Raw genomic sequence first — 121,896 nt, forward strand, 5'->3', positions numbered from 1 at the left:
GTCCTGGGCCTATATTTTCTTCTAAGAGGTATAGGGTCTAATACCTAGGTCTTTGATCCACTTTTGAGTTTTGTGCAGAGAGAGATAGGGGTTTAATTTCATTCTACTACACACAGACTTCCAGCTTTCCCAGCACCGTGTACTGAATAAGCTATCTTTTCTCCAATGTATATTTTTGGCACCTTTGTCTAGTATAAGCTAACTGTATTTATGTGGGTTTGTCTTTGTGTCTTCTATTCTGTAACACTGGTCTATGCATCCATTTTGGTGTCAATTCCATGCTGCTTTTGTTATTGCAGCTCTGAAGTATAATTTAAAGTCAGGTATTATGATGCCTCCTGCTTCATTTCTCACTTAGTATTGTTTTGGGTATTCTGAGACTCTTGTTTTTCCAAATGAATTTCTTGACTGCTTTTTCTATTTCTATGACAAATGTCATTGGAATTTTAATAGGAATTGCATTAAATCTGTAGAGTGCTTTTGGTAGTTTGACCATTTTGACACTATTAATTCTGCCTATCCAAGTACAAGGGAGATCTTTCCATGTTCTAAAGTCTTCTTCAACTTCTTTATTTATTGCTCTGTAGTTTTCACTGTAGAGTTCTTTTACCTCTTTTGTTAGACTGATTCCCAAGTATTGTTTTTGTTGTTGTTGTTGTTGCTATTGTGAATAAAACATTTTTCCTAATTTCCTTTCCAACTGATTCATAATTGTTATACAGGAACAAAATTAGGCAAAAGAAATAAATTAAAGGTATATGAATATTAAAGAGCTCAAAATATCTCTGTTTGTCAACAACATGATCCTATACTTAGAAGACTCAAATAACTCCCCAGAGAACTTCTAGGAATCATAAATGAATTCACCAAAGTAGCAGGATACAAAATTAACTTCCCTGTTTTTGATAGGCAGTGAAAAATATTTCTGCCTTAAACACTTGATGAAAAGAAACTAAAGTCAATTTCATGCTCCAGACTGAATCCTAGGTAGTACTCAGTACTAATCCTGAATTAAATTGGCCTCATACTGTATTGATTTTTTTTTAATTCTAGAAGGAAATATTTAACTAGGTCAAGGACATTATTAATTGCCTCCAATTGCTTTGATAATTCCTATCATTTTTTAATCATATGTTTTCTGCAAATTACTTTGTAGATTTAGTAGTTTGGTAGAAGTCCTGGTCACCTAACTTAAGATTTATATACATATCAACTTCTGTAATTTGGCCTTCTTGGAATTTCCTTTGTGTATTTATTTTTGAACTAAAATTTCCTCTAAAGTAAATTCCTATAAACTTAGATACCATAAACATTTAATTACGTTATCTGAATTTAAAGTCCTTTCTAAGGTCTCACTTCAAAACGTAAATAATTTCTTTTCAGAATGAAGTTAGTAGGCTTAGCTTTTCTCCTTAACATTATCTTGGAAACAGGATATTAGAACCAGTATAGAGAATTCCTTTCTTGCTCTGTAAGTACCTAAAGTATAGAATGACAATTTCAGTGTCATATAGCAGAAATAAGAAGAGATGGATTTTAGTCTTAATTTTAGTCTTAATTTGTAGGATATTACTGGATGAATTATATAATATCCTATACTCACTTGTTTCTAAATATCACAATTCCCATTTTACAAATATAGAAACCTGAACCAAGAGGTTCAATAATTTTCCCAAGATGAAGCACCTAGTAAATAGAGTCATGATTCAAAATTATATCTGTCTTCACTATAAAATATATATGGTTTTGTTTTTAATTTTCTATTCTATAATGATGCCCTTAATTATTATTCTTACCAGAAAATTCCATTCCATGTTACCTCAATTTTTGAAGCAACAGAATACATTCTGAACATCTATAACACAAGTCAGATCAAATGTTACCAACAAGTAATGGAGTATTATTAGTATAACCAGAAATAAAATTAGTTCACAATTTTTCCTTCAGCACGTTAATGATTTCTGACACCAAGAATCAGCAGAGGAACTAAAAAAGAAGGAGGAATATTATGAATATTATTATGATAATATTGTCCCCTCTTCCCTTTGTTTTCCCCTAGGTTCCCGTGGTTGCTTAGTACTGGAAAGGATATATTGAGTGGTTTATCTGAATCTTTGTGAATTTTATCATTGTTTCCTTGGCTTAGCAGCCTTAACTTTTTCTCATACTTTCTTCCATCAAATTATTCTCATCTTTATTTCATGATGAAGTCTTAAATTTATTGTGGATTGCATAAACAATATACCTACCTCTTTTCACTACATTAAAATTTTTATTAGACGTGTTACATTTTTGTTAATTCCCTGATTTTGAATGTTCTTCTTAACCCGCCACAATTAGTCTGCAATTTTGCACAAGACATTTATGTTTTAGTTTGGATCTGGAGTATCCACCAAAGTTTGATGTGTTGAAAGCATGGTACCCATTGTAGGAATGTGCAGAGGTTAGACTTTGAGAAAATGATTGGATCATGAGAGCTATGACTTAATTATTAGATTGATTCATTGATGTATTCATAATTTAGTAGGTGGTGGAAACTGTAGGAATGATAATAACTAAAGGACGTGGGTCCTTGGAGACATTCCCTTATTAATTATTATCAATGTCTAAGGACCACTGATGAATTAAAATTTTCAACAGATAGAAGTGAAAATGATTTAGGGAGAAAAAAAGATTGATAACGTATAATGTTAATCTATACCTGTCCCAATGGCCATAGAGATTAAGAAATTTCCAAAAAGTTAGCCAACTTCAGGAGAGCCTAGTTGAAGTTACAGGGATCAATTTAAAAATGATTCATGCCAAATTCCTTAGTAATAAACACAGTAAAAAAACTCATTCCAGAATAATATGAAACAGAACCTATTTATTCTCACAAATATAATTATTGGTCCTTGATGTTAATATATAATTATTCACATTATTTATATACTGTAATTTCTAAAAGCTCAAAAATGCAGTTTGTTTTTAAAAAATTTGATATAGATGATAAATTTAAACTCATGAAAAACAGCAAGTTACTGCAGAAGAACCCTTATTAATAAATTAAATATCAAGATACATACTATAACATAAATGAAAGAAAAGAGTAACTAAAGATGAAATCATTTCTCAAAAAGGAATAGGCAGAAACTCAGTCAATTTTGGTCTTTCAGAGAGTAAACTGACAAAACCAGAAGTTCAATAGGAGGAAATACCTCTTTACAGATATAAAGAATACTTGATTAAAGGAAAAAAAGAAAACCCCTAAAGTGTACATGAAGGAGTCCACCTACTGTATAGAACTGTTAATTAGTGTGGAAAAAAATCACAGATATGCTTTATTCTCCAGGTAGAAATCTCAGCAACATAAAAAGATAATTGGTGCTATTTTTTGTGTTGTTATTGTTTTACAATTCTAAAAAGCAAGACCCACTGCATGTGCTTCACATCAAGAGGACTTAATAAAAATCAAATAGGAAGAAAGGAAGGAAAGAACAAAGAAAGAGAGGGAAAGAAGGGATGAATACAGTCTCATCCTATTCTTTGTATTTTGTTTTGTTTTCTCAGAAGCATTTTAAGGTATTAATTCTCATAAGCATTTTCCACAGAAAGATACTCATGTCTCCTAGTCTAAGGATATATATAGAAAAAGCAAGCAAGCCCATTTAAGCAGCAGAACTTTATTCTAGTCCTAATGGAGTTGATGTTTGTGAGAATTTTTTTTTAAAAAAAGGTTCCCTCACACCCTTCATCTGCATACTACCTACTATCCCAGGCTCAGGTCTTAAAAGATTCATCTAAGATCATGTATATAAACTACCCTTAAGAGTAAATGTCCCATAGAGATAAGATAATCAAGTCTTATTTGGCAACTCATACCAAGCAAGCAAGTTATCTTATACCTGATTCTTTACCAATTCTGTCATTTCAGCAGTTAGCATCTGTGCACTGCAGGCAGCCTAGAGAATGAAAACAAACACAAGAGTTGGCCTAGTGTAGGGATTCCTTTGCCATCTTCTGGACATGACTCTTATCTGTAGTCATTAATCAGAAAAGAACTAGTAGGCTGCCAATCACTGCTGAAGACATAGATGTTCCAAATGAAAAGCCTGGTTGCTGTGCTTTTAATGACCCAAACATCTGGAAAACAACATTTTACATTAACCATCAGAACTTCACTGATAAGCAATAACTCACATGCTATGTATTTCTGTATTCTGAGCATAACTGTAGTAGCAAAATGATATCCCTTAGTAGGTGCCATAGTGTTTGATGCTTTCCTCTGAGACAAAGACTTTTGTATCTCAGGGGATACCTGCAGGTGATAGATTGCATTCCACCAAGACTTCAGTGAATCCCTTTAGATTTATAGAAAATAAGCTATACTTAATTCCTGTTCTCTCTGATTTTCTATTTCTCGCTTGCTTATGTCAACTTAAAAAATTAAATGTTTTTAAATATTAAATATGCTTTCTAATCACAGAGATAATACACCACAAATTAAATAACAATAATGAATAGGACAGATTACAGATTACTAAATTTTCATAAACATTTCATACGGCATTGATATCCCTTTCATACCTAATATTTACACTTTCACTAATCCCCCACTATACATACCATCAACACCATAAAACAAATATCAAAGACATATCTTTATGTATGGTAGATTTCTAGTGTTCCTATAATGATAATGTACTATTTAAACAAATTCAGGGAGAAAGATCCATCCAATAGAACTAGTTAAACCATTCTTATAAATATCTCCCATATGTCCTTCTCCCGTTATCTTATTATCTATATTCTCCCCAGGTGAGGCTTTTACCATCTTCCTTGGTAGGTCTGGTCTTGGACCCTGAAGTACAGTCCTACTGTATTTTTTCTGTCTGTTCTCTGGAGTTTGGTCTTGTGCTAAAACAGTGTTAGTATTCAACTCTTTCCATGTCCACCAGGGGTAACATCACAGCACCACTACACTCTTCTTCAAATAAATGATACTCTCACACATTTTAACTCTTTTTTTACTTATTAATTTCTGTTTTCCACTGTTTCTTTTGTTTGTAAGAGAAACAACAACAAAAATGACAAACTGAGAAGCAATATACAACAGGCTGCCATGGGCATTATTCTCAATTATTAAGAGAGAAAGGCTAGAAAGATATGAGAAAGAAGACAAGAATACAACAAGCAAAGGTTAATGGTAAAAAGAATGCCTCTGAGGAGCAGCTCATTTGAGGATAGAAAGTCAAATTCCCCTGAGCTTTTTTATTAAGTTTACTTATGACAGGTAAAAAGACTCTGAATACAAATAGTGCTTCATAATGGTTGGCTTTCCCCAACAATGTAAACACATATACACATTAACTCCAAAATAAAACTGATAAGGAATACATCAAAATTTTTAACAATGGTTTCTGAGGTATTGAATTCTAATTATCTTCCTGAAACTTTCTACTATTATTATTCTAGTATTTCCTAAATAGTCTAGTGTGCATTACTTCTATTATGAGGGGGGAATATTTATCCAAAAAAATAAATTCCAGCATCATAAATGATAGGAAAGAAGCATCAAAATTTCTAACCTTAAAGGCCAGTTGATCCCAGTTCCAAAAATAACAGATCTACCTGAAGGAAGAAGTCAACAGATTTAAGCCCCACAATAAGCAGAATCTGGAGTAAGTCCTGAAGCTTTATGTTATTCTGGTATGTCTGAGCAGAAAAGTAAGTTTCACCTTCCTTAATATATGCCATGCTTTCATAATCACAAGGTTTGGCTTCTGTTCTAGCAGAGATTAGCAGCTAAAAGCTGGATCCAGCAGCTGGCTGGCAACTGTAATGGATTTGACTACAGATACTCCTTTTCCCTACTCCAACAGAAAACCAGTTGCTCTAAAGCAAATGGAGTCCCTAGAACATAACTGATGCTTCTTTTTTTCATTCATTCCCTAAATATTTACTGAGTGCTTGTCTACTCAGCCTCTAGGCCAGAACATTTTAGAATTTCAGTATACAAAGAGGATAACTGAGACAATCTAACAATGTTTTCCCCATCACTGGCTTTACATTTTACTGAGATATAGGCAATAAAGACAAAAGGTAAAAGAAGTATATTACTCTCATCAGGATAGTCAGTTAATAATCTGATTGCTGATACTTAAGCACAAACCAAAAGATGTGAGAGAGCAAACTATATAAATTCCTAGATGAAGAGCAGAAGTGTTGAGAATAGTTAAGAATACAGTAGTTAGTCTGCAGATGTAATGCAATGCTTTTGAAGACCTAAAGATTTTGAATTTGAATATGGTAGAAAGTCATCAGAGGGTTTTATACAGAGGTAATGGAATGTTAACATTTTAGATAGAACTTTCTGGCCACATGAAGCAAAGCTAAATGGAGGTAATTCTAGATGTAAGAAGTTGAAAGATAATGTAAGATTTCAGGCTAGAGATAATTACGGCTTAAATTAATGTGGTGACACTTAAAATGAAGAAGAGCAGTCAGATTGAAAATAAATTTCAAAAGTTGTAGAACCAACAGTTTTGCTGATATGGGATGTGAAACAAGAGTGACAATGGGAATTGCAACTAGATGTTACCTTACAATTGAAGAAGAACACTAGTAGACATATATTTGGCAGAGAAAAATCAAGAATTCAAGTTTAGATATATTAAATTTAGGTAGGCAGCTGGATATGAATCGAAGTTCAATGTAAGAATTCAGGCCAGGTCTTAGAGAATTTGCGTAGTCTTTAGCATATGGAAGGTAACTAACAGATTATGTAATGAATAAACCTACCCTAGAAAAAAAGAGGACAAAAGACAAGAGTCTTGGGACTTCAACCTTTGGAGTTCAGAATGAAGAAGAGGATCTAGCAGAAGGGCTGAAAAGAAACAGCAAAAGATACGTGGAAAATTAGGAGAACAATATTCCAAAAGTTATCTGAACAAAGTGTCAAAGATGTGCTTTTAATAACACAACTGTCTAAAGTTTCCATTTCACATTTTTTATCTCAGAGCCTTACAAACAGATATTTCCACAGATTCAATTTAAATTTTCCATTACCGTTTGAAATCTATGTAGTGGACTGAGGAATGTCACCACATTCCTGATTATTTTGTTTAACTCTTAGCCCACAGTTGCTTCTCTCCTTTTATTCCATTATTTCCCTTTTATGTCATTAGGGAACAGCAGTGAAATAAAGCAAATGCTGAAAGAGACCACAAATTTTTCAGGGTAACATCCTGAAAGCTGGGCTTGGTTGTGAGCATTATAAAACCAAATTAAATTTCAGGCATGCTATTGTGATGCAGTGAAGAGAAAATGAGTCTCACATATAAGCAGGCTTTCTTTTGTTCCAGCTCTGTGCAATGGACATCTTACGTATTCATTTACTTCCCTACTCTTTTACCCTATTCACTTAAGTGTATTTTTAGCTATTGCTGGGCATCCTTCAGGAGAGGCAAATTCTAAGAACTATATTTGAGTATAACCCACGGGTTCCAAAGAACAATCTACTTAACTCATGTCAAAAGATAAAAGAGATTACATTTTTCCCACAGAAGTCAAGGACTCCTGCTTGTAGCTCATCAGTGAGTTTTCCTGACTTTGATGTTAACTGCAGGAACTATCAGTATAAATGTGATAGATTATACTACAAACTAAAATGAAAATTAAATCAATGTTGCACTGGTTTTTGACTCGACTTCAATGATATTTTGATAAAGTTAGCAGGACAAGTCCATCAGAAATGTAACATAAGTTAATATGTAAATAGTAGAGACAGACATCTTTTGAATCAATATCATACATCTTCATTGTTATTACTCATGATGGAATTTATGGCACATTTTATAAAACATTCTTATTGACCTGGCCATGATACAGAAACTGAAGTATGTGTATGCGTTGCTTGAATACTAGTTACTTTGAGGACTTGCCATCATCTTATATGGAAGATACAGGTCGGAGCATTTGAAAAGGTAATTTTCATTTTCTTCCCCATATCAACCTTAACAAACACCAAAAAAAATTCTTATAAAAAGAGAAAGTCAAAGTATCATATATCTTCAGATAATAAGGTCTGGAATAGGTGGTTGTACCCCCAAGACCACAATCTATATTTGGTAGGGTGTTTCATTGTTATGGAAATCATTTTTTTCAAGGGCAAACAAGGTTTGAAAATATCTACAAACTTAAATAGGTTCCTCAGGTGAAGATTGTCTTAGAGACTTAACCTTAATAAGAGTATACTGATTATCAATGAGATATAGTATTTTATGTCTTCCAAAGTTATTTGGCTATAAAAATCCTTTCATTTGGTAGTCTCTTACAAGATTAGTGTTCATGGGAAAGTTCTTGAAAATATATTAACACACATGTTCTCCATTATACTATGCAACTGGAATTCTCTACTGAGTTTTCATAGACTTTTGTCCCACTTTGATGTTCACATTGTTTTAAAAAAATCTTCATTTTCATTCTTTGGTGTTGAACTGTTCAGATTATACTAGAAAAATCTCCATTTATACAAGTTTGTGAATGGTGTAAAAACAAAAATGCCTCCTTCATTTCTTTATTCTCTAAACCCAACATAAAGTCGGGGAGAGGGGGTACTAAATAAATGTAGAATAAATGCATTCAATCATGAATAAATAAATAAATGATTTAATTACTTTTATTAGTGTGGGTCATCTTTTTGTTTTCAGATATCAAGGATCTGGTAAAGTAGGACTGGCTATTGTGGCAGTCATAGCATGGATGAGGGAATGCAAGGAATTTTCAAAATGCTACAGTTTTCCAGGGCTTATTCCTGGACAAGAATGAAACTGAGCAAAATCCTATATATAAAGTCAAAGATGCAGCATTTCCAAAAATAAGTGACAAAGTAAAAGAAACTTCTGCAACCTAACAAATCTGCAAGTCAAAATTACATTTTTTTCTCCATGGAAGATGTAATAAAATTAAGGAATCAAAGAGTGAGTATCTGGCCACAAAAAAAAAAAAAGAAAGAAAGAAGAATTACAAAGGTATTAGAGTCAATTAAAAATTGTTTTTTTCTACATTTTTTGTATTTGTCATGTTAGTGTGTAATTATAAATATTTACTTTCTTACCTATGTTTATATATATAGTTTTTTTTTTTTTCCATAAATTCTCCCCAAATTGTACAAGCTTCAAGCTGCACACACACACAGGCCATTAAAAAAAAAAAAAAAAAAAAAAGGAAAAGAAACCCTGATGTCCCTGAGGGGAAAAGTCATTAATTATAAATCAATTCCCTAGAAAATGATTAAAATTAGATTTGAAGCCAAGCTGACTAATCTCAAAAGTTCTTTCTTTTGCATCATCACCACCTTTATCATTTAAACTTTAGTGAGAATAAATTTTATCCCCTCATGAGATTAAATAAATTTGAAGAACTGAGGAAAAATATCAATTGGGCCTCCAGAGAAGGTAATAACATTAAGCACACAAAAGAGGACACTATAAGAACCTGAAAATAGAGGATTCCTACTTCACAACTTTGGCTAGAATTGTGCTACTGGTCTCTGTTAAGGGCTGGCCAAAAAGAATTATTTACTGAATAATAAGTAATTATTTATGTTTATGAGCATAAACTCCTATTTTGTCCTTACCCTTGCATTTCTTTAAAGTTTGCCTGTGGTTTCACAATCAGCATGCCCATGAGACTGTTTGATGAGAAAAAAGAAAAACCTACAGTATATCCTCTGTTTGTGGAAATCTCTATCTCAGAGGGGCCAACCTACTTTTATTTCTGGATGCTTATTATTATTGTGGTGGCTGTGGTACTGGTAAATGCACCCAGTGGCCATATCATGAATTAAAAACTGAATAAATGCAATAAATAATTAAAGCTAGCTTTATGTATTCTAATAAGTCTATTGGATTGCTTCCTAAAACAATTACGCCAGTAATATAGAATGGTTACAAGAGGCAGATAGTCAAGCCAGTCACACTTGAGATTTAATCATTTTCTGGAAGATTCACAATTGCTCAGCTATTAAAGCTAGTGGAAAAAATCTTCCTCTAGGGACTGTTTTCCTGATTCATTTTGTACCACCCAAGTACGTGTATACACACACACACAAATGTACTAAAAGCACAAAGTTCTATAATAGGAATAAACCTCAACACACCTAATTCACAGTTTGGGGCAATCGAATGTTGTCTTTTTTGCCAAATAGCTAGCAACAGGCACCCCTTGCTTTTATTAATGCAGTTCAGCTGATATGAGCAGACAAAATTGAAAGAAAAGGAGAATGTGCTTTATCATCTGTAGCTGAATTTCAATTTTCTCTTTCAAGTACAGTTGAATGCATTTTCTTTGCAACCCAAAGACAGAAGATCTTGATTACTGTTGCAAGAATAATCTCAGCCTTTGTGTGACGAAGATAGGGAAAATAAATAGTCTCTCTGGATGATGTGTCAGCTTGTGAACTTACAAAACAAGATATATTCTTGGAGGTAGGGAAATTAAATTAAGGTGAAATGGTAGGCCCATTAAAATGACAATTGAAGGCTTATTTGTAGTCTATGGCTGGCTTCCAAATTGTCCTCTATTTTAGCCTTACCCCAGGGGCACAGACAACTGAACCAGAAACAAACAGGGTCAAGACAGGGGCAACTCTGTGAATACAGGTCACTCAGGCTGTGGACCCTGTCATGAACTGCTAGCTCTTTTGTAAAATTAAGGATCTGATTCCCTTCTCCCCAGCCACCAACCTTGTTTTAGGTTTCAAGACCAAAAGAAAAAAAAAAAAAAAAGAGTTGACATCTCTACAGAATTCTTCTCATTTTTATCCATATAAAAACAGATCAATCCAACATGTGTTTAGTTGGCTTCTTTTCTCTTTGTATCAGGAGAATTAGACAAAGCTTTATTTCTCCTGAGTCACCTTTATCCCCAATCAACAGACAACACTTGGGTTTCTACTAAGAAACATTATTTCATGACACCCAGTAGGATCAGAAAATACTAATTTAGATACCAGCTAATTATTGTCCCTTCTTAAGTGTTCTGCCTCATATACCCCTAAGATGGTATCTATAGTTGCCAACTAAGTACTGCTTTTTCACCTCCATCTATACTCCTACTTTTCTGCCGTATCCACTGCTCAAATTAAGTAGCCAATTCCCAATTTATCTAACAAATTAGTATGAATAAATAGGTGACTATAGTTTAAACTGCCTACTGCCATGGGCAAAACAGCTCAGATCTCTACTGCATACCCTACCCTCCCACTCTGGGTAACAGTGCCAACCAGATTAGTGAGGATTTCTCAGATTTCATTTTCTTTTACCTCACATAAAAATTTCATAATACTGACTACATGACTTTTACATCACGATTTCTTCCACTTCCTCAACAGTACTAGTATGTTTTCTGACCTCTGGCTTTGTTTTTCTCTTAACCCCCTGTAGGTTTTCTCCAAAGACTACTCCTTGGCCTTAAAATATGAAGGCCTACTGGGCATGATGCTGCAGGCCAATAATCCCAGCATCTCCGAACAATGAGGCAGGAGGATCGAAGGTTCAAAGCCAGCCTCAGAAACTTAGGGAAGCCCTAAGCAACTTAGCAAGACCCAGTCTCTTAATGAAATATAAAAAAGGGCTGGGAAAGTAGCTCAGTGGTTAGGCACCCCTGGGTTCAATTCTGGTAACAAACAAAAAACCCTGAAGGCCTTACTGTTGTGACTATCATCAGCTTTAGACTGGTGAACTCTTTTAATATTTCTTTATCTCTGCCTACCATTTCAGTACCATATGTTCATATCTAGGACAATTTTTTCCTAGATATACTCACTGACCAATATCCAAATATGAATAAAAACTAATTTGTCCATTTCCTTTCCGAATTAGTATTCTCTTGTCCAAAATAATTAGTTCTGAATTACCTCTTTCTTTGCATTCATAAATTAAGTCTATAAGAAATTTCAACTTTCTTTTCTCAGTTCCAAAAATCAAAATTACATTAGATGTTCTCATCATTTATTTCTTAGATTATTCCAGTATTTCCCTAAATTGGTCTTTCTGACTCAATGCTCTCCCCAATTTACCACTGATCCACCTTCCTAAAATACTGTTTCTTTCTTTTTTTTTTTTTACTTTCCTCTTGAAATCTATGTTAATCCCACATTGCTGAAAACAATGTTAAATTCTTTAATGTAATCTCATATGCTCATTATTACCAGCATATATCCTTCTGTACACTAATCAATGAATTAATCCATGAATCACTGTGATTGAGTATAAGCTTATTATGAAGGCAAGCGATAGTTATCACATAACCTCATGTTCATCACTGAACTGTTCTACTTACATGGATAAAAGAGTTAACAAGCATGGATTCAAGAAATGGTCCTAGTCCATATTAATTTCCATACATGATACACTGTCTTCATTCTTTCTTATACAAACTAGATCCAACTCATGTGATTTCTCCTCCAAAAAAAAATTACAAATTACTTCAACAAGCCTGTATTGATCCTTCTTCTCTTTCAACACCAGCAACCTCAAAATCCCATTTTATACTATATGCTAATAATTCCATCTGTAGTAGCCTTGTCTTTCCAACTAAGTTCTGTAGTACCCTATTTTAAAAGTGTCATAGTATTGAAAATAAAAATATTTGAAGCAATAATTGAAATCTAAGAGATGGATTAAGAAAAGCAAGTGAAATAGAATTTATCTCCTGATTATTGGGTTTAACTACTAGGAGGACAAGACATTAAGTCTCAGTGTCTTGATAGGCATAAAATCCATTTCAATAAAGCTATGGAGAGAATAAAAACTTTTTTATTGACTTTATTTTTTAAAATACATGACAATGGAATGTATTACAATTCTTATTACACATATAGAGTACAATTTTTCATATCTGTATATAAAGCATGTTCATACCAATTAATGTCTTTATACATGTATTGTTTTTTGTTGCATTACACTTCTTATTAAACATATATACCACAAATTTTCATATCTGTTCATATATAAAGTAGGTTGACACCCAATTTGTGTCTTCATACATGTACTTTGGATAATGATGTCCATCAATTCCACCATCCTTGTTAATCCCTTGCCCCCTCCCATTTCCTCCCTCCCCTCTTCCCTCTATAATTCATCAATTGATCCCATGTTCCCCCTCCCTACCCCACTATGAGTCAGCCTCCTTATATCAGAAAAACATTCGGTATTTGTTTTGGGGGGGATTATCTAACTTCACTTAGCATTATCTTCTCCAACGCCATCCATAAACACTGATGTGGCTGTGTCCCTGTAGCATGCCCATATCTCTCACCATGCACAAAACTTAACTCAAAATGGATCAAGGACTTAGGAATTAAACCAGAGATTCTGTGTCTAATAGAAGAAAAAGTAGGCCCTGTTCTTCATCACGTGGGATTAGGCCCCAACATCCTTAAATAAGACTCCTATAGTGCAAAAAATAAACCAAGAATCAATAAATGAGATGGAATCAAACTACAAAGTTTCTTCTCAGCAAAAGAAACAATCTGTGAGGTGAACAGAGAGCCTACATCCTGGGAGCAAATCTTTACCCCTCACACACAGATAGAGCACTAATCTCTGGGTTATATAAAGAACTCAAAAAGCTAAGTACCAAAAAAACAAATAACCCAATCAACAAATGGGCCAAGGACCTGAAGAGACACGTCTCAGAAGAGGATATACAATCAATCAACAAATATATGAAAAAATGCTCATCATCTCTAGCAATCAGAGAAATGCAAATCAAAACTACTCTAAGATATCATTTCAGATGGCAACTATTATAAAGACAAACAACAATAAGTGTTGGTGAGGATGTGGGGGAAAAGGTACACTCATTCATTGTTGGTGGTACTGCAAATTGGTGTAGCCAATATGGAAAGCAGTATGGAGATTCCTTGGAAATATGTAAATGGAACCACCATTTGACCCAGCTATCCCTCTCCTCGGACTATACCCAGAGAATGGAAACTTAACTGCACATCAAGACAGGCTTAAAAACCCCAGTTTCATTTCTGTGGCTGCGTGTATAGTTGATACCTGTGGGAAAGTGCTCTTTCATCAAAAAGAGAGAGCCAGTGAAATAAGAGAGAGAGAGTGAGTTGGAGCTAAATAGTGACCTGTGAGAAACTGTACACACTTCTTTGTAGTCTCAAGGCTTATGAATGACACCATCCAATCTAAATTTAAGCTACAAATTCATTTCATAAGTGAAATGAATAAATTTTACAGTAATTTCAATTTTTAATGATTCCTTCTGAAACATTAGAATATAGGTAATGTTTAAATCTTAAAATAATAAGTATACTATTATAACACCCACCATGGAGACTACTTGCTATGCCTCAGAAATAACAAAAAATATGTAATGAATATATGAATATCTGTATTCCTAGAAAAAATCCAAGCCTCCTTAAACATGAAAATGCATTCACTATAAAGTCAGAGAATTCTTTCTTTCATTTCTCTTGGAAACATTTTCATATATCATAGGATTAAATTTGTAGCCACCTGCTTTCCTAATGATAGAACTAACTGCTATGAGCTAATATTAAATCCACCAGCTCTCTCAAAATCAAAAGGTCATATACTGCAGTAAGTACCTTGGTACTTAGTAAAGTTCTGGGGTGGGGGGCAATTCCTAGATATTTAAACTTCAAGAAGGAATGAGACTCAAGACACAGAGACACCCGTAAGACTGAGACACACACACAACTATGTTACTCCATTAGGGCTGAGGGTGTGAGGTAGTACAGTGGTAGAGTTCCTGCATAGCACGTGTGAGGGTCTAGCTTCAATACCCAATAATAACCAGGCGAGGTGGTGCACATCTGTAATCCAGCAGCTCAGGAGGCTAAGGCAGTTCAAAGCCAGCCCCATCAACTTAGCAAGGCCCTAAGCAACATTAGCAAGAGCCTTTCTCAAAAAATAAAAATAAAACAGGCTGGACATGTGGCTCAGGATTTAAACACCCTGGGTTCAATCCCTGGTTCAAAAATGTGTGTGTGTGTGTGTGTGTGTGGGTGTATACACATATATATATGTATACACACATGACAATAACAACAACAAAAAGTTCCAAGAAGAATCTTTGTAGGGTCTCCTTGACCTTCAATAAAAAGAAAAATTTATTTCTCTTTTTTCACATATGGGTAGTTTGGCTACTTTATTGAACAACTGACAGTGCTCTCATCATATCACCCAAAATGTAAGACCTGGGGTGAGAAGGAAGGTGGAAGGAGGTGAAATTATTATTAATAAATCTGTCACATACAGCATCTCAAATTCCAAATTAAATTAATAAAGATAAATATTGCTATGTCATCAATGTTTGTGTCCCTCCAAAATTCATAAACATAAAGTGATGATACTTAAGAGGTAGGGCCTGTGGGAGATGATTAGATCATGAGAACAAAACCCTCATCAGTGGCACTACTACCCTTATCCAGAGTGCTGACCTTGTTTGCTTAGCCTGTGAGAATATAGGAAGATGATATCATTTATGAGAAAGTAGGCCTTCACCCTACATCAAATCTTAAGTCACCTAGATCTTGAACTCCCAGACTCTAGGACTGTGATAAATGAATTTCCATTATTTGTAAGATATCCAGGTTATGTTATTTTTTATAGCAGCCCAAAGAGATTAACATAAATATTAAAAACCAACATGATGTGAATATTACAGTTTCAGTAATTCTGAAAACCTGGGTACATAACACATAAGATTATTTCATTATAACTTCTGCCTGTGACCATGGAACCTAGCATGAAACTTCAATTTTTGTTTTTAAATTCAGCCTTTCCTGTGATTTCTCACTGTTATTTCATTTAAAAATATTTTAAGCATTCAAGAATTAATGGTGATATTCATGTTAACTTTCTTATTTTTATGGAGATATTTTGTGGCAATATAACCTATCATATATTCTCTCAACATGGATTTGCCATTGGAGCTGATATTGAAAATAACAGTCTCTCTGGTTGGTGTGATTCCCACCTCAGCTATGAAGCATAATCAAGTTCCAAAATTTCAATTGAAAGATCCTATTATCCTCATCATGAGCTTCCCACCATGATGGATTTGAGTAGGAAAAGTCTACAGTGGGCACTCCTATTCAAGTTCTCAACAATTAAGAGAGGTAAGGCAGCTGGCTTAACTGAGATCAAAATATTGCCTCTGTATCTGATAAAGCATACAATGAAGAAAGGAATGTATCTACTGTGATGATTAATTCTGTTGTCAATTTCTGCTAATAGATACTCACACAGCTTGTAAAACACTATTTATGGATATGTCTGTGAAGGTATTTGCAGAAGAAATTAGTGTGTTAATCAGTAGACTGAGAAAATAAGATCCACTCTCACTGATGTAGGTAGACATCATCCAATATATAGAGGAACTGAAGAGAATAAAATGACAGAGGAAGGGTGAATCTGTCTCCCTATTCTTGAGCTGGGGCATCTATCTTCTTTGGCTCTCAGATATCAGAGCTTCTGGTCCTCTGGCCTTGAGACTCCAGAATTTACATTAGTAATCTCCCCATTTTTCAGACCTTAGGCAATGGAGTGGAAATTATACCACTTGGTGTCCTGATTCTTGGGCCTTAGGGCTCCGAATGAAATATATTACCAGTTTTCCTGGCTTTCCGTTTTTCTAAGTATATATCATGAAACTCCTTGGCATCCATAATGGCATGAGATAATTCTCATTAATAAATATCCTCTCATGTCTATATATGTATATCCTTTTGGTTCTGTTTCTATGGGAAATCTTGACAATACATCCATGAACAACAAATTTTCTAGTACTGTATCCAAAATAAGACTTTCCCATTAGTCTCAGAGGTATAATATGGGGACAGTCCTTCTCCTACTCCTACATAGGCTTTCGTTCTGTTTTTGCAGTGTGGGGATCAAACCAAGGGACTCACACATGAGAGCCATGTGACCTATCAATGACCTACATTCTCACCCCCTAATTCTGTCAAATGGGAAAGCAGAGCAACTTCATGAGGACAAATGAATCCCAAGAACAAGAGAAGGAGAAGATCCCAGTTATTTCTTCTAAACTCAACAATCATATAATTCCCTTAATTATTCAGGTAAAAAATATGTCAAGAGGTCAGATATGTGAAGACAATGAATCTTTCATATAAAAGAAACATCCGAAATGATAGAAAGCATTTTACAATTCTTCCCATATACTGTTTCCCTGGATGTTGTTCTCTTAAACCATTTGGCTTAATTGTTGAACTTGCAATCAGTGAATGGAGCAATTCTCCTTCAGACAAGGAAATCAGCAAATTATCAAGACATTACTCTTTCTAACTTCATGAGTCATCTATCCCAACAATGAATTTGGGTAGCATTCTATGGTCACATTTGGCAGTTAATATTTTTGAGCTCTGAATCATGAAAATAGGTCAAAGACTACATTTGTTAAGTTAAATCTGTAGTCATTCTGTAATTAAGGCTGAAAATGTATTCGAAATTCTGTTTCTAATCCAAATTATGACCATTCTATTATCCAGCATAGTCCTTTGCAGGTCCTGAAATGAGATCAAGTGACTTATAAATTCTAAATATAAAATCTGAACATTACAGAGATGTGCCAAAGAAAACAAGCATGTTAAATTATATGTATTCTCAAGGAGATATAAAAGTGCAAAGATTAAATCACCTAAAAAGTTCAAATGAAAAAAACATTAAAATTCAAAGGAATTAAAGTCTGCAAATTCTTGTGTACTGTAACACCTTGAAGAAGTTAAAAATCAGAACGCTTAAGTGATGTAAAAAAGATATTACCCAAATTTTTTCCTTCTGCTTTCTCTCAGTCAGAGACATTCTCAATGCCTGAACTAGGCATAGTTCCCTCAGGGATTCAAAAATTGTATATGAAAGGCAAGTAGCTACATTTCAGCTCACAAAGAGGTGAGTTGATTCTATATAATATTCTATGACCCCTGATAAATAAAAAAATGAATCAAAGATATAAATAAATATAAAATAAATGAAAAAAGTAAAACCACTGAAGTACTAAAGCAGACAAATTCCTTTATAAATATGAAATGAGAAAGACATTTCTAAATATAACTCAAAACCCAGAATACAAAGGAAAATAATGATAAAGTTTTCTACATTAGAAAAATAAGCAATGTTACAAGAAAATGTCGAATTTGCAGGAAAATACTTAAACCCACATCACAAAAAAAATCCATCTCCTTACATATACAAAAAATAGCCAGAAAGCAAGTGAAATTTTTTTTTTAAAAAATACACTAAAAGCTTCCTAAAAATGAGCAAAGAATCTGAGAGTCATTTCACATAAAAAGGAACTAAAGGCCCTTACAAAAATAGATAGTTAACTCATTCACATCTTATTGTTACATAATAACTAAAAAATTAAAACAAGACAATATTTTTCATTTATCAAATTGTCAAAAACCCAAACATTAAATAATATTCTGTTGATGAGGCTATGAAGAAGCAGGCTTCAAGCAGAATGAACAATGGTACAACACTTCCTGGGAAGAATTTGGTAATATATAAGCAACAACACATGCATGTATGTTTTTGTTGTTGTTGTTCTAGGAAAGTCTACCTTAAGGAATTTCTACTATAAACTTACCTATCAAAAATGACATATACAGGGGCTGGGGTTGTGGCTTAGCAGTAGAATGCCGGCCTAACGTGTAGAGCACTGGGTTCAATCCTCAGCACCACATAAAAATAAAATAAAGGTATTGTGTCCAAGTAAAACTAAAACAAAATATTTTTTAAAAATGACATATACAACTTTATTTATCATTGTACTATTTATAATTGTAAAAGAATAGAAGTCATCAAGTATCTCTTAACAGGGAACTATTTAAGTAAAGTATGATACATTCACATAACAAAATATTAATGTCATGCAGCTTAAAAAAAAAGAAGTATTCTACATATTGGTATAGAAATATTTCTAAAATATGCAGTTAACAGGGTGGGGAACAAGTAGCAGAGCAGTGTAAAAATTGCTTTTGTGGGGAAAAAAAGTATAATACAGAGTGTATATTCATATTCACATATACCATGTTTACAAACATGACACAAAAGAAATATACAGAATAGCAGAACCTACTAAATGGTTTACCTGTATACTTCTGACCCTGAATCTCTGGGTATCTTTCTCCCACTTACAAATTAAAATCTTTTTGAACCTATCCTTAAAATGTAGGAATTATAGGAATTTTTACTTCAGGTTTCATACCTGATACAAATGAGTTAACATTTGTAAAATAGCATACACAGAACAGTACTGAGTATTTAATAAGCATTATAGAAAAGTTTATTTAAACAGAATTTGTTGGGGATGGGTAGAGATCTGAACAGAAATAAGATTTATCAATATATGCTTGCTTATATCATTTTAGTTTCTTAACTATTTGGATGTATTGTTCAAAAACAATATTAAAAACACATATACTTAACAAAATTGGGTCTACATCCATGAAATTTAAACATAAGCCATTCACATATCCAAGAAAAATTATCCCAAGGAAGACTGTATTCTTAGCAATCAGGACTAAATGATATCTAAAGGAAAAAGAGGGCACAAAAATAATCTTGGTTTCAGCCTCACCTATCTATCAATAGGTTAACTGTGACACCATGGATTCATGAAATCTGAGAGGAAAATGAGCTTTGCATACTGTCACCAATATGAAATGAAAATTGAAATATTTCTGTTTTTCAGAAAAATTTACAATAAAGATGACCTGGTTTCACTGAAGAAACATTTTCTTCCTCTATAGCATGTTTAAAATACCTCTTCATTTCCATTCCCTTTTGGAGCTCCCAGTTTCTAGTGTTCTGTTGCTCCTGGAAAAGACTATCTCCAAAACAGAGCCTACTATCTCCAGTAAGCAGCTATTTTCAATCCTATACCATAGTGGCTCTTTCCACTGCCTCTTGTTATGGAATTGCTAAACTGGTGAAACCTGCCTCTTGGGGAGGGTTTCCTTCTGATCCCATTTGTTTTGGCTGGAAAATCACTTGCAACAGATGCCTGAACTGAAGCTGCAATTGATGTTTCTGAAGCCTGAGCCCCTGGGGAACCAGTGAGAACTAATTCTTCCTCCATTGCTCCTTTAGGCACCGTCTTTTATCACTGAATTGTTCAGACCTTGAACAGCCTTTTTTTTCTGCTACGTATTTTTCTGCAGCAAGAAAAATACCTCTAGTTTTTATTTTCTTCTATTCTTCTACATTTTTCAGAAAATTTAAAAATTTTAAGTATTTAATCTTAAAAAGTTGAATTTTTAACTGCTTAACCTGCTCATTAATTTAATCTCTTCTCCAACAGATTATTCCTTTGCTGGAAATGATAACTACTTTCATTTTTCTTTCCCCCTTAGACCGTCATTTTTTATTAGCAAGAAACTCCTATGTTTCTTAAATTGCTGAGTCTTCTCTACCAACAACAAAATAACTTAATTATGAGTTTAATAAAAGCACCTATTGCTCAAACAAATCTTTTCCTCTCCATCTCATTGGGATATATGATTCCACAGAAGAACTTTTCTCCATCAGACCAACATCTTGTCTATCCAAAATTTAATTTATATTTTCTTGCCTGCTTCTTGCAATATGACTCATCTTGCTGAGTCTTTTCTTGATTCTAAATCCTTGGGAATGTTTCTACAAAGCACAAAATATATTTGTATTTAAACTACAATAGCTACATTACCTTTTAAATCACCTAAAGATACTTAGTGTATTCTAGAGACCTTCCTACTCTTCCCCAATCTTTATGAAACATTTCTAGTGGCCTTTAATATCACCCTTTATCTGTGATCTCTCAATATAGTTTCTTACTTTCTGAATTTCTTTGAAGGAGTCATTTCATTTGAGAGTTTAGCTCTCTTTTTTATTAATTGAGGGCCAGTACCTTATTTCAATCTAGTAACAACTAAGCATCTCCTGTTTCATATATGCTGTTGTACAGCATTTTGATCCCCTTTAATCTCTTTTTCTTATAGATGTCTACTTCAACTTCATTTTCAATTCTCATTTTCTATGTCACTCCAGTAAGTCTATTCTCTAATTTCCCAAGTTTCCTTCTAAAATAAAATAAACTTTTCCTCCAGCTCTAACCTCTTTTAATATTTCTAACATTCTTCTATTCCTCTGTATTAACAATGAAGCATATTCCTACACAAAACTGAAATCCAGAACCAGAATATTACAATCATCAGCCATTTTACTTGCTCTATTATCAATAGTTTTTGCAATAATTCTATTGTTTATCATTCTCAGGTTAAGAAGAAGATATGTGCTTCTCTCAGAATGCCCAATTTATTTTTAAATGGAATCATATTTTCATAATATGATAACCTATTCACCTCCTATGGCTGGAGTCACAATCTGGATTTCATTGATCAGAATCATTGCCAAAATACAGAATTATCAGATTCAAAACTAACTCGAGATCAAGAAGTTGGAACAAATTTTAAATCTATATACAAGTTATTACAGTTCCCTCTCTTAGTCTGAAGGAAAGACAATATGAACGAAAATCAGAATATGAGCAAACTTTCTACACCCCCTACACAAGCCTGGAAAATACTGCTGGAGATAGGAGAAACACTTTGAGATCTAAAAGCTTTATATACAAAAAGACTCTATCATCAAACCGTTTTTTCAGACTCCACAGGAAAAAAAAAAAATCGTACCTGCAGATTTTAAGGCCAAGCATCAACAATCATTTAATTAGGACCCATTTAATAAAGATGTCTCAGCACTCCTGGTCAGTTTTTGTTTGCTGAGACGCTCAAAACTGATTTTTTTTTTTAAGCCCAAGGCAGGCAACTCTGCTTCTTCCACAGAAAATAATATTTGCTATTATACAATAACCACTCTCTGTGGACAAAATCGCCATCACTACAACTCAACTACAACTGAAAACGTAGTCAGTGAATAGCCTCGTCCTGCCAAAGAACAAAGCCATGGCAGGGCATAAAACTCCATAAATGACACTGCCACGAAGAACTCCTCCTTTTCTTACTCCATGCCCTAAATGTGTGTGGAAATCCAAAATATAATGTCTCTCTTACACCTCAGGGAAAAATTTTTTAAAAATCAAAAAAGGTGAAGTAGTAATGAGAACAAAATGTTTTCATATAACTGCTCAAGCTTAGAATGAAGCTTATCACTGTGCACTTAATTAAACTGACCCCAGAAAGAGACTTACCAACGACATAACAGCAGCAAAAGAAGATGGCGGATCGTCAATTCTAGTCTGTTTGTTTTACAGCCTGTAGGGGCAGAGTAAAGTAGACACTTCCTGCGGGCAACTCCCGCTTAAGAGGAAAGGGAGGAGCCAGACATGCGTGCAAACGTTTTCCCTCCAAATTGACCAATCAGGTGACTGGTTGTCACCTCCACCTGAAAAAGTAGAGACTTTAGGAGTGTTACTCTAATATGTGTCCGGCTGTAATGAAGGAAACCACAGAACTGAATATATATTATTCCTTCCTTGAGCAACACGCACAGTCTGTCCTTTGGGATGGCTTCCTTTTATATCACAACAATGTTGGCCAGCCCAGGAGCTCTTTCTCGGAATTGTCGTTTTATGTAACTTGATCTGGAGTAGACATTTAAGATCCCCTGCAACCCAAAATAAGCTATAAGTGTTTTGTAGTGTATTTGACCTCTCTGAAGTATACCATGACACTAGTTATGGCTATCATGTAATATTTCTTCTGAATAGTTCAAAGTGGAAAGAGCAATAAAATTAATTACAATTATATGGATTCTTTTTTGAATCCTTATAATTTTGAAATTTTTATACTAGTTGACCAATAAAAAGTGCAGTTCAAATTCATTTTTAAAAAGGAAACTATTATAAGAACTGAAATAGCATAACTGTGTATTAAAGCAAAAGCTTTTAAAAAATCCATTTTGATAATAAAAACATTAAAAATAACATTGGATGTTAATTCTTGCTATTTTCTGATGTATTTAAATTAGTTTTTCAACCTTGTTTTTATAATTGGGTCATTAATACTTTCTGAAGAGTGCATTTTTATGTGACGTTTCTAAATTTTTAATTTCCTATAGACTTAACACATATACATGGTTGTTATATATGGAATTTTTTGTTATTATCAATTAACTTTTCATTGTAATTTATAATATTTTAAATTGAAATATAAGCTCAGAGAAATTCTGCTATACAGAAAATGCCATTTCTCTTTTTTCAAATCGAAATATGTAATTTTTGCACCTCAAATATTCTTAAAAATAAGTTATTTTTTATTCCTCTATTCAGAGTACCTATCTTTAGCAAATAGTTGTATAAGGCAAACTTTATAAAGTGAGCTTTTTATTGTTTATAATTCTTCCAAAGTTCTTGCCAAATTTAGATCCTGCACATTGGAAAGCCATTTAAATTTTTTTTTTATCTGAGAATGTGAATTTATGCAAATTATAATAGGAACCTTAAAAAAGACACTTCATGCAAGTTTGAAATATTCCAAAATAAAATTATAGAATTTAAAAATTAAGTTATTATGTTATTTAAGAGTCAATTAAATTTATTCATCATATTCCATGACTTTTAGGGGTAAATTTAAATGTCTTCCTGTGGCACAGACATTATTTACAATAACTAAAATCTGGAAAATCTTCAAAACATGAATTTTATTGGCACAAAAGTTAAATTCTTTGATTAAAATTTCCAAATGATTTTTAATACAGTTTGGCAAAAAATTATGTCTTGTGTAATAAAACTCAATACCTTTTAGACCATTTAAGTTTATTTACAAAGTGGTTGTTTAATGATCAAAAATTTCAAAATCCTATTTAGAAGCAACACAAGGAGAAATTGTGCTATTGTTTTTAGTATTCAATTCTACTTTATTACAAAAAGGCTTTAGTTTAATTTTAATGTTAACATACAACATTATGAATTTTTAAAAATACAGTTTCTATTTCAATTATAATTTGGGTAAATTTATGAATTATGTGTACATATAATTATAGCCAATTGTAAGGACATAGTTATTCCATTGGTTTCTCAATATAATATTAGTATTTATTTTACTATGGCCTGTGTTCTGCCCAATTCAAATTTATGTGAAACTGAAAATAATTTTAGTTTAAATTTTTTTTGATGGGGGGAAGTACTGGGGATTGAACCCAGATGTACTTAACCACTGAGCCACATCCACAGCCCTTTTTTATATTTTATTTGTAGATAGGATCTTGCTGAGTTGCTTAGGGCCCTGCCAAGTTGCTGGGGCTGACTTTGAACTCATGATCCTCCTATCTGAGCCTCCAGAGCTGCTGGGATTACAGGGATGGCTCATGTAAACCCACTATGGGATTACATGGTAGCTCATCACCATGTCCAGCTTAGTCTAAATATTATCTGTACTGAATATAAAATTACATTCTTAGGATTTCAAAGCACAGGAACAAAACCCAAAATAGACTAATGAGATTAGATATAACTAAAAAGATTCTGCATAACAAAGGAAACAATCATCTGAGTAAAGAGGCAACATACACAATTGAAGAAAATATATTCAAACTATGTATATGTCAAAGGATTAATATCTAGAATATATAAGGAATTTCAAGAACTCATTTGCACAAAGCAAATAACCCAATTAGAAATGAGCAATAGACATTTCTCAAAAGAACACATACAAATGCAAGTGGCCACAGGTATATGAAAACGTGCTCAATATCACTAATCATCAGGGAAATGCAAAACAAAACCTCAATGAGATATCACCTCACTCCAGTTATAATGCCCATTATCAAAAAGAGTAAAGATAACAAGTGTTGCCAAGATTGTGGAGAAAAGGGAACCTTGAATGTTTTTGTTGGGAATGTAAATAAAATAACCATTATGGAAAATGTGGAACTTCCTCAAAAAAAAAACTTAAAACAGAACTACCATATGATCCCACAATCCCACTACCGATGTATATGTTCAAAAGAAATGAAATCATCATGCTGAAGATACATCTGCACCCTCTATGTTTCTTGAAACACTATTCATAATAGCTGAGAAATGGGAATAATTTAAGTGTCCATTGAGTGATGAATGGATTAAAAAATGTAGTACATCCACACCACATGATATTATTCAGCCTTCAAAAAGAAAAAGAAATTCTGTTATTAGGACAACATGAATGAAACTGGAGATCATTATGTAAAATGAAATAAGCCAGGCACAAAAAAGACAAATACTGCAGGTTCTCACTTTTATGAGGCATATTAAACATTGATCTCATAGAAATTGAGGTTAGAATGTTGGTTATCAGAGGCTATGGAAAGTAGGGGATAGGGAAAAATGGGGAAAGTTTGAGTAATGGGTGTCAATATACAGTTAAGAGTTAGAAGTTATGGTGTGGTCATTCCACAGTGGAGTAACTATAGATAATGAAAATGTTTGTATATTTCAATAAGTTAGAAGAAAGGATTCTGAACTTTATCACCATCAAGAAATGATAAATATTTTAGAAGATAGATATATTTAACCCAATTTAAATGTGCAATGTATACATGTGTTGAAATATCACATGGTACCCAATTAATATGTGCATTTTTATGTTCTCATATGTCAGTTAAATATACAAAAATTAAGAAGAAAAGCCAAAAGCTGATAGTACCACAGAAGGCAAAAATGAGATTTCCAAAAGCATATGTAGAAGATAAATTCATCAAGAAATTTAGGAAAAAACGACATTGAAAATACATATGGCATCTAGTTATAAAAATGCTTTTAATTGTAAAAAAAATACATAAACTTCAAAGAACATTTGTAAAAGTAACACAGAGAATTAAAGGAAACATCGCAAAAGAACAAAAATAATAAAAAGTAATTATAAAACCTTGAAAAACATTTGAAACAAGTATAATATGTGATTAACATTATTGCTGTATAAGAATTCATTAAAATCGAATAAGAGGAAAAACTTCTGATAGAAATGTAGACAGAGGGCTGGGGTTGTGGCTCAGCTGTAGAGAGCTTGCCTAGCCCGTTCGAGGGCCTGGGTTCGATCCTTAGCACCACATAAAAATCAACAAAATAAAACTATTTAAAAAATGACATGCTCAAAAATAAAAAAGAAACGTAGACAGAAATCTTTGGCAGAAAATTCTAAGAAAAAAATATTAAAATTAAGTATACTAAGCCAAGTGTGGTGGCACACACCTGTAATCCCAGCAACTCAGGAGACTGAGACAGGAGAATTTCAAGTTCAAGGCCCACTTCCGCAATTCAGGGAGGCCCAAAGTAACTTAGTGCAAACCTCTCTCAAAATAAAAAATTCAAAATAGGGCCAGGGATATAGTTCAGTGATAAAGCCTTGTGTTCAACGTCAGTTTCAAAAAAATAAATATGTTAAAATACTCTAAATTACCAGTAATGTAACCAAATAAAAATAACATTCACAATAATAATGTATGTTTTACTTATGAAGAGTGAATTTTCCAAATTTTTATTCTATTTCATGATTAAGTGAGAAAAGAAATAAGCATTGAAAGTGGCCCAATGGATTTTCTGTTAGAAGTATCTAATAATGATATAAAACTGTCCTTGTGTAACATTAACAACTACCATGTCTCACATACTTGCGCTACAAAACTTGTGATTAAAAATAAAAATTAGCTGAACTGTCAATTGATCTACAGGAAAATCTGTTTCACTGTGTTATATGTACAGGCACCTTTTCCCACTCTGCTAATTTCTTATTTTGCTGGGAGCCATTAGCCAAGTAGGTATGACAATTTCCTTGCCAGCGTACCCCGTGTTGCTTAGTGGAGGGACTCATGGAAATAGGACATTTTGCAGTGACATTGCATGTAGGTGACCTTGCTCAAGGACCAAGGTGGATCCGGGTTTAGGGTGTTCCCGGTTTAGGATGATCCAAGTTTAGGGCATTCCCGGTTTAGGACTATCCGGGTTTAGGGTGGTTACAGGTTTAAGATTATTCCTGCTGGGAATAGGGCGTATCCTGCTACCTGAGTTCCCCTTGAGTTCTCACTGGATTCAGACAGTATTTTTTGGGAGACAGAAGCCCAGTGGGGGTGGATTTGGGCAGAGAATGTGGATTTCCCCAGAATATGATTGTAGATGGTTGGTGTGAGTTCGGGAATAAAAAGTTGCTGTTTGAATCTACAAGGTGTGTGGTGGCTCGCGATTTTGTGCCCAGCCAGACTGCGGCATTATTTTCCAGTACAGTCATTTTTTTTTTGGAGGGGGGTGGTATCAGTGATTGAATTCAGGGGCACTCAACCACTAGGACACATCCCCAGCCCTATTTTGTATTTTGTTTAGAGACAGAGTCTCACTGAGTTGCTTAATGCCTCACTTTTGCTGAGTCTGGCTTTGAACTCTCGATCTGCCTTCCTCAGCCTCCCGAGCCACTGGGATTATAAGTGTGCACCTCTGTACATGGCCAGTATAGTCTTTTTAATACTATTTTTGAAGTAGGTACCGATGATTCTTAGATTTATGTCTTTTAGTGTTCATGGTGATATCACAATGTTTTCATAGTGAATGAAAACATGGACAGATTTTTTTGTACACTACATTTTATTTATCAACATTCTTAATAACAAAAATTTGGAATTTAAAATCTTATTAACACCAATTTTCCTTTTTTTTTTTTTTTTTTTTTAGCTCACTCTTCCTGGAAAGACTTATTGCAAAATTAGAAGTTTTAATAAATGATAAAATATGCATTTATAGTATACAGCAAAACATACATTATAACAAGGGCATTCAGACTACTATATATAAGTTTGAGAGCAGCATGAGTCAGCCTCAATTGCCCAGGGAGATTTTGTGTGTCCTTAATCTATAATGTTTCACAAACTCCATTTACTGGCATCCTTACCCTGGAGAACCACTGCATCTTTGAAGCCTATACACAGACCAAGCCATAGTTGGTTGGTACCCCAAGTGGACAAAAAGTGGAATAGCATCTGATACTCTGCCCACCACTACCTAAGACCAGAAGGAGTTAGCTTTTGTAACTCTCCTGAGATGCTGAGTGTCCCTTGCTTTGTTTCTGTTAGTAAATGTTCTACATGTTGCACTTAATAGAAGTGCAACATGTTGTATAGGGTTTAGAAGGGTCAGGAAAACAGAGATAAGTTATTATTGATTGTATAGTTTGACCATGTGTTGATATCTGTATCGTGAACATATTTCATAGATATCTAAATAAGACCATACTAGAAACCAAAAGAAGTCAAGATCTAATAAACGCATTCTGACTTATTTTAATGCAAATGTGAATGCTATTTTTTAACACTTAAAAAAAGAGTATAAGAATCTATTAAGACAAGATGCCAGGAAATAAAATATACTTTCTTTTGTGTGGTATATTTCTGTAAGCCTGACACTTCCAGAACTCTTCAGAAAAGGAGTGAAAAGCAGTCTCATCTGACAAGACTTATAACTTCTATCAAAATATAAATTTTGTTTACCTCCTTGTCTCTCACATCATTCCTGGGCTTAATCTTGGAAGTGGAAAGGACATTCTATTTTTTTTTCCCCTCAATCTTCAGAATACTGGCCATCTCACTTTTTTATTTTTTATTTTTTCAGTTGGATCTCACACAAGAATCCATTTGGGGGGAATGGAGTGGTTGAAAATATATAAAGGGGATATGTTTTCCTCAATTACCAGGTTAGTTATTTTCTACTTAATGGAATAGAAGAAGGAAATAAGCGAGAGAGTTAGGAAGAAAGCCAGAATTGTAAAAACGTGAGATGAACGTGGCCTACATCTCAAGAGACTCTGATAGGGACTTTGAAAGGCGATTAAAGGGAAGTAATTGTACAATATGGAGAGAAAATTGGGAGATGAGAGAGGATGTTAAGAAGTGTTTGTGTTATTTGTGCATGCTTTATGGTATTTATGAAACCAAAGTAAGTAAATTAATATGCTAGGAAATTAACTTTTTAATTTCTGGGTACTATGATTGTTTGACTATACCGTAACTCTGTAATTCCATTTAGGTAAAAATAGGACAACCAATGAAATTTAGGAGAAATTTTCATAAAATAAAGTTTTGATCAAGAAAGAATTCAAGTCTAAAATAATTATCTAGCTATTCTAGCATTTCCAAAATGTATTTAATTTATGATACACAGCCCTGTAGCCTGACCATCCACATATAAGAGGTTCGACTTCATGCTTCCTGGGAAGATTTTGTTTTTGTTTTTTAAACCCATGGTTTCCAAGTTATTTGACAGAATTGATATCTTCATTTATTTATATCATATGAACTGCTCATTTATATAGACTCTAAATTGGTGAAATTGAACCTCGAAAATGAATTTCAAATTTGCCTACTTTCAGATTGCCACTTAATTGGCTCATTTTCCAAACCACTATCAACTGTGGAGTCAATTAGCTAATTAAAGGGACAGTTAAGAGAACATATAATATTAGTAAGAAATATTACATGTTAATATAAAATACAGTATGTTACTGTCACAGTCACATAATCAGAGTCCCTTGACTTCAATTGTGCTGCTATGTTTAGGTAAGGTACAGAATAAAGCCCCTCTGCTCTGTTAATTCTTTTGTACTAGAACCAGAATGACCGCTAGTTTCTTCTTAGAGAAACATCTGTGACCCAGTTCTCTCAGTCTTACTTTGTTTGTTATAATCGTAGAGAGATGTATCTTCTACGGATTTTATTCAAGTATGAATGTTTATTCTATATCTCCTCATCTGGATTGATATTTGACTATTTCAGTGTAAAACAACACTACAGCAAATAACACAGGACAAAGGGAAATAATAGCATGAGTTATAATTCTGTATGAATTCTAAGGCTAATTATTCAAAGATCACTGGTCTTTAAAACTTTAATGTGGAGAATATAGGGCCAAGGTGTCTAAACTCCACAGAGGTTTGTTAAATGCCAAGACGTGAAATGATGGCATTCAATAAATGAATAATGCCAGCACATTTGAATTCATTGCATACTGTCAGTATGTGTGATAATTAAAGATGGCCACAATCCTTTAATATTCCTCCAAATGAAATGAGGTTTATATCCCCTCTCCTTAAATCTGAGTGGACTATGTAACTACATTAACTAATAGAATATGACAAAAATAATACCATGCCAGTTTGTTTGCTGGACATTAATAGACTTGATTTTTCCTCTTGTTCTCACTTAGAATGTTTATGATTACTCTGGAAAAAGCCAGCTGCCATGTACTAAGTCTGATTTCTGAGATTGCCATGCCATGAGAAAGCCCAAGGTAGCCACATGGAGAGAAACAAAGATCTTTAAAGACTCACTGCTGTTGGAACACTCTCAACCCAAGCATAACAATCTATGATTCCATCTTTGGCTGCCATTTGATGGCAATGACCTAACAGACACTATGTGAGAACTGCCCAGTTCTCTGAAAGCAGTTGAAAAAACAATGCATTGATGATTGAAGTTACTAAATTTCAGGAGTTTTTTAAGACAGAAATAGATAACTAGAACAATACTCAATATTTATTGAGCATGTAACTTTGTACCAGATACTTTTCACAATATGTTCACATGCATCACCCAATTTAAATATCAAAAACTGTTCAGATAAGTGTTTATCATTAATGAATTTATGAAGAAACGTATCAGAACTGAGATTTAAAAATAGACTTAAAGCTAACCATTAGTGTTATTAGGAATCTATAGTCCCTGACCACCACTGTATTAACCTACCTCTTGGTAGTAAACAAGGCACTATATTGTCACCTTACATGTTGAGACTGTAGCAATATAGTATTCTGTGTATATATATATATATATATATATATATATATATATATATATATATATATATGTGTGTGTGTGTGTGTGTGTGTGTGTGTGTCTAGTAAGTTATGCTAACACTTAGCAAACTCTTCAAATACATTTTCAACTTCATCTTATCAGCTAGTAAAATATATGAAGTTTACAAACATGATTAAATTCAAGCCAAAATATCTAGAATCTAATACCTATATCACATGGACATGATTTTAATACTTATATAATTCCAGGCTTGCTACCTCTTAAAAAAGAAAAATACTTACATAAGAATCATTTTCATATGATCTCCCATTCATACAATATTATCAGCATACTATATTATCTACAGTCTAAAGAGTAATGCTGAAAATTGAAAGTCAAAGAAAACACACAATCACATCTATTCTGCTCTTGAAGTGAATATAGCCTAGAGGTGTTAAGAATTCCCAAAAAGGAATGTATATGTGGACAAGAGATACAACAAAATATGTTAAAAAATTAAAAATGTTAATTTTTATTTCATACACCTTAGATCTTTAGAATGTTTTACCCCTACTCTATTTTTTATTTCCATAGCTTAATTTCTATTTTTAACTTATTTTTACATAGTGATGAAAAGATTAAATTTGTATTATAAAGAAGTCATCTCTTATTAATCAGGCATCAGATAGAGGAAATCACTGGCTTAGTTATATATATATATATATATATATATATATATATATATATATATATATACACAAAATAAGAATAATTAGATCTGCAACAATTTAATTTTGTCCCCAGCAGTACTATACTAAATGTCTATACTATTATGCAAACAACTCAAATAACAACATAATTTTAAAACAGAATACATTGCTAACAAAACCCAGGAAATGAATGTGAAGTTTGGGCTTTGCCTTGTCCTTGTCATTGGACAAATGGGTATTTTAAACTTACAATATAAAGTTGTGTACTTATGATCCAATAGTATGCTTATCCATCCTTAATCCAAATACAGTAACTTTAGAAATTAAAACAAGAAGATATGGTACCAAATAATCATGAATTCATATTAGAGATCCCACAAAAGAGATGTAGAGGATGTAGGAAATGCCATGAGTTAATACTACTCGGGAAAATCAAAGATATTCTCCAACAGTGAGGTTATAAATACTGAAATTTATAGGAGAATGTCAGCAATACAAAGCAAAAGAAAGATTAATACAGACAAAACATTTATTTGACACACCAAGGCATGCCCATGAAGGATATGTTCAGAGAATTTCATTTAATCCTGGGTGGAGGGAAAGAATAAAAGTGACCTAGGGTTGGATTGTGTTGGGCCCTGAATATTGTGACAAAGAATTCATATTTTATTCTCTTAGGTGATAGAGAATTGACAGAAACTCCAAGGCAAGTGTGAAATGAACACAAGTGTGTATTAGAAATATTCTGACATCATCAGGTAGAATGGGTGGATCTGGAAAGATGAGACCAAAAAGCCAAAATAAGGTCAACACTTGAGCAGTAATGCAAGAAGTAATTGTGTAATGGAAAATAGATTATATATCACTCAACTTTTATGACGAATGCCAACATTTTAGATCTGTTCTTTGAGGAAGGTATTTGAATAATTCAGTTAGCACAGTCTCTGAAGGGCATTTTCCATTCTATGTATAGTTTATTCTTAGAGTGGCCAGGAGGTATAATGCTATTCACAATACAATTTTTTTCAAAATAAAGAGCAATAGCTTTTCCTTTCACATTTGGTTTTTTGGCTGGAAGAAACATTAGATCTATTCTTACTTATGAGTGAAGAATATATTGTTCTCATTTATGAAGGAGCATTATGTATTATATGATATAGAGGCTGGAAAAGCATGCATTTGAAATAAACAAAAATAGATGTCTTTACCTCTATTTTGCAAGAGAAGGGAGAAGATTTTTATTCTTTTCTCTTTGTGGCACTGGTAGGAACAACACAAACTGTGATGGAAGGAGTTTTGGCACCACATAATGTTATGTTACACTAAGTAGAGAGTAAGCAAAATGCTAGAAACTAAAGACAAGAAAATAATGGAAACACTATCCAAATGTTAGCATAATATGCCAATTGAGGTTTATGCTTCTGTTAAGAGTACTATGTCTTGGTCTGTCTGGTTTCAACTGATAGATGCACGTGGGATGTGTTGACAACAATATTATTACAGAAACAAACATATGAACCTTGCTTAATAAATGATCCCATTGATTAGCATTTACCTTAATGCTCACAACTCAGAATCATGAATCCATTTGCTTAGAATGCCAAGTTGAAAAATGTTACCCTGAAGACTTTTTAAATGTGAACATAATCCAAACCAATGTAAAATGGATGATATTATTTTACATTCTCTGGAATTAAATGAAAGAGATAGCATTTAAGAATTCACATGATGGATTTGTATTTGACATCAGCAAATCATGCTAGAATATAATAGCAAAAATTTCTTGTAATTTTTCTTGTGAGATTAATTTGTAGAATGCAGGAAGGATAATACAGATTAGGTAACATTGTAAACAAGTTAACAATTACTGAACCACCCCAGGGTTTATTTTCATAGCCAAGAGACCAGCAATGAGCTTTGGCTTCCAATTAGTCAAAAAGAAAATTGACCTTTGACTATTATTGCTCTAACGTGAGCTATGTAGAAATTATTCATAGAAGATTAAAATAAACAAATGGAACCAGTATAATTTAAGCAAACAATTTAATCCAGTTTGAAAGGTTATTATACCAGCAAGTCTTCCATTAGCTTGTTTTTTCTACAGCTCTGTTTATGCTTCAATTTGTAGATTTTTTTTTTAAATTTTGACTTCCAACTTCTTCTGCATTAGATATAATTCTCTATTACCAACAATGGAAACAAGAGGCAGGGAGTTTATGAATAGGATTTAATTCAATTGGAAAAAAGATCTTGTAATCAGTAAGACCTTCAGAAATACACACACACACATATGTATATATATGTGTATATATATACATATATATATAAATATGTATATGTATACTGTATATATAAAACAAATAACTAGATGATATACTTTAATATTAAAATTTTAATAAAAATTTTCTTACCTGAGTATGGAATCATATATAACTGATTGAATACAGTAAATATTGAGGAATTTCCCCAATGTTATACAAGTGACAACAAGAATACTTTCTACATTATGTTTTATTTTATTTTTTTTTAATTTTTTATTGTTGGTTGTTCAAAACATTACATAGTTCTTGATATATCATATTTCACACTTCGATTCAAGTGGGTTATGAGCTCCCATTTTTACCCCATATACAGATTGTAGAATCACATCAGTTACACATCCATTGATTTACATATTGCCATACTAGTGTCTGTTGTGTTCTGCTGCCTTTCCTATCCTCTACTATCCCCCCTCCCCTCCCCGCCCCTCCCCTCTTCTCTCTCTGCCCCCTCTACTGACATTCATTTGTCCCCCTTGTATTATTTTTCCCTTTCCCCTCACTTCCTCTTGTATGTACTTTTGTATAACTCTGAGGGTCTCCTTCCATTTCCATGCAATTTCCCTTCTCTCTCCCTTTCCCTCCCACCTCTCATCCCTGTTTAATGTTAATCTTCTTCTCATGCTCTTCGACCCTACTCTGTTCTTAGTTACTCTCCTTATATCAAAGAAGACATTTGGCATTTGGTTTTTAGGGATTGGCTAGCTTCACTTAGCATAATCTGCTCTAATGCCATCCATTTCCCTGCAAATTCTATGATTTTGTCATTTTTTAATGCAGAGTAATACTCCATTGTGTATAAATGCCACATTTTTTTTATCCATTCATCTATTGAAGGGCATCTAGGTTGGTTCCACAGTCTTGCTATTGTGAATTGTGCTGCTATGAACATCGATGTAGCAGTGTCCCTGTAGCATGCTCTTTTTAGGTCTTTAGGGAATAGACCTAGAAGGGGAATAGCTGGGTCAAATGGTGGCTCCATTCCCAGCTTTCCAAGAAATCTCCATACTGCTTTCCAAATTGGCTGCACCAATTTGCAGTCCCACCAGCAATGTACAAGTGTACCCTTTTCCCCACATCCTCGCCAGCACTTGTTGTTGTTTGACTTCATAATGGCTGCCAATCTTACTGGAGTGAGATGGTATCTTAGGGTGGTTTTGATTTGCATTTCTCTGACTGCTAGAGATGGTGAGCATTTTTTCATGTACTTGTTGATTGATTGTATGTCCTCCTCTGAGAAGTGTCTGTTCAGGTCCTTGGCCCATTTGTTGATTGGGTTGTTTGTTCTCTTATTGTTTAATTTTTTGAGTTCTTTGTATACTCTGGATATTAGGGCTCTATCTGAAGTGTGAGGAGTAAAGATTTGTTCCCAGGATGTAGGCTCTCTATTTACCTCTCTTATTGTTTCTTTTGCTGAGAAAAAACTTTTTAGTTTGAGTAAGTGTTCATATAGGACAGTGTATTGTACACAGTCTGTGGTCAACGTTTTTCCTCTCAGGCCTTTTCTCCTCTTTAAGAGATACAGTCAAAAGGCTGATTTTTTTTCCTTCAGGAAACAGTTGCTTCAGAACACTATATTCAAAACATTTCATGAGACATTATAAGATATAAAACAAAAAAAACTTCATTAAGGAGAGTCATATTGTTCAAAATGCTTCATCACATCAAAATAGTTGCAGCTAATATTCCAAGCTAAATATTGAAAAGCATGAACACATTTATTATACATTAATCTCATTCCATTTCTTAGAAATTTACTTTGATCTTCCAAGTTAGGACTAAGTCACAGATTGATTTTGGCCCTTTCTCTTGAGTTGAACCCATCAGAAATACACAAGTACATGACTATGTGCACGCACGCGCGTGCCCGCGCACACGTATACACACACACACACACACACACACACACACTTGATACCCTGTTAGAAAGTCAGAACCACAAACTTAAAGGTTTTATGATGTCACATCAGATATCATAGATCCTATAACTGTTCTTCATCCATGTTACCTAGCAAAAAATGTCCCAATTATTAAACTTGCCAAAACTGCAATCCAGATGGTACTGGTCTTACAGGCAATTACAGGATAGTGAAAACTAGGAATATTCAGGACAGCAACAAGCTTTCAAAAGTGAAACATGTTTGATACAATACTGTGACCAGTTTATTGGAAGTCTATTTAAATGCAGAAAAAAAACATAAGCCAAAAATATTCCAAAGATATTTATGTTTATTGTTTTAAATTAAATAGAAAAACACATTAGAAGATACATGTTCTATATTTTAATGATTCCAGAATTTAGCTCCAACACATTTATCTTAAAATACAAAGTATCTGTGATTAAATTTTATTGAAATTTAAATCCTTCCTATTTTAAAGAATAACCTTCCAGTGAGAAATTGAGACCTGAATTATTTCACAGTATTATGCTTGAATATAAACTTTGTTTTAAGGAGCAAAGGAAGTTTACTACCATGAATAGTAAGTTTAGCTTTGAGAAGAAAGGGAAATCTGCTAAAAGAGAAACATTAAAAAACCATTTCCTGATGATTTTTAATACTAATATTTGATAATATGCCTTTTATAAGAAATTTTGAGAGCAAAATCATGGCAATATGCTCTTCTCCTTACTATAATGGACCACAGTAATCCTTCTACCAAGAATAAAATCACCAATTTCAGGGGGTGATTGCTAAAAGCCTAAGTGCATGCTTTGTGGGAAAATCCTATTCTCCATGAAAGTAAAATACCTGTATCTTTAACCAAAATTTGAGCCATTATAAATGCCATATTTTACATTTGCTATTCTGATTCAGGAAGAATAATGAAGCTTGGAGGACAACACATTTAGTTTTTATGACATTATAAAATATGCATTATTGTTTTACTCCTGTACTCAGGAATCTTTTCAACTGTCCAACTAAACAATTTAAAATTATTTGGGAAAAGGAGGAAGAGAGTTTACTTTATTTATATTCCTCAGTTCAACTGAAAAACCAAAGAACATCTTTATCTCCTTTTGGGTTCTTAATATTTTCAGCATCAAAGTAATTATTAGGGCTTTCACTTCATTAAGGATAAATCAGTGGAAAATTTAACCTTATATTTCATATTCTGGCTATTCAATGTCATATCTGATGAAAACTGGATTGCTATTTATTTTACAGTTAAACTATCTTAAAATCCTGCAACCTTGCCTTACCTTATCAACCAACAATAATTTGTTTGTCTCTTGAAAATTGAAAGCTCTCATTTACTGTATTCTTGCAGTAGGACACAATATGCATAATCAATAAAATGACAAGCCAACATTCTGCACTGTATCTGCAAAGCTGCATTTGGCAAATACATTGTATTTGGCAAAATTGAAATGCACTCTATAGATTACAAATATAAAAACCTGGAAAAGAATATGCCAAAGATTAACTGCAAGAATATACATTTTCTGTTATCAGTTTCTTTCCCTTCCCCTGAAGAGATGTGTTTTATTTCAATTCTAAGCAGTAATTTGTATGAAAATTAATGGGAATCTATAATTTGCATATTAATTTGACTTTTAAAATAATATTATGTAATTGGCAAAATAAAAATGTCTTATGGAACATCATAAACTTTTTTCCATGTATATGCCAGCCACACTCTTTTAACATATTCTATAGTAAGAATAAAAATGAGACATATTTGGAAAAAAATGAATTCAGTAAATATTGTCATTAAAGAGATGATGTAGATGCATATTAAAAAACTAATTGTTCTTCACATTATATTCCTACACATTATATAAAGTATAAGGGAGAAATTTTTGTCAATACAAATCTACAACAACTCTTTTTTAAAACAATATTTTACTGACAGTATTTGTTTATTCTTTGATTACACAATGAATCTCAATGCATTACAGGGAGCTATTTCCAAAGTAGGTTATATCTTAAGGCAATTAGATCTACATAGAATGAGTGGAAGTGATGAAAAACTAGATGATGCATATACAGTAGAAAAATGCAATCATAATGTAATTTGTACTAAATTTTAGTGTTTAGTACAGAACTATCCTGTATGCTTTATGACTAATTCTGCCATAGCCTGAGAGCATCTACTGACATTTCAAATATATTTGTACAATTTTTTCCCAGATTAGTATTTTCAATGAAATCAGTAGATTCTTTGATAAAATATTACTCTTGAATTTTCGTATTTTCTTTACATACTTGCATTTGAAATAAAGAATTAGTCACTAGTAAAAAGAAAGGGCATTATTTTATTCAACATTTCTTTTTTATTTAAGATGAGCATTCCACTTATTTTCTATTGGTGAGAAAAGATGTGCTATTAAGACTACATAAACTTTTCTAAATTTCCCATAAACTCATTATCATTTCAAGTACATTAAAATTGTTGTCTTGTTGATTAGAAGAATTACCACTTCAGTGACCTACTGATGAACAGTAAAATATAAGTGGTGTACCAAAATTAGCATAGAGATAGAAATATATGAATGAAAAGTGAAGCCTACAAATGAAAGGAATAAAGAGGGGAAAAAAAGAAAAAGAAAGGAAAGCAATCTCACAGGAATGAACTCTGGGATTCCCTAAGGGAAACTAAGAAAGGTTGCAGAAATACTATTCAGGAAAACAGAAGAGTTTCCTTTTGTTTTGGAGGCCTTTATATCATCAGTTCCTTATCCTTCCCAGTATTATGATGTGTCACATGGTTGATTTAATCCAGATTTAATCCATGGTTAATGCACAATTCCAGTGATACCTGATATGTAGGTAAAATCTCCTTAGCTCTGGTTACCATATCAGTAAAAGATAGTCTTGTCCTGTCAACCCCTGAGCTAATGTAAATGCAAATAACAGATGGTGGTTTCATTAAAGATGATGAAATAAAAGCATTTACAGTTCACTTTCCTGTTCTTAAGGCCTATCAAAAACAAAACAAAATTTTTAAAAAGGGATGAAAACTTGGGAAAAAAATAAAACCCTTTCCATAACTAACTAATAACTGACAATAAACTGTAATAACTAGCTTTCCACTTGCACTAATAGGAGAAACCAAGTTAAAATGGCACGTATCATGGGAAGGGCATATATTTTATGAAGTGTCATGATCCTTAGATATCCTCCAAATATAATTTGTTTGAAGCTGCCATGAGAAACAGCATATACACAGGCAAGAGAAAGGCAAAATCTGCTTTCATACAATTCAGATATATGTTCCCAAATGGTACGAGATGGGAGTAGAGGGGAATAAATGGCTAATAGCCTACATATGATAGTGTCTACTGGATCATACAGATTAAAGTGGGGAAATGAGAGAGAAGGAAGAGTAACTACCAGCAATAAAGACTTAGGGAAAGTAAAACTGAGAGATTTACACTGTGAACTACAGAGACCTCTAGATGTCAAAAATAGAGAAAAAATATGGTCTCTGGGAAGAAGATAAAACAGATTTGGGGAGGTGGGCTTGACATCTGAAATTAAAATAGCTTCTGTGGGCTGATCTGACTCACCCTCCCACTACTTCCCACACTAGAGTTCAGTAAATAGCTGACTTTGTTCAGTGATTAATAGAAAGAAACCAGCCCAGAAAAAAGGCAGAGGTAAAGATTGATCCCACTAAGAGAGAGTTAGAAGTTCAAAGAAGATATAATATCTTCAACAAAGGGAAAATAAACAGCAGAAAAGATAAAAAATGGAATGGTAGAGCAAAAGAATACATGAAATAAAAAATTATGATGTTTAAATTACATTTGAAGTTATAAAATAAAAAGAACTGAAAAATCATTTGGATATTTCTGACAAAAAATCTAAAAATAAAAAATAATTATAGAGAATATTATGAATAGTTAGAAATTATGTAAAAGAAATTTTACATAATTGGTATTCTTAAAGAAAAAAAACTTGTTTAGACATATAAAAGGAGAAAAGTTTCCCAAAATAATGATTGAAATCCGAGATAAAAAAGTATAGAGCCCTTAAAATGTCTTGTTTTGAAGAAAATTACCTAAATAAACATCAATGATTTCTTCAGTTTTACCTTGGTATTTTTATCTTAAATTGAGATAAATTCAAGTTAGTTATTAGTTAACCAACAGCACATATAGCATAGATCATATCTGGGTCTTATATTTTATGAAATTGTCTTTTAATTAATCTACTCTTCTATACAAACATATCCATACAAAGGTATGACATGATATTCACAAAATGTTAATTTCTGGGTAGTAGAAATTTGAAATTGTTTTAAAATTTTGAATGCCTTTATTTCTAGTAATCATGTTTCATTTTACAAAATACAATAAATTCACTGAGTTAAAAAGAAAGTGAAAGGAAATGCAGAGATTAAAAGGAAAAATGAAAGATTTCAGTTGTTCTACTACTTTAGACTTATGGCCCTCCCATCCACAGAGAAATCAGATAGTTTCTCTAAAATACAAACACAAACATGTTAGTTTTATCTTAAAATCCTACAAGATTTTAACAAAATTGTCCCAACAATCTGAGTCTAGTCTAACTTTTAGCAAGTTTCACCTTATTGCTAAGGTGAGGTGATTGAAAAATGACCTTTCAATTCTCCCTAATCCAGCCCTGCCAGGTCTTTCCGATAATAACTCTCATTCGCCTGGATTGATGCTTTCCTCACTTCCCTTGAACCATCCTGAACTATCTGGGATAAGTTTCCCTTGAACTTTCTAATTTCCATTTGTCTCAGACTTTAGATGGTGATAAAAATGTGCTTTTATTTATTGTTTGTTTGTGAAAGCAGGGTGGAGTGGGGCCAGAAGAAGACCAAATTATTCTATAAATTTCACTCTATTATCATCTCTGTGAAGCCTTCTCTGTTATTACTTTATTTTCCTCCTTATCAGTAAACTTATGAAGTTATGTGCATTCTTTTTTCATCATCTATATCAGTGATATGGCCAGAAATATTAGAGCTGGAGGAAAAAAGAAACATTAATATTGATCATATAATTTGCATATTTTGTTTATCATGGATTTTTGCATGAATTTTTATTTCTTAAACAATATTTATTAAATATTTATTATGAGTATTGTAGGTTTTGAGATACATATGTTGGTGCCTGAGGAGTATCCCTATAATCTTTGCCTTACTCTATACAATTGAAGCACTTTATTGTACTCCACAATTTTTCCTCTATACATCTATTGTAGCTGCTAGACTGTGACCATGTCCAAAGAAAGGGACTAATTTTGTCTTTATATATCTAAAAGTCAGCATGGTACCCAATACTGGGAAGGAGCCCATTAAATAAAGATGAATAAAAATCCAGGAAAATGAAATAACCAATATTCTTTAACAGGTAAAATTTTTCATGGGGAAATACCCAATCTAACTAGAGAATCTTTCTAGACATGGTGGTGTATACCCTGTAATCTCAGCAGTTAAGGAGGCTGAGGCAGGAAGATGAGCAAGTTCAAAGCAAACTTCAGCAATTTAGCAAGGCTCTAAGCAACTTAGTGAGAACCTGTCTCAAAATAAAAAATAAGAAGGTCTGCGAATGTGGCTCAGTGATTAAGAGCCCCTGGATTTAATCACTGTTATAAAAAAAAAGAAAAAGAGAGAAAGAATCTTTTTGATGAGGAGGACACCTTAGTTTGATATAAGTCATAGTTTAATGCTATTAAATAGAAACTTTTTCCAATATTCATCTATTTGTGACTCAAAATATTGAATGTATGTATTGCAAGGATATGCCTGTATTTACTATGAAAGTCAGACTATTAAGCACTTTAAAAACTCAGATATCATTTAATCCATCCCCTCCCTGTTATAAATAAGAAATCAGTTCTAGAGTGGTTTAATTGTCTAAAACCACAATACACTCACAATTAAAATCAAGTGACCTATCTCTTCAGTGCTTTTCCCCTAGAGATGGTTCACAAATCTAGAAGAAGGGATCATTGGAAAACAGGCCTGGAGAGTGGAGTTTTTGCCCCTCATACAGAATTAGCACTAACAAATTTTTGCTTTTTGTATTGCCTGAGACAAAATTATTGCTAAGGTGAGGTGATTGAAAAATGACCTTTCAACAGTTCATTTCAGCCTTTTGCTTTTATCTTTGTCACTAACTTCTCTGTGACTCATCTATTAAAGAAGGTGACTCTACTCTGCCTACTTTAATTCAAGATTTGTCAGGCCCAACCTAAAATGTATGTTTTCTAAGGACTATGTATATGCACAAATGAAAGTCATTTTTAACTGTGGGTTAATCATGTAAATATATTTGTATAACTAGTCATGCTTGGAGGAAATGAAATGATTATGCAGCAGTTAGTGGACAACTCAGATTTGAAAACTGGATACAGATACTCTACTAGTACAAAATGAAATGATTATGAATTTCACCTTTAAAAGACAGGTATACAAAAGCTTCATTCTCAACCAGAACTACTATTCTTTTTTTTTTATCCAAATTACAAGGAGTTTGGGATCCCCTAAGTATTCTCATGAGATTTTCTAATGGGTGAAGAGTCATTGGCTCATCACAGGAGTGTTTTACTCAATGTACCTCTGAGTTATTAAGAAGACAGAAATGATGACAAAAGTGAAAATCATTGAATGAATTTGATGGACTTTAGTTTGAGAAAATAAAGCACACATTATTATTAACACTGCATGAAAGTGAAATAATTCCTTTCGGTACTAATGAGTAGGCTTTCTGGTGAATTTATTTGAATAAACAATTAAGAATCCTGGGCTAAGTTTGTCCTTTCAGGGTTTGGCCACCAATTTATTTTTAAATCTTCATATACCAGAGTCAAAAAACAAAACCAAAAACAAACAAATAAACAAACAAAACCCCAGTAAGTTCACCTGGATCTATGATCTATAAATTTAAAGTCATTTACTTTTTATCCCCTTAAAACCTACAAAATTTAAAGAGGAATTTTCTTTTTTAAAAAAGGAAGTTGGTAAAATGTTTCTTAAGAATACATGAATAGAAAAGCAGAGTAAGTTTTCCTTACCAAAGAAATAAAGTCATTTTGTCTGAATACTAAATGATCAGAGTTTCAAACCACAATTCCAAGCACTGACCTCAAGGCCAGTAATCTTTTCACATTCATAAAGTAATTTATAAGCTTTTTGGTACAAGTACTCTTTATTAAATATATACATATATACAGATTTTACTGGGCCTCATTTTACTAAAATCAAATCGTGAATGAGGGATTTGGACTGGATGATTTCTATAGCATCTTTTAGTCTTAAAATGTATTGATTCTATGAAATACCTAGAGATAGATTCTTGTCTAAGAAGGATTCTCAAATATGATTTACAATTAATATTTGTGACATTTTACAGGGTTCATATACAACTATTACAAGGCAATATAATAACTAAAAAGTTGATGCCAATTGATTTATATAGTTTCTTTTCTAAAAAAATAAGAGCTCTGATCTGCAAGGTAGCCATTCTATCAAAACGTTCCCCCAAACACTAAGAACACTTTCATTCACACACACCTAGAGCAGGTAGAAAGAAATATAGAAGAAAAATCTGGAAGTAACACAACAACCAAATCAACCCAACAGACCTAAATTGAGCTGCATAAGACAGCTGCAAGAAATCCAATTAAGTTGTTAAGCTTTGTAATACAAGAAAAGTCAGTAAGTGAAAATCCTGTTGAATTACATAACAGAGTCAGTGGCATCCCACCCTGTGGCTATGAATTTTTTCTTCATTTCTTTCTTTTGCTGCTTTCATTGTAAACCTTACCAAAACTCCCAGAAAACAAATACAAAATCTACCTGAAAGTACAGAACTATGGACACAAAAAAATGTCCGAAGATTGGCATTTCAGCAGCTAAGATAGATCCATGTTGGGAAAAACATCTAAAAAGTTCTTATTTCTGAATATTTTGTGATTCTGATCAAATTCAGTGATCCTTTTCAAATTTGAGACACGTAATCTATCAGGTCTTACAGTGCCCAGATTTTTATTTTCCAGATATATGGTGCTTTTGTCACTTACAGAGTAATCTGTACCACATTTTCATTGTATTTTGAAAACCAGTTGCTGAAATCGTACTAACATTGACTTATCTCAAAGTAGTTAAGTGAACAAATATACCTGTTATCCTCTACCAATGGAGGAGAAACAATATTGTGGATATGATGTCGACTCTAACTATATTTCCTTCATTAAAGAATGCAAAGTCCTCTGCTAGGCTATAGTTCTTCAGCATGCATTGACTGTTCTACTATTTTAATAATATTGTAGGTAACTGTGACAGAGCTTTCCTAGGACACAGTGTCTAGGAGAGTGCCTGGAACACAAGAGGCTTTAGGCTCTGAATAAGTATGCAGGGAGTAAATACAGTACATACCTGAATGAGCTACTGTGAAAAAGAATTCATACAAGGAGTTAAACTTTGGCTCAGAGCACAAAATTTCAAGTCAACCTTTAAGTACTGTTTGGCCAACATATGAAAGGAAACACATTTCCCCTGGTCTATGTCTTCGTTTTTGACTCCGCAGAGTTTTCTCTCTATTGATCAGTGTTTGTTTTCTTCCGTTTTCCTCTCACCGATGTTTTGTTTAATTGGTAAAATCCTTTTCTTGCGGGTTCTAAGAGAATCTCCAAAGGTCACTGCATATGACATCAAATAAATGATTCTGGTTAAGGGCAGTGCCACTGGGAAATTTAGGGTGGCTGGTTGATATTCATTGGGTATTAAAAGTGTCATAGTCGGTTTTCAAATTTCAATGCAAAAATGTGCACCACATATCTCTAATAGCCCTATTACTCTTGTTTCAACTTTCCAGGATGGTCTGTATTCCATCTAATTTGAATGCTGAATAGATCCTTTTTAAACCCTCTTTCTGAAAAGAAAAATGGTTCACTTTCTCTTCACTGAGGAATTAATTAACTCTCCCAATAACCGGCTTATATTTTTTTAAGTGGAAAAATTACATAGAATTTTTATTTTAGTAAAGAATAATTATATTTAAAAACATTTAAAAAGATAGTCTGCATTTTCATCATCTTTTAGGAAACTACTATAGCAACAAAATTACATTAGACTTTCTGATTTCTCCATAGTGTCCTTAGATAAGTAAACAACCCAATAGACCATGTTAAATGCCCCAAATGTGACTGGAAAGAGAATACGGGCATATTTGTCTATTTTACTTGTGCCAGATCCAGCAGGTGGAGGAGCAGGAGGAGGAGCAGAGGCTGATGACTTCCCAGAAGCCCCTGGGGTGTTAACTGTGGTCTTAATTCGCTCCAGTCTTGAGCCAAACACACGACGAGTAGAAGCAGATCCAACTGATGTTTGTCTCAACACACACCCAGTTCGACTAGGAGTAGGAGAAGGAGCAGATGGAAGTGCTCTTGCAGCAGATATCGTTTCGGCTGCATTTGCCCGGCTGAATGGGTTTGGACTGGAAGCTAAGTATGACTTAGATGTGGCTTCAGAGGATTCTTGAACAACTGGAGAAGATTTGCTAGGATGATTTCCCACCTCAGTTCTGTTGCCAACATCAGATTCCGAGTGGACCAAGGCATTTGTTCTTTTCCTCATGTTCAAACTGGCATTTGTATTCTGAAAAGGTAGTTTAAAAATTTAATTGGTTATGTAACTTTTTGTAGATTTCTACAAAATTTAAAAGGATGAAAACACATAAGTCCATCAAAGAAACATTTATTAATCTGCTGTAGCTACTCAGCTTACCTCAAAAGTATTAAAATACATAGCAAAACAAGTATATACTTGAAACTACGAATCAAAATCTTATATTTCAAACTATGATCCAATCTATAAACCGAGTTAAAATATTTAAAGAAGACTAGATTTTATTACTACTTATACTTGTTTTTAATTTAAGAGTACATAACTCTACTTATAGAAGGTCTTTGTTCAGATTTATTACAAATAATTATTCTATAATATGTCATATGCCTTTTAGAGTTTTATATATGTTTAAGACCTTTATTTATAAGTTCTTCTGCACAAAATAATAATGGTAACATCTACATGTATATTATGGTTTGGATATGAGGTGTCCCCTAAAAAGCTAACATGTTAGGCCCTGCAGGGATTTTCAAAGGTGAAATGATTAGATTTCAAGAGTAGCAGCTTCATCAGTGGATTCATCTATTTGATTGATTGATAGTTTGAATGGACTAGTGGCTAGTAATTATATGCAGGTGGGGCATGGCTAGGGCAAGTAGGTCACTGAGTTTGTGCCCTTGGGGACTGTATTTTGTCCCTGGCTCTCCTCCCTGCCTTTGGGCCCTTCAGCTTCCTGGCTGCCAGGATCCCAGCAGCATTCCTCTGCTATACCTTTCTTCCAAGATAGTCTGCCTTACCTCAGGCCCAGAGTGATGAAGTCAGCTAACCATATACTGAATGAACCTTTGAAATCATGAGCCACAAATACAATTTTCCTTCTCTAAGTTGTTCTTGTCCAATATTTTGGTCATAAGAGACTAACAGCTAACTAAAACAATGACATTCCTTACTTTAAAAACTTTAATTTCTAAATGCCTGGAATTGATTTTCATGAAAGAATCTTAGGCAATCATACACATTAGTGCAAAATCTAAAAATCTGACATATTTTAGTTTTCATCAAATTAAAATAGTGAAAATATAAAGGAACATTAATTTATTTTTATTTTTAAAATTTATTTATTTAATGGTACTAGGTATTAAATCCATGGGCGCTTAACTATTGAGTCACATTCCCAGCCCTTTTTATTTTTTTATTTTGAGGCAGAGTCTTACTAAATTGCTTAGAGCTTTGCTAAATTGCTGAAACTGGCTTTGAACTTGGGATCCTTCTGCCTTGGCCTCCAGAGCTTCTGGGATTACAGGAATGAGAATGCGTCACCATACCCAACTGGAATATTAACTTTAAATAAGAGATTGTATTAGACATTAAACAGCATCAACAAATGGCTGCATAAATATCTGAAATCACACCACTGACAAATAAAGAGCAATTAAATAAAAATTTAATTCACTATTTTCCATCAAATTGTTTTATTTGTAGAACAAGGCTATATTTGAAAAAAATTCCATGGTTAACCATTAAAAATCAATTCCTCTCATGATGCAAAGGACACAATAAATATAGCTCACTATAGACTGTCCATACTATGAAGTAAAGTAATAGCTCAGATGGTCCCTAAGTAATCATGTCTGACTTGAGAAAAAAGTACACTTTTTTGCAATCATTTCTCTTCCCTGATTATATTTATTTCAAGTTATGTTAAGGTTATATAATATCTTCTCTCCCTACAATTTTGTGAAATAAATGGTGGGTGAAGAGATAGAAAAATAGAAGGGAGAAAGAAGAAGAGTAAGTGGATGACTGGAAGGAGCCAGCCTTGAAGGACAATTCACAGATAATATATAAAGTAGATAAATTGTACACAATTAATTGAGAGCTCACTTTGGAGAGGAAGGTTTATTCTACAAATATCTTTCTAAGTGTCATACTCATTGAGCATTGTTAAAATGTTCCATGCATACTACATACACTTGCAAATTATGATTTCAAGGTCGATGAGCTGAGAAAGAAAAACTGTCTCACAAAACACAGAGCCAAAGCAGACTCTGAGAGGTTTAGAAAGCATTCTTCATGTCAGCTTGGAGTATTCTCCTAAGCAGGCTGTTGCTGGACTTATGAGAAATTGTAGCCTAACATATGGCACCTAATTTTGGTGGAGACAATTGAAACCAAAAATTGACATCAACCTATAAACTAAAGACAACATTACTTGTCCTACACCTTTGCTCTACAAAGCACATTATAAATGACATTTAATCAATCCTCAGATTTTGAATCTCTTTTTATAGAAATGTATAGTTCATTATAATTAATTCTAAAATACTATCTGCATGATAAGAAATATAAAAAGGATAAGGTATATCCCTAAAGTTTAAAAAGTGAATACTACCATTTTAAAGAAAATGCACATACCCCCAAAATAATAAAAATGTTTTAAAAAGTGCCAGGAGTTGTGGCACATGCCTGTAATCCCAGCGCTTGGGAGGCTGAGGCAGGAGGATCATGAGTTCAAAGTCAGCCTCAGCAACTTAGTGAGACACTCAGCAGTGAGAGTTTCTGCCTCTAAATAAAATATAAAATATGAAACAGGGCTGGAGATGTGGCTCAGCATTTGAGCACCCCTGGGTTCAATCCTCAGTATCAAAATAAATAAATAAATAAAAAGGTATTTAAACTGACACAAAATGTTAAGTATCCTAAGAATAGTGAGGAAGACAGTGAAAAAGAATGAATTAAACACATAGCAGAGATTTATATATATTTTAAAATGTAATCTGATGTTTTCCATACTCTCTTTGTTCACTGAAAGTTGGGGTGTCTATGATCTTTAGAAACCTTTATTTTTCCTAACACTAAATTCTAAGAATTTGAAGATTTCTAGTTCCAGCCAAAATGGAGTGACAGAGGCTAAATTTATCCTTCTTCCTAAAATTACCAAAAAACTAGACAAAATAACTTTTTTTAAAAGACACTGGGTATTAGAGCCATAATCACTGAGAGGGGAGAAACAAACTTAGTTTTTTTTGCTGTAGTGCAATAAAGGTTTCCTTGATGTAGTGCAATAAAAGGGAACCCAGAAAAAAACTGGAAGATTCTTTGAATTGAAGAGATGGATCTAACAGTCTGGGGAGACCAGAGACTAGAGTTCTCAGGGCAAAGTAACAGAGAGAAAGCAGAACAAAGTGGAACTCCAAAAATCTAAAGCATGCCCTATTTGGTATTTTGCTAAGCCAAGGTCAGTTTAAGAGTGTGGGGTAACTACCCAAGGCTGAAATAAAGGACCATCTTAAAGGATTTGAGGAAACAGTATCTGATGCTCTCATGAAGCCAGGAATAATGTTATGTTCCCAACAGCCAGACTGGAAAATGTCAACATTCATGTAGCATTTGGTAGAGGGCTCAGAAGGTCCTAACCTCGGTAGTACAGTATAAATAGCTCTAAATATTGCCCTGGTGCTGCCTTATAAATTTTAATAGCAAGACTGGGAAGGATGAAACTGAACTTAACTGATCCATAGAACAAAGCACAGGACTATCTACATTCTTCATTCCTTTTAGACCTTATTCTGTTATTCTCCTGGAACTTCCCAAAATCCTGTGAATCATGTTCTGTATAACAGATTGTTTTTAAAATGGCACCAAATAATCATATCTATGTCCCAATAAGCTTCCTTATGACTTTTTTTTGGCTAATAGTATGTAGTGGAAACCATGGTGTGTTGTTTCTGTGTCTTAACCTCAAGAGTTCTTGCTTGCTTCCACTCTCTCTTGAAACACTGCCACCACCACCATAAAGAACAGGCCTGGGACAGCCGATTGGAGGATGAGAGATCCTTTGGAGCAGAACCAGTTATTGAAGTAAGGCTATCATAGATCACCAAATAGCTAGCTTACAGTAGACATGCAAGTGTGTCTCATTTAAGAGAGATGGACAACTTAGGCAAGCTTAACTGAGATCAAAACAACTTCTCAACTGATCCACAGACAAGAAAGCAAAAGCAAATATCTGCTGTAAGTACAGGAAGCAGTGTAGTGGTTTGTTATGCAGAATTATTGTGGCAATAGAAAACATATACAGACTAACTAAATCAAGTCCCAACAGGACCTGTTTCCAAATCTCTCTTGTGAGGGAAAGTTTCCGGGACATTATAGGATAATGAGGCTGACTTGCCTAGAACTAACAGAGAACCCTTTAGGGGGTGCTGTTGCCTAACTTCATGTACCAGCTAAAGGATCAAGGTATTTTCTCTTGATAATTCCATTTTTCAAGAATTATAACATATTAATACTGGAAGAAATTTAATTAACTATTTATTCCAGCTCTTCCTTTTGCAGTAGAAGAAAATAATAGCAGAAAGGTCTTGACTGGCTGGAAGTCAGTGAATTATATACCAAGTGTCTAACCTGCTGGCATGAACAGCCTCTTCACTCTAAATTGTGCAAGAAGATTTAAAGCACATAAAAGGTACCTCTGTCTATTTTACTCAGTCAAGTATTTGTGATAATCAAGAATATAGTTAATAAAAATTATTCAGGACTCAGACACTAGAAATGAATACATATCTTTTCAATGTCATAATGAAGCACTAATTAACAAGTACACCAAGGGATTATTAAGTCTCTAGGATAATTTAACTAAGTATGATTTTGGTATTTAATATTTGATTAGAATCCAAACTCTTCAAAATTTACATACTAACTTATAACTTCCTATCTAGTAGAGAAGAACAAGTTATGGTTTTATTTCCCTGTATATTAGGCACCTCTGTATCTAATTTAGCAATCTTATTCTAGTATTCATTTTTTTAAAAATGCTTACAGGTAACCATTTCTCAAAAAGTTTTAAAATATTTTTTCCTATAAGTGTTTCCTTAATTAACTAAGGAGTCAAGCAAATCCTTGACATACGTTCATCCTATATTTGTATGAGTTGTGCATGTGTGTAATTTTTTTTTTTTTTGTATCAAGGATTAAACCCAGGCTTGTTTAACCACTAAGCCACACCCCCATTGCCACTGCACCCAGCAAGTCATGCATTTGATGATTTGAAAATTATACACTAAAACATCTACTATGTAATGAGGTTTAAACAGCAAAGAAACATAAGCATAGATATGAAGAATAGACTGAGGAAAAAAAAAAAAGAGAGTCCAGGCAAGAGACAGTATTAGTCTAAGATGATTAGAAAGAAGAATCAACAAAGCAAGAGATTTCATGGGAATAGAGGAGGTAGTATGGACAATGTCACTAAGATTACTGTCTGAAAACAAAGATCAAATCTTTATATTCCCAATTTAAAAGTGTTGATAAGTTCCTATGATATAAAGACCTTTATAAAATATTGTAGGGTAAAGAACATAGTAGGAACCAACTTCATACTTGATCATCTGCATTGGTGTGGACATATACAGAATCAAAATACTTCTTCAAATTCTTCAAAAAATTTTATATGGTCTCTAAAGGTACTATATCTTTGTTTATGGGGCAGATGTCTAGAATATTGTAGGTAGTGCCTGAGACATATAAATTATTTTGACTCAATCCCAAGTCTGACTGAAAATACCTAACAAGTTTCAGTATTTTATATATTATACTTTACATAAAGGAAAGTAGAATTTGACTGACTTGAGACTTCAATCTATGCTCTCTGCTAATAGCTAAATGATACTCAAGTTATTTTGTACTTATGTCTCAAGGTCTAGTATGCAAAAAAATAGTTGTCATTTTCCATGATGATAAACCACAAAAGAATTGAGAAATCTATTGACCTAGCTGGCACAGAACTCACTAGGAATAATATTCACACAGCCATCAAGTTTTGGAACAACTAATGTGTCAGTCAGAGTGATGATGTGTTTCATGCAGAGTGTAGAGACTTCAGAGGCTGCATTAGTATTCAGCAAACCCATAGTGTTTCCAAAGAGGAAAGGCACCTAAGCTTCATTTGAATTTTTAAAAAATTATTTAGTTTGAAATCATTTTGTCATTAGTCACAATAGCCTGAAGCAAAGAAACTGGTGGGATAGAGATGTGAGGTGGCAGATTCAAACATTACCAACAAATTAAAGCATCAACAGGAAAATAAGAGCAGATCCAAGCAATTTGTCAATCATGACTATGATCTGACACAATTTCTAAAGGAGTATTATCAAACTGCAAAAAAAAAAAAATTCATCTCAACTTATTACTCTAGCAGCAAGGAGATAAAGTGACTAAGATTAGATTTGCAGAATGCAAGAAGCTACTTTCATATTGCTTGCTTGAGAGCTAATGAAGTTTAATAAAATGTAATTTAACTCTCCTAAATTAAAAACTAACAAGGCTAATAATGAACAGGTTTATCTTCCAGAATATCAATGAGTCACATACAAAAAAAAATAAGAATCCAATAATGTAAAGACATTTATTCAAGGCCATTCAGACAGGATTTCAGGGGTAGCCACATATCTTATTTAATAAGAAAACAAACAAGTGTGATACATCAGCTAACACTAAACCCCAAAGTAATGATTTACTGAGCACTATCAACAGCAGTTCCAGAAAGTGCTACCATGTAGAAATGAAAAACATCACCTCCAAATAAACATAATAAATATTTCATAAATATTTACCAAGGGACTTCATCATATATTGAGCTCCAAATTGTAGAAATGAAAATGCTGAGTTCCCTATTTATTGTATTTCATTTCCTTCCAGTGTTAGCATTTAATTCACTGTTTGTATTTCCATAAGCTATAGAAATATTACTTTCAATATTAGGTGCTGAGATAAATTTATGTATTCAATTTGGAAATACCAAAAAAAGAGATCTTTAAAAATTCATTCATTTTGCCTTTACATATTTGGAGTTGAAAGTTTAAAACATTAGGATTCCTTTGAGATAGGAGATTTTGTGGCTAGTTTTGTTTCAGAGTAATTCCTAGTGTTTCTTTATATTTGTACATGCATTGTACACTAAATATGTGGTTCCAATGGGTGTAACTGCTTTGTTGGAGACTTCACTAGTTAGAACAGAAGTTCTCAGCTTGGTCAAGTAGATTTCTCTAGCACAGGAGCTACTTTCTCTAATGCTGCCAACAGAATCTTGGAAAAGGAAGAAGTCAAAGGAGACTCAACCTACTTTCTCTAAACCAAACCTTAAGATGAATGAATCCTTTCTACTAGATAAGGAAAAACAGTATTGTAGTCATGTGAAATATTTATAAGAAAAATTTGGAAGCTACTTAAAGACTCAAGTCTCAAGCCATATTTGCAAAACTTCATTCATTAGTTTCCAGTTTATTGCCAGAGATCCAGGGATCAGAAATTGAAAAACACTACTAAACTGTTAGATTACAGGCCCCCAAATCAGTCAGACCTAGATTCAAATGCTGAATTTGTTATTTACTTGCTGTTTTTAACCTCTTGAAGCTCAAAGATGGCTTGATACAGGATTAACAATGGGTTAATAATGGTACCTTCCTCAAAATGAATAAATAAGGTAATGAATAAATAAGTTAATGCATGTATAGCACTTAGCATAATGTCTACCATGTAGTCAATGTCAAATGAATATTAGAAAAAAATAATGAGGTCAAATAATAAGTCTCTGCCTCCAAAAGAAAAAGATACATCACTCAGAAATGAATCATTACAAGAAATGAAAGTTGAGGAGATACTTTTATATATCTATAAATTCTGATGATCATTTCTAATCATCAGAAAAGTAGATGAACACTGAAGTAAAAAATGTCTATGGTGAAGTTCAGTCAAGGAAAGGATGTTGCTGGCTGAAATGAAAAAGAAATACAAATAAATACAAAATTGAAATGAATATTGGTAGTAATATGAGAATTAACATTAGAGTTAATCCTATAACTTGTGCATAAAACAAATTAAAAGGATTTCAGGACAAAATAGCAATATCAAAAACTACAATGATAATGGCTGACTCCTGCTGAGTGTCACTAAGTTTACAGGTGACTTCTGCCCCTGTCACTAAGTTTACATGTTTCTAACTGAACTAAGTAAGACAACCATATGTCATGTTCCATGTACGAAAAACCATAACCACAATATTTCAACTTCTAAAATAAATGTGGTTGTGTTACTATATCACACAGATCCCTGTCTCTCTCTCTTTGGGACTTTTTCAACTATCAGTAAAATCTAGAAAGTGGTCATCAGAGAAACAGGAAAGACTGGAGAAACAGTTGTAATTTCACCCACGAGCTGATATTCATACCTTATGGTATGAAAAGCCATACCCAGAGCATTAGTTCACATTTACAACGTTGGCAACCCAGGCTGGCTGGACCACTTTCTTGATATAAATGAATATTAAAAAGAATTGTATCTGGATATATTGGTCTGGCACTACAGTATCCCTCTTTTTCCTTCACTTCTTATCCCAATTACTATCAGTAGTCGAAAGGACTTTTTGCACATATAATTTGGATATACGAAATGAGGTGATGAAGCCATTAGATGAGGAATAGCAGAAGGCAACAAATGTCAAAGAAGATGACAAATGAAAAGAGCAAAGTGTTTTAATCATTGCTATATATGGATTGAATACTGTTCTTCTCAAATCCATTTGAAGTTGCAACTCTGCATATCACTAATATTGGAGAGGACTTTGAAGGAGGTGGCTAAATTTAAATTAAGTCATGAAAATGAAGCTCTTGTTTGATAGAAACTTTGTCCTTACAAAAGAAGGAGAAATATCAGAGATATCTCTCTGTCCACGGTGTGAGGATGCAGTGGGGGCAGCCACCTGTAAGTCAGGACCAGATCCCCTATTAGAAACTGAAACCTGCCAAAACCTTGATCTTCAGCCTCTAGAATTGAGAAATGAATTTCTGTTTCTGAAATCACTCAGTTTAAGGGTATTTTATCACATCAGCCTGAACAGAGTAACAGAATCATCTAACATCATTAAAATTAAATTCAGAATGCAGATTTTAAACATTTTAAAATAGTAAATGTTACTATTTTCATGGGGAAAAAAATAAACAAAACCTGGATAACTTTGCAGCTCTCTTCCCTTTCAAAAACTTTGTTCTAATTTAGTCTATCATCCTTTTCTCCACCATGTGGGTATACTTTTATGGAAATTACAAAATCCTTGGTAGAGCCAAGATACAAGATATGCAGAGACACTGAGATGCTCTTGACAAGAATGACACGTTAAATTTCTTTTTCATATTTTAACCTGTCCTTGAGGAAAGAAAATGTTTTCATACCCACCAGGGGGCATCAATGTTCTCCTCCTAAATGGTCAATATTGCCTGGATATAACATTCCTCCACCAGTCTTTAGAATAATTTTTGGTCCCTCCTCACCCAGATCAGAGAAATACAGTTAATCAGAGCTTTTATTTAACTTTCTAGTTTGAACTTAGTTCTAGTTCTTTTTTAAATCAATCAACATTTTCCCCTCAATAGGTTCACCTCTTCAGATTATAACTCTATGTCTAACTAAGGATGTGTGTTGGATTTTACAACACATATTCATTTAAATATTTGAAAATATAATTGCTAACATAACTTTTAACCTTTCTTTGTCACATTTTACATTAAGACTATTTGAGTTCTTAATGGTGGAGTTAACATATATAGATATCTGAGAAAACAATGCAAAATAGTCTTACTACTATGCACAGTAGGGTGACTAAAGGTAATGATAAGATACAGACCTAAAGATACTGATGAAATGTGGCATATATACACAATGGAATATTACTCAGCAATAAAAGAGAATAAAATCATGGCATTTGCAGGTAAATGGATGGAGTTAGAGAAGATAATGCTAAGTGAAGTTAGCCAATCCCAAAAAACCAAATGTTGAATGTTTTCTCTGATGTAAGGAGCCTGATTCATAATGGGATAGGGAGAGGGAGCATGGGAGGAATAGATGAACTCTAGATAAGGCAGAGTTTTTGGAAGGGAAGGGAAGGCGCATGGAATTATAAATGATGGTGAAATTTGATGGTCATTATTATCCAAAGTACATGTATAAAGACACAAAATGGTGTGAATATACTTTGTATACAACCAGAGATATGAAAAATTGTGCTCTATATTTGTAATATGAACTGTAATGCATTCTGCTGTCATATAAAAAATACTGATAAAATACTTAAAAAGCTAGAAGGAAAGAGTTTGGTTGATTCTCTCATAAAGAAATGATAAATGTTTGGATAAATAGATATGTTTGCACTGACTTGAACATTACGCAATGTATATATGTATAAAAACTTTACATGATATCTCAAAATACATTTTTTATGTTTCATGCAAGTTAAAAATAAATTTAAAAAATAAAAATTAAATTTAAAAAGAAATCTTACTTGATTTTTAAATGCTAACTTTGGTGGCTAAATAAATTTCCCTCTAAAGCCTCCATATCACTCTATGAAAATGATTTGGTCAACATCACGATACTAAAAAAAAATATTCAAACTTATTATTTGAACAATGCTTCATTCTTAATGTAGACTTGATAGGATTTGATCATAATGAAATTGGGCTATGAAAAATAGCCTTCCAGAAAGATTCAGGTCTATGCCAACCCTATAGGAGGCTGGCATAGTAAAAGTCTGAGTCACAAAGTTTATCTGCTTCAGCAGACAGCAGGAGGAATGTCTAAAAGACAATCATTTATAAAGGTAGGTCCTCAGTATACTTCAGCTGGGGAAAAGAATTCACAGCTGAAACACTAGTAGACATATGTCCCTTTGTAAAAGCACAGCTATGCACTCAGTAAAGGGGTTTTTCACAACTTGAGAAGCTCACTGAATTTTTTTTCGAATTCTCGCCACTGTTTGTCTATTTAATCTAAACATTGATAATAAATAATCTCAGTTGATTTGTTTTTTAAAATAATTGTAGTTGGACACAATACCTTTATTTATTTATTTTTATGTGGTGCTGAGGATCGAACCCAGCGCCTCGCGCATACTAGGCGAGCACTCTACCACTGAGCCACAATCCTAGACCATCAATTGACTTATGTTTAAGGAAAAAAGCTCAAGTCTCAGGCTTCATCTTCTGTTGGAGCTTACTATCCAGATTAAGTGGGTAATAAAATATTCACAATTAATATCATAAGCAATATATTGTTTCACCCCTTCACTTACTCATTTAACAAATTTTTGTTGAGTGTCTAATTTTACTTCAAGTTATTTTTCTAGACTTGGAGGGTACAGAGGGGAGAAATATTATGGTCTTTGAAATTTTCTCCAGGAATTATAAAATATTATGGTAATCAATAGATGCCATAAAGGAAAGCAGGAGGAAGCAGGGAGTATATTACTTATCCTGAGAGCTGGGAAAGTCTCTTTGTGAGACTGACATTTGTGAAGATATGGATGTGGTAAGGTTCAATCTGGTAAAAGGGGATAAGTGGGAAAAGGAAAAAAGTGCCTCGTGGTAGAGGGAAAAATTTTTCAAAGACTTCTTTCAGTACCATAAACATAAAGAAGACCAAAAATTTTCCTTGTCAAGAAAAATTTGAGATCCTTTGAGTATGTCCTAAAATCTTTGCTTTCTCTCTTTACTCTTACTCTTCTCTTCAAATAAACAACTAAGACAATGTTTTACATTCTGTCCTAATGTAATTAAGATCTAATAGCTGTACTTTTCAGACAGAAATCTTGAATTATCATTAGTATCTCCACACTGCACTGAGCATTTAGGATAGGCCCAGCACTACTTTAATAAGTTTTACAAATAATCTCACCTGGTTCCTACAACATTCATGAGAAACTATTAATAGTCTCATTTTCTCAATCAGGACACTGAAGTCTAAAAAAGTTAAGTATCTCTCCCAGGGTAATCCAATCAAAATGCATTGGACTTGAATCCCAAATTCATACTCCTAAGCCACTTCAAGAGGTGGCTGGAAACTGCTAACACATATATTTAAGGGATTTTTTTAAGTCACAAGAATTTGTTTGAAATATGGCTGCAAAATTCCAAACTACGTGACATTTATAAACAGCATAGTTTCTCTGCCTTGAATATGATTTACATGTGTGTAAGATTTGAGTATAAGCCAAACACTGATACTAATTCTTTGTACCCCACAAAATTCCTCCTCTGATTAGATAATCCTTCCAGCTAGAATCTGGGAAAAGTGTTCTAGAGCTTTCCACTGATTATCTTTATTCTCATTCATAATATTCTTCCTACTCTGGTGCTTGTTGCCATGAAGTGCTTAGAGATTTTGTATGACAAATATTCTCTACATTTAAGGCTAAATATTTAAAAATAGGCCTACACTTCGATGGTTTATTTTACAGAACACTTTATTTTAACAACAAATGCAATTTAGTTGTTTTTTTCTAACTGAAAAACTTTCTCTTCAAGTTGTTTTCAAATGATTCAACACTCAAAACCTACATCTTCTGTATAGAAAACATTTTTATGATAGTCTTCTGCAAGAGAGGAACTGTTCCTTAACTTGCTTCCACAAATTCTCCCCTCAGTTTAAACAAAATGCTTAAAATGCTGTTTACATTTTACAGTTACATTTTGCTCTACAAAAGATATGGTAAAATTGATGGACACATCTCCTTGTACATAAGACACTGCAACTTTTCCTCTACTTGTATTACAAACAGTATCAACTTAAGCACTAGTTGGAAACTAGAGCTCTTAGATTCTTAAATGGTGAAATTTTCTATCAATAAATACATACATTAAGTTCAGCAATGCATGTGCCAAATGATGTACAAGGCATGGACACAAGAACATGCAGCAGAAGACTTGATAAGCCATCTATTTGTATAAACTCATATTTTTAAATCAATTCTTATCCCCAGTCTTTATACAAGGAAGCACAGTAAATTGCTCAGAAAGCAGAGGTTGAATTATCCTGTTAACACAATTCATTACAGATCTACTCCACCTACAGTAAAATAGTACATTAAGTCACTAGAACAAATTCACATTCTACTCTGACATTTCATAATGCTTATATTATCAAGTAGACAACCCTCTGAATAGCTGAAGTCATTTGGCTGTTCTCCAGAAAATAATTTTACTTGTCCTGAGGAGTAAGTCCCATGGTATGAGCTCTAATTTCCAAGGGGGCACTATCAAAACCATTCAACACTTCACAAGGCTCTCGTGCGGAAACAGCTGTTCATCTAAAGTGAAAAAATTTTAAAACTTTCTCGGAGCCCAGCTAATCTTCCTTGAGCTAGAAAATAAGGTATTAGACTATTTTGCATGTTTTACCACTTTATGACAAGAAAGCCAATTTTGCACTTCAGTAAAGGCAGATTGGAAATTTAGCATGAATTGAACCAGTAGCTGAGTTGCAATTTATGGCAAATGGCTCATCAGCACATTAATGTATACTGCCAAGATAACCACTTCAGCCAGGCAGGCCGGAAACTAGAAGACCCAAATATCTGATAGGCAGCAAGGAAAATGTGCCCTCCTTCAAAATCTATAAAACAAATCCTGAAGCCTAAAGCTGTCAAATATCATTATCCTTCATTATCATTTTTATATGGCAGAATTATTAGCTGTTAAAAAACTAAAGTCAGAACCAGAGATTCTGAATCAGGTAGATCAAGATTTGGACTCTGCTGAAAATTAGTTGTGTAACCTTGGGGAAGTTTGTTGGGCTATCATTGCTTCAAATTCCTCTGAGATAAAGTGAGGATAATGACAATAACTACTCCTTAGAGATACTAGTGGATACGAGTAGAGTGCTTAACACACCACTTAGCACATAGTCAATGATCAATACTTATTAAATATTATTATTGTGTTAACATTTCACAATCTATCATAGATAGTCCCTGTGGTATAAAATATTACTAAGGAAGTCTCCACTATTTCTAAACTCAGATATTCTCTGTATTTTTTTGTTAACAGAATTGGATATTAAAAGAAAACTGTAACTTTCCACCTCAGCAAACGTTGGAAATATATGGTAACCAATGCATTGTGCCCTGTTAAAAATTCATCTTATTTATTATTCCTCGGTGGAGATAATCAGCTTCATTCCTTGAAGCAATGCTAATAACTAGCTAAAACCCAAGCTGCCGAGATCTGCCAATTGTAAGAAGAGATCACAAAGGGCTCCCATTTAAAAGTTTCCATTGGATTGATGGATGCTTCAAGAAAGGCATAAAACCAAGACTCTTAGGGATATTATTGTATTTGCACCATCTTAAAATATAGCATACAAAAATTTCTTTCAGATTTTAAATAAGAAAAACATCAACTTCTAAAACTTCTCAAATATTTGACCCCTTCCACCTACTATTCTCTATCAGTACCAGTGTGGAAAAATTATCTACAATTATTGTTTTCACTTATGGACGGCATTTTTTCTTTCAATCATTTTCAATTCCTCTCCAATCCTTCCTTTGAAATTTTTGTGGCTTATTCCAACTGGCACTTTTTAAAATCTGCAACTTATATACGATCTCAGTAGCATCCAGCACTGTTGATCACTCCTTCCTTGCTTTTAAACATTTCCCCATAATTCCACATAACAGTAATGTTCCATTTACCTTTTTCAGTCTCTAGTGTGGGATGCTCTTCCTTTGTCTAATCTTAAAATGTTAACTTCCCATGACGTTGGTACTCAATCATCTAAGTTTTCTCAATCTTCAGTGAATGAGCCTATCCAGTTGCTTTAATTATAATCTTTATATCAGTCATAAAATTTACGTCTACTTTCTCCAAATTTTTTTTAGAACTCTAAACCCATATTCAGCAGGACATAATTCAGGTGTGCCAAAAGCATACCAAACTTTTAACTTATTCATTTACTTATCTATCCATTGACAGATTCAATGTGCAACCAATATTGAAAGTCTATTTATGTTCTAGGCATTATTCTTGGCTCTGATGATATGAAATTGAGGAACAGAAAACAGTTCCTATTCCTTTAGAATTGACATTCTGTCACCAAAGGATGTTCTAGTGATAGGAGCTTGACTAGGATAGAAGAGATGGTTTGACCAGAGTGCAAGAATTAGAAAAATACTGCAAAATTTCACTTTTATATGCATTCTAAAAACATGGAATTCATAGATGATGCAGAGAATTGAAAGGTGGTTACCAGGTTGGAGGAGGGGGGGGGGAGTAAGGGCATGATGCTCCAAAGGTACAACGTTTCAGTTATGTAGGATCAATAAGTTCTAAAGATCAAATGTATAGGATAATGACTATAGTTGATAATAATGTGCTAATACTTGAAATTTTCTGAGAGAGAAGACTTTGTTCTCTGACCACATATACACCAAAAGAAAAAAGAAATCAAGTAACTTTGTGAAAATATTAATGAAGTGACTAGTAATTAGTTCAGTATATGTATATCAAAATATTACACTGTACACCTTAAATTTATTAGATTTTAATAAAAAATTATGCCCAAGTGAAATTAATCAGTGGGAGACAAGAGCTGGTAAGCTAGTACCCCAACTTTTTGCCACCTAATGGTCAATTTTGAGGCTCATTCCTCATATGCTGGAGTTTCTAGTAAAATGAGGACACAATGATAAAACTGCACATTAGTGATACTGGATCACCTTTATTCCCTTCTCTCACTTGTTCCATATTACTTCTTGGGATCACCTCAAAAACAAATTGTTTGCCAGAAAAATACTTGCAACAGAGTCAGCTTTGGGGGCAACCCAAATGAAAACATCTGGATTCTAACCAGGATGTCTTGGTTAAATTCTACCAGTGTGAGCCATATTCCCTTGCCTCTGGGTCTCAGCACATTTCTCTTCTTACTCTCTGTTTACCACCATCTTCTTTGCCTTCCTTTTATATCTTCTAAGATAGAATCTAAACACTTCTTCCTCTGAGAAATTTAACCTGACACTCCACCACCTTCATAGACACTGCAATCAGGACTCTGATATCATCACACAGCATCCTAATGTTTTCTGTATCCTGGCACTTAGCATGCTGTGTCAGCACCCTCCCCAACAGCGAGTTTCTTTAGGGCTATGTGGTGCCTTATTGTTTCCTTTCCTCATCAACTAGCACAGTACCAAACACTAGGAAACATTCAATAAAAATAAGTCAAATGAAGAAATAATAAATAGATTATGAGTAAACTGTACTAAAATAAATCAACAACAAAATCATCCCCTCTTGTACACTCAAAACAGCAAAAATGAGTTTCACACAATGTGTCTCAGGAGATATGTAGTTGGCAAAGCAATATAGCCAAAAGCAGCACATTTAAATCCACTTGAAAACCAGATGACAGTCATTTATTCTATCCAGATTATACTTCCTAGGCCACTACACTAGTTAATGGACTGTTTAATGAGTCAATCCTGGAATTTTAACTGATAACTGGAATGAAATGCTTTTCCTCTCCTGTGTCATACATCTGCCTGTTGATAAGTATTGCAACTGAGCATTAGAGGGTCCCTTCTGGATAAACCTCCACATTCCCCTTGCCCTTTGGTGCCACTCAGGAAAGGTACAAGACCCACAAGCACCAACCTGCCTCTCCAAGAGCAAATGATGAGAATGAGTCTCTTCTTCAAACTGCTTGGAACATGTAGCCAGTGGCTGCAATAGCTTGTTTAACAAGACTGATTTTTTTTCCCCTCTCAATCATAGTTCTAAAGCTATCGTTTATTGAAAAGCTGATTTTCAAAGCACACACTAGAACAGCTTTTCTGTACAGCTGCAATGCTATTTAAATCTTCCATGAATATCTCCACAAATCCAAGAAAATTCTAAGCTGAAATACTGCTCTTAGAGAGGACATAGTAAAATAAGCCCCTATGGGAGAAAATTTCAGGAAGTGAAATCTGGTTGTTAATTTTAACACTAAAATTATAAAATCAGGCATATGACTTCTACTCTTCTGAGCTAGAAGAACACCTGAAAGCACTGTTCAGAAAGTCAGCCTTCACAATTTCATTAGAGTCTGGTGGACATTAGCAGTCAACCTCAAAGTCATTTCTTAAGAGACCCCAGAAATGTGTGAATAAATGCCTCATTTTCTACTATGATGAGGTTAGAAGTGGATGAAAAAAATAAACAGTAAAAAGCAATGCTTTGGAAATGCTAAGTGGATCAGTGGGAGGCAACACCATCCTTGGGAAGAGCTAATGACTGAACCCAAGTGTCTGTTCCACAGTAAACCTCAAATCCTTATCTCCAGCACTATTCTGGGGGAAAAAAAAAATCCCAGTAGCCCACTGATGATTCTGGTACAACTCTGACATGATGCTTCCATCTCTTGTAACCAGCCATATCCTCCTCCTACAGTGATCAAGCAGTCCCCCAGCAACCCTTTAAGAGGCCTTTACAGCATTCTGTAATGCAGACACTTCTTTGAATCTCATCGAAGTGGAGACTTTTCAGCTACATGGCAAACTGCATTTCCTTCATTTAAGACATTCAACTTCAGTCAAATGACCTACCAAATGAAATTATATTGAATGTGAGTCACCATGATAAATACTTTGGAGCTATTCATTTGGAGGCTGTTGATGAAAACAAGAGGACCACAACTATGAAAGGTCTCAAAAATCACTGACCAAAGAAAAGGCATTATGAGAATGGTCTTGCAACGCCCTCATCAAGTATTGTTTAGTCTTACAGTTTATTTTTGCTAACTCTTAGCTCTCAGTATAATAGGGTCTCTGAACTAGGGCTATGTGAATGCTTGCTAAATTATTGATTTACTCCTAATAAAGAAAAGCCACAGTATTCCATGGATATGACAGAATGAGTTTAAGACACAGGTAAGGTAAAGGGTTTCTACAGCCTCAGTGCCTGGCACAAATTAGGCACTCAACAAATATTTGTTGATTGAATGGATAAATGAAAATGTATAAGCCTGAGTATGAGACCCTGAGTTTTTCGAGAGCACTGAAAGTTTCACAAAATGTCTAAAATCGTCATTTTATCACAAAGAATAAATAAAAAACTCAGCAGAGCCAAATTTTTTTTTGAATTGAATCCATATTCTAAAGAATGTGCAATTAATAAATAAACATATAATGCCATTTGGCATTCGAGTTGTACTGTGGAAGCCTGCTGGTCCCTTGGTTTTAAAATACTTTTCTAGAACACTAAAATCAGAACTCTTTTTCTCATGTTGTTCTTTCCTTTGTTTCCGTAGGAAACAGTGACTTCCAGGCATCCAAGATGACACAACATAGATTGCCAAATTGCATGCCACCCTGCAGTTGCCAAGGAGATAATGTATGTCATTCCTACAAATAACATGTTGCTCATGCCTTCATTTCCTTTATCTAGCTTTTTAAGATATTTATTTCGCCCGAACTGAATTCAGATAATGTTCACCATGAACTGATGGAAACATTCCTTTTTAAAAATTTTGTTTACCCCATTTGCCCAAAGCACTTGATCACATCACACACTGTCTGTGGAAGGTCTGAGCATATTTTATGCCGATTTTAGAACCAGTGATTCAGCAGTTTTCACTGAAAAAAAAAATGCATCCTGAATTCTGTCTGCTTGTGTTCTAAGTAAAGGTCCAATTAAACCCACACCTGGCACTAACATATTCCAGTTTGAAATGGCCTACCACAAAAGCAGCTGCACTCAGTTGAATTTAAATGGGAAGGAAGGGAAGAAGGAGGCAAAGGAGGGAAAGAAGAATGGAAGGAAAGCAGGAAGAAAAGGAGGAAAGGAGGGAAACTCATATTTACTGAACACCTGCAGTGTTTCAGATTAAACTTCTGCAAGATGAACAAAGAGAATTGGGAAGTTTTAAGACTCTTGATGATATCAACCCATTAGCAAGAGGCGGAGTCAGTATTTGAATGAATGTCTGACTTAAAAACAGGTGTGTCTCAGTTATCTAGAGCTACAAACCAAATAATCTCCAAACAGTGGGCACAACTACAATCATTTGAATATCATCTTTCATGGGTTCAGCAGTTGACTGGACTCAGCTAGAGAGTTCTCACTCAGGATGTCTAGTGTGGTTTCAGTCAGAGATGCTGACACTGGGGTCACCATGAAGACACCTTCACTCACATGACTTGTGGTTCATGCTGGGGCTGTCAGTTGGAATACACTGCTGCATACTGGAAATAGCACCAAGCAAGTGGCAATTAGAAGGGGTCATTTCACAGAGCCCACTTGGAGCTGTATTCTTGTCATCTCACTCTATCACCTATGGTCAATATATCAAGAGACATGTGAATAATGTTTCTAGCTTTTCTGCATTTTTAAAAATTGTTCTAATAATGAACATAAAGAGGCCTCCACCATGAACTCTGTCAGCTGAACTGAAACAGCCAGAAGATCTCAATTGAACATCCAATCTGTACTTTAACCATTAAAACAACCACATTTGCTTATGCTTCGAAAATCTATCAAACTATTATCCCAAGTAAAGAGACCATCGGCCAGAAAATAGGATATTAATGACATGAAGAAAGAACACAGGGGAGTAAACACAATAATCCGATTGTAGAGAACATTCAAACTAGGGAAGAACATTAGGGTGAGCTAGTAAAAGAAAAGCAAAAAACTGCATCTCAATATTTGCATAGCTCAGAGTATGATTGTGCTCACTGTACTGTGCTGGTAGATTGGCCTGAAATAAGCATATATAATGTTTTATTTCATGTAGCAATTTCTGAGATGAACAGCTCTATAATGAATTAGGCTGCTCTACACAGTGCTAAATCAGGCCTATCAAGCAGAGCACCACAATCCAAGCAACAGTGCTCTCTCCGGAATGTAACACTGGGCTTCGTATTGCTCTCCTCCTAATGTAAGTCCAGCAGATATTCTCCTTCAGGCCAACAATTATGATTTCACTTTAGGATATATTCCATTGCTGATTTATGGAATAGACCTAAATGGAAGGGCTTAGATGATGTATAAGGCAGATTCCAGCAGGTAGAAGAAAGGACATGTTATTCAAGATTTCTCTTCTCACTTTTGTATTTATGAAATCACTCTACTTGTTTCCACTGCAAATTTTACTTACTTCTTCCTCTCCCCTCCCTCCACTTTTTTCTTTTTTTCCAAAATGAGGAATACAGTTTAACAAAAAGTCCCTGAGAGGGGCCGGGGTTGTGGCTCAGTGGTAGCGCACTTGCCTGGCATGTGTGAGGCACTGGGTTCAATCCTCAGCAACACACATAAATAAATAAAAATAAAGGTCTACCAACAACTAAAAAAAAAATCATAAAAAAGTCCCTGAGAATAAAGCAACAGCACTTATTTATGTTACATTACAAAACAGTTGGCCTGTGCCTTGCACAACTATTGCAGCACAATAAAGATCTGAAATCCTTCTCATTTCTCTCTCTCTCTTCCCCCTCTCCTCCCTCCCTACCCCCCCTCTCTCTCTCTTCATTTTCATGTGCATGTTTTGGAACTGGAAAACTTCATAATGCTTGATTTCTGGAACTGTGAGTATCTAGTCAAGCTTAATGGCTACAAAATGATTGGACCGCAATCAGGAAGTTAGTTGTAGACAATAATTATCTAAAATTGTCTCATGAGATTCTGAAATCCTCTATTAATTGTCATTTTAACCATTAACCCCATGAAAGCATGCCTAAATTACAATTATATATGCCTAGATTACTATTTGGGGTTAAATGCTTTAGCAAATTTTCAACTCTAGAAAAATAGAGGCTTTTAAATTTTCCCCTGAGAGAGTGACTATCTAATCCACCGTTCAAGCCAGGGTACTTCTGTCCACAACAAATGCTGAACTGGGTAGGCCACAAGGACAGTGGTCACAAACTTGGGCAATCACAGGCAAACAATGAAAAAAATCAACCTATTCATTGTATGTTAGTTAACAATTTTTTTTTCAATTATTTAGAAATCTGAAGATCATATAAAAAATGTATTTTCCATTAAGAAATGGTGATTTTTAAGTCTTGCCATATTTGATCTCGATGATACACTGATACACTGGTTTACAAACATTTGCAGTAATGACTCTGATAAAGTAAATTTGACTATGTTACAAAGCTAATATTATACAATGCTAACATTATACAATGTTAACATTATACAACCTTACTATTATGCATTGCAAAGGTACAAAAATAAATAATTTATTTCATTTTGAAAGACAAATGTAATTCATAAATAAACACTGTGGGGAAAATAAGTTAAAAGAAAAATAAATACTGAAAGCTACTCAAGGAGGGGGTTTACTTTTTAATTAACAGAAAACAAACATGGTTCATTATATAAAAATCTCATTCTATTCTTATAAATTGCTATGGGATACTAAAATAACTTTCTGTCAGCAGATCATGTCCCCATTGACCATAATCTATTTAAGTCCCCAAATGTTCTATGGATAATAGGTAACCTCCTTGGTGCCATTTTTAGATCAGCCCATTGGCAAACATTAGACAGACAGCATGTTAATATTTTCCAGGATCAGCTAAGGCTTTAGCAAAGTGGGTTTCTTGCTTGCAGATATAGCAATACTAAGCTAAGCACAAGGGAGAGTGGCTGTTGAAGCTCAGAATCTATACAAACCTCTACTGCTTCAAATCAAAATAAAATAAAATACATGCAACAAAGAAACATAAACAAAACATTCCTACAGAGAACATTCAGACACCCAGGCAAGGATTTGCTCTGGCAGCTCCAAGCTGAGGAATGGAGCTCCACAGTTTTCGTATTCTCAGTTCAAACCAACAACCTTGCCTTAGAAATAAATAAACTAGTTTAAAAACCTCAGTCATTATCATCAGTGGGACAATTTCTTTTTTAAAATTATTTTACTATCAAAAATAAAACACCTGATAAAAATCAAAATGAGGTCTCATCTTTATTTCTAAAGATCATATTCCACCTATTCTTTTTTAGCCATTTTTACCAGCACTAATGGCTTTTTCACATAGTTCAACCTAAAAAAAAAAAAAAAAAAAAAAGGTTTATCTCAAAACAAACCATAGGCTCATTTCTTTAAGAAATGAAGGTCAAGTGTCCAATCCATGCTGTCTACTTGCAACTGTCCCCCCCTTTTTTAAATTGTTGATAGATCTTTATTTATATGTGGTGCTGAGAATCCAACCCAGTGCCTCACACATGCCAGGCAAGTGTGCTACCGCTGAGCCACAGAACAGCCCCCTCTCCCCAATTTTTAAAGTTAAGGCTGCTCTAAGAAAATAACAATAAAGTTAATAAATGATTGCCCAGTTCTTGCTTACTCCCTGGAGAAGCACCCTTTAAGCTCCACACAGGAACTCCCTTTCCCACCTTCTAAGTAGTATGCCCTTATTAGAGCTCCTCCAAACACCCAGCTCTCAGAAGAATCTTCTAGACTCTGCCTTCAAACAGAACCATGGAATATGTACTAGCGTTCCAGGTAGAACCTGACCACCAGAGGTGAGCACTACTGTCACCTTCCATCAAGGACCCAACTGTACAGGGAAATGGAGGTAATCCACACAATAAAACTAAGGGTCACCGGCACAGCAATGATAGACAGGAATAGTACTTGCTCCATAGGGTTCCAAAGAAATCAAGGGGATTGGGATTAACAGAAGAGATATGCATGCTTTCTTCAGTTTCCCCAAGTCCTGAGTGGGTCTCAGAAAGCAAAATTAACAGTACAGGAATGGATATGTGGGAGTTTCCTATGATATTGTTGTTATTTAGGACTTTTCAGTTATAATTAATATTTTTTCAGAAACCACATGGCATTACTTTTCTCTTTCACTCACTGACATAGTCAATGAATATTGGGTATCAGGGTCTGCACTAAACTCTGGTCTTAAAGCTCATATTTTCAAAATGCTTCCTTTTTAAATCTGCCCAATAGACTCACCCCAATTGTTCATATATATATACTCATGGTTTGTAAACTAGAAACAATAATATATCCATTTTGTTTATGAAGAGTTGACTTTCTCCTCTTTGAATCTGAGGTTTATTTTAGCTAACCCACTCCCAAAAGAAACAGAAAGGGAAAAAGAGAAGTTAGACTGAGAAGAAAAATTCACTGGACTATATTGTTTGAGAACATTGAAACTAGAATGGATATAGAAATCCCCATACAAACCATCTATATGATAGTAGCAAATTTATAAAACTTAAAATCAAAGCTTAAGTGTTATAAATTGAAAGAGAAAAGAATGTTATAGAATAAGTAAGAAGAAGGTGAAAATTCAGGAGCACTAAAGAGGGCAGCAAAAGACAGTTTGGAAAAGCATATGGTATATTATTCAAGAAAAGGATCTAGGCAGGATAAATATCTTGTGGAATTAGAAATACCAGATAATATTAAGGAATGCATTTTATACCTTACAATCTAAATGGAAAGTGATCTCTTCTTAAAATTGTGGGGAAATTGACAAAAATACATAATAATTTTCTTTTACCAAAGACATTTTTTTTTCTTACATAATGTCCTCTAATTCATTTAAGTGAAATGAAATAAGTCAAACCCAAACTGATGTTTCTTGAAACTGCTAAATCATCTGAGGCTGAGCAAAAAGCTGGAAATTTAGCGATGTATATTATGTTGTGGGAAAATTAGCTCCTCAAAATAGCAAAGGGAAAATTGGCAGCTTAGTCAAATAAACCAGAAGGAATGAATAATTTTACTCGGTAGCTTAGGGACTAGAACTTGCTGGAAAATATAACTAAATGTTGAGGGAAGATGTTTAAAGGAGTTGTATATTTTTGAAGTTGATTTTTTTCCATTCCAAAAAGAAGCACTGGCTCACTCACATTGTTGACATAGATGGAAAAAGATCAAATAAATAAAAATTTTGAAAGACCTTTTAAAAACATTTAATAATAAAACTTTACCAATGGAAAGGTATGGTTCATTCACAATTGCTATCTCTGACAAAACAATCAATATTTCAGCTACATGAAGACTGAAATCAAGAAGTAGGTATTTCTTTATCATCTGCTACATTCTTAAGAAATTTGTGCCGGGTATGCTGGGGAAGTAATAAAGTAAATGGAAAAATAAAAATTCCAATAATATGCTAGTAGTTTATAAATTATATCGTAATTCTAAAATAATCCATAAGCTAGTCCATAATATCATAAGTCAACTAATGATATTTACAGTGAGTAGCTGACTTATTTGACTTTCTTCATGTGCTGATTATCAATAAAACACCTCATACAACTCTGAGTTTTTCCACCAGCCCCCACACCATAAAGGTCAGTACATTTCTTTACAATGTCCCTTGGTCCTCATAGGACATTTGTTCCTCTTAATTACTCACTATATTCTGTCACCTTTATAGTATAAATTCCATTAGGGCAAAAATTGCCTCTTTAACTTCTTTAAAATGTTTCTTGCAACATTTAAAATGATTCTTTTGAATGTTTGTTATAAAACAAAAGCTTAAGTGATATATTAATGCATGTAAAGTAGGTTATTGGTTTTTTTTTTTTCTTTTTTGGTACCAGGGATTGAACTCAGGAATACTTAACCACTGAGCCACATCCCCAGACTTATTTTGTATTTTATTTAGAGACAGGGTCTCACTGAGGTGCTTAGTGCCTTGTGGTTGCTGAGGCTGGCTTTGAATTTATGATCCTCCTTTCTCAGCCTCCCGAACTGCTGGGATTATAGGCATGTGCCACTGTGCCCAGCTAAAGTTGGTTATTCTAAATCAAAATTAAGAGTAATACTTTTTCAAGGTTTTAATTAAAATGTCAAAAAAATATGGAAAAAATGGATTGGTTAATCTACAGTTTGTTACATGACTGTATTAAATTTATAGTTTTTAGCCTCAACAAAATCCACATATATTTTATGCTAAGCTGGAGATTTAGAGTATATTAATTTCCTGTGACTTTGCTAAACTACTGGCTAAAGGATGTGACTTGCTTATAAATGGGATAGAATTTCCAAGTACAGCTTTTAATTTCAACATGTGAACATTATGACAACCTTTTGAAAAATTGGGGATGGGTTTGGAAGTGTATGCACCAGGAGGTTGGGAAGAGGTCAGCAGTGATGAGAGGCAGGAGTTTGTACTGGTTTTTGAACATACATTTGGATGCAGACTATCTGAATTTAAATCTTGGCTCTGTCACTTAGCAGCTGTGTGACTTTGGGCAAATCACTTAGACCTTTTGGGGCTTCAATTTCCTCATCTATAAAAAGGATTGCTGTGAAGATTATGAGTTAATATATATAAAATGCTTAAAATACTTTATGACATGTGGTTAGTGCATCAGTTGATGGATTTGCTGCTGTTGGAGCAGTATGGAATTTTGCTGTATAGAAGAGCATAAAATAACCTGAATATTTAATGGTATCTGATTTAATGACTCCAGAAAGAACTACCTTCCTTCTAATCAGCTCTTGATATAATAAGTATACTAAACTATATACATGTTAAAGAGTAAATCTGCATTAATTTACAGAGTGGATGAGTTAGTAGTGACACTGATTGTTTAAATTAGAAGGGAATCTATTGTCTTGCTTAACTTCCTCCTTTAATAGATGGAGAAATGGAAAAGAAAGTATTGGGTTGTGAGATCAAAGCTGCACTGGAGAAATGAGAAAAGAGACAAAAATCCCTTAATGTCTGCCTGCAGTTATTTCTAGGTGAGAGGCAGCACCATGCATCTAAAAGCATCCAGCTTTCTGATGCCAAACGGAGAGGGCTCAAATCCAACTCTACCATTTACTACACATATGATCTAGGCAACTTACCAAAATGCTTCACTGAGGCTCAGTTTTCTCAGCCATTAAATTATGTGCATAACAATACACAACTCATCATAAGATTTGTTGTCAAGGTTAGAGACAACACATGTGAAGCAAAAACTAGCACAATACATACCATATAGTACTTATGCAATAAATGGGCATTCTCATATGATGGTGATCATGGTGACATGGACCTTCTCAAATTTTATATTAAATATGCTTCACAGCCCTCTTCATTGCCATAATATTTATAAATAGAGTACATGAAAATACATGAACAAATTTTTTATTAATCTATGTCATCTATATCTGTATCTATACCACAAATGCTCACACTCATTATTCTTGATTGAAAAGTTGTCTTACTTCTTCCTTAAACCCTAGCTAATATAACCAGTCTTACTAAGGCAGCATTAAATTTATGGCATTGTGCCCTCTAAAAAAGGAAATAGGCTATCTTCAATTATGATGCTAATCTTGTTATTTTTCTTTCCATGGGACATTATTACCAATAATTACCAAAATATGCATAATAAAGTTTCAATAAGCTACTAAAATTGACTGCTTCTTCCTCTTGTTATTTTGAATGATATCCCATCACTTGTCACTTTTTGCATTTCAAAGACTAATTTGATGTCTCAGCTTAATTCTAATTCATCATTACCACCTTTATCTCTTCAGCACAATATTAGCTTATTTGTCATTATTTTTTAAATTAATTATTCAATGTCTATCTTCCCCACTACCTTCATAGTAGTGAACACAAGAACAATATTTCCAAACTAATGATTATAGGTATTCCATAAATACCCTATAATTTCAATAGATTCCAGGATGTAACTGAATATAGACATCAGTGTTAACAGATCTAAGGTAGCAGTAAAATTTAAGGTGAGTTCACACTAGTATAAGGATATTAAAATTATTCTAAAAATGACACTTGGACTGTACATTTCGATACTAAATATAGTCATTCACAAAATAATAGCCTGTCTCTGTCACTAGACTAAATTCATACATTTTGTCTTCTTCGAATCTTCAGTGCCTTGCTTAGTGACTGGTGCACAATAGCTGCCTGGTAGATGCTTGTATACTGTCTAGCTGAGATTTGCTGTCATGCATTAGCATATCATATCTATGCACCTTCAAAAAATAACCAAACTAACATAAAAATGATTGAAGATGAAACATAATTGGTATTCGTGACACTTAAATCATACAGTTTAATAATTGTGCAATTAAACAATCACTCATTGCCTAAAGAGCATTACTAACTACAGAACATTCTGTACTTAAAATGGTATGAGTTTGGGGAGGTACTTATTTATATAAGATTTAAAGAATGTCATTAAACTTCTGTCACAGCACACCTAAATGTCAAATGAACTGACAGTACCGCTTCATGTCCTTTTTCAAACTGCCATGGAAAGAGACTATAAAGTAAGTTAAGAAATGAAAGAAATAAGAACCCATGGAAAAGTAAGTTGTTGTTTTGTTTTGCATGTAAGCTTAATCTATTTAAATACTAGCATTTCTAAGAGCAGTTTTGAGAATGATTGAAGTAAAAATCTGAAACTGACCTAGTTTGTACACCCTTTAGCAATGGAGTGAAGCATGCAGGGAAATCATTGTATTTAATATTTCATATCTGTGAAAGTGGTATGACTAAGATGATAAAAAGACAATAAAATGATCTTTTCTTATAATGCACAAGCTACACGTGTAGATTTGTCAAGGTTATTCATTTTGCTTTATTTTCAGTGTTCTTAGTTTTCTGTTGCTGCCCACTAGCTAACTCCAACTGCTGACAAGGTGTGCCTCACACCTGATCAATATACAATGTATATGTGAAATGAAACATCATATTGCACCACAGAATTATGTAACAATAAAAATAAAAATAGTAACGACAAAAAAAGAATGCTAAAATGAGTATCTGCTGTCCTAAAAGCTCACAGTGATTGAGCTATAACTCACTACTTAACATCTGCCTTATGAATTTTACATAAAAGGCATGTTTTGGAAAATTGGAGATAAATATGTTCGTTTTCAGAGGTATCATATTTCCTATTGTCCAATTCCTATAGTTGATCCCTAATCAATCAACAGACAACTATTACTGTGAAATACTATAGTATGTGCTGCATGGGAAAATGAAATGAAATCATAATCACTTTACTGATGAGCTTAAGGTCTAGCTAGGCAAATACAGGAATCACATATGAAATAATTTGAGGGAAATATGACAGAATATTATAAAGTGACAAATTAGGTCATGAATACTTTAAATGTTAAAAATGTTTAATGAAATTAAGGACAGTAATAATCATGAGTACATTTATTTTGGGCACTTAAGTGCTGTATGTATATTTTACATGCATGATGTAATGCAATCCTTACTACAAGTCTTTCTAGAAGTTTCTACGATTGTCCCTACATTATAGGTGTGGAACTTTGAGACCATGTCCTGGAGATTCCAGAGCTGACTCAGAAAGAACACCATATGGGAAACAAAACTAGTGTTTGACTTTGGAAAGTGGATAGTAAAAAAGGAGATTCTTAAGAGGGCCCTTGAATTACTAACTCTAAGGTATACCTTGAATTATTTATATTCTCTTTTTTGTATCATCTTTTCCTTAAAGACTATAAGCAGAGGAAATAGCTCTTTAATTTTGCAAATAGCTTGTAAGAATATATGTACAGTTTGAAATGGAAAAGTTCATGCATAATATCTACAATGAAATAAAAATAAAGAGAAAAAAGAATTTAAGTAGATGGAAAATGATATATAGGCAGTAGAGAAATATGTACATGTAATTAGAAAAAGGAAAGTTATCACTTCTGTAGTAAAAGAGAAAAATGTCTTGCTTTAGAAATCTTCCTTTTCTAAAGTTGAACCTAGTTAATGACACCACCATCCTCTATCCCATCCTCCATATCTCTCATTCAACAGGTCTAATCAGTCATTAAGGACTGAGACTTAAAAGTATTGGGTTCACTTACCAGACAGAAGACCTTAGGCAAATTACTTAATTCCTAATTAATAATTTCCACACTGGTAAAACATGAATGAAAATAGGACATATTATATATGTTATTAGAATTAAATTATAGATAAAATGCCTGGGAAAGTTCCTAATACTGTCTGATAAAAACATTAAAAAATTATTATTATTCATTATTCATAGGAATATGAACAAAAGACCCGGTATTGGGCTGATCATTATCTATCTATATCTATACATATATGTACCATATGTACACATATAGATCTATATATATACACACCTGCATTCTTATATCTATTCTTTATAGAGAGATCATAAATTAAATGCTATAGAGTTTGGAAAAACAAGCTCTGCAATCAGACAAAGCTGAATTAATTGTAATATTAGGTTTATCATTTTCTAGCTGTTTTATCATGAGTATATTTAAAACTACAGACCTCAGTTTCTTCATCTGTAAAGGACATTGTGAGCTAGCAATTAAATAACACAGGGTAAGTATACCACATAGTACCTAACACAAAACAAGAGTTCAATTAATGTTATCACTGGATTTTTTGCATACTTTGTGGCCAAAAAGGGATAAAGAATATATTTTCAAGTTATTTTTTAAAATGTTATTTAATTAAGACAGCTTCCTTTTACAGCTCTACAGTTACTTATTTTTCAAACCATTCTGTTCATCCAAATCATCTCCATCAGTGGAAGAGAAGGTATTTTAAGAAGTAGTAAGGGTTTGGAAGAATAAAGCCACAAGTGTCTGTTGTATTCTGCTGCCTTTCCTATCCTCTACTATCCCCCCTCCCCTCCCCTCCCCTCCCCTCTTCTCTCTCTGCTCCCTCTACTGACATTCGTTTGTCCCCCTTATATTATTTTTCCCCTTCCCCTCACTTCCTCTTGTATGTACTTTCAATGGATGTGTAACTGATGTGATTCTGCAATCTGTATATGGGGTAAAAATGGGAGCTCATAACCCACTTGAATCAAATTGTGAAATATGATATATCAAGAACTATGTAATGTTTTGAACAGCCAACAATAAAAAATTAAAAAAAAATCATTGAACTGTATATATTGAATTTTGTGCTATGTAAATAATAGTGCAATAAAACCCTTTTTAAAAGTTAAAAAAAAAAGCCACAAGAATGGAGTTTAACTCAAGTATTAGAGATATATTCAAAGGCAGAACTAAGATAATAATGAGCAGAAACAAAACATCTGCTCCGCTTCCTGAGATATCCAAGAACATACTCAAACTACTGATAGCTTCTCTTTCATCCTGCCAATTGGCCTTTTCTCCTATTTCATGAATATTCCATAAACCATAAGCTTCCAATTCCCAGAGAATAGAAATGGTCACCATAAGCCTCTGCTAGGTCATTAACAGTCCATAGGTCACATATGGTGACAATGAATCAAACCACTACTGAGCTTCCCAAAGGACTATTGAATTACTAAATATCATTAAACTCTGAAGTCAATTCCAAATGAGGGGCTCAAACACATTTTAAACAAAGTCAGTATCATTCAAATAAGTAAACAGTAGTACACATTGGAACACATATTTGAATAAGCAAATTTTAACAGTCTGATTAGTCTCTATTGAAACTTCAACCTTGGCAGATTCTTAGAATATTTCCTTTCTGTAATATGTTGTAAATTTTGCTCTTATTAAATTCCCCTTTTTGATTTCTTTTTCTCTATTTATCTATTTCTCCCATAGTCTCCCCCTGATGTTTAATGTGTTCTCAACCTTCAAATTTGAACTTGATACTAAAGCCATTCAATGGCAACTGACACTCTAAAGCCAGCTGTTCTCTGTAAGGGAGCTGGATTCAGGAAGTTGGGGAAGGGGCAACCCATTAATCACTGTTATTAGGACACAGATATTCATCAAGTAAATTGCCCTAACACATACACAGTCACACAATGTAGAGGACATGAAGCATGTGATTAGGATTCTGACTAGTTTTAAAGTCCTTCCCAATTCATAAATGTTATGACTTTATGCCCTTCACCAACACACACACACACACACATACACACACAGTAAAAAATAGTGCTTTAAGTAAAACTGACTTGACAACTAAAAATTAACTCCTTTAAATGTAAGCATTATAAATTTTTAGCATGATTCAGGGCACAATGAAAATATTTTAACATTTAAATCTTCATATGCAATATTTCTAATCATATATGCACTATGACACAAAATTAAATAAATGAGAAAAACTCACTTAGAAATTTAAATGTTATCTCCAAATAATCTGTTGCTCAAAAAGTAAAGCAACAACATAATTATAGAATAGTTAACAAATATATTATATAATCAAAATTATTGATTATTTCCAGAGATGTAGACAAAGAAATCTCACTGCAGTAAATTTATTATTACATGAGAAACAGTGAAAATAAATTATCAAGAAGCAAACTCAAGAAGCTAAAAATGCATAATTAACCCAAAGAAAAATGGAATTAAAATAAAATCTTGAATCAATAATAAGTAAACAGAAACAATAAAATGAATAAATCAAAGGCATGATGCTTTTAAAGAAGCTGTAAATAGGATTCTTTGGCCAGGGCTTCAACACAACAAAACAAATGAAATATCAATAAAAGGCAGAGAGGCAATAAGTTTCCCATGGTGAATAGGAAAGAAAATAAAACCACCAAAGAAAATAAAACTGAAAAACAGTATTTTAAAACTGAAAACAGTATACAAAATGCATTCTGATAATTTTGAAAATCTTGATGATACAGAGTCACTTAGAAGAAAAGATAAGCTGTGTAAACTTGGTAGAAAAGCATTCAATTTTCTACCTGCTTATATGCCATTCTTAGAGACCCAGCATAGCCATGAACTTCAGGACTCTGACCAGTTAATCCCTGCCACAGAGGGCACCTAACCTCACTTGTTCTACTGTCCTCTCCTCTCTGAAAGTCAAATCCCAGGCCTCTCACTCTGTACCCTTACTTCCTGGCCTCTGTAGTACTGTGATGCTATCTATCATAGCACTACCTACACCTAAATCACTACCTGTTTTACTTTTTTTTTTTTTTGTAATTGCCTCCCCTCCCTCACCTCACACAAATGAACATAAACTCCATTCTGTAGGATATATGTTGGGATATTTTGATACATTAATGATTCTTAGACCTTCAAACAGAGTCTGATTGGCAGCTGGTGTTAAATATATATTTGTCAAATGAGTGGGTAAGTGAATGAAGGAAGAAAGGACTGAGCTGTCATTTGAAGAGAATAAAGTTGATTATTTCTGCACACTTTGATTTGGGTATATATAGATCAAAGGATTTTTAGACGATCATTAGTGGCAACTACATTAGGCTGCGCATGGGTGACTACAGACATTTTTCTGCTTATGCAAGAAAAGTAAATGGAGACAAAGAAGAAGAGAGAAAGCAGAGTAGTGGAGCAGGAAGGTGAGAAACAGAAGGAAAAAGAGAGAGAAAGAGAATGCCCATTATATTTCCTGTTTTTATGAAGAGCTTGTTGTTTTATACAGTTAGAGACCATGTGGGAAAAAACCATGATCATTTTTTCTTAAATCAGAATCCTGATTAGTCAAATGTAAATTATAGTAATTCTTATTAGGCTTTCTACATTCTATTAAATATATCCCATTAGAGCTAAAAATTCTCAATTATGGATGTACATCAACCACAATTATGTATCTTGTTTGTTGACTTTGTTTTCTTATTAAATAGCAGTGAACAGGTTCTTCCCAGTCCCAGGAGATAGTCCTCATTTGGGGTCACATTATGAGCCATTGCTTTACTTTGTGCAATGAGGTCTACTAAAATGCCTTTGCAAACCAATCAACAATGTCCACAAGTTACTCACGACAGTACATATGACCTTTTGCCTCTTTCTGTGAGAAACTTTCATTCTGAAAGGAACTTTCAAACAAAAAGTAGTTTTGATTATATCTGCCTCATTCAGAGCTGTTTAATTTTTAAGCTATTAATCTGTTTTAAACTTTGAATTCATAAACAACTTTCTTATATTTTCCTGGACTTTTAAGTTACTTACAAATTGTCACTCAAATTTCAAGTTCTGACACATATTTGATCAAAAAAGCTAAAAACTTAGGCTAAAGGAGATTAAACCAAATACCTGCAGAGGTACTTCAGGATGCTTTTCTTTCGGTACTGGAGCAGGTGGAATTTCTGCAAGAGGTTTGGATGTCTTCTTTTTGGCTTTCTGCATTTGAATATTGGTGAAATAATTGACAGCAGCAAACTCAATAAGGGCCGAAAATACAAAAGCAAAGCAGACAGCTATGAACCAATCCATGGCAGTAGCGTAGGACACTTTGGGCAAAGAATGCCTTGCACTGATGCTTAGTGTGGTCATAGTGAGGACTGTGGTTATTCCTTTAAAGCAAAAAAGCAAAGAGATAAAGCAAACTGCTGTTATTTCAATACAAAACAAAAAATAAACTCTAAGGATTAGAGGAACAAGGTTAACAACATCTCATACAATATCATCACGGATGGAGATTGTGAGTTCTACTGGTTCAAATGAAATTAGCACAGGTTTGAAGTGAGAGACAAATATGGTTCAATTTCTGGCCCTTCTAATCATTTGCTCTATGTGTCTTGGAACCCATTATGTTCCAAGTTTTCAATTCTGCAAATATTTCAATAAAATTGACAAAAGTGCATTAAAATTGGATGGAAATTATAATATGAAGCTTACACATTCTTTATTCTTACTAAGAATGAAAATAGATTTTCCTATTAATAGGACATTGTGGTGATGTTACATCTTTTACATACAAAAGCCATCCTATACACAGGACATTGGGCAAATATGATATCTAAGACACTGGGACAAAATGAGTTCATTGATACCTACTGAATTTGATATAAAATTTGTAAGTATGTAAAGGTCATTGCACTTAGTGAGTTGCTACTGGAATTTGAGACAATATACCTAAGGAATCACTAAACACACCTTACAAAAAGAGTGATTTATTAAAGCAGTGACTCTCAACCAGGCATGACACGTTGAGAACACTAAACTCCTAAATGGGAGCATCAGAATTTCCTAGGTAAGAATGATCCACTGCTATTGGGAATTACTGCAAGAAAAAGCACAAATGATATATGTCTTTATTTTCAACTGAATATTATCTATGAAATTAAAATAATAAATTTACCAGTTGTTCAGGAACCTAATTTACTAAAACTATAAAAGTATATTCCTAGACAAATAGGTTTCTAGAGCAATTTGACCTCTAAAACATGGATGCTCATCATTCCTCTGTTATAGCTGTCAGGAAAATATCTGCAACAAGAACAGAGGTATTTCTCTTCCCTCAAGAAGACTTCTGAAATACCACTTCCAGGAAAACATCCTCTTCAGCCTAGAGACAAGTCAGTCACCATTCTCAGTAGAAAAACTCCACTTATACTAATACTATAGAGCAATGCATTATTTGAGGATACTAATATTTCCATAGCTGTCCCCTTTTCCAACTATGTCTATCTAATCCATATTTCCAGTTCAGCCTAGAAATTCCTGTGAAGATTTACTACATCCATTTGAATTCATTCTATACAATGCCTAAGATAGGTACTAAAGTTGACACACCCAGGTGTCTGGGGATGATGATGGTGGTGGTGGTGATGGCAGTGATGACGACAGTGATGAAGGCATCTAAACTGTATATTCCAATCCATGGCAGACCCCAGCTGAAAGGCAAATAATGCATGTTCAAATGAAGACACAGTGAACCAATGTGACAATAAAGGAATACCCATGTTTTGATTGAGAGTGGACAATACTGGCTCCTCAATTAAGCACTTAATTATTCCCTGTCTTGTGCTATTTCCCTTACTGTTCCACATATGTAAACCTTATTTCCTACTTGATTGCTCTTGTTGACAGCAGACATGTTGAATATAGCTTTAAGGATTAACATAATATTCCACCTCGTGCCAGGCACAGATTAAATGCACAGTAAATAAAACACTCATTTTTTCCAATTCCTCACCAATCCGTTTTCTTTGAATTTCAGTCTCCTTCTGAATCTTCAATACTTAGGACATGAAAAATTGGAGCAACTGTGCAGCACATGAGCTATAGACTTTCAAAAACATTCTTATAAACTATACAGAGAAAGAAATTTGAGATTTTGATAGTGTTCCTTATCTGGAATTTTTTGTGTTTTTTTTAGCATTTCATCAGCCTAAAATAAATGTTCAAATGTTTACCCAGTCAGATATATCTACATATATCCGAAAATAAAATACTGTGAATTTATTGGGCTTTGTTTCTGAAAGAGAGTTTCAAACAGTTAGATCCCCATTCTCAGACTCAGAAAAATGGCACCATTGTAATGCTGCTGGCTGTGAGCTAAATCCTAAAACAACCTTGAAAAACTTTTAGCCTCAAAATTTAAGATAAATCAAAAATGTTTCTTTTTATCCATATGATTTAAATGTAATGGACTATTAGGAATTCAAAAATGTTTTCCAACTTTTTGAGATATGTGAGTAGTATGTTTCTTCTATTGTGACAGAAATGATGATGAAAGCACTTGCAAATAAAATATGAAGAGTGGAATCTAAACAAGAATACTACTCACTACTCAGAAAATTCCACAGAGACTCTAATACGATAACCAGAAAGAAACTCAAATTCAAATAAAAAGAACTTAAGAATTCTTATGCTACTTAAACTTTTTTTTAACATAGAAAAATTTCTCCTGAGGCTCAGAAGTGGTGGTCCTCAGGTTCTCCTACTGACATGTGAAAAAAAATCCCTTCTGAATGTCTCATAAGTAGGTTACTAAAGCAATTATTGAAGTGAGAATCCAAAAATTTCATTCCAGTTCTTTAGAAGTAGACAGATCACCAGGTTCATGACATAAATGATGCTGTGGATACCAATACCAAAAAATAAAAATTAAAATTAAAAAAAGCTGTATATATATGATGCTGCTTTTCTTTTCTCTTTCAGTGTTTTGTATCAGCTTGATTTTCAAGTTTATGCAATGGCCCTCCAGATATTATGGTTCCTATTTTATGACTGTTGGCAAAATTATGAAATTAGCTGGCATAAAAAGCAGGCTAAATGTTCAAAAGTTTCCACCACTTTAGGCATTAAAAAGTTCTTTCTACCAGGTGTTCAAATTTAAAGAAAGCACTTGCATGATTTATTATCCCTGGCTTTAGATACAGCATTTGACTGACTAGACACCAATAGAACAGCAAACAGAAACCAGCCCTTCAGTTAAAAATTCACCATTCCTCTCCATCTAGAAAGAAGTACAAGAATTTGTCGTAAATGCCGTCCTGACTTTTCAAAGCCATAACTTTTTTTGACACATTCAAGTACCGATGCCAGTCCTTGCATTTAGAATGCTGAATATGCACCATATTGGCTGGCCCAGGAGCTGGGAAAGGATATGTAAGAGGAGACTAAGACTGTACACTAGAGTGAAATTTTGGCTGGCCATTCCTAGAAAATGAAATAGCAATAACTTAGCTATGCCAGCTGGCATTTACTTGTGTTTAATGTTTTACTATACTGGAATAATTAGAAAACTTAAGAGTCATACAAGTTTGGAGATAGAAGTCCTTTGTGAAGAATTTAGCATGTTCTGCTTCTCAGAATTATGCTGATCTTCTGAGATTTGGTTTTGCATGGTCTCAAATGCTGACTCTGACTCAGCAAATTCTCTCCTTATGAGTGAAGAGGGAAATGAGACTTAGAAAACAAACAAACAAACAAAAAACTAGCCCAGAATGAATGTTCACCTAAATCTCATATGAAATAGATTGGTAATACCCCCAAATACTTACAGCTTTACTTCCCTAAGAAAATACCATTCTAAATCCTCATTGAATAGTCTAATAATTACCATCCGAATGCATCTTAGGTCTTTGAAGATGTAATTATTGGCATAATTTTCTTGATCAGTCAAAAGCAGTATCTTGGCACAGGACACAGGGACAAATTTCAAAAGAAAAGCCCTAATCACTGTGAATAGAGAGTGTCTGAGTTCTTAAAGTTAGATAATGTCTTGTGTCCACCATGTACAATTATGAAACTTGATATAAGCTTCCTAATATGTTACAGATATTTTCCTTATTTATAAAAATTAGTAGTGCCCATCTTGCAGAATTATTGTGAAGGTTAAAATAGATGATCCCGACAGTATATGGCAAGTCCTTTCCTACTGATAGTAGTAATATTAATCCCTTCATAACATAATACATCATTTCCTTGCAATATTGTATTCAAATAGAAAGCATTGAGTGAGTATTACTGTAAACAATGCTATTCCTCCCTCCATCACTGCGGATTTCTAATATTTGGGGACAATGGAGACAGAAAAATAGCTGCCAGTTTATAGTCAATAAATAAAGCAAAGTTTATCAACCAATCAAACAGTGATTCTTGCATAAGACAGAGGTGCAATGTAGAATGTCACTCTAATAAACAACTAAAACTGTATAAATTGTGTGAGAGGTATTATTTCAACTGCCTTATTCAAACTTACTCATTTAATCCTCACAGCATCCTTATGAGATAAGTACAGCCATTTGTCCATTTTTAACATATGAGGAAACATGAGTTATATAAAAGTAGCTCACCGAAAGTTCATAGCTGGTAAGTAGTAGACCCTGTGGGTAGAACCAAAGTCTACACTTGTGACACTATTACCTCTTCATCATAAATGGTAATTTTTGCTCTAGTTCTTTCTAGTTCTTTAAGGCCACAGAAAATAGTATGATAATATGCATACAACTGCTTTCCTTATTTGTAAAGCCTAATAGAAACAAATTTAAAAAATTTTTTTAATAACTATAGCTCCTGAGTTATTAATTTTTTTGTAGTAGGATTAGTTAAGGGACTTGGATCTCATGCTCAGCCTTTGTAGACAGTTCCTGCACAGTCAGGTTGCCTCTGAACATACTGTATGAAGACCCAAGAATTTCAGGATGCCTGGTAGTACACACTAGAAATATAAATTTTTTCTTTAAAACACCAGTACAACCAATTCTGGAAAAAAATTTAATCTCCCCAATGCAAGAGAGGTATAGGAAAGAGTAAGTAACATACAGCAAGTGTTCCACGTGTCCTGCACTGAGTACTATTCATAACTCTTTAAATTCCTTCTAGTCTATGAGGGAGAGATGTATTAACACAATTTTCTGGATGGAAAAAGTAAGTGGCAGATTCATGCTTTAAACCCTGACCTCTTAGCATTCAATGATTAGATATGTTGTTTTATCTCTTTCATTTTCATACCTATATTTAGTAGCTAAAATTTATTTCACACTTAGAATGTGCAATTATTTGTTAATTGAACACCCATAACTCTATGAAGTAGATAGTGCCATTATACCTGCTCACTGTATTGCTGAGATCACACCCTGCTTCCACATTAGTTTGAGTTTCTCAAATACCCTCTTAGGTGAGCCTAAGATTAAAGGAAGGAGGTTGTCTATGGAGGAAACACCTCTGTTGGAGTATTTCAGGTCCATTGAGGACATTAAAACACCATTATCAGCAGAGGTAGGACAAAAGGCTCCAATTCTTTCCTCCAGTTCTCTCTTATCAACATCTCTTCAGCTATTGGATGCGAAGGAATATTGCACATGGCTTTGATGCTTCTAAACAGAAAAGCAAAGGGAAACCTTCATCTCTTGTGAGGACTATATTCACTCCAGAGACATTCTGATCGTTTTCCTTCTTATCTCATCACTGAATGCTTTTGCTACTCGCAATAAATACAGAAAGAATACACAAAGATATAAATTAAACAGATATAATTATAAATCATTTTATGATGTAAAAGCATGACTGATCTGTAAAAGATGTATTAACAAGTACAAAATCGTTTAAGCTCACATGGTCTGGACTTCATATTGTTAAGAACAATATATGTAGGAAACCACAATTAAAAGAAAAAGAAAAAAATGTTGGTTCAGAAAAAAATGTTATGTAGATAGAGTATAATAATGAGTTCATAAACTAAGCACATAATACCTTCCAATTCAATGAGTGTAAACCAATTGCATTTTGTTCTTCTTCATTAAAAGACAAGTTATTCTAAGGCTTTCATATTCATTCAGCCATGACTTTTATTTGTTTTATTTTAAGCTCTTAGTGCATTTCATTTTAACACCTAGATATAATTTTAATTCAATTACACAGCATTATGCTAGGAGCCCAAGAATATCACCAAAAGTGAAATTATATGCAGTGCACAGTTGGTCTTCATTTGACTGATTCTCAACAAGGGGAATCCATTGTGGCCCCAGAGGAAGTGAGAGACTACTCATATCTCCTCAAGCATTATTATTTTGTATTGGCTAGATAAAAATAAAAGCTTATGTGATTCTGTATTCAGTAAAGTTTGATATATTTGTGTTTATCATTTTCTTAGATATTATTCATATTTCTTATGAATCGTGATCATTATGTAATGTGGACAAAAACATCCAAGAAATGAATTGCACTTACCAAATACAGTCCTCGCTGGAACTGATTCCTTATTTATCCAGAAAGAAACTTGAGAAAGAATCACTGTCATAATGCATGGAATGTAAGTCTGAATCATAAAATATCCCATCTTCCGTCTTAGGTGGAAATAAACTGTCATGACAATGTATTCACCTGCCAAGAAAATATATAAAAAAAATTCATTATTGGTTCTGCAGTTAATTATTGAATGTCTTCATGATTGTATTTCAGACTAACACACAGTACTCTGAGCAAAGAAATTATCTTTTGTGCATAATACAAACAAGAAATACAAAGTTTCCTCATGGCAGGAGGGTGGATGATATAGAAGACCATTATTCAGAAAAATACTTTATTTTGTGTAGCGACTAAGTAATTTACTAAATTGGGATATAATTTTTAAAAGTTTTTGCAATGCTTTCTATTTTGAAGACCTATTACTGCTAAAGCAATTAGCTTTCATTTTCACTATTTTTTGAGAGCAGAATTTAGAACTAACTTTTACAAAAATCACTAGGGACAAAATGGAAACACACATACACACACGAAAATATACAGTTTAATTTTGGACAGAAATGAAATATATAGATTTCATTCATATATAAAATATATAAATATATATACGTATTCCATTTATATGTATAGTACACATATACAGATACAAGCTAAGGGAAAGGCTGCCTTAATTTTAGGAAAGACCTGTATATCTAAATGTTATAAATATAAACAAAAATGTAAACAGACATGTATAGCATAGAGGCATAACCTAAAAAACTAGTAAGTGAAACATACCCTAACATTTCTGGTAGCTGTTGAGGAATATTTTTACCATCATGCCTGAAAGGACATATTAAGAAAGTTATTTAGGAATCAGTAGCCTTATTCACAGACTGTGAAGCCCAAGTTTCAGAAATCTCACATCTCCAGATGTGTTTTAAACACCCCCCCTTGCAGATTAGAACATGAAGATCTTTCAAAAAAAAATTGTTTCCTATAAGGATAAGTGGAAAGTGCCCTGACTGCATAGTTTTTAAACCACCTTATTGAGGTATGATTGGCATGCAAAACTCTCTATATATTTAATGTATGTGATTGATTAGTTTGGAGATAAGTATAGATTCATAAAACCATCACCACAATCTTTCATAAAGCTATCCACTATCTCCAAAAGTTTCTTCCCATCATCTCATTCAATATTTTGTGTGTGTGTGTGTGTGTGTGAAAATAACTCTTTTATCTATTCTCTTTGCAAATTCTTAAGCATTCACTACAGTATTATTGATCATAGGTACTATGCTGTACAGGCAATCTCTAGGATTTATTATCTTGTACAATTGAAAGTTTGCCCCTTTGACATTCAGATTAGAACATGAATATCTTTCAAAAGAGTTTTTCTCCTGGACAGACAAGGGGCAAAGTGCCATGATAGAAGGCTACAGTATAGTTTCATAATTGATGTGAAGAGGGTATCCCCTGAAATGATAGTCATGACAAGGGTTGGGAAGATAAAGTCTTTCCCCTCTAAGCCCTGGCAACCACCATTACATTCCCTGCCTGTATGATTTTTAACTATTCTAGAGTCATCATGCCTTCACATGACTGATTTATTATCTTTTTTTCTTAAAACAAAACATACATTATAATTTCACAATTTTGTCCCAGATCTAACAATAACCACTCATTTTCTACTAATTCAAAATTTTTAAAAATATTTTTCACTTGTCAGCAGATCTTTTATTTTATTTATTTATTTATTTATTTATTTATATGCAGTGCTGAGGATCGAACCCAGGGCCTCACACATGCCGAGCAAGCGTTCTACCACTGAGTCACAACTCCTGCCCCTACTAATGCAATTTTAACATCCTGATCTGGCATTCAGAACATTTTGAGAAGGTTTTTGGAACTCAGAATGCCTGTGTTTGAATTTTGGTTTTGCCATTTAATAGCTGTATGACTCAAGCAAGTTACTTAAATACATTGTATTTACATATTCCTCATCAGTAAAATGAAGTTGGTGATAGTATTCATTTCATGGGGTGGCTATGAGAACTAAGTGAGTCAATACATGGAAAGAATTCATGATGAAGCCTATAAGATGGTATCTGCTGAATGAATTTTAACTATTGCTATGGGCTGAATATTTGTGTATCCCCAAAATTCTTATGTTAAAACCTAATTAATCATCAATAAGGAGATATTAACAGTGTAGTGCTTTGGGATCATGAGGGTGGGGCCTCATGCATGGGGTTATTACCCTTATAAAAGAAGTTCCTGGTGTGAGCCCCTGCTCTCTTCTATTCTATGAACCAGGAAACAAGCTCTCACCTGACAGTGAATCTGATGGCACTTTAATCACACACTTCTCACCCTCCAGAATTGTGAGAAACAAATTTCTGCTCTTTATAACTGCCAAGTTCATGACATTTTATTATAGCAGTACAAAAATGTACTAGATAAAAATGATAAAACATTTTCCCCTTTATATGTGTATACAAGAAAGAGTTCTAGAAGAAGCAATAATTGGATCTTCCCCATTAAATATGATAAGAACTAAATCCTGCAATCTTTCCATTCATTTTCCAAAGACAAAGAATCATCAATAACAGACATCTATCCACTTGTAGGACAATTTTAGTTTTTTTAATGTTTTGAAATTAAGATTTAGATTTTGCTTTTCCTTTGGGGAAAAAGGGGGAAGGTGACATAATAAACTTGAGCAACATTAAAAAAAAAAGAGAGATTTTTGGAAAGCACCAAAACCAGAAGATCAGACTTATTGCCTCATGATTTTGTTAAAAATAGTTTTAATATACTTGATTACTGACTTCTGTTTCTGAATAAGAAAACCAACTCACTTCTCACATTTCACCAACTCAGAATTTATTTTAAACTGAAATAAGATGATAAATATAAATAAAGAAATTCTGAGCTATGGTTTATGCATCAACTCTATTTCTGGAAAATTTTTGTTGTTCTTGTGAAAACACTAGATATTTCAATGAAGCCAGGACAAAACTCTACTGCTGATGTTACATAGCATATTGGATTTAACCATTAAACTTCTCACCTGTAATGGATTTGATAGTCTCACTTGATACAGTTTGCCCAATCAGATCATACTGAACTAAGCTGGAAGACTCCTTTGGCACTTCCACTGATTTCTCTGGACCTTTTGTCCATGTGTAAATCATCTCACTCTTCGGATATGCATCTGAATGAGAGCAGAGAATGTGGTTACTGTCAGGGTTCTCTTTTATGGGCATTGGTGGTCAACACTTAAAAACATGACATGTGTTCAAGAAAGATGGGGTAAATGAAAACAATGTTCTCTCAACTCATTTTACTCAAACATGTTGCAATTAAGAAACCTATAGATATTAAACAAAACAGCATTACAAATCAGCAGGATTCACTGTTTTTGTGCCAAACAACTAGAGGAGGAAGAGACAAAAACTGAGGCTTCTACAAGGCCATATACATTAAAACATTTGGATGTGTTCCCAAGCTAATAAGATAAGCAGCTAAAGAGCAGATTATTAAACTCCCAATAGGGTACTGCCAAACCCCTGCTTCTTGCACTTTTCTCTTCCAGTGCTTGACCAACACTGACTTCTCCATTCTAATGCACCTCTGTCATTTTCAAATGTATCAGAAGCTGCCTCTAATAACACAACAACAAAACAAAAACAAATCCTACTGGTCAGGAGCTCTCCAGGGGTCATCTCTTCTAGACTCTGCCTCTGGGTAATATCATGCTCTTTGGGAACTGGGAACCGTTCTACAGTGACAATTGGCTATGCTGTTTGTAAAGCTCTCCGGGGAATATAATTACACAACCAGTTCCACTACCTTTAAACTCTTATAATCAGGACATTTCCCCTTCTATCTTCAACAAATTCTTCCCAGAAGCAATTTAAGCCCATTTTCTATTATTCGGTGCTCAGTGCAAATGGAGACCAGCTGCTTGCTTACCAGTCTACCCAGAACAGATAGCTTGGCTCACACACAAATAAGTTCAAAAGAACCAAAATGAATCATGTGCCATTCCCCACCACCACCACCCAAAACCTTCCTAAAATGGCTAGAACACAGGAGGTCTTGGGGAATTGTGTAATTCTACAAAAGGAGTCCATACCTAGACAGATTCTCCTTAAAAGTCATCTTGCAAAACATACTCCGAGGCTGTGGTATCATTTAGCATTATCCAGTAATATGTCAGCATTTATCCTACTAAATACTCATGCTTTGTCAGATATTTAAAGCCCTGTACATGATGTTCTACAGATGATGTTTTAAATCAGGTATTCTCTTAGCTATCCTATCTTGCTAGAAGAGCCTTTTCCTTCCTGGTTTCTCTCTTTCCTCTGAATTATAAACATAGTTAAGTGCTCTTTTTCTCTTTCCAGAAAATGTAAGGCCTTAACTTGCTAATTATGATGTGCCTCTTTTTTTTTTTTAATTCCCTGCCCCCAAACATCAACCACTAGTGTATGATTTCTTTAGTTTTATATAAAGCGTGATTGATCACCAACTACGTTCGGGTCACTCGGAAAAGTGCTTTATACGAGAACTAGAGGGGGTGGAAGATGGAAAATACTTCTTCTAAATAAAAAATAGCTTGTATAAAATTTAAATTATTATAGTACAAAGGAATCTTAATTCCAACTATAGTGAGATCACCCTTTATGTGTATTTTTCTGTTTTTATCTTCTCTCATTAAATCATTGGTCAGGGAGCAAATGACTTTCTTTAGCTTCAAGTTAGCCCACTGAATATTGTGATTACTAGGGTTATAAAAAGAATGGTGACTGCCGATTCTCATTAAGTTAAGCAATGAGCAATGATAACAGCAGGCAAGTTTCACAATCAGTGCAACTAAGAGTCTGAAGCAATAGTAAAAGCCAGCATCTATTTTTGGTAGATTCTGATTGAATCAAATGTTTGAGGCAGACCTTAGAAGAGCAATCACATTTTGTTACCATCTCAGAGAAGGGAGCTCAAAGAAAGGAATCTTATATTCCTTCCTATCCCATTCATCTCATCCTTTTGCCTTCATCTCTACAAAATTTCCCAGACACATCTATTTCATAATCACTTCTCTAATACCATCCTAGCCTAATCCATCATCATTTTTGCTTGTATTAAAACCACATACTCCAACTCTCCTGCTTCCATTCCAATATCTCTACAACCCATTCTTGGTAGGAGAACTAAAGTAAGAAAATATGAAATGTCCATCAAAGATTTACCCCTTTAAAATCTTTCAAAATTCCTGGCTCCAAGTTTTCAAATAGAATTCAAACTCCTTAATGTGGTCTACAAGGCACTATAATCTCTGGACTGACCACCCCACCCACCCCACCAACTCCATGCCAGCCCTGCCCTTGAATCGCCTACTGTTCTTGTATCCTGCTTCAGCCATTGATAGGGCTGCTTTTGTTATAACTGATGTCATGCCAGGAAGTCATGAGTCTTCTTTGGGCTTTTACTAAGTGTGCTATAAACAACTAAACATCTCTGCCAACAACAGCAACTATTAAATTATAAAGAAAATCATTTGTACTTTCTATGTTACAACACCATAAACGTAAAGTTCAGAGGTCCCTAACACTGACCACCAACCTATTAATTATGACTCAATCAATTAATCTATTCAAGTTATCTGTACAAGTAGGTTTTTGACTTGGGGAAAGAAAAGAGAAGTTTTAATTCTTTACACAAAATATCAGCGAACAGACTCCTAATAATCAAAACTTGCACAATTTTTTTCATGGATAATGATTTAAATGCTATATTATGAGAAAATCACAGGCATACATAAGCACACACACACAAACACATATCAAACTTGTGTGAGATAATCAGAAATTCAAATACTTTCATTTGTAACTTACAACTCCCGAATTTCAGAGGGCAAGCATGACCATCCATGGGAAAATCCACCAATCTCATGGGGCACTCCGCACTTATGGTGAGTCTATGATGGAAAAATGCAATTAAATAAAATCAATCCTTTATTAAAATTAATTCTATATATCTCTAAAATGAAAGAAAGAGGGAAAAAAGGGAGAAAAGTGAGGAGGGAAGAAAGGCTAAAAGGAAGGAAAAAGAAAAAATTGATTACCTCATTGTATATAAAATAGTGCCATTTCTCATAATTCTAAAAAGCTTATTTGGAGCTGTCATATTATGTGAGACAGATTTCTTTCCATTCCTGAAGAAAGTATCAGGGGTCCATACTTTTGTTACCATCATATTGTTCAACCTCAGAATTTCAATGGGGCCATCATACTTTAGCCTTTTGTCAATCCACGTCTGCCTGAAGAACACATCCATTGTGTATTCCTGGGGAAATGAGTTTGTGACATCTTCAGATCACAGAGCACTACACATGTACATACAGAAAAATGCATTAAGTTCTACCTCTTCCCACTCATAGAAAAGACTTTCTCAAATGAAATTAATAGAAGTAGAAATTATCTTAAATCAATAGAGTAAAAAGATTCTCAGTAATTACAGTATCTGATGTCCATCTGGCTCCCTTCATCTTCTATGCTCATAGAAAATAAGTTACCACACATATTAATCATTTCATAATAATGACCATCTTTTAATAAAAATGCCAGCTCCAGGTAATTAGACTTGGGCTTCACTTTAGACCAGATAGCAAAAATCAGTTAATGGATAACAAATATCATTATATGATTAATCATAAGATGGTAGACATTCTTAAGACAAAGCAAAATAGATAAATTGTGCTTTCATAAAGTTTATCACAATTTGTCAAATAACCCAACCATTTCAAATCATTATGAGCACAGGGTCAGGAAAAAAATGAAGGAGGTTCTCTGTCCTGTTAAGTAAATATATTTAATATAAAATAGCACAGTTGAATGAACAAATTCCTCCTGACCAATACTCATATTCTAGCCTCTTTAGGCATGACAGCAAGGGAGAAAGAGAAGGGAAGAGTGGGCAGCAAGGAACTGCACATAAAATACCAAGTGCAGTCAGGACTACAATACAGTGTATGCAATTAGCTCACACCCAAACTAATTATAACCTCTAATTTTCTCTTCCTCAATAGTTTTCTAAAGAGGAAAAAAAAAAAAAACTATATACAAAGTCGTACTTTGCAACTAGTAATAGGAAAGTTCTCTTGTTGAGAATGACTTTAAATCAATCAACACTCAAAAGTTGGAGCTGAAATGCAAATTCAGTGTCTTACTCTTTGTAAACTTTTAAGTTTAATTTGGTTATTCTTTGAATTTCTAGCTTTGTGTGACTGACAATAAAATAAATTTTAATTGTCTCTTTTCTGGCATGTTTCTCCAAACCCCAAAAGGTATACTGCTTCCCAAATACCTACCATTTCAACATCAGATACAGGTCCAAAGCTGGTGACATATATGTCAGTTTTCACTTCCGTAACAGGACCTAGTAGGTATAAAGTAAATATGTGTGAAAAAAATAATTACCAATTTAACAGGCTAGTAGGGTTAGATAATTGAATAAATACAGGTATGATACATTTTTATAAGCATCTAAAATTTCCTGTGAGATAATGAATCTCTACTAAAGTAAACCAAATCAGAAAACAGTGTTTACTTAATGGGAAAAAAAGAAACCCCAATTACTTACCAAGACCTTGCTTCTTCAAAGACACATCACCCCTGGGCACTATTACAACAGGCAGTGCAAAGACACAAATGCTTTTAGCCTTTGTGATTTTTTTTTTTTTTTATAGTGCATCATCTGATTGGCCCCTAGAAAGAAGTGAGCTACGAAAGAGGAAACATGGCCACAAGAATGAAGAGGAGAAAAATTGTAATGACTGCAAAGAATGCATCTTTGGAGAGTTTAGGATACTTGTAAATAACTTTTAAAATGATTCAAGTCACCTTTAACAATAAGCACACCGTTCGCTGGTGATTGGGATCAAAGACTAGCTCTCCTATAAGTCACATGTATCCCTGCACTGCCTCCTATTCTCCATGTGATCTTAAGCAAGTTACTTAACTCCTCAATAGCTGGCACCACATGGATCAGGCAAGACTTAAAAGAGACCCAATGAAAGTGCTCAAATGAGATGCTGCTAACAGTGACTCTCTCGTGAAAATACTCTTTCCATATTAGTTTCTTCTTGCTCCTGATAATGGCTATTACTCAAATTCTTTCCTATGCCTTAGTAAAACTGGTTCATGAACAGTGTCTGGGCAGAAAGGGCAACATCACTGACAGATTTTAGCTGAGGGAACAGGGCCACAATCGGATTTGAAGCATAATGCTTAAAATCAGAAATTTTGGAGTTCAAATTGGGCTCTAACACCTTTGAATTATATGACCTTGGACCTCTTCACAGGTAAAGATTTTACCTCTATAGGTAAGATATCTTCATAGATAAGGATTTTAATGACCATTAGAAGTTTTAATTGAGATAGCATATGTAAATTACTTTTCCCAGTTGCTAGAATATAATGTGTTCAATAATGATAGTTACTATTATGGATAATATAGCATTTTATTATTAATATATAGAAATCGTTGCCCTCTTGAACATCATTTTCTTAAATGATGATTTTTAACATTGCATGGCCAGAAGCTAGATACTCCGTAAGTGGAAATAATAACATCTGCTCTCAAGATGGAATATTTCCCTTGGATACAGGTTGGGAAATTGGATCTATGCCAAAATAAGGCAAAGAACAATTGGTATCATTAATGCCCTAGGTCTAAAGTTAGCCTCATAAAAATGAATCAAAATGTTTCTCACTATAAAGGATGAAGATGGGCCACATACACAAAAAAAGAGATTGAAGGAGACTGACAAAATTCTTTATTGAATAAGTATCCTAAGGAAAAAAAGCCTTTGTAAGTATAGTGAGAGAAAAATTGTAGATCATGCTGATTTTTCATGAGTTTTACTTGTTAAAAATTACATCTTTGGATAGCAGACAAGTTAATTAAATTTGTATTTGAATTAGAAATTGGACACAACAATAAAAATGGTAGTAATAAGCTCATTAAAGCCAAATAGGTAATTCAGGAAGCAAGTAATGTACTTTGAACCCTAGGATATAGCAATTTCACTTAAACAGTTTCAAAAGTTGGAGAAATCACTCTAATTCCTTAAAGACAGCTGCAAAAGTGTTGAACAGCAGAAAGACCATGTCATTGCAGGCAGAGTAAAGGGCAAGAGGTTTCAAACAATTAAGATTGATTATGTCCTGAAAAATGGACTATTTGACAAGATTTCTGAGAAACCAAAAACTACTTCAAAGATCAGTTTTAGTAGGTGTAAGGTGGCGCCTGACAATCTGCATCTCTAAGTTCCTAGGTAAGGTTGTTCAGTTTAACTCTAGTTTACAGATACTGTTCTGTTTTCTAGAATGATGTTTATATTACTGTATCCTATAACACATTAATATTATAGATATTTCCAAAAGAGTGAGGGAAGTCTAGGAGAATGAAAACTAGGTCAATATTTTTATTATTAATTTGTTGTAAGGTGTGCATATGCAAATTCTTGTGGTTATAATCATTCCGCGATACTAATGGGTGTCTCCAAATTCTTATGTAACATACTACTTTTTCAATGGTTCTTGAAAAATATTTTGTGTTCAGAATTATAAACTTAGTGTTTGTTTGTGACATTATGCAGTATTTGCTTTATATGACTGCATGCATCTTTGAGACTGAGTGAGATCCAAAAAGCATATGATTAATAAAGGAAATTCATTTGGACACTGATTCAAAAAACAGGCCTAGCTATGTCAGGCCCTGACACTCTAATGGTAAACAAGACTGATGAGTTCCCAGCCCTAAACACTTAACACACTACCAGGGAGGAGTCATGTATAAATAGTAAAGAAACAAGTAGCAAAATACCATTATTTCTAAGGGGATAGTGGATAACAGGCTGGTGAGAGAGAGCCCGGGAAGACCACTATAGATTTGCCTACAGTGCTGCTTCTTCAAAGCAGTGAGTTTTAACCCAAGACCTATAGGATAAGCATGAGCCATTGGAAGAGCTGAGAGAACTGGATCCAGGTGGGAAGACAGACAAGAAACAAACCTAAGAGGTGGGAGAGGTCTTGGTGTATTCAAGGACAAGAAAAGAGGCCAGTGAGGCTGAAGCAAAGCAAGGAAGGAAAAGAATGACAAGAAATTAAAGCTACAAAGAGAGAATAAAAGCCCAGGTGCAGCAGATCAGCTACTCCTGAGCTCATACGTATGTCATAATGAAAGTTGTTAAAATTACTTGAAGAGAACTTGCAGAAATGTCAGTGAAAGATAGGGTTGTTACAAGCTAAATTATGTTACTCTCATATTCACATGTTGAAGTCTTAACTCCCAGTTCCTTGAAATGTGACCATATTTGGAGATAAGGACTTTAAAGAGATAATTACATTAAAATTAGGTCACCAGGCTGGGCCCTAATCCAATATGGCTGGTATCTGGAAGACATGTAAAGACATAGGAAACAGATGCCATTTCTAAAGCAAGGGAAGATGGTTTAGAAGAAAACAACCTTACTGCCTCCAGAACTGTGAAAAAGTAAATTTTCCATTGTTTAAGCCACTTAGTCTGTGGTATTGTGTCATGGTAGCCCTAGGAAAGGAATACAGAGGTTAACCTCCCCCCTTCCCCATGTTCTCTCTCTGGGTTTCTTCCTCTGATATCAGCTTAGCTCTCACTTTTCTTAGAGGCTATTATAAGAAGTTTCATTTGTATCCCATAATCACTGAGAGATCATGTCTGAATTATATTTTTTACAAAATCATGTTGGCAGTTGAATGGTCAATAATTATAGGGAGGCAAGAGCAGAACAGCTCCTACTCTAGGCAAGTTGATAGATGATGGTGGCCTGGACAGGGAGGTGGCAGTGGAAATAAAGAGTGGACAGATCAAGGAGTACCTCTATGTGCAACTGCTTACAGAGGATAGGGAATAGGGTTTTTCCCCCCAAAGTACAATAAGCAGAGAAAGAACTATTATTATTCATTGGAGATCTATTATGTGAATCTCTTCTCATATATTAATTTTAAAAATCCTCACAATATGCTTTACAGTGCTATTATCATAAGAATTCTTTGTATCCGGAAACTGAGCTCACAGAGGCTAAATACTGTATGCCAAAGTCAGAATGCTAACTCTCTTGTATTAACCTCCAAAATGCGTTCTAGCTTTATAGTATTATATCATGTCATAAAATAATAATTAAACAATTATTCAAGTAAATGTGGAATTTTATATCTAGTCTATAATATGCAATATCTATAATTCCTGTTGTGTTCATGAGTAGCTTCTAAGCTACATTCCTGCAGTATCGTTTTATGCCTTTACTTTATTCTCATTTCAGTCTGCTTGAGTCTGTCTTTCTACAGCAAAGGTGAAATCTCAATCCTTTACGAAGACCCAAACTAGCACAGTGCTTTGCACATACTAGGTGCTGAATAACTATGTGTTTCATTATGTTTCTAATATCATCTCAAGTAGTGATTTTAAAACCCTTCAAAAGGAAAAAATGAGATTCATTTGCTGCATCAGTTAAGCTAAAAATATTTCCAGATTAAAGCAGAAACTGTGTCTTATTTATATTTGTATTCTCTCCCAGAACCAATCAAAAGCCTTAAATGTAATAGGTTTCTGATAAATCAATTGTCAATGAATAATGGTCGCTATGCAATTAAGAATAATTCTTAGAGACGCTTCCTCTAATACCACTGTTTAGGATGTTCAAATCAACCTTACTAAGAGCATAATTACATAGAAACCAAATAATTTTGAGCTTGGAAAGACTTCTTCCCATAATTTTAAATGCATTCGTGTAACATCAAAGACATCTTTTATTACAAAATCCTGCTTATTTTTTGATAATAGGGAAATTTTATTTTTCTTCTTTTTTTTCTTTCTTGTTTTTCTGGAGGTTTTATTTGGTGGGGGCGGGGCTGGGGCCAGGAGGATTACTGTAATTCTCTAAGGGATTATAAGAAATTGTCTGTAAGGAAGGAAGGTGGTCTTTAACAAGTCCAAGAAAGAGCCAAGACCAAGAGCAATTCAGGAAAATAGTTTCACCTAATTAATGATTCTATCTTACTGGGAAAGAGTGAAGGTAATTAACAAAGTATCAGATAATTTTTCACTAGTTGCTTTAGCAGTCACAGAGCTGGTTGAGGATATCACTGCTTAATTTTGTCTCCAAAAATGATTTCCAATTTGCCGTTACATCATGAGAAAGCCCTAAGGTGTTCTGCTCATCTTAAAACTAGTCAATCCTTGTTCTCTACATTGGCTCCCCAGCTATGCACCTAAGGAAACAGTCCTGGAATTTTTAGCCATCCACATCATGTGTCCACCGAAATCCACTAGTGGTGTCTAAAATTCTAGAGATTTCAAAAACTTAAGAGAGAAAACAACAAAGAATCTTAAGTGAAATATATACCCAAATCACTAATTTTCCCTGTCATTTACAAAAATACAGGAATAAAGCTTTCCTGAATATTAAACAAAAATAACAGATATCCATTAATATTGCTGAGAAAGCAGGAAAAAATATAGATTTCTAGAAGTTTCTTTTACTTAGGAGACATTAAAGATTAATGCTTCTTTTATAATATTATCCTTCTATCAATGCTGGTCTATTCTGCAAATAATTAAAGCTATCAAATGAATAGGAAAAGCAACAATAAATTGTGCAAAAATATGAAGCCAAGCAATTCACTGAAAAAGAATACTCACTCATGGCCAGTAAAGATGAGAAAAAATATTCAACTACATTAGGATCCTGACAAAATTCAGAAAAAATAAGATCCCTGCAGGATAAAATTACCATGTCAAATATTCCATAGGAAACACATACACCCAAACATACACACTCTTCCCTGACATTAAAGGGTATTTGGATTCTGAATCTCATGTTCATTGTAAAAGGGACTTTCATTTTACAAACTCATCATGGAAAACAGTTTGGCATTATCTTTTCAAGTGAAACTCCCACTTACACGAAGACCTAGAAAAATCTATTCCTTGATATGTATGCAAAAGAAACTCTTGTACATTTACAGCAGGAAATTTGGACCAGAATATTCACAGCAATACAATCTTGGAAACAAGTAATAAGCCAACTGCCAAGCAGAGAAGATAAATAAGCTGGTTTCTATGCTATGGGAATATCACACAACAGTTAAAATGAACGATCTATAACAGCACGCAACAATAAGAATGAAGCTAAGCAATACATAATTAAGTCTAAAAAACATCAAAAGTTTAAATACAGAAAATTCAAGGCAATTAAACATTTAAAATATACTTTCAAAAAAAGATAACTTTTTATAAATTGAAAATAAATTCAAAAAGTATTCAGAGTGGTGGTTAATTTGGGAGGGGAAGAGAGAAAGATAGCATGAAGAAAGCACATAGCAGAATAAAAGTTGTCAAGGTCCTACTCTGTGCTGGCTCATGGTTTAGTTGGTATGTTTACCATATTTTAATTAGTACATGGATGGGTGGGTAGATGTATAGATGGAGGAATGGAAAGAAGGTTATGTGTGAGCCAATAAAAATGTTTTATAAACCAAGGATTATTTTAATCCTGAAATCAATTATATGCACCTGAGGCTTATTAGAATAAATATATCTGTAAAGACCTGGTATAAAGCAGCAATGTTTAATGATAAACAAGTACTAGCTGTGGTATTTTTTCTACCTGAAAAAAATCTAATAAGCCATGAAGTGTTACCTAAATATCCACCAATTTACTAATATCCCACAATCTATATTTTGCAGTGCCTGTTTCAGGAAACACCAAATGCATCCTTCATATCCTTACCTTACAGAAAATGTAAACATAGAATAGTACTATTGTGGTAGTCACCCTTTTGTCACCAGGACCAAAATACCTGACAAGAGCAATTTAGAGGAGGAAAGTTTATTTTGGCTTCTTCGGAGATTCAATACACGGCCAGTCAACTCTACTACTCTGGGCCCAAAATAAGGCAGAAAATTATGGTGGAAGGACATGGCAGAGAAAAGCTGTTCAGTTCATGGCTACCAGGAATCACTGAAATGAGAAGGGGAGAAAGGAGAAGGGGCCACAGGGAAGATGGCCCCTTCCAGGGCATGCCCTCAGTGATCCACCTCACCAGCCACACCCCATCAATGTAGAGTTACCACCCAATCAGTCCATTCAAACTAGGTGGAGTGGTTTGTTCACAGCTCTCATAACATAATCATTTTACCTCTGAATATTCCTGCATTAACACAGGAATAACATAACTAGTTATGTTTTGTTTGGTTTTGGTAAATTGAAAGAATAAGAAAGTCCAGTCTATCTTCTAAAGGGGATCTTTCTTTCAAATGTCCCTTCCCTCCACTCTAACATTAAATTATCCTCAACTAGATTATTCCCAGTAGTACACAAACAAGTTATGATATTTCTAACCTTAAAAAAGGCAACCCTCTGTGTCTCTTGCCTTTCACATTTAAAGTTCTGAAAAAGAAAATCTGTACACACTGCCTCAACTTCTTCCCTCCCTATTCAACTTCATCATCAATTATATCCAGTTTTCGTGCTTAAGGTGCACAAAAATTCCTCTCATCAATACATACCATCAGTTCCCTCCACATATAGTATTTTCCCTGCCAATTTTAAAAGTAATCATATTTCTCCCACTTTTAAAAAGCTCTCTTGATTCTCTCTCTTTACAACTACCATCCCATTTATCTACTTCCTGAACAAACACCCAGAAGAAAATTTCTCTCATTCTGTCTTGAATGTACCCAGACTTCTTCATTCACCATGCTGCTAAAAACTGCTCTTGTCAAAATTATTGAATATATGCACATTGCAAAATCTAGTGGTCAATTTTAGGTTCATATCTTTCCCTTCTTGATCTGTCAGAAGTGTTTAACTTAATTAAAATACTGGTTTTTTCCTACTCATGCACACTCTGTTTTCCTGCCATCACACCTCACCAGCCATGCCTCCACAATCTTCCGGGATAGAGATTCCTTTTCCCTTCTCTCTGCTTAGCATCAGAACTCAATATTGGAGCCTCTTCTCTATCATCTGTAATCTCCCAGTGATCTCTCTGGTCTTATGATTTTAAATAACATGTATGTTGATATGCCCATCATCTCTGAATTCCAGGCTCATGACCACTTGATTCTAGTAGCATCTTAAACTTAGGCACATAAAACGGTTCATCATACCCCAATCTGCTTCTGCTATAATTTAACAACTCCATTTTTACTGGATGTTTAAGTCAAAAACTTTGGAGTCAGCCTTCACACCTTCCTTTCTGTCATATCCCACATTCTAGCTGTCATCATTTGACTCTAACTTCAAAATATGGGCAGAAGCCAATCATTTCTTAGAAAATGACACACTTCTCTGCTGCCAGCTTGGACAAAATATTCATCATCTTTTGCCTGGTTTATTGTGAAAAACCTCTGCATATCTGTCTTTGCCTCTGACTGACTGTTCTCAACACAGCAGTCAAGGTGAGCCTTTAGCAGAACTTGCCCCTGCTAAAATCCCTCAAGTCGTGTCTGGTGGGACTCTGAGGAAAAGCAAAGTCCTCAGCATTCAAAGGTTTGCACAACCTTATGTCTTCATCACATGGACACCTTCTTTTTCCTCAGCCCTGAAGCACAGGCAACCATGTTTGCACCTAGAATCCCATCTCTCCCCAAGACCCCACCCAAATGGGGCTTATGCTCTTACTCACCTATGATCAGTGTTCAATAGCACCTTCCTGATGAACTCTCCCTAACTACCCAAGTTTAACTGCAACCTCTTCCCCTGTTTTAATAGTCCACTCAATAGCAGTTCAGCAACATCTAGCACACTATAAACCATTTATCTCTGATGCTTCTTTTGCATTTCTTCCACTACAGTGTGAGTTCGTGAGAGCAGAAAGTTGGGTAACCCTCCTTAACTTTAAAAAATATCATCCTCACCCAGTTTCCCAAAATAGAAAACAAGGAATCTTTTTAAAAGTTTCCCTTTTGTATATCACCCCCCACATCAAATCTAACAGCAATTCTTCGTCCAATTAAACCTACCAAAAAAAAAAAGCCTCAGCTGATTCCACTTATCCACTTACAACCATTTTTACTACATCTATAGTGTTTTTCCATGTAACCATCAACTTAATGGAGAGAACTCTAACCTGCCAAAAACAACAACAACAAAACCTTCTTCATTGGTTCTCTTGTTTCCATATTGCCCTGCCTCTTTTTCTTCATGTAGCAACTAGATGGATCATATTACTATCTAAGTAATAGCATGTCAAAAAGAATTCCAACAATTTTCAGGTTCACTGAGGAAGTAATCTGTTTTTATACAGGATCCCCAAAGGTCTTGTATGACCTAGACTCTGTTCACCATCCCAAACTCATTCTATAAGTCTTGCTCTTGCTTTCTGACTACAGGCAGAACAAACACCTTTCACTGTCTAAATGACAATTCTGTACTATATACCTTTGGACTTTGCACTGGCTTTTTATTTTTTCTGCCTGAAAATAACTTTTCTCCTACACTTTCCATGCCTGACATGTGTAGGTCTTTCTTAATTTGAAAAACCTCCTTGACTACCATTTCTATCTAAAATAGATTCCCCCATCCAAATTCTTTTTCTCTCTCTTACATGCTATTAGCCTTTATCATAGCATTTTCATTTAATTATTTTGTTATTTGCTTCTTTGCTATTTTCATTTCTCTCCATAAGAACTATGAGGTCCAATTCTGGATCAGAACCATATCTTCACAGCCTTGCATTATTCTAACACAGAGTAATCTCTCAATGCACATAAATAGATGAATAGATAAATGAATGAATAAATGTAACAAATCAAAAGAGAATGAAGCTTTACATTTCTATCATTGTGTGGAGTTGAAATGTATTTTACATCCATGTATTTTAAAAAATGTGTTCTCTGTTGACATTCAATTAATAAAGCTAGTACACAGGAACTACACTTTGAGATTGAGATATAAATCATTTGAAAGCATTTCTCGGAAAACTTGTTTTTTGTGAGACAATATTTCAATTAACCTCAATGAATAAAAGTTTCTGCATTCATTTTTTTTCCATTTTAAACATTATAAAATGTTTAGAATCAAAGTTCTTATTTCACCAGGCATAGCAGTATACTCCTGAAATCCTAGCTATTCCAGAGGTTGGGACAGGAGGAGTTCAAATTTAAGGTCTGTCTTGGCAACTTAGCAAGTCTCTGTCCAAAGGAAAAAAAGAAAAGAAAAGAAAAAAAGGACTAGGGATACAGTTCAGTGGTATAGTGTCCCTGGGTTCAATTCCCAGTACCAGGAAGAATTGAGTTTCATTTCACTCCTTTGGGGGAAATATAGTTTTATTTATCTCAAGAATTTATGTAACTGAGTAACAAGAAGGCATTTTGGGGACAATTCAATTATTGATATATAGGATTATGCAAAAAGCCTCAGAGGTGGACTTAGCAATAGACCAGCTGCCTAAGGACTTAAAGGTTGGATTGGATTTTGTGACCTCATCTATTACTCACTGTAGAGTTCTTGGGCAATTCACTGAATCTTGTTCTACCTTCTTCTCTGAGAGAATAATGAGGCTTTCCCTACTTCTCTTTGTTTATGTGGTAATCTTAGTAAATACTATATATAAAAATGTTTTCAAAACTGTAAAGGACACCACTAATGTGCAGTCAAGTCCTACTATGTTATGAGCAACCTTGCATAATTCAGTTAGGGCAAGATTCCCAAATTATCTGCCAGTGGTTAGTAACCTAGCTATGCATTTTTAAGAAGGCAGATAACAGTTTTGAAAGTGGACCAGAACAAAGAGGAATGATCCTGTAGCTTCTCTGTGGAAAGGTTCTCTTGTGCATCACTTCTAAGCAGGTCCAAGCTACTTCAGCATGATAGCAACTGATTCATCAGAGGTTGAAAGAGCTATGTCCCTTCTGAAGTCCCATTCCAGCTTCTCTCAACATGCCTCCTTCCTTCTCTTCTCACCTTTTCCCCTTTTCTTCCCCAAAGGGAGAATGTGGAGACAAGGGAGAAGAGATCCTGGAGGGATGAAAAGAAGAGAACCATTTCAGCTCCTTTTATTTCCCCACTGCAAGCTGTGCTGCTGAGTTAAAAATATGTAATTTAGTTTCCAAATCTATTTCAACCCCTGCCTGGCCTACTGAGCAATCACAAACCATCCAATTTCAATTCAAATCTTTGCTTTTAGCTTTATTTTAAATGGAACACAGCGAAGTTGTATAAACAGATAAAAAGTAAATGTTCCACAAAGAGCAGAAGTAGGATTAAAGGAACCAGGAAGTCGATCCATATTTATAGTGTACCAGTCAAAATCTGAATTGTTTTCATCTTATTTATAAAATGTCAAACTTTCCACAAAGTATAAAATGTCATAGAAGGGATCAAACTTCTAGCATCCAGGAGTCTGTGCTAACAACAAGTTTTCTTATTATTTTCAGTTGGTGCACATTTACAATTTCATGTAAACAGATAACACATTTTCTGCAGGTGATAATTACTATTCATCTGTCACATTTGGAATAGTACGCATTTAGAAAATGACCCATTTCAAAAAAAAATGAATCACATCTACCACAAATATTTATGAGCAGAGTACAAGAAAAAAAAACACCTGACATTGTACACTTCGTAGTAAATTCTTAATCATTAATTAACTGCTAACCATTAAAGTGGGGAGAATTCAGCCCCTTCCCACAATGCTTTGAAATTATGTCCAGGTGAATAATGCAGATCACTTGGCAATGAGAAGCAAGATGAGTAATAATGCCCTTGAGAAATTTAGCAGTATTGTAGTTAACCAAAACCCAAGATTGGCTTACACATATTGTTTTCACTCATCTTATTATCAATATAGTGTTACAGGAGAGAGTACATGGTAAAAAAGAAAAAAAAAACATATACAATGGATACCTTCTCCCTTTTGAACTGCAACTTACTTTATAACCAATTAGACAGATATTATTTTAACTTTCAACCAATAATAATAAAACCATATAGTTCCAGTTATGGCTTTTCACTTTCATTTATGTTCAGGTACATCAGTTCTCTGATGCATATTTAAACTATATACTAGTTGATGCTTTTGTTAATTAATTTATTTTTTTTTACTTGAAATGTCATGTTTAAAACTTGCCCTTTCTGGGCAGATAAATCCTCTCTTATTGATATAATATAGTTTTAAATGGCACCACATCATCTGAAACATTCTCCACAAAACTATTTTTGATCTAAAATGATAATTTCCCAGTCACTTATGAAAGATCATGCCTTGACAAATGATTCACTTCTCTAATGAAGCCTCTTTTCAGATTTGCATGAAGGCAAATGCAGTGTGGGCAACCTATCCCTGGAGTGGCAGTGGGAAAAGAACCAGAAAAAAAAAACTCCCATCCTTTTCATCCATCTTTATCACTGTCTACACACAAATACTGAATTAATGCCTTCAGTGGCTTCCCATGACTTTCTCAATAAAATCCACACACACACACACACAAAAAAAAAATCATTTGGAATTCAGAAGACCTTATCCAAGCCTATCATTAATACGCTATGTGTCCTTGTCTAAATCCTTTCTTGTCCTCGTTGCCTCATTTGTTAAATGAGAAGAATGAGCCTAGATAGAGTTCAAAGGATCATCAACTCTACACCATCCAACTACTTTATCTCCAACAACTCTTTCTAACCTGGGACCACACTCCTCCTCCCTCATATCTAATGCTGTCCGCTCCCCACTCTTTTACTTTCTCGAGTCTCCTACCGTCTCTCTCTTATATACCCTCAATTGAAAGCATTAGATTCCTCCTTGTTTCTAATATTATGTGATATTGATCACATCTCATTGTACACAATACCATCCCAATCTATATGGTTTATTTTTTAAATACACAATCAATCATGGTTCATATCCCGTCCCTGACATTTACTAACTGTGAGCTTGAAGCAGTTACTTAATTTTTCAAGCCTCAGTTTCTTCATCTGTAAAAAAGGATAAAGTTAGGGCTTGTTCTTGGGGCTGTTGTGAGGCATAAAGGAATACCTGTAAAAATGCATGGTCTACATGAAAATTTTATATAATGAATACAAAATTAGTGGATGTTATTATTGGTACTACTATTACTGCTAAAAGAATGTAAGCGCCTTCGAACTAACGTTTATGTCTTATTCACTTCATTTGCTGAAGGGTAATTAGAACAGTAGAAAGAACAGGGACTTTGCTATTAGAAGAGGTGGGCCGACCTGGTGAGTAGGATCCTAGCAAGTCACTTATCTTCATGGAACTGGACTGAGAAGCTGTTTGAAGCTACAGCACAGAGCTTGCCACATAGGTTCTTATTATATATGCAAAGAAAATATGAATACGAGAGCAACAGTACTGTTAATGGCTGATTCTCTGTTAGGCTATATACGTATATGGTTGAAAGAAGAAATGAAGCTGAACACTACTGACTCCATCATCTTAGGAGGGAAGCAAATGCCACCTTCCCAAAGAAAGTAAAATGAAGAGAAAAGCAATGGATTGAGTTCCCTAGCAAAGCAGTCAGCTTCGTGCCCCAGATTCATGCCCTAGGTAGAACACAGGCCCAGCTTTTGGCAGAGAAAGGGACACGTGGGAGGACAAGGGACTTCAGATCAGCTGCCTCCAGTGCAACCTGCTCTGGGCCAAGTAACCAGTTTGAGGGAAACTCAGTTCAGAGGGAGCAGGGCAGTCTCAGCTAAGCTCTCAAATAAATCTGTTGTTGCCTCTCCCTTCTCCCAAACCATCCCTACCCTGCTGTCAGGTCGGTAGGTAATTAGTGTGGAGGAGAGGCAAAGCTTCTGAGGGGGCAGGGAGATGGGAAAGTACTGGTGGGGGCGGTCTTCTTGTCATAGGTCTCACCAAGAGAGAAGAGGAAGAGAGAGGGAAAATTGGCGGAGGGGGGTAGGGGGAAGAGGGACAGAAAGAGAATTTTTTCATTTTTGCACACAGGGCATACTTAATGATTTTTCCACAGACAGACAGATTAGGAAGGGACAGACAGAACACACTAGTGCATCTAAAATAGTTCATACCCCCAAATCCAGGACGCAGCCTGTTGTCATAACCATCGAGCAAACTGTCCAGGATGCGGGTAAAATTTTCCGGGCACAATTTCTCCTCCTTTTGGTTCTGTCCTGGGGATTCGTTTAAACTGCAAGAACCAAAAAAAACGGGGGTGGAAAGGATTATTTTAAGAATGCATCTGAGAACAGGTGGAAACAGGTTTGCCTTCTAGGGAAATAGTCGCTGGCCCCAAGCTAGAGACAGGGTTGGGGGTTGGGATGCAGGAAGACCAAAATGGTCAGAAAAGCGCACCCCTTGGCCCCGGCAGCCCGAACCCTTGTACCCACACTCTTTTTGCACCAGGAGCCCCTGGTCCTCTCCGCGTCTACGTGGTCACAGAAAAGCTTGGCTTCAGCCCACGATATTACAGTAAAGAAGGTCCATTTCGCTCAGAGAGGGGTGGGCGGACCGAGAGGGCCAAGAGCTACCCACTTCTCTCCTTTCCCCCGCGCCTCCCAAGGACCCCAGAGAACTCACCAAGCAGCTATGCACAGGAAGTGCAGGAGGGCGAAACTGAACCCGGAGCACAGCGCGATCGCGGGTACCTTCTTGGCAGAAACCATCTTTGCAACATGCCATACTTTAAGCCTGTTCACGTTTCCAGGCTCTCAAGATGCCCTGAGCAGGGTGCGAGGAGAGGGCAGAGTGGCTCCTGCGGCGTGCGCACACTCGCGCTCACACTCGCCCGCGCTCACACTCGCCCGCGCTCCGCCAGCCCGAGCCGCGGTGGGCGTGTGTGTGCACGCGGGCCAGGGGAGGCGGAACCTGCCTTTCCTCGCCCCCTCCTTTCCTCGCTCAGCTTTCAATGTGTATGTAGAGCTATGTATACCGCTCCTCGCCCTTTCGTGCCGGCACATCAAGGTACAGGGGTTAACTTGGACGCGTCTGCGACGCAAAGCCAGGCAAGTTTGTTCCAACCTGTAACTCTGGGGACGAGGACCTAGGTCCTTCGCCCCTCTCCAGGTCTGCAAGCCCTCACCCCAATGTATCTCCGCCCACAGCGGAGCTGGGCTTCCTCTTCTCCCTCCTGGTCCTCCTCTCTTCCGCCGGGATTTGGATCTAACCAATGAAGCTCCTCTCTATTAGGTTGTGCGAGGACCTGTTTGTACCCATTGCCAGTGCTGGAGGTGGAGAAAGGGCGGGATGACAGGGTTTGCTGGGCGTGAGGGTAAGAGACGGTGGTGAGTGAGGAAAGGGGATCTAGACTGGGCAGAAATAATCTTTGGGACCCTCCCGTTCAGCAGCTAGCGGTAGGAGGAATGTCAGTGGTGACAAAAGGAAGAAGAGATTCCTCCTGATAACAGCGGTTTCAACTACCTGGGCGGACTCTCGCCAAACTTAAGAAGTGGACCCCCTGTATATTTGTCAAGCTATTGCTTTAAAAATGCCAAATTTGCTTACTCTGCCAGCGCCCACCGACACACGCACGGCCTCCACTTTGCTGTTCCATCCTTTTCTGGAGGGGAGGAGAGACAAGCGACTGCGGGACAAAATCACTTTCACTTATTGCAACACTTCAGAATGGAGCTGTCGGATTTCCAGAGATTGATGGCTTTAGGAAGGAAGAAAGGGGGAAGATAGCTGGGGAGAGGAGAGGAGGAAGAAAGAAAAAAATGCTTCAATCTACGTGAGGGTTTTTTTTGGGGGGGGGACAGAAAGAAATAAAAATAAAGGGGAGCAAGTTAGTTCATTTTTGACTTGAAAGGGAAAACTAAGCAGTATATACTTTTACTGCTCTATTGAATAAAAATGAGGACTTCCATCAGATCTTTTAAAAACAATTATTGGTTTCAAGGGAGAAAGTGTCTTTCACATTAATTCTGCTGCATATGTGGAAATGTGCATATAATGGATCAATGATGTTAAGTCCTTGGAATGAGAAATCAATTATTATATTTTGGTTAGAATTTTAATGATTTGTTCAAATTTTGATGAGTAGTGGGCAATATAAAACATTATATTAGGACTGGACATGGTGGCCCATGCCTGTAATCCCAGCAATTAAGGAAACTGAGACAGGAGGATCACAAGTTTCAGACCAGCCTCAGCAATTTAGCAAGGCCCTAAGCAACTTACTGAAAAATCTGTCTCAAAATTTAAAAAGGGGTTGGGGGGTAGGGGGTGCCTTTGGGGATGTAGCTCAGTTGTAAAGCATCTCTGAATTGAATCCCCAGTACCCAAAACATAAAATTAAAAAAAAAAACAATATTATTTTAGAGAGGGGTTTGGGGTTTTGTTTGTTTCAATCTCCTGATTACAGTTTTCTTTCAAAAGGGAAGCCAAAGGTGTCCACAGTATGTAATAGGCAAAGCTTGTGCTGCCATGATGTTCTGCATTCTGCACTGCTGTCTTCTCAGAATTTAGTATACTTCATATTTATTTCATCTGTGCCATTCTTCTCATAGATTATAATATCCTTGAGGCCCAAGCTGGGTAATTTTTATTCATCTGTTATAGTGCATAGTACATGGCATATCCATAAATATTGAATGAACAATTAAATCAGTGAATCACTTGGTCCCAGATCCATCTTCATAATTCAGATGAAATTCAAGCTATCTCATTTGGGAAAAACAATTCAAATACTAGATATGCCATGAAAACATCTGTCTCTACATATTTTCTGCATAAAAGCTCAAAATACATAACTAGTATACTACTTCTTATATTATTTCTCCAATCTTAATACATTCCTACGCTTTCTAAAATTGAAATTAGCCTTTTTTGAACTAGTATCCCATACAATTTGTGTTTAAAAATACACATATTAAAAATAAACAACAAAAAATGGCCTTGGGAAAAATAATTTCCATATGTGTTTAAATTTTCATCTTTAAATATTTGAAACTAATTGCTGGAAATAGAAACGGTGATCCTCCTTTAAGTGTAGTTATTTCTAATTATATTCTCATTATCTGGTTTATGATACATAGTATATGGTATATATACAGAAAATGGAATATATACATATATAATCAGAATATATATTTTATATATATATATATATATATATATATATATATTACATTTACAGTTTAGCTAAGAAAATAGTAAAGGCATTTATATCACTTTTTATTTTTTCACAGTCTTTTACTTATGCTACCTTTATATTACTTAATGAAGTCATATGTTGGGTTTTTCTGCCTGAAATCTTATTTAAAAATACACATTGCTTGTCAACATGAGTTTTCTTTTAAGCAACCCACCATTAAGAGCAATTGTAATTTACCTTAAGTTTAAAACAGCATTAAATATGCTACTGCTTTCTGTATGAGCTTTCTATTAATGATGGCCCAATACTCTGAGTGGATTCCTCCAACTGACTATATTGCTTTGGAGAACTAAGAAGATGTTAAAATGTACCATACCTTCCATAAGTCTTTGGTTGCTATGTTTAGTAGAATTTGAATTGGGTCCAAGTACACTTTTTAAAAATATCATTATGGTAAGCCAGTTACATTTTATAAATTTAACAGATAGGTTTATATCTGATATAATGGGATACAAATAATATAGATTGTCCTAAGGCTAAAATCTTAGCAGACACTTCAGAAATCCCCTGAAAATGAACACAATATCTTGTACTATGGAACAAAATATATTTTCTTGTGAAAGTGTTCATAACTTTCACCAGATCTGCATGCTATAAACAACTATAAAATGGAATAATGTTTTGATATAAAAGATGTTGCACATAATGAAATATTCAAACAAGTAGGTGAACAAACATTTGTAACTCATGTGTGATAAACATCTTCACTACATTTTATGAGCTTGTCCATTGTCAGGTTCTATAGTCTATTATGCAACTCTTAAGTATCATTTGTGGCTATTCAGTCCCATATGTGGTCAACTTCTCAAATGTTTTGAGTGTTAATAAAGTGACTAGTATTCTGAAAGAGTTCAACTTATTCTTCTTTCTTTCTGTTAATTCTTTCTGGTAAATATTGAACCAATTATATCCATTTAAAGAGGATAGTGGTTTAATTACTGCTTTAAATTCTGAAGGCTTATGGAGGCAGACTGAATTTGAAACATTTCTATTCTAAGAGTATAGGAATTATTGACTATGTTAATTCAGTTCTCTGTCCCATTTATTTGTATAGATAAGAAGAACTGATCTGAGGCTCTCTAGTTATGTCTTTCCTTATTTTTATTAAAACAACATTGCCATTGAAATGGTACTTGTATGCCAGCCTATTCTATTATTATTGGTTGTAGTTTTTAGCTTCATTCTTTTTTAAAAAGTTTTTATTTATATATGACAGTGGAATGCATTACAATTAATATTACACATATAGAGCACAAATTTTTCATATCTCTGGTTGTATACAAAGTATATTCACACCAATTCGTATCTTCATACATGTACTTTGGGTAATGATGTCCATCACATTCCATTATCATTTCTAACCCATGCTCCCTTCCTTTCCCCCCTACCCCTATGCCCTATCTAGAGTTCTTCTGTTCCTCCCATGCTTTTAAGCAACCCACCTTGTGGAGCAATTTTAATTTACCTTAAGTTTAAAACATCATTAAATATGCTACTGCTTTCTGTATGAGCTTTCTATAAATGATGGCCCAATACTCTGAGTGGATTCCTCCAACTGACTATATTGCTTTGGAGAACTAAGAAGATGTTAAAATATTCCATACCTTCCATAAGTCTCCCTACTCTACTATGAATCAGCCTCCTTATATCAGAGAAAAAAAATGGCATTTGGTTTTTTGGGATTGACTAACTTTTTCACTGTGTGTGTACATCTAAGTTGTAGGATATGATACAGATATATATATATATAGAAATGATTGCTATTATCAATCAAATTAACATATAAATCACCTTACATAGTAACATTTTGTTTGTGTGAGGTATAAGAACATTTGAAATCTACTCTCTGAGCACTGAAATGTTCAGCACATAATACAATATTGTTAACTATGGTCACCATGCTGTACCTTAGAGCTGTAAACTTATTCACCCTAAATAACTGAAAGCTTGTACACTTTAAGGTTGCATCACCTTATTTCCTCCCCGTGTGCAATCTTGCCTGGGTAACCATTCTACCATCCATTTCTATGTATTCAGTTTGCTAAAAATTCCACATATAAGTGAGATCATTTGGTATTTGTCTCTCTGTGTTTGGCTTATTTTACTTAGCACAATACTCTCCAGTTTCATCCGTGTCATAGAAAATGACAGTATCTTTTTAAATAAGGATTAATGGGCTGGGGATGTGGCTCAAGAGGTAGCGCGCTCGCCTGGCATGCTTGCGGCCAGGGTTCAATCAGCACCACATACAAAGATGTTGTGTCCGCCAAAAACTAAAAAATAAATATTAAAAAATTCTCTCTCTCTCTCTCTCTCTCTCTCTCTCAAAAAAAAGGATTAATAATAAATTGTATGTAATTATATACATGTGGATGAATAATAAATAATATATATAATATAAATTATAAATAATATATGTAAAATATATATTACATATATATTATATTTTACATATATATGTATACATATATAAAAACATGCCATAATTTATCCATTCATCCATCAATGAACACTTAGGTTGTTCCATATTCTGACAATGATAAATGATGCTACAATAAGCATAAAGCATGTAAATCTATTTACAAGGTGCTAATGTCATTTCTTTTGGACATATATCCAGTAGAGGAATTGCTGGTCATGTGGTAGTTCTCATTTTAAGTTTTTGAGGAACCTCTCTATTTTTTCCATTATGGCTGTACCAATTTACATCCTTATCTACAGTTTACAAGTCTTCTCAAATCTGAAGGAATTTAACAAATTCTACTTGAAGTAATATTTCATAATATCCATTGAAACTGCTCCAAAATTTTTTTTTGCCATATAGTTAATGCAAACATAGTTATTTCAGTGTGATTATTTGAAAAAGAAATACAGTTTGGGTGATGCTTGTACCTTACTAGAATAACCTCTAGCCATGGAATTTAGAAAATCAACTATTATAGTGTGTATTTTAAATAATTAATTAAATATTTTTATAATTATCCAACGTCCAGTTGGACATTAAGACATGCTGAAAGATCTCCAAAATACCATATTTTTAAAATTATGTTATGAAATACTAGCTCTCCAATGTCAGCTTTAGTTTGATTTGAAGATCCATATATTTTATAATAAGTAGGAAGAGTACATTTGAAGGGTCAGAAATCTCAGTAATATATTTAACAAATACTTGTATGCTTTTTTGCAAATCACTAATAATATGAGAAGCATTATTTTATTTATTAGAACTTGAATTCTAGAATGAGCTCTCAGAGTGTATTTGGAAATACTTCTCAATAAAGTCATGAATATTTCTATATATAAATATTCCATAAAGTTTACACAAAGTACTATTATTGGAATAAATATTCTAATTATTAGAATAAGTATTCTCTTAATTGCATTCATGTATATGTGTTGTATGTGTATACATTTTCAAAGTTCCTATTATGAAGTGATGTATATTGTTTTTAGTACCTAATAATAATGGCTATTGAGGGAAATTTATGCATTACCAATTGTGACCCAAATCAAACATGTTATTAAATTTGTTTATAAGTGCCTATTTTATGATAATATTATGTTGTGTCATATATCAAGAGACCATATTACCAAACTATTTCATGCCCATTTTATAGGCTAATGAAATTCTCAAACTTGTTCATAAACAAACATCTAAAATATAGCATTTTTTATTAATCGGAAATTAGAAAAAATGAAATGTCCTTTAGCAGGAGATGAATGCATTATGTTGCTGTGTAGATGGAGTGTTATGCTACATTAGTTGGTTTTCCATTGCTAAAACAAAATACATGAAGCTGAGTACTATATAAAGAAGAGGTTCATTTAGCTCAGACTTTTGGAGGCCGAAAAAATAAGGCTATAGTGAGGATCCTCTGGCTGCATCACACCATTACAGATGATATTGTGGTAGGAGTGCATGTGAAAGGGAGAGATCACAAGACGGGACAGAAAATCAGTGAGAGATTAAAGAAAGTCCAGTCTTAGTTTTATAACAACCTTCTCAAAATACCTAACCAGAATCACACAAAAACCTTAATCTTAAACTCTATATTAATATCATTAAAGGACAATGCCTCAAATAGCCTATTCCTTTCATTCAGTTCCACATCTTAAAGAGTCAACCACCTCTTGTATCACAACTCTGGAGACCATATTTCCCACACGTGACCTTTGGGTGCACTCTCAACCCTATCTAAACTAAAGTATATATAGCGTTTAAAATTTAGAAAATAAGGTGTATGCATTAATATGGATATATGCCAAAAATATAATGTAAACAAATTAAGCAAAAAGAAGAATGATTTCTTCAGTAAAAAATCATTCACAGAAAATTTAGAACATGAAAAATAACATTGTGCATTGCTTGTAGGTATAAATTTACTGACATGAAAAATACCACATGAGAAGCTGATCAAAATATGGAAGGGAAAATTTAAAAAAGAATAGAACAAAGATTGGTGGAGTAAACAAAGGGAAGGGAAGTGGGATGGGACAGGGAAAGACAGTGAAATGAATCTGATGTAACATTCCTGTGTACACATATGAATGTACCACAGGGAATCTCATCATCATGTACATCCACAAGACACTAATTTAAAAAAGTAAATAAATAACTATAGCTGGGCAAGATGGTGCATGCCTGTAATCCCAGCAGCTCCAGAGGCTGAGGCAGGAGGATTGCAAGTTCAAAGCCAGCCTCAGCAAAAGCCAGACCCTGACTCTAAATAAAATACAAAATAGGGCTGAGGATGTGGCTTAGTGTTCCAGTGCCCCTGACTTCAATCCCTGTACTCAAAAAAACCCCAAAAACTATAAGAGCAGAAAGATCAGTAGAGGGAAGGGAATGGGGAGGGGAAAAGGAAAGGAAGAGTAGGAGAAGTACCGGGGACTGAATTAGAACAAATTATATTCCATCCTTTGATAAGTATGCCAAAATAAATTCTATTGTCATGTATAACTAAAAAGAACCAATTTAAAAAAAGATTTAAAGTAAACCCTCATGAAGAGACAAACTAAAGTTCAAGATAGTAAACATCTGTGGAAAGAAAGAAAGAGGAATGGAATAAGGGTCAAGAAACCTGACTGCCTCAACTCTTTATGTTAAGCCTTATTTCATTGAAATAAGTTGTCCAAAATATTGATTTGCCAGTTCTGGTGGTAAGGATGAGGGAGTTCATTGCATTGCTTTTTGTTTGTTTGTTTGTTTGTATTGTTCTGATTATCTACTGCTGTGCAATAAAGCACTATAAACCTTCTTGATCTCTCATACTGCCCATAGTTTGACTGGCCTCCATGGTGGTTCTCCCTGGGGGTACCTCATGCTATTACAATATCACAGTGAGATGGTGCCTGAGCAAGAGTCATCTGAAGGTTTGACTGAGTTGGGCACTTAAGAGCTCACTGATTGCAGGACTGGGATATCTGGTGGTGGGGGGGTGGTATTGGCTGACTCTCCTTCCTCCTCCTCTTCTCCTCCACACACCCCCACCCATCCTTCTTATGTAACCAGTATGGATTTCTGTACATCATGATGATCTCAAGATAGTGAATCTTTAAAAGTACAGGCTGTTTTCTTTAAAGCAGAATGTCAAGAGTTAAGCTGAAGCTGAAGACTTTTTAAATGAAACCTTGAAAGTCAGAGAGCATCATTCTTTAGGTCAAAGCAAGTTATAAGGTCAAATGAGATCTATAAAAGGGAGTGCACAGGAGGTAAGGAGACGGTTGGTGGCCATCATTAAAGAACAACTACTAGAGTAGAAAATGGAATTGGGGGGAGGAAGGAGTGACAGGGTAGGGGAAGAACAGCTGGATAAATCTGGCAGAACTTTTTCTGTACATACATGAATATACCACAATGAGTTCAATTTCAAGTATATTTGCAAGACACTAATTTAAAAAAAAAAACTATAAATAAATTGCAGAAAGATCAGTAGAGTAGAGGGAGGGGACTAAATTAGAGCAAATTATATTCCATGCTTTTATGATTATATCAAAATGTATCCTAATGTTATATATAACTAAAAAGAATCAATAAAATTGTAGAAAAGAATCTACGGTGACAAAAGTTATAAAAATATTACAAGACACTCCGGAAAAAAGTATCTGCTATATATACTTTGTAATATGCCTAAAATATTTTATAGAAAAAAAAGTTGAATAATATTTTATAAAAGTGATGTGATGGCTAATTTTGTGTCAACTTGTCTAGGCCCTAGTACCCAGATATTTGGTAAAATATTATTCTAACTATTTCTGTGAACACATTTTTAAAAATAAGATTAACATTAGAATGAAGACTTTGAATACAGCAGATCACTGGCATAATGTGGGTGTATCTCATTCAATAGTTGGAGGCCTTGATAGAAAAAGACTGAACTCCTCCCAAGAGGGAATTCAGCCAAGATGTTCTTTCTGAACTTGAATTGCAACATTGGTTCTTTCTTGGGTCTCAGCCTGCCAGCCCATCCTAAATATTTCAGATTTTCCCACCTGTTTTAGTCGCTTTTGCATTGCTATCACCAAAAGACCTGACAAGAACAAAGTAGAGGAGGATATTTATTTTGGCTCAAGATTTCAGAGGTTTGGTCCATGATCTGCTGACTCTATAGTTCTGGGCCCAAGGTGATGAAAGCAGTTCAGAACATAGCAACCAGGAAGCAGGAAGGAACTCTGCTCACCATGGACAAAATATAAACCCCAAAGTCATACCTCCAGTGACCTACTTCATCCAGCCACACCATACCTGCCTATAGTTACCACCCAGTTCATACATATCATGGATTAATCCACCAATTAAGTTATATCTAATCATCTCATCTCTAAAAATTCTTGCATTGTCTCACACATGAGCCTTTGGGGGAAACTTTATATCTAAGCTATAATATAGCCTCTATAGTCATAAGTCAATTTCTTAAATTCTTAATAGATGAATAGATGATAGATGTATAATGAATATCTATCCTGTTGATTATTTCTCTAAAGAACCCTAACATAAGTGATATGGGAATACAGGATTCATTGTCATTAGGGTCTTTTAAAATTTTAATGTGTCAATTCAGTGTTAAAATTTTTCTTGTCTTTCAAATGCCATTGAGTTGGTCTAAAAGGTGATATGAAATTCTTACAGAACTGTGAGCTTTATCTTATAACACCTTATCCTGTTTTCTTGTGATGTGTAGTAGTTTGTGATATAGTTAAGGACTCATGATATATGATCATTTATAAATATCAGATATACATGAGCCATTACTTAGATTTTAAATTAGCCATTGTATTTAACATTTGTCCCTTTAATTACTTAATCAAACCAAAAAATGCATCCTCATTCTAAAAACTTTGGAGAATACAAAATTTTAGCAATAGAAGAAACAAATTATGTAGAATTCAAACATTCAAATAAAACAACTTTCCAAAACTATTTTTAAAAAATAATAAAGAGCCTAAACTTTTACAAGAATATCACTGTTGACTTTATAAACTTTGGGGAAAACATCAGTAAGTGAGTATATTGGGCAATATAAGTCCAAAAAGCAAAGATGTGGTATTTATTGTACATTTTCTTTAATTCTATTCTATGAATTGGATATTTTTATTTTATCATTTTTTTAACTGGTGATATGATGGGATCCCTACTTCAAATATATCCAAAATTAGAAGAAAACACTAAATTAACCTGAAGTTTGCATGTATTTTCACTAATCATTCTATACAAATTTATGTTGATCTTTCAAAAATTTAAACAGCAAACCTTTTAAAGAAAAGCACGATAGCATGTATTTACATAGCTTTTTCAGTATTTTTAAGTTTTCAATACAGAAACTGTGCACAAAGCAGGTACACAGAAATTAAATAATCAAAGTATTACAGGTGTACACTACTAGCCTGCCATCAAATCCACACAATGTTTGGAATTAACTTATCAGAAACCGTTGAAGCCTGAACAAGACACAGTGGTGATGTATCTGGTCCTCAAAAGACTAGAAAGCCAGACTGCTCTTCATTACCATCTGGTGGCTACTGTGTGGAGTGGCATTAACCATGATTTTTAAAGAGAGTTAAAGGGATGGAACGTCCTTATTCAAAACAGAGAAGAATCTCAGTGTTATCGACAAATATTAAAAATACATGAAAATAAAGACCAAATAAGGAAATGGAGATTTTCCTTACCATGAAAAGTATAGTATGAAACTATTTATTGGAAACAATTTTTAATGGGCAAAGTTGAATGTCTAATAAATATGATTTATGAATAGCAGAGGACTTCCAAATCACTTATGTTTGTTTTATAATAAAAAATAAGCAAAATTTTGTTTTTAGTTGTACATTAAATATAACAAAATTTTTCTGGATCTACTAAACCTTTCAGTCAACCCTACATGTTCACATCCCATTTGCCCCAGAAATATTTTTCCAATTTTATATATGTAAAATTTATCTTTAACAAAACCTCAAATGAGAAACCTGTACCCTCCTAGGTAAGGCTTCTGCCTTCTGTTCATACTGACTTCTGTTGCACAACTGTCCATCATTTCCTCATAGTTTCTTGTCATGACTGCCTGTGTTTCTCAACAGTGGAGATGGAACCTTAATTTATTCTTGTAAGATCCAAATTCTATACATTTAATGTATACTTAATACAAGGAATGAATCCAGAAGGAAATTCGTTTTTATTTAGGAAATTTAAACCAAAGGAATCCTCTCACATTTTTGGCTTAACAGACACTGAGAAGTGTAGAGAGTGTGATTTTGGAGAAGGTAAATTTCCATACTGACCTTTCACATTTCCACTGACCTAATAGAATTGCAAAACCTATAAAACAAAACAAACAACAGAAAAAGAGAAATCACCTAGGTCTGCCACATCATTTTGAGACTAAGGCTTACTGAGAATACCTGATTTAACCATGTTTCCATAACTAATAACCAGTATCAGGATTTGTACCCAATTTTCTGACTTTTCATCCAGTAAGATTTTTATTCTGTTGATTTAACCCCTGACTTCCTTTGTTCTAGGAAATAGGCTGTGAGCCTAAAAATGAAATGTGCTTTAAGGGATTTGAATGTTATCCTGTATTTGATTCATGACCCAATCCACATATATCAATAAGCAAATTAGTAAATCATTAATTATCTTATAAGGTAATAGGTTAATACACTTAAAACTTTTTCAAGTGCATTTCTTTTGTCCTAGGAGTTCCACTTCTAGGAATCGATTCTAAGAAAATAAAAATGGATGCATACCAAGACTATGAGCACAATAAGCAATAGGATATAATTATTTTTACATTTGTCTAGGTGGTCTCATACCTATAATCTCAGCTACTCAGGAGGATGAGGCTGGAGGACTAAAAGTTCAAGTTCAGTCTGGGCAATATAGTGAGACCCCATCTTGAAATGTGAATGAAAGGGGCCAGGGATGTGGCTCACTGTAGAACGCCCTGGGTTCAATCCCAGGTACTACAGGGCAAGGAGAACACTTTTAAAAAAAAAAAAAAAAAAAAAAAAAAAAAGACTGAGGTGTAATTTCTGCCATCCTTAGCTATTAAGAGGTATACTTCAGGGCTGAGTAGGATGTTCTTGACATGTTCAAAGCATACCTCATATTTAACCACCTACTCCACCTGTGCATTAGGTCAAACCGAGCTAATGCCACCATCTAAAAACCAATCACACAGTCACTTCAGAATTTATTTTCAAATTATGTATGTCAGTTATATTTCAGAACCAGTTTGTATACACACACACACATACATATATGATGCTGTATCATCCAGTTTTCCTAGCTTTAGAAATTGTATTTCTAGGGAAAAATATTTTTGGCACTTACAGGTATAAAAATTAATAGTGTTGGAATTTTTTAGAGGTCCATAGCATGCAGGAATATGTACTTTTTGCTAAGGCATAAACAGAAATCTTGGGTACTGAGAGGCCAAGGAGCTGGTAGAGACAAACATTTAGGTAAAGAGAGAGCTTGAGGCAAGGGCAGTCTTAGGCCAGACACAACCTGACTTCGTAGTTCCTAAGGTTAATGATTCTGTATACCGGAACCTTCCTGTAGTGGTTTACTTGGAGAAGAAGCAAACATTCAGTGAGATTTTAAAGGTCAATGAATGCTGATAATATAGCAAACTCCTGGTTTCAGCAAAGTGTCTGAAAAGAAATCATTTTGTGCTGAAAGGTATAAGAATTCAAGAGATATTATTGAAGAAGTGCACACATTTCAATTGTCATAAAGGAAGACAACTAACAGTCAACCTCCACCAAGAGTCAGCTTGTTAAAGGCTCATTGAAGATACAAGCACAATTTGATTTTGGGGGGTTGGGGGTATTTGTTTTTTGGTCAATCACAGAATGCTGTTTTTTTCTATCTGCAAGTTCTCTATGATTCTGTAATGACTATCAAATATTTCTATCTAAATCTTAAAGAACGTAAGCTCAAATTTATGGAACTTATGTAAAGAATGTCTTCATTTAATTCACTCTCTATTCTGGTTTATTTATAGTCAACTTTCAGTGCTTTAACTCTTTCCTCTGTAGATGGAAGTTATCTTCCTTCTTCTTTCCTCCTTTATTTTCTGTCTTCTTTTTCCTCTTCTTTATTTAATTTTTTTAATTTACGTTGAACATGGAAGTTTCCAATTTGGGGTGACTTCTTATTATGTAATTTCAAGTCATCTAGTAAGAAACAATAATTTCTTTTTATATTTCCTAGCTTGATAAAATCAAATGCTGTTTTTTCTGACTCATTTTGATGTTCTTTGAGAATGAAATCCCTGTGATTGAATTGTTTACAACACAATCATAATGAAAATATTTTTTCTTTTTTTTTTAACTTTTTAATTTTTTATTTATACATGACAGCAGAATGCATTACTATTCTTATTACACATATAGAGCACAATTTTTCATATCTATGGTTGTATACACAGTATATTCACACCAATTCTTGTCTTCATACTGTACTTTGGATAATGATGATCATCACATTTCACCATCATTAATAAATAAATTAATAATTAATAAATAAATAAATCTTTTTCTTGATATATCAAATTGTGACCATAGATTTTGATTTTCCAAAATTTGGCTTTCATAAATGTCATAATCCTGTCTGATTTTCACAGACAGACCCCTCATTATATCATTCTGAAAAAGTCTGGCTCTTGAGAAAGATATCTGACATAGTATAATGCCAATTACTCTAGAGTGCATATTCCCACCAACTTTGAAGTAACAAAAAATGAAAACTGTATTAAAAGTTCACCCTATAATACTATAAAGATAGAATTAGACCTTTATGAGTCTGTACATCTACTGCATATATAACATGTTTTACATCATGAACACAAAATTATTGAAAAATCAAATTTCTTCACGTATTTTTTAATCACAATGACTTGAATTGTGGTTAGGTAATTAACCTGTAGAAAAACTGCTTTTAAAATAGGGAATTGCAGAGACCAACCCTCACAAAACCCTATATTCAGATTTGATAGAAGATCTATAACATTGCTTTCAACATTCTTGGCTCTTCTTGAAATGCAAAATTCTGCCATGTGTGAAAACAAACAATAACAAAGAAAAGTGGGGCAAATATAAAACGTAATAAGATGATATGTTTAAGCCCACATATCTCAGTAATCACATTAAACATAAAAGCAAATTTTGGAATTTAAAGATAATTTTTGTCAGACCAAATTTTAAAAATGTTCAAATATATACCACTTAAAAGAGACTCACTTTAAGAACACACAAAACTTAAGATCAATTATACACCCTGTTGTTCCTAAATAAATATCAGGTAAAGAGTACTTTATAAGAAGCATTATAGAGATGCAAAGGTATGTTACATATTAATAAAGAAATAAACTTTTATTTGGAATGATATAATCATTTTGAATTTGCCTCTATCTCAATTTATGGCTTAAAAAATAAAGGGCACTGACTATATAAGTCCATTTTTATTTCCATAATGAAATACCTGAGACAGGAAAACTTTATAAAGAAAATAAATTCATTTAGCTCACAGTTTTCAAGGCCAAAACTGTGAAATAGTTTTGTTTGGCAAGGGACACTTTGGCTGCATTACCTCCTGGCAGATGGCAATGGTGGGAGTTTGTATAGGAGGAAGACATCTTAGTGCCTAACTGGAAACAAGGAGGCCTGGGGTCCCATACCTCCCTTCAAGCACAAGCTACAAATTTATCTAAGGACCTCCTAGTAGGTTCCACCTTTTAAAGGTTCCATAACCACCTGTACATTGCCAAACTGGGTCAAAGGTTCTAACACATGAACCTTTGAGGGATAGACTTAAACCATAACCAAATCATTTTATTCACAAAACTAGTATCTCCAATCCTAGTGGGAGATTGTAACATTCCTCTCTCAGTGACAAGTGGAACAAATAGAAAAAAATATATATAGCAAATACACAGATGCTTTTAACAGCACTATTAACACTGGACATTACTGACATGGAAGAAATGCTGCATCAAATAACTATAAAGTAGGTACTCTTTTTCAAGTAACATGTAACATTACTCAGACTTGAGCACATACTTAGGAATGAATCAAACAAGAATAAATATCAAAGGGTTGAAACCATACCAAGTGCATTCTCTGACCATTGTGAAATTAACCTTGAACTCCATAAAAATTAGTAACCAGAAAATCCTTCTAGGGAATTGAGAAAATTTGGTGCAAGAGGCTGAGAAACAGGATGTGAGACAAAAATACCATGTATTGAAGAGGTGGGATCCAGATCAGAGCGAGGTTTAAAACTTACTGAGGTGTCCCCATCCAAATTGCATTGAATACCATTACGAGCAGTGATGATAGAAGGTGAGGATAGTAGACTGGGTAAAGGATGTTTAGGAGTGAGGAAAAGTGTAGAGGCACAGAGGCCAATTAGCGCTTACAATATCATAGGTGAGGGTGGCTGCCAGAGTTAGAATAGTGGCAATGGGGATAGAAATTAGTGGAAAGATTCAAAAAGTATTTAGGTGGTAAGACAGGTATAATTAGCATTCTTTGACAAGAAATGGCTCCCAGAATTTTGACTTGGTTAATACAGTGGCAGAGTGGGAAGGGAGTCATCCATTTAAATACAGAACATGGGAAATTTGAGTGCAGGGAACTAGTGATAGTAACTACAAGACAATCCAGGGGGTCCTATATTCAAATTCACAA

General features: G+C 34.2%; 1 protein-coding gene across 1 annotated transcript; it reads right to left on the reverse strand.

Annotated features, from left to right (window-relative positions):
• Positions 1-36,047: 36,047 nt before the first annotated feature.
• Positions 36,048-106,686, reverse strand: Gabra4 (gamma-aminobutyric acid type A receptor subunit alpha4). The gene is made up of 9 exons (XM_046442752.2): positions 106,131-106,686; positions 105,623-105,741; positions 91,898-91,965; positions 90,653-90,873; positions 90,423-90,505; positions 87,596-87,739; positions 84,526-84,678; positions 78,157-78,416; positions 36,048-45,408 (listed from the first exon to the last, which is right to left on the reverse strand). The coding sequence occupies exons 1-9, from the start codon at positions 106,214-106,216 to the stop codon at positions 44,875-44,877; spliced, it is 1,668 nt and encodes a 555-aa protein (XP_046298708.1). The 5' UTR covers positions 106,217-106,686; the 3' UTR covers positions 36,048-44,874.
• Positions 106,687-121,896: the final 15,210 nt, after the last annotated feature.

Source organism: Marmota monax, unplaced genomic scaffold, assembly GCF_021218885.2.
Source record: "Marmota monax isolate L192 unplaced genomic scaffold, Marmota_monax_Labrador192_F-V1.1 WCK01_AAM20220418_F8-fsc00025, whole genome shotgun sequence".
Lineage (NCBI taxonomy): Eukaryota > Metazoa > Chordata > Mammalia > Rodentia > Sciuridae > Marmota > Marmota monax.

Bases quoted from the DNA above. Each gene is read 5' to 3' on its own strand.
- Gabra4 (XM_046442752.2), bottom strand. From the start codon at position 106,216: ATGGTTTCTGCCAAGAAGGTACCCGCGATCGCGCTGTGCTCCGGGTTC. The intron at 105,742-106,130 runs GTGAGTTCTCTG...TGGTTCTTGCAG, and splicing joins TTCCTGTGCATAGCTGCTTG to TTTAAACGAATCCCCAGGAC. The intron at 90,874-91,897 runs GTAGGTATTTGG...TCATTTCCCCAG, and splicing joins CTGTATCTGATGTTGAAATG to GAATACACAATGGATGTGTT.